The 144,179-nt window shown below is 34.1% G+C and overlaps 1 protein-coding gene, 1 long non-coding RNA gene and 1 other non-coding gene across 4 annotated transcripts; 1 reads left to right on the top strand and 2 right to left on the bottom strand.

The window, feature by feature from the left end:
- Positions 1-43,125: 43,125 nt before the first annotated feature.
- Positions 43,126-43,228, bottom strand: LOC112939956 (U6 spliceosomal RNA). The gene has a single exon (XR_003244886.1). It is a non-coding gene; the product is annotated as a U6 spliceosomal RNA (small nuclear RNA).
- Positions 43,229-51,034: 7,806 nt separating this feature from the next.
- LOC109119121 (uncharacterized) lies at positions 51,035-58,000 on the bottom strand. Its single transcript, XR_011213117.1, has 2 exons — positions 56,619-58,000; positions 51,035-51,180 (listed from the first exon to the last, which is right to left on the bottom strand). It is a non-coding gene; the product is annotated as an uncharacterized lncRNA (long non-coding RNA).
- A 438-nt stretch (positions 58,001-58,438) lies between these two features.
- On the top strand, positions 58,439-83,077 carry LOC101249153 (BRCA1-associated RING domain protein 1-like). 2 transcript variants are annotated; one of them, XM_069292346.1, is made up of 9 exons: positions 58,445-58,672; positions 58,911-59,202; positions 59,400-59,500; positions 60,687-60,873; positions 60,974-61,083; positions 81,203-81,293; positions 81,805-81,970; positions 82,310-82,428; positions 82,585-83,077. In XM_069292346.1, the coding sequence occupies exons 2-9, from the start codon at positions 59,014-59,016 to the stop codon at positions 82,924-82,926; spliced, it is 1,305 nt and encodes a 434-aa protein (XP_069148447.1). In that variant the 5' UTR covers positions 58,445-58,672; positions 58,911-59,013; the 3' UTR covers positions 82,927-83,077. The 2 variants fall into 2 exon arrangements, with proteins under 2 accessions (XP_069148446.1, XP_069148447.1); XM_069292345.1 differs by having other exon boundaries at positions 58,439-59,202.
- Positions 83,078-144,179: the final 61,102 nt, after the last annotated feature.

Raw genomic sequence — 144,179 nt, 5'->3', positions numbered from 1 at the left:
GAACCTATATACTTCCATTAACAAGTTAGTATCATCCCCTATCAATTTACACACCAAAAAACACATAAAACATACAAAGGCACACTAGAACACACTAGTACGTCTAAAGACCAACTTTCGAACGTCTTGGTCGTTCTTGGACGTTTGACCTCCAAACAACTTCAAATCAAGAATACAAGATCTAAAACAATTAATTAACATATTAATAACATTTTTATGCACATTTTAGTCTCTAGACACCTTATCTCATTTTGAGGGTCTTGACACCAATCATGCTTATGTCACACTCATCGCTCACGAGGTTCACAAATTCGTTTCTGAGTGATTTGTTTGTTGATCCATGGCTTTGGAGGAATTTTGATAATATATAATACCATGCCCTTTGATCTTGTTTCAACCCATAAAGAGACTTTTTAAGTTTGTAGACATGGTCAGGATGGTCGATATTTTCAAAGCCAGGGGTTGTTTGACAAACAATTCCACTTTAAGTAGTCAATTGAGGAATGCACTTTTTACATCCATTTGATACAATATGAACTCCATGTGTGGTGCAATTGCTATGAGTAACCTGATTTCTTCCACCTTGACACTTGTGCGAAGGTTTCGTCAAAATTTATACCTTCTTCTTGATCGTAACTTTGAACTACCATCTTGGCTTTGTTTCTAGTTATAGTACCATGTTCATATAACTTGTTCCTAATATGCACTTTGTACCAATTATAGTTCTTTTTTGTGGTTCACGTACAAGATTCCAAACTTTACTTCTTTGAAATTAGTTCAATTCTCTTCTGTGGCTATTATCCAGTCTACATCTTGAAGGGCTTCATTGATCTTTTTTTGTTCCATAATATACAACAATTCATTAAAGGCACAATGATTTTCGTACCAAATCTGATGGTTATTCCAAAAGCAAGATTGGTGAGTATATTGTCCAAAGGATGTGAACCTTGATATTTATAGTCCTTTATGATCAGATTTGGAGTTTCAGTATCTTGATCATTAGTTAGATCAAGTTATTCTTCTTCAGGAACCATTTCTAAATTCCCTTCTAGATCGTTCCCAGCATGCATGCTGATTGCATCATTCCCATAAAAGGACCTGTTTGTTGTTCATGTTCCTTTGCATTATCAGTGGATGCTTATGAGATTTCCTCATCTTTATGCAAGTTCTGGTTAGTCACATTATTGTACTCATCAAATACAACATGCATACTCTCTTCCACACACAATGTTTGTTTGTTCAGTACCCTATAAGATTTACTATGTGTGGCTTCTTTCATCAAATTTCGTAACAGGTTTTTTCCATTGTTATGAATGAAACATTTACAACCAAATATTCCTAGGTGAGAGATTTATGTTTTCTGCCTTTTAATAGCTCATAAGGAGTTTTATGGTGTAGCATGCAACATTGAGAGCTTCAGCCCAGAATTCGTTTCTGATTTTTCTAACAATCATTATTGTTCTAACCATTTCCTGAAGAGTTCTATTTTTTTCTTTAAACTACTCCATTCTGTTGTGGGGTTCTAGGAGCGGAGAAACTATGATCAACTCCATGAGTGTCACAATAATGAGTAAATTTTGAGTTTGCAAAATCTGTACCATTATTAGACTTGATTGATGTAGCAAAAGGTATCTGTTCTTCCAATTATATAATATTTGGTTATGGCCGAAAAGCTTCACTCCCATTTTTGTATAATATTTGTAAAGAAATCAAGTGAATTTCCAATTTAAACTTAATAACATTTACTTGCATTGTTACTTTAAGGTCTAGGCAATTGTTTATCAAATTTATTTCAGAGTTTTCTTATAAGGGAGCAAAAATCTTCAAAAGTTTCATCTTTAGAGGTTAGAAAAAGTGTCGAAGTATACCTGGAATAGTCATCAACCAGACCAAACATATATCTTTTCCCTCCCCTACTTTTGACTCTCGTGGGACCACATAAATTCATGTGTATTAACTCAAAATGTCTAGTTGAACTTATAGACTTTTTGGTGTAACATATGATTTCACTTGCTTTTCTAGAGTACATGTTTCACAAACTTTTGTCTCTTTGAATTTTTTTTAGGCAGACCTATAACTAGTTCATTAGAAATGAGTTTATTTAGTTGTACATGACTAGCATGACCTTGACGTTTGTGCCATAGCAAAGGATCCTTGTCAATCACACTCAAACGTACTAAACTTTTGAGGTATTCACAATGTATACATGTTTATCTCGTTTCCCAGTCAAAACAACTTTCTGTGTTTATGTTTAATAACTTTTACATCAGTTGATAAGAATATTACCTCGTTTCCTTTATCACATAGTTGAGATATACTTAGAAATTCGTGTTTCAAACTTTCTACGTAATATACTTTATCAATTGAGTGTTCATCTGATTTGCGTATCTTTCAAATGCCTTTAATCGGACCTATTTTTCCTCTACCAAAGCTACCATTCCACCTAGACTGATAGAAATTGTGATGTATCCCCAATCATATGTCTCAAGCAAAAGCACTATTCATGTACCAATGTTGCTTGCTTTCTCTCACTTTCACCTTTAAAATTTCAGAGGTTAGTTTTAGGTACGCAGATTAACTTGGGTCCTTTACTATAATCAAAAGGATGGATAAGATCTCTATGAATCAATATAGGCACATTAGTTTTTCTTTGAGTATACATATTTCTTTAAAGTGTTTTATATGTGCCGCTAGTTTTATTGTCTATGGTGACTCTATATTTTGGGAAATTTATCTTAAAGTGACCTGAGTTACTACAAAGGATACAAAATAGAGAAATTTCCCCTTAAGAGTTCTCAAAAACTATTCCAGCCTTTATGTTTCGAGTATTGTTTCCTAGGTGTGTGACTATCATATCAGTTTTATCCTAAACAATTCAAGATTCATCTTCCTAAATTCTTGTTTTTCCACGCTTAAGTCATTTTTGAGTTTATTCACTTCAAGTTCATGCTTGGGTTGATCACATGCCTTATATTTACCAAGAATTGTAAATTTTATATTTTCATATTTTAGTGCTACATTGTTGGTTTCTAGGTGCGGATTTTCTACAACAATTGCTTGGTTTTCTCTTGTAGTTCATATTTTAGTTCACTGTTGAGTTTTTCAAGATCGATATATTCAAAGATTAAACTAGTCATGGAGGCAAGAAGTTGATTTTTTTAAGTAGTTCTTGAATTATATCTATAGATGTGAGCATTGAAAGAGATAGCTTTTTCTTAGAGAAGTTTATTAATTTATCTTTAAGATCAAAGAGATGTCCTCCATTCCTTCAATGTTTGATTCATGTTCAACATTTAATTCTTCTTTATCCATTAAATAAATGTCATCAACATCCTCTTCATACATGTCCGAACATATTCCCCAAGAAGCATACATTTCTTGCTCCTTATCTTCATTTTATCTTTTGCTAATAAGTTCGCTCTTCTCTTTTTCAAACTATTTCTTTTTCCATTCAACTCCCCACATAGTACATTCCTTAATGTGGTGATCAATTGTATTACAGTTGAAGCATCCTCCACTTTGTGGTTTCTTATAGTCTTTTCCTTGGCGGGTGGTGAATTATTACCATAGTTCATTCCTCTTTTGAAGCGTTTCTTGAAGTTTCTGCTTATCAGTGCTAACTCCTCATAATCTATATTTGATTCACTACTTTCAGTTTCTTTGAGTCCAAGATTTTTTTCTTTGTTTCCTTCGCCTCTTTTGTCAACATTAATCTCATATGTTTTGAGATTTCTTACCAGTTCATGCAAAGTCATATTGGTTAAATCCTCTACTTCTCTAATTACAGTAATTTTATTTCCCATGATCTAGGAAAGGTCCTAAGAACTTCGTCTACCTGTTTCTCAATGTATACTTTCCCTAAGGAGATTAACTCGTTTACCACATTAGTGAATCTGGTGATCGCATCATTAAGTGATTCTCCGGATTTCCTTTTGAAGGCTTCATATTCTGAGCATAGTCTAGCAATTCTGAATTTTCAAACTTGAGTTGTACCTTTGTGAGTGTTTGGCAAAGTGTCCCATATTTTTTTTTGCAGAGGTACAACTTGAGATGCAATTAAACTCATCATGTCTTAGTCCACATAAAAGAATGCACTTGGCTTTTGCATTCTTTCCTATCATCTTTTAGTCAGTTTCCCCATATTTTTCTGTAGGTTTTGGTACATTGTTTCCTTTATTAGTAGTCAAAGTAGAAATTAATGGTCCATCAGTGATTCTACCCATAGTTCGTAGTCTTCAGCTTGAATGAAGTCTTCCATCCTTGTCCTCCACCATGAGTAATATTGACTATTGAATAAGGGTGGTCTATTGAAGTGTTGTCTTTGACCATAGTAACACCCCAAAAAAAATTGAACTAAGACTCAAACCGTCCTTCATAGTGAGTGAGGTTTTCACAAGGAATTATAGATTTCTTCAGTATTAAGGTCCAATTAGTAGATATAGCACCTTGAGTTCTAAAATATTCAAATTGGAAATAACAAAAATCCGAAATTTGGAGAATTAAGCTAAGTATGAGTTTTCGGTGAACCTCATATGATCATAACTCCTAACACAGGATGAATTAAGTGTTCTACAAGACACGTTAGGAAATATATTTAAATTATCTTTCCAATGCCACCTAGTTTGCTAAGTTTCAATATCGGATGAGTGAGATGTAGCCTTTTGAAGTTAGATCGTCCAGTTAAGAAAAGTTAGTCGAAAATAGAAGGGGTATTTTGGTATTTTCCTTACCTAATCAAATTTAATTCATTTTTAGTAATATTGTAGGGGTATAATCCTATTAGGTTCAGTTTTGTAATCTTAATATACACCTTGAGTGTAAGTTGAGAGTTCAAGAAAAGAAAAGAAGAGAAAAAAGGAGAGGATCAAGCGTCCGTCGAGATTCTTGTGTGATGTCATTGATTTTTTCCATGGATTTCATATCTAAGAGGTATGTATGCTTCCATAGTGTTGGGTTAGTTTACCCACACGCCAATAATGTCATTTTCAGCTAAATTTCATTCTTAAACTTGAAATATTAGAGTTCTTAATGAGTTCTTGATAATTGTTCTTGAAGTTCATTCTAAATCTTGTTGTGTTGGGGTTTTGATAATTTCTTGAGATTAATTTCAGTAATTTGAGTGTTGTTTTCAGTATATTAGAGTTTAATTAATTTAAGAAATCAAATCCAAGTGATTGGGGAAGAAACCGTTAGATTCTACGCGAATTAGGGTGAGAAAATGAGCAACAAAACTTGTTGGATTTTCTGGGTGGGATCCTGGGGCGATGCGGCAACTAGAGCGACCCAAAACCTCCTTTAAACTTTAGGGGCTGACTCCCTGCGCCACCCATAGCTCCAGGGTTGCCTAACCCATCCAGTTTGTCTTCGATTGCGCTATTTGAGTTCATTTAAAGTACACCTTCACTGTCTTTCTATTCTAACTACTCTAAGATACTTCTAAACACATAAAATTATTCATGACATGATCATAACTTTGAATTCATAATTCAAATTCAAGTTAGATTTAAGAGTTAAGTTTTGATAATTCTTTTGAACATTCTAATAAAGTCATTGTGAGTCCCTTTGAGGAGTCATCTACAATTTCTAGTAACTTGTTTCAAGACTCCAGCAAATGAGTATGAGAGTTAAGAAAATGTATTCATTACTCTACCTTGTCATCATGATATCCTACATTTCATGAACCAAAACTCTTGAATTCATAAATAACTTTCAAGAGAGAGTTAAGAGTAGAGTTCAAGAATCCTTTGAGTTCAATTGTTAATTCTTTAAGATCCATCGTTGATTTGAACTAAGTTTTGAGGAAATAAATAAGATAATGAGAATATACACGAGTTCCATATTATTATGTTGACCTTTGAGTCGAGTCGTTCATGCCTATAACTTCCGCCTAAACTCCATTAATTTAGTACCTTTGAGAGGAGTACTATCTTTAATTTCTAATTCTTGAGTATAGAGTTCCAAATCCCTTTGAGATTATATTTCTAGTCTTGGGACTATAACATGTTACCCATGAAGTCTTTGAGTTGAGTAGCTCGTGCCCATAATTAGGCATGAACCCTACAAGTCAAATAATCTTAAGTTGAGAAGTATCCATGAGTCCTTGAGTCGAGTCGTTTAAGCTCATAATTCCGCATAAACCCTTTGAGTTGAGAAAATCTTAAAATTAGTAGTATCATCGAAGTTCTTGAGTTCTATCTATGGTTATTGAAAACCTTGCATTGAGCCGTTCAAGTCAATAATTTGGCGTGAACCATATTTTAAGAAGTCTTTTATAAATGTTTAAACTTTGTTTTATGGCTCAAGTTTTGATTTTAGTAAAGAGTATGAGTAAGGTTCATTTTCTTTAAAATAATTCATAGGAACTAAGTACTCAAAAAAGTAAATGTTTTCACATTTAAGATGAGATGAAACTGATATTTCCAAAAATGTTTTGAGCAAGAAAGGGAATATCGACTCCAAAAGGAATGCTTTAAAATAAGTTTTGAGTAATTATCTCAAATAAAAGAAAGAAGTTATTTTAAAAAACATATGAGCTAAGTATATTTTGGGAGCAGTATTGAGCACCGATGTGGGAATTTGAGTTCATATTAACTCAAGTCTCCATAAACCATGTAACCATCATGGGTATCAAACAAACATACTTTTTAGATGATCACTTAAGTTATGTTGGTGGATCCTCTAAGTTAAGCGTTTTATATGACGACAAAGTAAAAGACAGTTCTGGCAGTGTGGGCAAGATGTTGTATCACCACTTAGGATCATAGAGGTGGTTGTCGGTTAGAGAATATCCCACTGAAACTATATTACTTTATGATATAAGTAAAGTTGAGTTTGTTACTGTATTTTCATTAACAAACTAAGTTGATTTTACTATTTATAAAACTTTCCATATGTGTATTGTTTCTTCATAATGAGTTGAGTATCCAAAGTTAAGTATCCAGAGTCGACTATATATCTTTGAATGAGTATTTAATCTCTTAGTTGATTATATAATTCTTGAGTACTTCTGATTTGAGTAAGTATTTTTTAGTATCATTGAGTATTCCTTGAGTTGAGTAAGTTTGAAAAGAGGTAAGTATGTCATTTCATCAAGTTTCAAACTTATGTTATGTTTTAGAATTTTCCTTACATGCTCGTACATTCCAAGTAGTGAGTCATTTGGCCTACATCTTCTCATGATGCAGGCACAGGTATTTAGGATCATCAACAGGAGCTTCGTTGATACATCTGACAGTTTGAGTTAGCTATGGTGAGCCTCCTTACTTCCGAATTCAGTTTACTCAGGATGTTGTGGTTCTTGTCACAATTTCCTTCTTTATCAGTTAGAAGTTTCATAGATAGTCAGTATAGTTGATAAGTCTATATAATTTATTTTATTAAATACTTAATGTTGCGTGTTTTATGGCGAGCTTCATATATTATTTTTATTCAGAGTTTTTCATTTGAGTTAAAGTTTTGTTTTTCAGGTTCTTTAAATTTTTTTCTGTTTTAACCTTATTCATGCTTAAGTTAGTCTTCCGCTTGTAGTCGGCCAGGATAAGAGTTCGCTTGGGGATCAGCAATGGCTTTGGAATTCTGGTCATGTCCAGGGTGTAGACTTGGGTCATGACAACATGTCCAAGGGAAGGTAAAGCACTCATATTGATCTTAATCTTGAGTTATTAGACTCTTGATTAAGATAACCCGATCTGATACTACTAGTTGAAATTCAACAGGGAACACATATTCACTGTTTGTTCCTCTGTATTTGAAGTTTAATAACAAATAATTTCGTATAGTTATTTACTCAACACTTTGTATTATTTATAAACATTAAAATAACACCACAATTACAAAGTTATGTAACCTAAGAAATTATAAACTTTAATTTCTATACAGCCCAAGAAAAAAAAAACGGTTTTAAGTATTCTAATGCTCTTCAAGTTCTTCAACTTGTCAAACAATACCTACTCTTAAAACTCTGATTGTAAACAACAACTCTTGCCAGCAATCATATAATATTTCTCTCAACTTGCTGCACTCCCCAAAATAAAAATTAAAACTCTCACAAAATCTTGATCGTGTTTGATATTACTCTCAATGTAAGTGTGCAAGTTTCTCCGACGAACTATTGCCCTATTTATAGATCACGCACGCCTCCTCGAAATCCTTCTTCAACTCAAACTTATCTTTGCCACCTTGATACCTTCTTTAACACGGACTTGACTAGGAATCCCTTTTGACTTGACTTAGAAAGACAAACTTCCACGTAGTTGTGTCTTTAACTAAGTAAAAAATAATTTCCCTTGATTGAATAAGAAAACTTTATTATGTATGAACTCCTTGTCCTACTCATTTTGGATAAGCCACTTTGTATCACGTTTGCACATCCTGTTCTATCACTTTGACATTCTTCAAAACAATTAGATCTTTTGCTTCTTACAAATTCAAAATAAAAGAGGTTTGTGTAATATCGTAAACTACAAAGAAGATGATTGTTATAGAACAAAATCTGAAAATGATAGTCATAGAACAAAATCTGAAGGAAGATTTCTAAAATCACCCCCTAATCTAATATAATGATTGCATTAGTTAACAATAATTACATAGTACTTTGTGATACAAAAGTGGAATTTTTGTTGAGTTTTGTTGAATAACAATGGCTTACATTGATTATTTAAATAAAAAGATTAACATGAACGAAGAGTTTCAAATTCAATTCGACATTGAAAGATAAGTTTAATTCTACACCTTAATTAAAGGAAAATAATGTAGGATTGTATATTAATATCTAATTATAAGGAAGTAGTATAGAATGTACTCTATTATGATATTAAACAGTTTATTTGGAGTATTAGAATTAGTAAATTAATAAAGAGATTTTTGTATTTAAACATCACAAAAATAATAAAGAACATAATTTAATTGTGCACTGATAAAATTAATTTATTTAGTGAATAATGATTCTGGTTGGTCATGTCAGCACCACAAAAGATATATTTTTTAAATAATTGAAACTAACAAGGAATATATTTTTCAAATAATTAAATTAATAAGTATTTGTTATAAAAAATTTGTATTATAGTGAATGTCTAATTATGTGGAGTCCTTGTAGGATATGGTTAGGAATCCTACTTGGGGACCAACTAAGGTTTTCCCCATAAATAAAGGGTTTTCCTTCATTGTAAATAAGATTTGTGAAAGATCTATGAATCCTAAATATTCTTCAAGAGAAATAAGAAGTCTTTTCTCTTCTCCCTACTTTCTTCTTCTTCTAATTTCATATAGCTTCATAACACGTTATCAGCACGATTGTTCTATTCTTAAAGAATGATGAAGAAGACAGGAAAAGTGCAAAAGACATCTTGCATAAGTTATGCAATAAGGTTCTTATATCTTCACGATATGATTTATCTTTATGTTATAATTATTTATGTAAAAGATCTGGAGGTACCATCTAAAGGAAGTATTTAAATAGACTTGTCGACTTTGTATACATTTAATTTTAATCGACTAGGAAGAAAATTTCTTAATTTATTTTAATAATTAAATAAGCACAATTTAGTGAAAAATATGTTTTCAACCTTTATATGAGGTATGGATCTATTAAGATATATTTATTAACTACTAATGTTGATTATAACAAATCAATAATCTCAATTTTGTTTGTAATTATAATGTACAATTATATTAATAATATCAAAAGTGATAAAATTACAATCATTTTGAAGGCTTGAGGTTGAGCCACATTATGGGTAAGACGATGGATTTAAGTTTTATCGCACCGAAAGAATAAGACGATGTATTTATGTTCAATCGCAAAAAGAGGGTAAGACATTAGGTTAAAATCTTGATGCTCCATGATGATAAGACATTGGGTTCAAGATCTATCGATTTATGACCTAAGACACTTTTATATACATAAGACATTGAATGTGTGTCTCAATGCACCATATTGATGATATAGTAACGACTAAAGGGAAACTAATGTGTTTTTTATGAGAAATCATGAAATTTACGGAATTTGCTCCACTACGTAAAGTAAATGTGGTTATAGTGCATAATATGTCTGAAAAAGGACAAGTGATTTAATAATGCACATAGATATGGAATGAGGTACTATCATTATTTGATATGCTCACATATTTGTGTTTCATTCATGAAGAATGAGAACTTTTGATGAATGCTAAAAATATAGATCCATTCTCTAAAAGGAATGAGGTGTAAGCCACCATGGTAGGCATGAGAAAGATTGAGACCTTGGTCAATGATATGGTATCACCAAGAATGTATCTAAGAATACATGTATTATAGAAAAGTTTCATGTTTTATCTTCGGGCTTGTATTGGAGAAGAATTAATGCAATTGAGGCACATCCTATACTTTCTTAGTTTGACAAGATTGTCTGGGACATCGTTAGTCTATAATTTTTAGACAAATTATGAAAAATTAAAATGGACTTTCATGGAAGAAACTAAATTTTTTGTAAAATGGTGAATTTTCTTGTACTACTTGTTAGCAGGGCAAGCTAATTGTGAGACCACCATAAACGAAAGTTGAGATTGAATTTTCTGCGTTCTAGGAACGTATACAGATATTTGTGGACCTAGTTATCCACCAAGTGGATTGTTTAGATATTTAATGATCCTAACAAATGTTTCTTCTATATGATCTCATGTGTGTCTAATACTATCTCGCAACTTGATGTTTGCAAATATGTCGGCACAAATAATATGTTTACATGCACAATTTTCTTCAGATTAGTTTATTCAATAATGGAATCACGACTCACCTAAAGGGTAAATTAATTGAGAAGAAATAAATCTAAAAATTACTCTTGGAGTAATAAAACTAAAATTTACTCATAAAATAGTAAATCAGAAATATAAAAAAGCAAAGGCATATGGCATAGTAAACTTGGAGTTTACGAGTACTACTAATTTTATTAGTTGTCATGAATAACTTGGTCATCCCAAAGATGTGCATGCTGAGTAATGGACATATATTGAAAAGTTAGAAGATTCTTCAAGAATTCTTTTGTTGTTTGTTCTCATGACAAGTTGATTGGATCAATTAATATTGAGATGAAATCTCTAAATTCTGAAAAATAAAAAAGGTGAATATGGGCCCGTTTACCTATCATGTGATATGATAAAATGATGCATCTATAAGATAATCACATGTGCATTTGTTGTCAACCTGTAGTTTGACATTCATAAAATTGTTTGTGCAAAAATAATAGATTTAAGAACACAATTTCAGAATATGTAATCAAGATAATTTATCTTGTAAATATTGATAAATACTCAAGATATTGTGACATCAAATGTATGAGACAGTGAAATCATTGCTTGTGAAAGTAAAGATCCATGTGTTGATCTGAAATATGATACCCCATACAAGAGTAATTGTATGCATCAAACCAATAAATTATAATTAGATTTTCTTTTTGTTGATTTATGGTCAGGGACTAAATATTTTTCATCTGATTATTTTGGAATATAGTATATAATCAACGAATGTACAATGATGCACAAAGATTATTCTCCAAAAGATTGAGATATATGTTAGTTTGTCTAACATAAAGGGGAGACTAGAAGCAATACAAGAGTTGTAAATACATCTATTGAATGTCCCTTAAGGATAAAATCTATGACATGCATGAAGCATGATAGACTAATCAATTCTAAATAAAATAATCCTTGAAAAAAGGGGAGGATCAAAGAATCAAAATGATCATAATAAGGAGACAATGTGCTCTTGAAGAGCCTACGACATAACACTTTATGAAACCTCATGAGAGGGCTAGCTACCTAAAAATAATGAAGTGAATGAGATCTCAATAAGTTATGTGGTATTGTGAATTGATACAAAATGGTATATCATTGACGATATCTTTGATACAATAGCGCGCAATATTGTAAATTGATTATTATGATATAAATTCTGCGATTATTAAAGCATGTTGGTGTATAAATAACTATCAAGTGAAAAGTGTAACGATGCATCTTGGTAAGCGTAAAACTTATTTGACTTGGAATCTAGGTACTAGAACATGTCATACATCTAATATTGAATGTTGTTACTTGACAAAATTGATATTAAAATATCCAATGGGTTCAAAATCTAAAGCATATACAAGTTTTAGGAAAACTTGTTTATCATCCTCATAAGGATTTAATAGATTAAAAATGTATAGAGCATATTATGAAAGTCGATGACTAGAATTGAAACTCTTGGCAATAGATTATTTGCTTAAAGAAGTTGAAGTAAGGAACTTGCAGAAATCTTTTACCCTGAAGGGAAGATTTATAAAAGCAGATAGAAGAAAGCATACTTGCAGAAATCTTTTACTCTGAATTGATGTTCTCATAAGGGGAAGTCCATACGCGATGTACTCTTTTTCCCTCACAAGGTTTTGTCCCATTGGGTTTTCCTTGTAAGGTTTTTAATGAAGCATCCATAATGCGTATTATTAGATATGTGTACTCCTTTTTCCTTCACTAGATTTTTTCCCATTGGGTTTTATCTACTAAGGTTTTAACAAAGCACATAATCTGTTGACATTCAAGGGGAGTGTTATAAACAATTTGCATTATAGTAAATGTCTAATTATGTGGAGTCCTTGTAGGATATGGTTAGGAATCCTACTTGGGGACCAAGTAAGGTTTTCCCTATAAAAAGAAGGTTTTCCTTCATTGTAAATAATATTTGTGAAAGATCTATGAATCCTAAATATACTTCAACAAAAATAAGAAGTCTTTTCTCTTCTCCCTATTTTCTTCTTCTTCTAATTTCATATAGTTTCGTAACAGTATTAAAGTTTTTAGAACGATTAATAAAGAAACAATTTCAAACAGTTCTAAAACTAAGGTGATGTAACTGTAAATCTTTAGCTAAGTGTAACAAAAAAAATATTAGAAATATTAACAGATATTAACGAAAATGTAAAATAAATCATGTAACAAACTACTTTATTCACATAAAAAAGAACTTATAATAGCCAAACCTATATTATTATTATCATTATATAAAATAGAAAAGGTGATAGCGCTCACATGTCAGCGTCATAATTGATCTCTATTTTTTTAATTTTTTAAAATTAATCAATAATTAATTAACAATTAAGAAACCTGTGAAAAAGTTTCAAATTAGTTTTAAATATGTACGTGTCAATTTCATGTTTTTTTTTTTAAATATCTTACATATATACAGGAATCAATAAAAAAAATTTAAGTCAGTTTTACATATGTACGTGTCAAATTTAACAATTAATTTTATATATATAAAGCAATCTGCAACCAATAAAAAAAAATTTAAGTCAATTTTACATATACACGTATCAACTTTAAGAATTAATTTTATATATATAAAAAGCAATCTGTAAATAAGATTCAATTTAACATTGACTATATATATATATATATATATATATATATATATATATATAAAAATCAAAAATAATTTTAATTAATAGCAGTTTTTATTAAAGAGGTTCCATAACTCGCCCATTATCTTATTCACAATTCATAAACTTCCGTAAACTGCTTCTCAACCCATTTACGATGTACGTATTTAAAGATACCATTTGTGTCAAACTAAACATGTTTCTATAGAGTTTCAACATACTCAATATGGCAATTCACACTTTTGAAGAAGTGGCAATTCACCACGACATTGACGAAAATAAAATAATTAGTAAATAATAATCTATATTATATAATTCATTTCATTTTATTATGAATATTATAACTAAAAATTCAATTATTTTTCAAGATGTTGTTGGACATGTTGTCTCATAGCAACCAATTCAATTGTCAAAGTAAGGAGGCAAAAATAGTTATTTCATGAATATTGTTGTACAAGATGAAAAGTAAGTATTATTAAATAATTTTCATTTAATAGGGTATAGATACTTGGTGAAGAGGGCATGGATTGACAACGTGGTGACGAGACTCCCCGTAAGGACCCGCCTCTCCAGTGTAAGGGTTCGGGTCATAACCCCCTCATCATTCGGCAACTTGGTGTCTGTATACACCTGAAATTGCCCTTGAACACACCACTGGTTGGGCTGGTCGTCAACCGGGGCAAGGACTCCAGTTAGTGGTGCTGGAGTGGAATCAACACTATTGTCCTCATCAGACGAGGCGGACTGGGATGCAGTGGCTGGAGAAGAAGCCTCCTCAATCCCAAAGACTTCTTCTGAACTAGATACTTCCTCAGAACCAGAAGCATCTTTGAAGTTTGTACCATACCCAGAAGGTGTGGCGGTCAGTATGCGCTCTCTTCAGACTGAGAGGCAGTGACTAAGCCGGGTTCCACCTTCATGGGGGTGGATTTTGTGGTGCATGCAGCCCGTGAAGGAGTGACGGTGCCTGGGGGACACGTATTCGGGGTCACGCTCATCGTCAGAGTCAATGACCAGTCGGGCAGATGGGGCGACGGACTTGGAACACCCACGTGAGTATACTCGATCTTGTTTTGGTCCCATGAGTGTTAGTACAAGCATATAACAACAATTGGTACCATTAGAACCTAACAAGACATGCATAGTAGAAAACAACAATGGAAAACTAAAATTGAACTAGCAGTGCTGCAGTTGCAGTATTGCACGACAAATCCATTAACGATCCATTGTAAGTGTGACAGACCATCATGGGGGTCCGTCATGAAACACTTAGGAAATTTTTTTTGAGACTTTCAGGAAGAAAGTCTCTGTCAACTGTGATGGTTATGCAGGACGGACCGTCGTAGGCATGACGGTCCGTCGCAGAGGTCCAGCGACAGACACTTGAAAAAAATGTTGAGACTCTCAGAAAGAAAGTCTATTGCGACCATAACGGTTGTACAGGACGGACCGTCATAGGCACGATGGTCCGTCGCAGAGCTCCGTCGAGGGACACTTGAGAAAAATATTGAGACTCTCAGAAAGAAAATCTCTGACAACCACGACGGTTGTGCAGGATGGACCGTCGCAGGTATGATGGCCCGTCGTAAGTTTCTGTAAGGAGACACTTAGAAAGTATTTTGAGACCCTCAAAAACAGGGTCTCTGACAATCGTGATGGTTGTGCAGGAAGGACCGTCGTGGGTATGACGGTCCGTCATAAGTGCCCGAAAAATTGGGAGGGGTGGAAATAACAAATAAAAAAATTAGGGCTTGGTGTGACAAACCCCACGACGATTCATTGTGGGAACGATATTCCGTTGTCAGGGTCTCGTTCTGTCTTATAGATACAGAATTGAGAAGCATAAGTCGTCCCCTAAATTTGCTAATATGAACTAAACTTATCAACCCAGAATTCCTAACCAATTAACCCATCATTCTAGCATTCCTATGGTAATAATTTCTCGAGTTTTATCAAGCAATTTCAAGGAACTATCAATCTAGGTCAGAAACAAATATCACAAACAGACACCCCCTATTTGATTTAGTTAACACAACAACTCCATTCTTTTTACAATAATAATGGTCTAAAGGCACTTAGGATTGTTGGGGTGAGGTCTTAGCATGCATTTGGGGTCAAATATCAAACACCCACACATTCAGAAACATGTATTTTAGCATGGAAAAACAAGAACGAAATGTAGATGAGTGATAGAGCAGAAGCACATACCTGATAATGAAGTCAATGAATAAGAAATGCAACACCAAAAAGCAATGAGTAGCGCACTTAACCAAGACTTTGACCATCAATGAATGCAAAAATACTTTGGGAGTTGGGAGAAGAAGGGTTTTGGGGAATGTAGGTAAAGGAAGGAAATCAGAAGATCAGAGAACAGAAGAGTGATTGAGGACATGAAGAGAGAGAAAATGTAGGAAATGAGAGAAATAAACGGTTTGAATGAACTGGTGGGAAGCTAAAACGTTTTAAAACTTTTAATATTCATCGGTCAGGTCGGGTCGAGTCTACGGGTTTTTTGAAGTGACGAGTCCCCATCAGTGGTCCGTCGCAGGCACGACGGTCCATCGTTAGGTCCGTCATGCATGCCCTAACTTAGAAAATTTGAAAAACATACCTGGGCACGATGGAGGCTTGCGATGGTCCATCGCAAGCGTGACGGGCCGTCGATGGGTCCGTCAAAGGGTGATGCAGATTAATTTTCTACAGATTTTCTGGTGATGTGATACCTGCAAATTTAACACCGTTAAGCTATTCTTTTTGTATTTTCTGGACATATTTTTTTTGTTTTTTTGTTTTTTTTTTTGGACATGGACCCTAAACTATGCTTTAGCCAACACTTCTAGCAAAAATAAAACCAATATTTAGAATGATGTTTGAGGAAATAAAAGCAAAGAAACAAGCAACTATAACTAGAAAATCACGAAAAACCTATAGTTGGCTAAACGATACATATTAGGTTGCCTCCCAATCAGCGCTTGATTTAACGTCGTGGAACAACGTAGGGCACTTGATTACTCACACTTCATCAAAATGGTATGCCTCGATCACTTTATTCGTCGTTTCAGCGTGCCCCAGATAGATTTTGATACGCTGTCTGTTCACCTTAAACCGCACATCCTCCTTGTCCTCCAACTCAACCACTCCGTGAGGGAATAGTTAAGTTATCAAGTAAGGACAGTCCATTTGTACTTGAGTTTGCTCGGAAACAAACACAACATACAATTGAATAAAAGCATTGAATCCCCAACCATAAAATCCCGTTTCTCAATCTTTTGGTCATGGTACTTCTTCATCTTTTCTTTGTATAGGGATGAACTTTCATAAAATTTTAGGTTAAATTCATCATGCTCATTCAACCCATTAAACCTATGTTTAGCAGCTTCAGTCCAATCCATTAACTTTTTCATTGCCCACAAGGCTTTATGCTCTAATTCAACCGGTAAGTGACAAGTATTCCCATATACAAGTTGGTATGGGGCATGCCTATGGGAGTCTTTTATGTTGTCCGGTAGGCCCAAAGAGCATCATCAAGCCTCCTTGACCAATCCGTTCTACTAGTATTCACCGTTTTTGACGAAATCTGCTTAATCTCCCTATTTGACACCTCAACTTGCCCACTAGTTTAAGTATGATAAGGAATGACCACATTATGGCGAACCCCATATTTCTCTAATAATCCCTTAAACAATTTTTTGCAAAAGTGGATCACCCATCACTAATAATAGCCCTTGGTGTGCCAAATCGGGAAAATATATTCTTTTTCAAGAAAGCGGTGACACTCTTCCCTTCATTATTTGAGAATACGATAGCTTTCACCCATTTAGACACACAATCGTCCGCTATTATTATGTATTTCATCCCATGAGAACTCACAAAAAGGCCCATAAAGTCAATACCCCACACATCAAATAGCTCAATAACAAGAATGGGATTTAAAGGGAGCTTTTCCTTTCTCGATAGGCCACCATCTCTTTGGCATCTATCACATGTCTTAGAAAACTCATGAGCATCTTGGTGGATAGTTTGCCAATAGTAGCCACATTGCAAGATCTTGTGAGCGGTCCGGATACCACTATAATGTCCACCTACGGGTGAAGAATGGAATGCCTCCAAAACACTCAACATCTCAACTTCTGCCAGACAACGCCGAATAAGCCCATCGGCACAACTCCTATACAAGTATGGATCATCCTAAAAGAACTTTTTCACATCATTAACTTTTTCCTTTGATGAATGGACAAGTTCGGTGGGATGACATTGCTAGCCAGATAATTCGCAAAATCTGCAAACCATGGAATCAAGTCTTTAAGAGGCGGCCAATACATTCTCATCGGGGAAAGTATCATCAATTTTAGTTTTATCCCCCAACTCTCTCATTTCTTCATCTTCTAAATGGGACAAGTGATCAGAAACTTGATTTTGGTTCCCTTTTCTATCAATCACCTCAAAGTCAAATTCTTGCAATAGTAATATACAACAAATCAACTTCGGTTTTGCATCCTTCTTTGCCATCAAATATCTCAAAGCAGAATGATCAGTATGCACTATAACCCTAGTTCCAAGCAAATAGGAGCGAAATTTCTCAAAAGCAAAGACTACTGCAAGGATCTCTTGCTTAGTCACGGTGTAGTTCTTTCGGGCTTCATTTAGGGCTTTACTAGCATAGTAAATGGGGTGAATGATTTTATCCCTTCTTTGTCCCAATACCATACCAAGAGCAACCCCACTAGCATCACATATTACCTCAAATGGCTTGCTCCAATCCGATGATAATGATAGGTGCAGACACCAACTTTTCTATCAACTCACCAAATGCCTTAAGACAGGACTCATCAAAATAAAATTTACACTCTTTCTCAAGCAACTTGCACAAAGGATACGCAATTTTTGAAAAATCTTTAATGAACCTCCGGTAAAAACCTGCATGCCCAATAAAGCTTCTCACAGCTTTGACAAAGATAGGTGGGGAAATTCTCTCTATTGCCTCGACTTTAGCTTGATCAACCTCTATACCCTTCTCAGAAATGCGATGACCCAATACAATACACTCTTTCACCATAAAGTGACATTTTCCCCAATTAAGTACTAGATTGTAGTCTTCACACCTCTTAAGAACCTCAGAAAAATGACTCAAACACCGCTCAAAGGAGTCACCAGCCACAGAAAAATCATCCATAAACACCTCAATAGTGTCCTCCACTATATCGGAGAATATCAACATCAAACGTCTCTAAAATGTGGCGGGTGCATTTCACAACCCAAACGACATTCTCTTGAATGCAAAAGTCCCATATGGACAAGTAAATGTGGTTTTCTGTTGATCTTCCGGTGCAATAAAAATTTGATTATACCCCGAATAACCATTATGAAAACAGTACCACCCCTTTTCGGCAAGTCTATCCAACATCTGATCCATGAAGGGCCTAGGAAAATGGTCTTTTTCGATCCATGCATTTAATTTCCTGTGATCCATACACACCGTCCAACTAGTCACCAGTCTCATTGGAACAAGCTCATTTTTCTCATTGGGGACCACAGTCATTCCCCCTTCTTAGGACACACTGAATAGGGAAAACCCAACTACTATCAGCGACTGGATAGATCACTCGGCCATCCAACCACTTAATAATTTCCTTCTTCACTACCTCTGCATAGGTGGATTTAGACGTCACTGATGCTCAATACATGGCTTATGATCGGACATGAGTTGGATTTTATGAGAACAAATACTGGAGGGATCCCAATAATATCCGCAATAATACACCCAATAGCTCTTTTGAACCTTTTTAACACTTTCACCAAACTCTCAATTTGATTTACATTCAAATTTGATGCAATAATAACTGGAAAAGTGTCATCTTTTTCCAAGAATACATACCTCAGATGAGGTGGTAGAGGCTTAAGTTCTAATTTTGGAGCCTTCTCAATGGACGATTTCTCGGGTGGAGATTCGTGATGTTGCATATCTGACTCAAATTTCTTTGGTTTAAGACGAACATTACCTCGATCAAGTGTGTGGCCAATGACCCATACTCATCAATGCCATAACTATCAAAATTCATGATCACTGCCGCCAATGCTTCTACACCCAAATGCTCTTCAATTTTTACCTCAGATGACTCTTCAACTCGGTAGGATATAGCAGATACCGATTGGAGCTCACCACTCTGCCTTATGGACCTACAAATGTTGAAGGTCACTTCTTCATTGTTCAACTGGAATTTCATCTTCCCCTTTTCCATATCAACCAAGGCTCTACCCGTAGCAAGGAATGGCCTCCCAAGAATAATAGGCACCTCAAAAATCATCTAGAAATATAAACGACACCACTTTTACTAGCACATCGTGGAGTATACCAATGGACCTTTTTACCGTTATATCGTCCATTAGTAGCCGCATCGCAAAGGGCTTGGGATTACCCAAAACCAACTTCTTGTAAATCCATAGGGGTATGAGATTTATACTTGCCCAAAGACCATATAATACTTTTGTAAAATGTAATAACCCGATTGTACAAGGAATAGTGAAAGCGCCCGGATCTTCTTTCTTTTGCACTAGAGATCTTGAAGGAATGGCACTAAAGTGTTGCATTCCATTATCATCCTCAAAATTGATTGATATTTTTTATGTAACCAAATCTTTCATGAATTTGGCATAACTGGACATTTGCTCAAGATCTTCTACCAAAGGGACATTGATAGAAAGTTGTTTCAACATCGTTATAAAACGCCGGTATTTACAATCCTTTGTATTTTATTCTAACCTTTGTGGGAAAGAGGTGGTGTTTTAGGCATGGGGGTCACCTTTTGGGGCACCTCAACATCTTTTACCGTTTTATCTTCTAACTCACCACTAACCTCCACCACTGTATCATAATCTGTTATCACCTTTTCTACACCAGAAGGTATAGGTAGATCAATTGTTTGCTTACCACCCCGAGTAGTGATTGCCATACAATGCCCATCATTTTTAGAATTTTGGATAGTGTTGCTAGAAAGAGTGCCCGGTTGTCGTGTGTTCAAAGTTGTAGACAATTGGGCCATTTGAAACTCAAGATGCTTAATCGAGATTGCATGTGTATCAATTTTCTTCCCTATACCTGTTAAGTCATTCCTTAACTCTTTAGTGTGCTCATCACTAGCATCGAACCTCCTTATCATTTTATGCATCATATCCTCAACTCACACCATACTAATTACACCATCCCTAGGAGCAATTTCACAATTTTGAGGTGGAACATAGTGCCCACTTCTATCATTTCTGTTACCATAGTTACCCCGGTTGAAGTTGATGTCGCAGTTGTAATTCCCATATCGGACATAATGACTCTTGCGGTTATAATTACCATAGTTCCGACCTTGGTTTCCTTGATCTTGGCTCCAACTCTCCTAATTGGATCCTTGGGCGTTTGGCCGGAAACCCCCCGTCTGATCATTCACCGCATAGGAGTCCTCCTCATAGTAATATTCATCATTTGGCAGTGGTGGTTTAGACAATTAGTTCACTGCATTTACCTTTTCCGCACCCCCAGCAACATGTTTCAACACCAATCCAATCTCAGTTCTCATTTGAGCCATCTCCTCACAAAGATAATCTGCGACTTAGTTGTGTGCGGATTGGAATGCGAAGGTGTTTCTCCCAGTATCTGACTTCCTAGTACTACAAGCTTTATTATTTTGGGAGAATATCTCTAACTATTCATCAATCTTAGTATAAGGACACTCCCCATAAGAACCACCCGCTATTGTATCCAACATCGATTTGTTATTATAATCTTGTCTCGATAGAAATACTCTTTCAGAGACTCATCATCTATGCGGTGATTTGGGATACTTCGCAAGAATGAAGTGAACCTATCCCAAGAACTGCTAGCTAACTCTTCCGGTAGTGCCAGAAAGTTGTTCACTCTGTCTTTATGGTTTAGTTTCTTAGACATCGGGTAGTAGCATGCTAAGAAAGCATCCCTCAATTGATTCCAAGTGAAGATTGAGTTATAGGGGTTCTCAGTAAACCGGATAGAAGCATCTCCCGTCAGTGAGAGAGGAAAAACTCTTAGCCCGATTACATCCATATTCAAATCGGGCCTCCTTACACAACTTTTGCACAGTGCCTTACCTTACCGATGTGAGCATGTGGATCCTCAGAAGGTAGCCTGAAAACATCCCTCTAGCAATGAGAATTTGCATCAGACTACTAAGTAACACAAAAGTGTGGTCGTGTGGTAAAGGGGGCAAGACGAGTGGCCCATCAAATCAACAATATTATCATAGACTCTATAGTACTCTTGAGGGCGTGGAACGAGAGGTTGTCTCCGTATTTCACCTTCCCCATGAATATCAGGTAATACAGGGTCACGAGCGTCGACAAACGGTGGAATTTGTGGGTCGACCTCATCACCTTGGATGCCCAATCTGATTCATTCTTCTTAAAGTACAACCTAGCTCGGGGTTAGGTTCAATTTCGGGTATTCCTCAACTACGTATGTTTTGTATGTAAGGAAGTTAGACCTGCAAGAGACAAAAACAAAAATAAAAAGTAAAATTAAGAAAATATTGACTAAACTTCAGTAATAAGCTTAAAGTTAATCTAAAAGTCACTTTCCCCGGTAATGGCGCCAAAATTTGATACACTCAAATTTACTTCTCAAAAAGAAGTAAAAGCAGTCGCATCAAGTAAAGAATCCAACTAATAAGGTTGGGATCGTTCCCACGAGAAAAATGGTTCAGACTTAACTTTATTCTATTATTACTTCTATTTAGTCAATTAATTCCCGAAAACAAATAACTAAAGGGGTTTTGATTAATAAAAGCAATTTTCTAAATTAAAGTAAAAAGTGATATATTGGAATTTAATCAAGTAATGAGAGTAACTAAGGCGTAAGTGTTCCCCACAGGCTCCTAACTCGGTAATGCTAGCTATAACAATCCTTTCCTAGTATCTTGCATGCAAAGTGATAAGTTAGATATCTCGAAATCATTGGTCCGACATCTAAAGAATTTCACTCAACACCTTTGTCTGGCTACATGTGTTGCTTTATTAACCTTATATTTACCTTATATTAAGCATCATATTCGATATTTGACTAAGTTGTTAATTCGTACCAATCGACACTACCCTATTAAATAGTATGCACTAAATCTATGTTGATAATTCTTTTCCTATTATATACCTCCTTGGTTCGGCAAGTAGCAATAAGGCGAGTTCTAATGTTGGCCATACGTTTAAAAGACTTCTAAGTGAAAGAATTAGCAATACATGCAAGACGCTATTCTAGAATTGTTATTTTAGCTAGTTTTTACCTTATTATTTACCCATAGTTCCCACAACCCTAATTATGGAGTTTAGTTACCCATGCTAATAATCACACAATTCATATTGATGATATAAGAATTCATGCACTTACTTTGATGAAAGTGAACAAAATTCAGAAATTTACTTGAATAAATCACCAAATTACCAATAATTGATTCCGAAAAAGTAACATCAAATCCCCAAAATCAAGAGTTCAATACTTAGACAATAAAACTAAAAAATATCCAAAAGTCTAACCCCATAAACGAGGTTTTTTGAACTATGCATAATAAAACAAAACCTAATAAAAGAGGGAAATCTATTTAAGAAAATGTTTTTGCCAAAAACGCATCCAAGTCGACAACCGTCGTGGCTTCTGTCGTTCCATACTTTAGCCAAATCTCTACTTCTTTCTTCATAAACTCTCTGTTACCCTCGACGGTCAGGTTTGACGGACCATTTCAAGCATGACGGTCCATCGAGGGGCTTCGTTTCACGACACTTAGAATCTTCTGAAGTTAGGTATTGGGACACCTCCTTGTTAGCCTTGACGAATATGTAGGACATACCGTCGTGGCTATAACGGTCCGTCGTGAGCTTTCGTAGTCCCACACTTATATCATGATCTCGCCTTTCAAAATGCTATCACATTTATTTGGTTCAACAAATGAATTATTAATTGTTGTTCTTCAATTAATGAAGATAAACAAATTCAGAGGTATGAATTTTAAAATTATTATTTTGTTACATAGTTGTTTATCCTTATTTCGAATATTTTTATATGACTTTATAAATCAAATAAATTGTTTTACAGAATATCTATTCTATTCGTAGTTGTTGGTACCACACTAAACTATGGGTTAATACAGATCTACTATAATCTTCTGACTTTTAAAATAAGTTGATTGCATCAGGAGAATATGAGAATGCTCCACAAACAAGTTCAAGACAACATATTTCTATTTCTAAGGAGTTATCTAAAGGAATGGTGTCTTTTACATTTATTAAAGATTTCCTTCAATGCACTCATGTGAGTTGTATATTATATTATTGATTATAAAAAAATTATTATATATAATTGTCTAACCATTATTATTAACTTACAGGAATCTAGATATCAGATTGTTGTAAAGATTCACTACAACAAATATGATATATAGCTACGAAATTATTAGTTATGACATCAAATTCGACACTAATTATTCGCTTTTAGTGACAAAATTTACTTTTCGCACTTATATATATGAGACACATATTTTTAGTGACGGAACATAAGAATTCGTAGAAAAGTTTTGTCCACTAAAGTTTCCCACCAAAATATTATTTTGCATCATTTTGTTAAGTAGTGTTAGTCACGAATTCGAAGTTACGGTGACACATTATTTCATCACTAATAATGTATGTAATTTAAAACAAACTACGACATCAAATTTTTCACTAATTATTTGCTTTTAGTGACAAAATTTACTTTTCGTGCTTAAATATATGAGACACATTCTTTTAGTAACGAAACATAAAAATCCATCGCAAAGTTTTGTCCACTAATGTTTCCCACCAAAAATTTATTCGGCGTCATTTTGTGAAGTAGAGTTTGTCACGAATTTAAAGTTATCGGTGACACATTATTTTATCACTAATAGTGTATGTAATTTATGACAAACTACGACATCAAATTCATCACTAATTATTCGCTTTAGTGACAAAAGTTACTTTTCATGCTTAAATATATTAGACACTTTCTTTTAGTGACGAAACATAAAAATCCGTTTGCAAAGTTTTATCCAATAAAGTTTTCAATCAAAAAATTAATTGACGTTATTTGTTAAGTAGTGTTTGTCACGAATTTAAAGTTATCAGTGACAAATTATTTCGTCACTAATAATGTATGTAATTCATGACAAAATATTTTTTGTTTTATAATTTATTAAATTTTAGTCACAAAAAAAAATCATCTAAAAAAATATGTTGTTAGAATATTGAAAAATTAGAGTTCGTAGTTAAATATTATAAATTTTAGCTATCAAAAATTTATATTTAATTATGACATTTATTTAGTCACTAATAATATAAATAATTGGTGACAAATATTTAATTGTCTCTAATCAATCTATGGTTTAGTGACAACAAAAAAATTATCACAAAATATGTAAGGTGTTAAATAGTGACCAGTTAAAATTTGTAATGAATAATTAAACTATTTGCTGCGAAAAACTTCATAGCTAAATACAATATTTTTCTTGAATTGTTCATCATTACAAGTGACGACTTACAAAAAGAATAATACAAGTTCTTCACAACAAGTAGACAGAGTCCATTCATTAATTGGCAAGTGATAATATTAAAACTAATGAATTCGGTTGATTTTATAAAAACAAGAAAGTTCAATACATCAATTTTCTTAAATGCAATTATAAAATGCATTATTTGAAAAATACAATCCTGGTTATAGGTATTGTGAGTGGGCATGGTTCTACCACTAGATCACTAATATTTGTTTGTTTAGCACTTTTATTTTTTATTTGTTACACTTTCATTGATAAGCACAATAAAAAAAATAATTTGTCAAGTCTTTCTACTAAGTTTTGTGTATTTCTATTGATTTGTGATTGGTAAACTACATAGATTAAGTCAATCTATTTACTTTTGTATATATATATATATATATATATATATATATATATTTAATAGTGATTCGATATATGTACGTAGGGTAACTATACAAAGATAATATCGACTTAAAAACGTAGACTTTGCAAAGGGGCAATATTTTTCATTAATTTATATTAACTTTTTCCATCAGTGTCAAAATTGAAACAAACTAAAAAATAACACAAATGAACAAACGAGGATTTCAAATATATTACGATGAAGTACTATAGTTATTGGTATGGATGTTCAACTTGAACCAATTATTCATTTTTTTTAATAAAATCAAAAGTTTAATTTTAAATAAATTTATTATTGTACATAATAATTTTAAAAATTTATAAATAAAATAATAAAATGACAAAATTGTACTGAATATATTTAAACATATCCAAAACAAAAGACACATTTAAATTCAAATATAATCTACATTTGAATGAATTGTGGGTTGTAAATTTCATGCATTTGTGTATGAGTATAAATAATCATATAATATATTGTTTCTACAAAAGTTAAATTTTAAAAAAGTGAATGAAGTATAAAATAAAACAAAAATGAATAATAATAGAGAGTTGGTCTGATGGTAAGCACTCTTCACGTTCAACCTCAAGGTTGTGAGTTCGATTCCCCAAGGCAACAAAGTGACTCATCTTTTCTTATTTAAAAGAGAATCAATTTCTCATTGTGGAGCCAAAAACCATACATCATGAGTGACATCAACCAAGCTCATTACGCTATCTCATGAAATCAAATTGCACATTTATCATATAAGCATGCACAACAACATGCAAATTTATGAAAATTCTTTTTTTTCATGCAATAATGACCTTTCATAATATGCATAAAATAGGGTCATTTAAAACATGCATTACATATGAAGAACATGCAACTTATCACCTTATGCAACACTCTTATCATGAACAAGCTGCTTAGGAACTGTTCGGTTTCAAGCTTGAGCAAAAATAGAAGGAAAAGATAAGGATATCCAAAACCTTAATACTCAAATCATCCTTCCCCACTTAGGATAAACTCATTCAAGAGCAAATTCTCTCAACCCTAGGGGAATCATAGCTTACCAACCTTATTAACTAAGCAAATCATCCCTCTCTTGGAATCTAAGCTTATGAACATCCTTCTCAACAACACTTCAAGGTTATTTTGAATCTATAGAAGAAAAAAGGGAACTCATCATATTAGGGACATCAAGGGCTCTAAAAATCTTACCATCTATGCACATTATCCCCCACTTGGGGTAAAACTAATCACATCATGCCCTTAAAAATTAAGGTCGAGGCAATCAAGACCAACTTACAAGGGTCATCACTTTATGGTGGAACTTTCCAACCAACAATGCCTAAGTATAATCTAAGAACTTCCTCAATTGACCATATTTAAATTCAATCTTAAAAGACAACTAACCACTTCGAAGTAGGTCAACCTCAATTCTCTCCTTCTCTTGAAGAGCTAAGTAGTACATACCATGAATCTCCCTAAGTCACCTTAGGGTAATCATACTTCCAACTTATGAAATAAAACTCATTTTCCCCTTTTACCACTCTTAGAATAGGTTCATAGAGAATCGTTTACTAGTCATAAAGTTTTTACCATTAACTAGAACACTTCACAATCACCTTACAAGGATCAACACACTTTCTTCCCTCCTTAAGACCAATCCTATACAAAATATTCCAATCCACCAAAAGAAAATCTATGAAGCATTTCACATATACTAAGTAAACACTCATCTATCTCACTATTTACCACATTCTCCAAGTCTTTTAAAGCCTATATCATAACATCATGCTACTATCCTACATAGTCATAAGACATGCTATCTTCCATGGGGAACTCCATTCAACCATAACGACTATTAACAAGCTAGAACCATATCTTAATATAACTTTTAACATAACTTGTCATTCCTCATAATCCACCTAGAGTCATAAATGGAATCACATCAACATGTACTAAAATTCACCTTCACATGTACTTATCAAACCATAAAACCAAGCTAAGTATCAAAATTCACCTTTTCTCCCTCAAGCATTGAGAAATCATCCCTTCCAAGCAATCACATCTAAAAGATAACCGGATAACAAAACATAGGAGAGAGATCTTATAACATTAAGTTATATGGCAGGACATGAGAATAGTGAAGAAGGGAAACGCTATCGTCCTATAGCCTCTCGTACCATTTGATGTGTCGCGACTCACCACCAATGTTACGAGACTCTACTACACGTGGCAACATGAGACATTGAAACCTAAAGACAAATTCTAAAACCTTATGCTCTGATACCAAGTTTACTACGACCCAAGGGTATACCCTAGAAGTTATAGTATTCTTGAATCTTAACACGACGTCGTCGACCTCTCAGAGGTCTAAGACAAGCTTCTTAATGTACCTTCATTGCATACCCATAGAAATAGCGAAAAATTTAAAACTCTTCATAGCACATCATATGCTACAACATTAGTTCATATATATATATATATATATATATATATGTCTTTGTCATCTTAAGACATAACTCAATAGAATAGGATAGGGACACAACCCTTAACAACATAAAATGATATCTAAGCTATTACATTAACTTAAAGAAATATCTTGATATAGGAAACCCTTGAATCATAAGGTCCCCTTTACTTGAACTTGGGAGATCTATCCAAGCTCTTCACTTAGGAGACATCCTTTAGCCATCACCACCTACACTTGTGTAAAAAGATGAAGAGGAATGGTATTATTACAAGAATGCACTATGTATGAAAACCATGCAAAACATGCATTTAAAAAGGACATTTTGTTTGAAATCATGCAACATGTCTTTTTAGTAAACTTCATGGACATAGGCACATATAAGCTCAATATAGTTCACATACATCATATAGACATGGATTATAAGCGTAATAGCACATAAAGTCGTTTATCATACTTACAAGCATATTTAATACACATCATACAATACCTCTCTTTTATTTTACTTCTTTTCTTAAGTAACCCTCAAGTGTACCTAGTGCAATGTATCCCCTTGAGGTCACCTTACAATAGTCTTTCGTAAATGCTTCATAAACAAAACCACACATAATTACAAGTCATAATCACATCAAATACATCAACTTTACATAAGAACCATCACCTAAGACAAATCCTAAGTCACACTAGTGCAATGTGTAGGTAGCATCCCATAATACTACTTCCACCAAGTGTACCTAAGAATTCACTCTAGACTAGGTATAACATATTCAACAACTCGTAACATATCCATTTACAACTAGCAATAAGGCCACATACTTCATATCATCACATAAGGATTATTTCCTTTACTACAACCTTAGTCATAAATAATCATACTTCATATAACATCGTAAGAAAACTCATCATATTTCATAGTCTTTTAGTCATAGACTTACTTAGATCATATAATAGGTAACCTACCCTCATAACCCCCTTCATAAGCTTACTTGTGCAATGTACACATGGAGTCCCATACCCCCACATACACTAAGTAAACCCATTTAGAAGTCATAAGTGTAATTCACATGCATAGTCATAATTCATATCTTAACATAACAAAGTCACTTATCATGCATTCATACAAGTCATACATAACATAAGTCTTTACTTCATAAGGGTCTCCAATCCTATCCTTTCTTGAAGTCATCTAGTGCAATGTATAAGTAGGGTCCATAGTCCTCCCATACCTAAGTACACTTCTCAAGGAATTTAGATTAGAGTTCATATTCTTATCTTAGTTAATTATTGACCTTCGGGGTACATATCCATAACCGATATAGACCATGAGAGCTACATGGAATCCGGTGTTCTACTCCCACATCAAAAAGAGAGGTTTAACACTTGCCTAAGGTACAACCATTCGTACATAGCTTATCTAGGTGGATCCACTAATCTAGAGTCCTTTGTGGGCACATAGTTAAGGGACAAGGAGATTTCTTCTAGAAACCTTGACTACTAAGCGTGAAGGTTTCCATCTCATGAGACAACATATACTTGGGAAATCAACACTATTAGTCGTGAAGAAACCCCTCTCATTTACATGCCCTTTTGGTGATAAGCAATAACTCCCTTTTAAAAATCATTAAGCCTTTAGATAACATTAGTTTAAAGAATAGGGCTTAGGGACTTGCTCCCTCATATATCATATATCTCAAATGTATCTAATGTGAGAATTCTACATTCACCATAGAACCTATCTTATGTGAGAATTCCCTTTCACATAATCATATCATATTCATACATGCATGTGTGTGTGTACATATATGTGAGATCTACCTTTACATAAACACATTTAGGCACACACGTTCATAACTTCATAAATCATATACTTTACATGCATAGAAATAGGTAATGATGCATAGGAGAACTATCCTTAGTCATCATGAATCTATCCTACTCATAAATATGCATGAAGTGTGTATGTGTACATTGGTCAACATGATCACCTAATGGCTATCACATTGTATTGAGGAAACCACCCTCTAAAGACCACAACGTATGTACAACATTCTTCAAGTCTCAAGTCATACAAACACATAGAGTATTGAGGACTATAGACTACACACACTAACATTACATCATAGGAGACAAGCACATATTCAACATTATCGCATATTTTGATCACACATTCATATAGGGTTCATATGGGTAAGGGTCATGCTACAACGATATTTATCACCAGTAGCCATATATACCACACCTAACCCTAATATAATCATCACACATATACGTATAACATCATCAACGCACCTAGATTAAAAAAGTAGAGTAGAAGACTATACACATAACATCACATAACCTCAATTCATTTAAACATGATATTACAATCAACGCTAAATCCTTCAACTTCCTAACATAGAAATTATCATAGCAATTCATATTGAATCTAATTCCTTCAAGGCCATGATCATAACACATAAACATGTACAAGAATGTAAACACCGCCACCATAGGTGGAATACCAATCAATACAATTCAATGTACTTTCTAGGCTAATTTAGAAGAAATAAGCCAACATACCGAATCTCCAAGCTAATGATCATTCATCCACAATTCATATTAAGATGATATAGAATGTAATAGTAATAAGCAATTCAATACAATATAATAACAATTCTATAAATATCAAGTCAATATCATAAGACCCACTTATAGGCTAATTTGAGAAATTAGGAGGATCATCCGTCTTCAAAAAAATTGGATAGAAATTCATCATAAAATTAGTAGATAAACATATATTCATCATTATAATTCTTTTGAAATCACGTTAACAATGAAACCATGGCTAGTTTGAAAAGTAGGATTTTTGACTTAGAATTCATGTTTAGAAAACCTTTGAAAGGACTCCATAGATGAATGGTTATCTATGGATGAAGTATAAACATACCTTATACATTAAAAAGCCCATGAGAATCTGAGAATAAATCTCCAAGAATCCAATTCCATAGCTTGTTCTTGAGCTTGGTCTTCAATGGAGGAATTTGGGGTTTTTAGAACAAAAGAGAACTTTGGGAATTTGATTTCTTTATGGGTGTTTGGGTTTTGTCTTGGGAAAGGGTTTAAAAAGGTCTTAAAATCAGTTAATAAAACTTCCCCCAAGATATTAAAACACCCCCACACGAATTGGGGCTCTTAAACATGTAAAATTGATTTAAAAACGATGCAACCGGATCTGGGAGTAGGTTGCGCATCGCGAAGCAGCCTCCCTATTCTGCCCCAAATAAAATTTGAGTCAGTGAGGTGAATGTCAGGTGCGCGTCGCGAGGGTAACGTCCAATTCTTGAACTTTGCTTGCTGCCTTGGGCAGCCTCTTCTCCAATGTTTGGATCCTCTTTTGGGGGCCCTTCAGGTGGTCCCCGGGAAGTCGTACCCAAACGTTTTGACCCTTAACATATATATGAAGGTACTAGGGTCAACTATACTACTTATCAACTCCAAAGAAACACATAAAGACGAGGCAAACATACAAGGTCTCACTAGCACGTCTAAAAGGCTAACTTTTGAACCTCTAAGACGTTCTTGAACGTTTTTCCTCCAAACTTCATAAACTTAATACACTGCTTATAAACATCATTATATCTCATATAAGGACCTCAATAGACCATTACACACACATAAGCACATGAAAACACCTAAGGCCCTTTGGTGAATAGTCGTTGAACATCTTGGTCGTCCCTAACGTTTCACTTCCAAATCACCTCAAATCAAGTATATATACTATAAAACACATTACTGACATGTTATTAACCTTTTTAGTCACATGTTAGGCTCTATATACCTTAGTTCATTTTGAGAGCGTGTCACAATCACAACCTACCAATTGTTAAAATGACATCGTATGGCCAATCATATGCAACCTTGTCCACCCCCTACAACTATAAATAGGGGATGAACATGACATTCTAAGGGGAGTAAGAAAACTCTTCAACAAGCATTCTACGATTAGAGTAAGCTACAACATCAACTGCATAGCTCTTCGAAGGAGTGATCAACGGAGTTCTTCTCAGAGATCGACTTGCAACGACAAAGTGCTTCTCGACGTTCCCGGATATCAAATACATCTCAAGGAGGTATAAATAATCCTACATTCAAGAAATAAGCAATTGAAGGACCTTGAATCATGCAGAAACTTAGGAGAGAGGAATCAAGAGAAGAACATAATTGTACTCATAAAGATTCATTAATAAAATCACATTTTTCTTTTATTTATTTTGCTTGCAATCGATTTTCAACGCCTAAGGAAATTTGTTGTGAACAAATTTGGCACGCCAGTGGGAACAATTCTACTCTTTATCTCTTCCTACTACAAATAAAAAAACAACAAGTTCAACTTTGCAATGGCCTTCAAGAAAATCAATGATGTTTCATGCAAGAACTATATTGTTGCCACAATTGTTGATTTTAGTGATCTTGATCCAATAAATCGATGCGAGTTCAAGACAAGTTAATTGAATGGATCTGAATATTTCACCTCCTTGGAGATGTCAAGAAAGAGCAAGTCTCGAATGACCATCAAAACTTCAATCTCCCGGGTAACATTGCATCAAAGTTGTTTGGTGAATTTTCTCACTCTGGCTTCAACTTTGGTGAATCTAAAAGTTCAACAGATTCTTCAACTTCAACAAAGGCTAAATCATTTATGGTTGATTCAACTAACATAGAAGAGAAGTTTGCAATGATGGAGAAAATCATTGAAGCCTTGAAGAAGTCTATTGATTACAAAATCTTCAAATTGCACAAATTATGAACAAGTTAGATCTCTACAACTCTAGAGAGTCACATTATAATCTAACAACTCAAGAAAAAGTTGATATTTATTCTCTCCCCAAGTCAGTTGACTCTCAATGCGCAAACAATGTGCTTTAGTTGCCACTCTAACAGTTCTACAACTACAAGATATGATCACAGATACAATTTAAGCTCAATATGGTGGTCCATCACAAAGTTCCTTAGGATATTCAAAGTTATATTCTAAGTGAATCGAGGGTCTACTAATGTCAATTGTATATCAACCACAAAAATTGCAGCATTTTGATGGAAAGGGAAATCCAAGGCAACATATTGCCCATTTTTTCAAGATTTATAGCAGTACCGGTACACATGATGATCTTCTTGTCAAGTATTATGTCTGTTCTTTAAACAAAAACGTCTTTGATTGGTATACGGACTTAGAGGCTGAATCAATTGATAGTTGGGAACAATTAGAAAATAAATTTCTCAATCATTTCTATAGTTACCGCCATACATTGAGCATGATGGAATTGAAAAACACAAAACAAGGTAAGGATGAACTCGTAGTGGACTAAATCAATCGTTGGCGAATGCTGACCTTAGATTACAAAGATCAATTTTCTAAAATCTCTACACTAGAAATTTGTATACAATGAATGCATCGGGACCTTACATATCCAGTTGAGAATTGCAAGTCACGGAAAGACATCACATATCTTTAATCCAAGATAATAAATATACACAATTCAAAAAGTCGTTAGACTATGCAACTAATGAGTCCATGGCGGTAACCAGAACTTCTATGAAAGCCTTCGCGAAACAAAAGTTGAAAGAGATTGTAGCACATCAGCAACCGCAAGAAGTGAAAAATCAATCTACCTTGAAACTGTTACGAAAAAGAGTATCCCTTTTTGGACTCTAACTTTCCTGCTATTCTTGATGAGCTGCTAACCAAGAAATTCATTGCAATCCCAGAGTCAAAGCGACCCGAATAATCCAATAAAGTCGATGATCCTATGTATTGTAAATTTCACAGCATCATTGGTCATCACACCACAGTATGCTTCACTCTGAAGGAAAAGATCATGACATTGGTACGATAGGGAAAGATAATCATTGATGATGGTGAGATATCTTAATCAAACCATGCAAGTGTCAAACTTGATCATAAAAATAATTCAATTTCAGATGTTCTACATCTTGTGGCATCACTAAGAATTGGAGAAGATGTCATTATACTATTTTGGGAACTTTGAACCAATTGAAGTTTCCTCCTAGAAGAAAACAACAAACACAACCAAGGTAAATTATTTCTCCAATGAAGAGAGTGGTGACACTTGGACTTTGGTCGCTCGCAAAAGGCAAAAGCATCAAAGGACTTCTAAACTTCCACTTTCAAAAGTCAACACAAAATCAAGTATGAATCAGCTTCGGAAATTTGAAATCCTAAAATACAACACCAAACTGAAGTACATTAATGCTTCATCACAAAAGGTTAGAAGTCCAGTTACATTGATGGAATTCTTCCCTATAATACTCCTCGATGTACGAGCCTAAACTGCAAGTTACAACGCTCCTTAAGGTATGAGCATAAACTCAATGTTACTCCTAGCCGTCAAGAGTATAAGTTGTGTACGGCCCAAAAAACAAAAGAAAAGACTCATAATATTGAACTACGATATGACTTGATCATCTTCACTGAGGTACATAGGCACTTGGATTAATTACTTTAAGTTTAGCGAAATGAGTTAAAAAAATCACTGGCATTGAGTGATCATCACGTTGGCTCTTTAAAATCATGTAGCTAGCACATGAGTTCAATTGCGTCAAAATGAGCAAAGGAAAAGATTTTTGAAGTCCTCTCCGCAATAAAAGAAAAATCTCATAAACAGAAACTCCTACATCGATTCGTGGATCTTCAACTATGATAGTTTAAAGTTGCATATCAAACATTCTATATTTGGAAGTCAACTTCGGGTATTAATCTAATCAATTCAAAAGGAATTTTGATTTGAATTTTTTATATGCGGCAGGCTGATGAATTCATTGGTATTGGATCAAGTGATGTACGATTCTACTTGAGTTTCTTCCTTACGGTGGAGATAATTTTTTATATTTCACTGATGCTTCAGTAAATTACTCAAAATTAGGGGCATCTTTACCTACAACATTAAATCGGAGTACCCTTCGGATCAAAGCTCTATGTTGAAATGCTATAGTTTCAAAAATCATGAGGTGAATACTCCAAGTTCAAGACTGTTTTTTGTAGTTGTCAAGAGCTCACAAAGTTGAGGAAATGGCATTCTGGGCGTATAGTCAACTTGAAAAATTTATTGTCATCAATTTGGAATGAAGTTTGTTGTAAATTCTATATAAAGTGTTTTGCTTGATGCGCTCTTCACAATGAATTAAGAATCACATAGTTTTGGAATTTAAGCTGACTTTGAAAATATATTTAAGCTAATATGGAAATCTTTCGGCTGTGATTTTTACATTTGTTGTGCATATATGATTTATTCTTCCAACATAACAAAAATCACATCATTTCGAGGCTCCTACGCCGAGTTATTGATTTTCTCCCCAAGTTGCTCAAAGGTGAAGAGTTAAGCAAAGCTGAATTTTAAAAGATATATGCGCTAATCTGGAAATCTTTTGGTTTTGATTTTTACATATGTTGTACATCTATGAGTTTTTTTTCAACGGAATGAGAATCGCATTATCTCGAGACACCTACACCGAGCTATTGATTTTCTCCTGAAGTTGCTCAAAGCTGAAGAGTTCAGCGAACTGGAATTTGAGCTGGCTTTGAAAAGCTATCTGTGCTAATCTGTAAATCTTTTGGCAGTGATTTTTACAGGTGTTGTACATCTATCAGTTATTATTCCAAAGGGACAAGAATCGCATCATTTAGACGCACCTACGCCGAGTTATTAATTTTCTCCCGAAATTTCTCAAAGCTGAAAAGTTGAGCGAGACAGAATTGAAAATAACTTTGATAACATATCTGCACTACTCTGGAAGGATTTTGGCTGTGATTTTTACAGGTGTTGTACATCTATGAGTTTTGCTTCCAACAGAACAAGAATCACATAATTCCGATTCTACTGCGCCTAGTTATTAATTTTCTCCCAAAGTCGTGCAAAGCTGAATAGTTGAGAGAGGCAGAACCATGAGCTGACTTTGAAGTGAAATCTTTACCAATCCACGAAGTCTTTGGCCATGAATTTTATACATTATTTAGTTATTTGATTCATCTTTCCAATGGAAAAAGAAAATCAAGATTTCAATACTCCTACTCCAAGTTACGAATTTTCTACCATAATCGTGCAAGCTGCAAAAGAAATATCAAAACTCAAAAGCAACTTCAGAATTTAATTCGGAAAATGTGGAAGAAATGTTTATAAAAAACTTTGGCATATTGTAAAACGTTAAGTTCTTTCTCTCTTGGATCAAGTGATTGCAATTTCATGGATTTCACATATGAAAATAAATATATTTCAAAGATGTGCAAAGTTGAAATCACAAAGTGTAAGAAATTCGAGCTCCATGAGCCTCCAAAGAAGTCAGAAGATTGGACCAAGATCATCTCCAAATTGAGAGGAAGATGGCAATCCACACTATAGATTGAACAATGAGATTATCCGCTATCTAGTTCGTTGATGTTTGGAGGCCTACACCAAGTGTTTCTCTCGCCATTTTCGCATCAGGTTCTTTCTCGTTAGAAATGAATGAAAGTACTTCAAATGTTTCTCTCATGGAACCGCTAATTAAAGGATTGTTTTTTTACAAAGGCTGCAAGGAAGCTGAATGCGTCAAGTGAGTTTTGTATCAACATTTCTAGGAGGAGATGAGTGATTCCATGCCAATCATATGAACAATTCGTGCAACTTCTAAGAGATTTAGTCTCTTTCGAAAACCTGAAATAAAAAAAAATTGGAGTCATCGGTGCCAACTGTACGAAACTTTCAATTTTTCTTGGTTGATCTACTTCTGATAACACATGTAGTAAGTGCATGACCCTTCAATATGATATGACAAACATGAGCAGCAGCAGAACAATCTTTTTCAACATAGCGGTGCCAATAATACAATGTTTTGAATTACAGTCAAATTGGATCTTGAACATGAATCTCTCCTGGTTAAGAAACATGTCAATGCAAAATAAATATGCAACCACAACCATTACCTGCAAGAAAGAGAAACAAGAAAAAACCAAAAAGACAAATCCGTGAGGAAAACGTTAAAGTTTGAAGACCAACTTCAAAAATAATAATAACCATTTTTGTCAATTCAAGAAGAGTTTGAGATGGATTTTTGGATATGTTATAGTAATATGAGTATATTTTCATAAGTTTCAACCCGCTCGTCATTTGAAAGCTTCTTCACAAAGAAAGGGATACTTTGGCAGCACTGTCCATAGTCATGAGAAGAACTGTCAGATTTTTGGATCCAACTTCAAAATTTGATTCTCGTCGATATGGAAGATTTCTAAAGTTGATTTTTGGATATGTCATAGTACTCTAGTTTCTCCAGAATCAAGTTTCTCATCGTTTGAATACTCCTACACCAAGAAAATGATGTTTGGAGAGATTGCGCATAACTGTAGAAGAAAGGCCATATTATGGGTCCAACTTCAAAGTTTGATTTTCGTTGATACGGAAGGTTTCTAATGTTGATTTTTTATATGTCATATTCATCGAAGTCTAGTGTCTCCAAAATCAAGCTTCTTGTCGTTTGAATGCCCCTACACAAAGAAAATGATGTTTTGGTAAGAAGAATGTCCAAATTTGGAGTCCAACTTCAAATATTGATTCCCGTCGATCCAGAAGATCTCTAACATTGAATTTTGGATATGTCGTACTACTTGAAGCCTAGTTTGTGCATAATCAAACTTCTTGTCGTTTGAATGCTTCTACACCAAGAAAATGATGTTTTGGCGAGTTTGTGCATAGCTATGAGAAGAACGTCCAGATTTAGGGTCCAACTTCAAAAATTGATTTTCGGCGATCCGAAAGGTTTCTAACATTAATATTTGGATATGTTGTTGTACTAGAAGTCTGCTTTCTCCATAATAAATCCTCTCATCGTTTGATTTCTCCTACCCCAATAAAATGATGCTTTGTCGAGATTGCGCGTAGCTGTGAGAAAAACTTACAGATTTGAGATCTGACTTCAGAAATTGATTCCCGTCAATCAGGAAGGTGTTTAACACTGATTTTTTTATAGGTCGCAGTACTACAAATTTCGTTTCTTCCAAACCAATTTGCTCGTCATTTGGACATTTCTACACTAAGAAAATGAAATTTTGATGAAACTGCACGAAATTGAGAAAAGAAGACACCAAATTTAGAGTTCTACATTGATTAGGTTAGGAGAATTATTTTTTTTCTATGATTCTCTGATCAACCCTTCATTATTGGGAGATTCTCATATCGAAGTTTCTTTGAACGATTTTTATTTCTTGTACAAGAAAAGCTTTGGCAAAATTGGAAGAAGAAAATCACATAAATATTTTTCCATCTAAATGGAAGTTGCCAGCATTCAAAAGGAAAGCAATAACCCTTGAGATTTCAAGAATGCTTCTTACAAAATCAATGGAAAGAAAATGTGATGTGATTATTAAATTAGCAAGTGTTCCAAGTTAAAGGTTTGCAAAAAAGAAGCAAATCAAGTTATATTTTTTTAATTTAAATTCAACGTTGAGGACTTGTATGACATGGAGTTGCACATGACCCTACCATGCAACTTGATTCATCAGAAGAAATGTAGTCAATCAAATGTCTTAAGAGTGATATTGTTGTCTTCATAAAGACTTCAATTCTCGTCGTCAAATTCGAAAATTCGGCAAGCCTATATGTTGACAAGTTTCACAAAATTAAAATACATTCATGAATACTTCAAGTCTTGTCGCCAATCTTCGGAAAGTCTACACATCGACAAGTCTCAGAGTAAAGCGCATTTGTAAACACATAAATTGTATTGGATAAAATTCATACAAAATTTGAATTAAATCCATGTTCATTTGGACTAAGTAACTAATTTGGGCTTTATAAATAGATAACTTTTCTTAAGAAATGTGTAAGAAAAGTTAATAAACAAAATATTAATCAAATTTCACCTACCTTGAATTTTAAGAAAAAAATATCGTATAAATTGACAGAATAATATATATTTATGTTGGTGTTTATGGATATATTTTGTTTTTGAATTTCATGAAAATAGTATCAAAACTTATAAAATTGTTTATCAAGATCATGATGTTCTTTCCGTTATATTTACTTATTGAAGAGTATTTTTAAATTGAAGTGCTTTTGGATTATGGAATTGCTGAGAGAAAAATAAAAGAACATATTAAATTTTTACCCTCTTTGTTTTCATATTAATAATCTATTTTTTCTTTTACAAATTCCTTAAAAAATCATAAATAAAATAATAATTTTACTAATCTATACCTTAATTTTTTGGGGGTAACTTTATAAATTTTATTTATACTTTTAAAAATAATTAGTTGTTATAATAAAATAGAAAATTATAATTAATTATATCTTTGAAATTAACAAATAACTTTATAAACTTTTTTAAAAATATAAATAACTAATATTGAAATGAAAAAATAATAACAAAATGTTGAAATAAAATGAGGTAGTCAAGATTTTTTAAATTTCATATTTTTTATGAATAAAACTATTTAAGTATGAAATTTGGAACAATTGTTAGAAAAGAAATATAAAAAAAAGTAAGAAAGAGAAAAAAACGTGAAAATAAAGAGAGAGAAAAATTTGGTTAATTTTCTGAAATAAATCCACTTGTCAAAATATAAATATGCCTTATATAATTTTTATCACATTATACTTGTGACTCGCGGTAAAAAAATTTCTTCCAGAAATATCTATTTTGTTTATTTTTACGTTTTTTCCATTTTACTTTCCAATTACTTTTTGCCCATACATTTTTGTTATATGTTGGGTTGTCCAAAAGTCTTCTTAATTTTAATTTTTTTCAATTTACTTATATTCCTTATTTTAATGACACTAAACTAATAAAATTATATATATAATATATATATACAAGTACACACATTAATGACTTGCAATAAATAAATAATGCATGCACACGCATCAATATTCCTAAAAAGCCGTTCCTTTCACCTACTTCAATACATTATTCAAATTTTAAAATATTTATTACTCATTCCATTTCAACTTTAATTAACAGTTGAGAGTATAATAAATGTAATTTATAACACATTTTTAAATTTAATCTCCAATTATATTAAGTTTTAAGTAATTATTATTATTATTTATATTAATTTTTGTTAAATACAGGTTACTCATTCTTCAAAACTTATTATAGATATTTATAGTAAATAAAAAATCTTATAACTTTTTAAATTTATTCAAGTACTGCATCATTTAAATTTACAAAACTTTTACCACAACATGACTTGCTTTTATTCGACTATCCTTAATAATATGACGCATAATAAATTTTAAATATTCAATCAATTTTTTATATATTTTTCATATATTTCAAAAAAAAGAAAATTTTCTCTTTATATTTATTTTAAATAATAAATGTTCCTCATCTCATATATTTAATTACAATTTTAATAATAAACTAAAAAAATAAGTTTAAATTATAACTTTAACATTTTACAATAGAAGCAACAACTAAACTAAAAAGACTAGAAGATATATGTTATTCGAGAGATATAAAGATCTTCAACTTCGATAGTAGCGAACCAATTGAAGAAAGTTAATCAACCTTAGACACATAATTTAAATTTAACTACAACCAACGAGTTAAATAACTTTCCTAAAGCATATATTATTAGTTGATCTTACAAAGAAGCATGCAAGAGGCAAACCTAACCCTCATACGATCAAATATCTTCAACATCTAGCAAGATTTATACTAAAATTATTTAGACTAGTATTGAACTAGCGTTTGGCCATAGATTTCTAAATATTCTTGGCAAATATATTTGAGTGAAGTTTCATCATGTGTTTGGTCATAGGATTTGAAATACATATTTCACCTTTTTAGAAAAATATGATTTATACCCGTAAGTTTTAGAACTATCAAAACTAACTATAGGTTTGTATTACAAGTCACTTAGATGTTCGTTACGATAATAACAAATAGTGTCCATGATACTAGAGCAATGTGATAATTTGGAATGAGTGCAACAAACATCATTACATACATCGTGAAGTATAAAAAGTACATAACTTTGTTACCTTGAGCCAATTTTTCATCATTTTCATCAACAATCAAATCATTACTTAACATTCAGTAAATATTTCATCACTATTTTGGTATTCCACGTAAAAGAATATGTAATACAACGCAAGCAATAGAGGGTATTTTTGTAAAAAAAAAAGTTTGGGGTAAAATTTTAATTTTCAAAGGATCGCAAATAATGATATTTGGCCCAAATACTAGAAATAACTAGTATTTGGATATTTGCCAAAAATATTTGCCAAAATATTTGCCAAATAATGACAAATTGTATGGACAAACATCATTTGCCAAATTTTTTCCAAATATTATTTGGGAAATCCTATGGCCAAACCGGAAAAATTGGGTTAAAGCCATTAGCTACACCAAAGAAATATAATGAGAAAAGTCAAAATTGACGTTTGACCAAAAAATAACTAATGGCCATGGACTAACAAATTAGCGTGCAATCAGTGGCGGATCCAGGATTTAAAGGTTGTGGGTGCTCACTCCCTTTAACATAAACCTTTTAGCAATCACAAAGTATAAATTATACTAACTGAAACTCTTCAATAAAAAAATAAAAATAAAAAAGCCCTTAATTAGGAAAAGGAAAAAGTGTAAGAAAAAAAAGAAAGAAAAAGGTTTTAAAAAGCCCTTAATTAGATAGAAAAAGGAACAAAAATTAAAAAAGAAAAAAAAGGGTGCAAAATTCGCTGCAAAAAGAAAAAGAAGAAAAAATTGTAAGAAAAAAAAAAGTTAAAAAAACAAGCCCTTAATTAGATAGAAAAAGGAAAAAGAATTAAAAAAGAAAAGAAAAGAAGGGTGCAAAATTCGCTGCAAAAAGAAAAGAAAAAAAGAATGGGGCGGGTGGGATTCGAGCCGTACCAGTGTGCTTTGCGGGGCTCTTGTTTCCATGTGTAAACCAGCACGCCCATGACAGCTTTCATACTATGAGTGCTTATTTAATTTTTTATTACGGATTTATTATATTCTATATATATATATATATATATATATATATTCCTCATTTGTCTATACTAAAAAAAATCAGAGTCAATGGGTGCTCGAGCACCCGAAACTCACATACTGGGTCCGCCACTGCGTGCAACTTTAAAATATGCAATAACAATAATAAAATTGCTAGAATATGAAAAATTAATGGATTAGAGGAGATTTTGACTCGAAACCGAACCAAATGTGCATTTGGCTAAATTATAGGATTTCTCTATTCAGTATAATATAAGAGGAACGGAAACACATGTAGACCTTATTTGTTTGCACTTAATGGAGGTCTAAATCTTAATCATTCAAATTCAACCCATTAAGTATGTTTTTTTTGGGTCTTAATTTGAATCATTCAGATTCAGCTCATTAAGTTCATTTATTTTATTTTTCGAAAAACCTCTTAATGAGTTTGAAAAGCTTTGAATGAATCAGATTTGTAGGACACTCTTAACAACATTCAGACTCATTTGATAATTTGTCAAATAATAAATCATAGCTTCTCTGCTTTGGGCGTGCTTTTTTATCTCATAACTAAAAAAATTATTTTTCACTTTTCTCAATCAGACGCCATTTTTTCCCAACAAATTATTTTTCACTTTTCTCAATCAGACGCCATTTTTTCCCAACTTGTAAGTTTTCATAAATCCTTTTACGTATTTTTTTATATTAACAATTTTCTTGTATTCATGTGTGTCAAGAACACTGGTTGCAATTTTTGATGCATTGTTGTTTATCAAGGTTTTTGAATGAAAAAATAACTTCAAATCATAATTATGAAAACCTTTTTAAAAAAATAATCAAAAGTGATATATTTTGTTGAAATGAAAATTTTATAATATTTTTATTAATATAATGTTTAATTTCACTTCCACATACAGCTATTTGAAAATAAACAATATTAATTATTTAGTATTCAGATTTAGAGACCACATCTTAAATATTCAGATGTGTATTCAGATCAAAACACCTAGATCTTAATAAAAATCTTAATATTCACATGTGTATTCAGATTCAGGCTTATTAATCGTAATGGAAACAAATGAGGTCGTACACATTCAAACATAAGAACCATATGATTTTTTTAAAAAAAAAAGACAAATTTGTGTTAAATTATAAAAATATATATTTTGGATGTTCTTAGGATGAACACAAAATTAAATGTCCCCACCTTTCTAAACATAGAACACTTTGTCAAACCCCAAACTCAAGGGATTATAATAATTAGCAAAGCCATAATACATAAACATGTGTTTTCGTTCTACATGACAATTTACGTGTATCATGTCACGTAGAATACATGTATCTATTTGTTCAAATCTTTATAAAATAAAATTTGAATCAATTCTCAATTTGTGTGTGTCATCCTTGCGCAAGATCCATGCTAATTTCTTTACATCATTTTAATTTAATTGACTATCTCAAAAGGACATTTATGTATGTTTACTCGTACACACCTAAAATTAGATGACATAGATCTCAATTAAAACCAAATTTTATTTATCTATTATAATCATTATACCATGAGCAAACTCCAAACACAATTACACCATTTTAAAGTAAAGAACTATTTTCATTAGTTGTATTACACCATTATTCTTCCACCGTCCACTTTTAATTGTTATGTTGTACATTTCAAAAGGTCAATTTGACTAATTTTAAAGTTAAATTATAATATATTAATTTGATATATGAACAAAATTTAGATATCCAAAAATTATATGAAAAGTATTATAAGTTGCAAACTTTTGCATATTAATATAATAAAAAAATATATCCTAAAATATTAGTCAAAAATTTTTATAGTTTGACGGTATAAAAGAATTGGACAGAGAGACTAATGTTTAAGAGGATAAAAAGAAATAGCAAACAAGTATTTTTTTGGGTTTCGCTTAGGCTGTGGAGCTTCGATTAAATTCAAATCGCGCACTAGCCCATTGAGAGGTGGCGCTATGGTTAAAGTTTTAAGGGAAGTTCTAATACTTTACTACTAAAATAAATAGAAATATAATTTTCCCTCTCTTCCTCTCTCCATCTATTCAATTTTTCCACCCAACCAAAATATCTAAAAGGTAATTATCGTCGTTACATACTCTAAGTAATCTTTTCTATTTGATGTTATTTTTTATTTAGTTTTTCCCCGATTCCTGCCTAATTGTTACTCCTTAACTGCAAAAGATACCCCAAATCATTGTTGTTTTGTCTCTACAACGATGTGCTTACAATTTCGTGCATATAAGTGATGCATTGTTACTTAAGTTGATTAAAAACGACTTCTTGTGGGAAGTGCAATTTAGGCGCTTATATGAGAAAATATAAATTTTGTGTGGGAGGGGTTTTGGTTTAATGGACTAACAATATCAGAATTTTCAGTTCAATTTTGTATACTGAATTATGAACATCCTAGGCGCTAATCGTTAGACAAAGCAGCAGTCTGTCCTTGGAGGTTGTAATGGATTTGGTCACCGAAAATAAAAAAAATAAAATCATTTACGGGCCAAGCGGTGTAGAATAACCCATCATAAGGTGGGAGGTACTTGTGACTCTACCCAAATCATAGAGCCTTCATGAAGTAGAAGAGAAATATTCTTATTTTCTTGATTTACAATATACAAGAAATAACTACTTATATAAGAGGTCTAGATTACCTGCAGTTGTAGGTAATAATTCAATATTAATTGCCTTAGTAACTGATCTTATGTTTAAAAGAGATGCCTTATTAACCATATTTATATGAGATGTTGAATGCAAATTCCTTAAATCTTAACCAAGGTACCTTTATAGTAGAACTAGAAACACAGGATCATCATGGGATGACCATATAGATATTAAAAAGTTGTTAAACAAAAAACGGAAGTTGTTAGTGAGGTAAGCATTGATAAAAATAAAATGTGAGGATGCTATGATATTCCTTTTGTTACGAAGTGATTTTTCATTAAGGAAACCATCAAGAGTATGCAGTAGTTATAGATATGTCGTTGAAGCTTACAAAAAATCTAGCAACTAACAAAAAAAGACTTTGACAAAACTAAAGAGCTAATAAAGTGCAGAAGTTGAACTAAAGTTATTGAACTGCTAGTTGGTTATAAACTACACCAACTAAAAATCTAGAGAAGCCTCCCCTTGTAAACATCTCTTGTTCCTTTATGTCCATATATACCAAAAAATGTAAGCTTGTATCATTGTCTAGATGTTCTTGATGGCCTTATCAACTCTCCATATACACCCGCTCACATAAGCGCTTTGAACTTGTACTCAAGTTTTAAAAAGCTAGGCATATGCTGGTTCAGACACATGTTATCTTAACATTCAACATCTTTGTTCTTAATCTAGCTAAATTGAGGTATCTTTTTGGAAAAATCAGAAACATGTATTCATTGTTGGATGGCCATATTATTTTTGAGAAGGTAACAATGTGGGATGACCATATTGGGAAATGAAAAATTGATAAATATCAAGTGGAAACATGTAAGTTCACCAACAAAATGAAAAGCTTAAGAGAAAGGGAAACACGTTTTTCCAAAACCCTCCATAAACTCCATCTCCCTTATTTTACCAAAGTACCAAACACCCCCATTTTTTCCTAGCATAACTTGTCATATCCTTCTTTCCCCATGCGTGTTCCTTTTTTCCCCTCATATTACGTACATAATAATATCTTAACACATCCCATTGAATCATCTATGAAATTTTCCTTAATTTTTGATGACTTTAGCAATGTTTGGATATGCACATTGTTAATTAACAATCAAGTCACTAAGAAGTTCTCTTTTTTTTTCTTGGTGTGAGAGTCTTTATGATCTTGGTATAATCTCTCAACTAGCTTCTGCCTTCACAGTTTGCCTGCCAATTTTGTCTTCTTTTCTTTTAGTTTTCTGGGGATTGGCATCGTCTTTCTCTATGATAATTGACTTCTTTTTATCTTCGACAATTATTCTAGTCCTGCCCCTCTCTACAGTAGTTGAATCCCTCCTCCATATTCGCCCAACACTCTCCTCAAAACATTGAGTTTCTTGTTTTATTGGTCAATTTTAAGCCACTTTTATGACGTTCTGGAGATTCGCAGCACCAGACTTCTATTTGGTGGCTAATAATAGATTCTTTTTTATATGCATGTGTAAAAATATTATCTTTAGCTGTGCAGTTACCAGCTACTTTCTAGAGGGAAAAGTTGCAATATTGCCTTTTTTTTGTAGTTGTGATTGTGACTATTTTAGTGAGATTTTGGCGGCTGCTTTGTATGTTTCCAAAATAAGATCAAGTTGTTTTCTCACTTCAATTTTGAGGGGCATGTTGGATTTTCAGAGAATATATACAAAGATCTCAAAACAAAGAAAACTAAACTCGAGTAAGGAAAATATTCTATAGGATATGTTGTTAGGTATAAATAATGATTATCTTCCATATTATATATTGTCAAAAGCTCTTATATAATACCATTCTTTTTATAAGAGGGCTATAAACAACGTAGAATATGATTGGGAACCTCGTCCGAAGTATTTTACCATTGAAGTCCTTTATTAAAAAAAGGCCGATCTTACGAGGAGTACTTTGCTAGAAGGAATGAGAGATTGAAGAGGAAAAAGGGCGGGGACATTGGGGATGAGAAAAACTAGTGTATCATGTAAGATTTGGGAGTTAGACTTTAATCTTCTAGGAAAAAGAGAACCTATGAAGTTCCAAAGTGTTAGGAAATTAGTTACTTCTACACCAACTGCAATGAGGAGGGAAACTCCAAGGCACTTCTTGAGAAGCACAACTAGTTGGGAGAACAAAAACCTCATGTGCCTATTAAGATGGACAAATTTGTGGGGTTCTCTGAGTGGAGAGGAGAACTGCAGCTAGAAGAGTTAGGGAACTTTGAATTGGAATGAACTTGTTTACCTCCTCCAGAGAAGAGTAAGTTCATCCTTTTTGATGTCTTACTCTTATGAATAGAGTGTGATCAACATTGCTTTGGATATTGCAGTCTATAAAATCTATCTTTAAGTTGCTGAATGAGAGAATGAAGACAGTGATAGGGAAATCGGTTTATGAACACAAAATGACTTTTCTGACAGGTAGGCAAATAATGGATGCAACATTGTTGACTAATGAATTGGTAGAATCAAGGATAAAGTAGAAGAAACTAGGAATTCTATGTAAGCTAGACATTGAGAAAGTCTATGACCATGTCAGCTGGAATTTCCTCCTAAAAATTCTAAAAGACACGGGATTCAGTAGCAAGTGGATTGGCAGGACCAAATACTACATCTTAAGTGTCAAAACTTTCCTTTTCTCACAAATGAAAATATGGAAGGGTTCTTCCAGTTTGAGAAATATCATAGATAGGGACTTCCTAAGTCCCCTTTACTATATTTAATAGCTAAGGAAGGGTTGAATCATATGTGTAGGAAGGCAAATGATAATGAGTGGGTCAGAGGATTTAGGTGCACTTGCTGAGAGAAGGGAGGAGTTGGAGAACACACACTTATTTTATGCTAATGATGCTCTTATATTTTGCGAGGCAGATAAGGCATAAATTAGACACATAAGGACTATACTCACTATATCTGAGGTCATTTCAGGCCCCCATGTCAACTATTTGAAGATTCATCTCTTCCCTATCAACCAAATTGACAATCTGCAAGACATTAGGTTGCCAAGTAGATACACTACCAACAAAATATCTGAGACTACCTTTGGGTGCTAATACCAAAGAGTTGGAAGTGTACAATGTGGTGTTGCAGAGATGTGAGAAGAAACTAACCAGGTGGAAAAAATATTATTCTCTAGGAGGTGGTAGTGTGACCCTCGTCAAGTCAATACTGGATAGATTGCCTCCTTATGTGATGAGCCTATTTCCAGTCTCCAAGAACATTAGAAGAAAATAAAGAGGTTGAGAATATCTTTTCTTTGGTAAGGCAACAGGGAAAAGATAGCTAAAACTTGGTGAATGGAATATTCTCACACTCAGCAGAAGCAAAAGAGGCTTAGGACTAAAAAACCTAAGTCTCCAGAACAATTGTTTACTCCAATATGGAGATTTTGTACTAAAGATAGAGCCTTATGGAGGAGATTTATAGTAGGAAAGTATGATTTAATTAACCAGTGGACAACTCAAGAGGTTATGGGAAGATTTTGATGTAGTGTTTGGAAGACCATTAGAAGACTATGACCACATTTTAGAAACAACATATGCATTAGTGTTGGGGATGGAATAAAGACAGAGTTCGGGAATGAAATATGGATAGGGGAGAGGACAGTTCGAGAAATTTAATACCTCACCTATATTCATTGAGTCTACAAACCAATAATAATTTGGCACAAGTATGAAATCAATAGGGTGGAATCTACTTCTTAACAGAGCATTCAATGATTGGAAAAGTTAGTTCTTAATAATTTCCCAGAGATCTGGTAAGCCAATATGAAAGATACACAACAAAGAGGTCTATACAGTGAAATCATGCAATTGGAAAGTGCACTATAACATCTCACTGATTGATAGATTTCTATGGAACATGCTTTGAAAGGTTAAATATCCATTGGAAGTCTCATGTTTTTCTGGCTACTAATCTAGAAAACATGTCTCACTCATGATGCCCTATAGAAAAGAGGCATGCAAATTTGTTCAAGGTGCTTTATGTGTGAAAAAAAAAGCTTAAGTGAACAACTATCTATTCATACACCAACAAATAGTTTCCAGTATGTGGAATATGTTTTTATGCATTAAGGGGGTTAGTTAGGTGATGCCACAGACTGTTGTGGAGCTTCTGAACAATTGGCCAAGAGTCGGAATGAGAGGTAAAAAGGAAGAAGGGTGGAAGCTCATTAATTCATCATGTATCTGGTGGTCCTTATGGGAGGAAGGAAACATAGGTTCTTTGAAGGGCAAAAAAAATACTTTTTAGAGGATTAAACAAACTATATTAGTCTTCTATTCTTTTGGTGTAAACAAGATTTGGTGGTGGTGGGGGGGGGGGGGGTAGAAGTAGTTGAGTTTTTTTACGGAACTTGTAATCTGATTAACCTTATGGGGTGTAACCATCAGGCCATCACACATGGGATGTAAGTTTCTAATTCATCATTTCATGGATGACGCATTTCGTTTTTGAATACAAATTTACGCTTATCTAAAAAAACATTGCTTTGTTTGTAACCAAAGGAGATAATTGCTTTACGAAATCTACTAGGTTTTTTTCAGTCTGCATACCTTGAATTTGTTCAATATCAAATCCAAGATGGATCTCCTTACACACCTCTTCTTTTAAGTTCTCTTGAAGAAACGCATTCTTGACATCAAATTGTTGCAACTCTCAATCAAGATTAGCTACACAAGATGAAGGAATTCTAATAATATTCATTGAAGCTACAAAAATAAATGTATCTTCATGAGTGAATCACCAACACACTATTTTTTATTTGAATATTTCATTGAAACATCAACTTTATGTTTCATAGTGAAGCCCCATTTGTAGCAAACCAACTTCTTGTCTGGTGGTGACCTGACAAGTTCCCATGTCTTATTTTTGACAAGGCCTTAGGCTTTCCAATCATAGATTGATTTCATAGAGGATTTACAAAAGCTTCCCTCCAATTCTACTAAAACAATAGACAACACAAAGGTTGTAGGGAGACAAGTAAAAAATCGTAGGAAACAGGCAAAGCAAAGGCTTCATCTATGGAGACGGGAAATTATAAAAGACAAAATTAGATAAATGATGTTTGATATAAGTTTACTCCTTTGTATGCAATAGGCAATTCTAACTTATTAGAAAATGTAGATAACTCTTTGCTAGAAGAGAATTCAGCTTCGAGATATTGCATAATGACTTCTTTTGCTCTATTATTTCTCCTTGAGTAAGTTGTTAAATCAAGTCTAATCAAGTGCCCAATAGTATTCATATGAATATTTTCTCCAATTTCACTTACCCTTGTATTAGATATTTCAATCGTGGAACTAGGGAGAACCATCTCTACTTTCTTAATGCTCGCCATTTGAATAGGTGATGCTGTAATGGTGAATTAAGGCTCAACCTGTCTTAAGTTAACATCCATGTTGGCAAAGGATCTCCTGGAGGGGGAATGATAACATTTGTACTTTTAATTTATAGGAGTTTATAAAGACACACTTAAAGGCTCTAGGATCAATTTTCCCAGAATTTCTAGTGTGATCAAAGCAAGAAGACCCAAACTTCTTTGGAGGAACAATATATTTATTATTAGGGGTGATAAATGGTTGGATTAGATCGCTTTGAATGAGTTCAATACAGTTTGAAAAAAATATGGTTTGAATTACAATCCATTCAACTACAATATGAGCAAATACAGATTTGGTTAAATATGGTTTGGGTAAATTGGTTTTAATCCATTTAAATAATTTCTTTTTAAAAAAAAATTATATCCCTCCGCGCACTCCCCATCTCGGGGTGCCCCGACACCTATCACCAACCTACCTAATTTTTTATTTATTTTCCAAAAACAAAAAAAAATCTTGTTTTTCAAAAAGAAAAATCTTGCCCCTCCCACTGGCACCCCTTATGCGCCGACACCCCTTACCCCCTCCCCTACCAACCTGTCCTAAAAAAATTTTGTTTTCCAAAAACAAAAAAAATTGTTTTTCCAAAAGAAAATTTACCTCTCCCCCAGCACCCAGCTTCCACCAACCTACCCTTAATTTTTTTTTGTTTTCCAAAAACAAAATGAATAATTTTTCTTAAAAAAATGCACCCACCCCCACCCACCTTCCACCAACAGATTCCTATTTTTTTTATTTTCCAAAAACAAAAAAAATATATGTTTCATTTCACTTATATGGGATGAATTGTTAACTATTTTGTCCATATTTATATGAGCTTAATTAGGTTGAAGAATATATTAACTGATTTAGAAATATGAAAGGAAATATTTAATTTAATATGAACAAAATGATTTAATTTGAGGCTGAAATTGTCACCCTATTTATTATCACCTTTAAAATCCTATAGGGTACCTTGAAAATTGAGGGTTTTAATGACATTTTATTTTGATAAGATAGGAAACAACTAGAGTGGCATCTCTGCTAGGTTTTGGGTAGTAAACATATGAGAACTTGCCACTTCTAACAAACTAGGTGTTCATTGCCCGTGCGCACAAGCCCAATATTATTATGGGCACAAATGCACAATATTTTCATGCCACTTCAGAATTTTTTTTGATAGGTAGGATAGTACAGCATTGAGTGATTTACAGACATTATTTATAAAAAAAAAAAAACTATCTAGGTAAGCAGATTTTTGAATTGTTGGCATGTACATATACATTTACAATGCAGTAGTATAAAAAATGAGAGAGTTCAAAAAGTTACGCATCAAGCTGCAAAGCCGATGACAGTCGACTTCATGTTATCATTGTAGTTGTGTGAGTTCTGATTGAAAAAACACATGGGGAGGTTATAAATAAGGGGCTCACTTATATCTTTAGAAACTTTCTTCAAACAAACAAATGAGAGGGTAAGATTATATAAGATGGATAAAAGGTATATCAATAATTCTTTATTTACATTACAACTTCAAACATTCTGAATAATTTGAAAAGTAATTCAACAGTGTAATATATTTATACATAAATAAGTCAGATAGATTGAACAAATTTTATTCCAATTCTGTTATCATGCTGAAATGTGCGTCTAACTCATGTAAAACTTAAAAGGTTAGACATAGTACATGTATTTAGTAGAAATCATATAATAAGAGAAGTAAGTTGTTTGGTGTTTAATAGTTTCCTAAAATAATTGAGGATGCAAGTAATTAATATCAAGATGCAAAGGTCGATAGATGAAGAGTTAATAACTTAATTTGCGACTATATATATACCATAAGTAATAATATCAAGTAAGCTTGTTATGCGGAATTCGAGATAATACGAGAAAATATAAACGCGAAAAATAAGACAACAGATTTACGTGGTTCACCAATAATTTGGCTACGTCCACGGGAAGAGGGGGAGCAGTTTTATTATGGAGAGGCAAGAACAGAATACGGAATAGGGTTTGCCATAGCGTCTATATATAGTGCTAAGCTACGCCCTAACTGGCTTGGGCCCAAAATACAGAATTGACAGATAACTAAGGGCCCAATACAACAACATTGTATACCGTCGGGCCGGGGGCGACTCCGCCCCCCTTCCCCCGGACCCCCAGGCCAGGGGGCGCGTCGCCCCCCTGGACCCCCCGACTCGCTGACCGGGCAGCGAGACCCCCGTTTTTATGCTGTAACGGGTCCGATTCAACGCATTCAACAAATCTCCACCTTGACTTGAATTCTCCAAACAGATTCTTCAGACGCACTATGATAGTGTCAGGCCTCCCCCTCTTCCTCAGAATTGCCCCACAGGGCAATTAACAGCTTCTGATGTTGAGAAAGTCCAAACAGTGTTGAAACTTGCTCTGTGGAACCGGCTTTGTGAACATATCAGCAGGATTATCAGCAGTTCCTACTTTCTTCACTTTGATTCTCTTCTCACTTCTCAGAAAATGATACCTCACGTCAATATGCTTAGTTCTCTCATGATGGACATGATCCTTGGCTAGACAAATTGCACTCAAACTGTCACAATACACCGTAGCCTGATCATGATGCAGACCAAGATCACTAACCAGCCCTTTCAGCCAAATCCCTTCTTTTTCAGCCTCTTGACATGTACTCTGCCTCCGTAGTAGACAAAGTCTTTGTAGGTTGCAAGTTGCCTTCCAACTGACGACAGATCCTCCAAGGGTAAACACATAGCCAGTCATCGAGCTTCTTGTGTCAACATCTCCAGCATAGTCAGAATCAGAATAGCCAGTAACCAAGCACTGAGTATCACCTCCATAAATGAGACCAACGTCAAATGTACCTCTAAGGTACCAGAAAATTCTCTTCACAGCCTGCCAATGTTCTCTCCCTGGTTGTCCCATGAATCTGGTCACTACACTGACTGCATGTGCTAAATCTGGCCTTGTACAGACCATAACATACATCAAACTTCCTACGGCACTGGCATAAGGGACTCGTGACATATACTCCTTCTCTTCTTCTGAATGTGGAGCGAACATGACAGTGAGATGGATATTGGCAGCACTGGGGGTATCAATAGGCTTAGATGAAGACATGCAAAACCTCGCCAAGACCTTCTGAATGTAGCTTCTCTGTGACAAGAAAAATTTCCTTCTCTCTCTGTCTCTAATGATCTCCATCCCTAGAATTTTTCGAGCGGCTCCTAGATCCTTCATCTCAAACTCAGCACTAAGTAAACCCTTCAGCTTCTGAATGTCATACTTCTTCTTTGCAACTATCAGCATATCATCTACATAAAGCACCAGATTGATGAATGAATCATCCTTGAGCCTATTGTAGTAGACACAACAATCATATGAGCTACGAGTATAGCCCAACTTCACCATATAGTTGTCAAACCTTTTGTACCACTGCCTTGGAGACTGCTTTAGTCCATATAAGGACTTCTTCAACTTGCAGACGTGATATTCCTTCCCTGGAACTTGGAAACCATCCGGCTGAGTCATGTATATCTCTTCCTCCAACTCTCCATGTAGAAACGCTGTCTTTACATCAAGTTGTTCAAGCTCCAGATTCTGATGTGTAACTATCGTTAGTAACACTCGGATGGAAGTATGTCTGACCACTGGTGAGAAGATCTCATTGTAGTCCACTCCCTCTCTTTGGTTGAAACCTCTGGCAACACAACCCTGGCTTTATACTTGACTCCTTCTGCTGGTGATATCCCTTCTTTCTTCTTGAAAACCTATTTGCAAGTAATAATCTTTCTCCCCGAAGGCTTTATGACCAGATCCCATGTCTGATTCTTGTGTAGGGACTCCATCTCATCTCCCATAGAAGCAAACCATTTTCCAGAATCAGGACTTAAAATAGCTTCTTTGTAAGTAGACGGCTCAGATGTATCTACCTCTTCAACAACCTGCAGTGCAAACCCACCATGTCCTCAAAACCATACCTCGTAGGTGGCCGAACTCCAACCCTCCTTGGCCGATCTTGAGTTATACTCCGATGTATATCTGATGGCATAGATTCTGGAATATCAGTTTCTGTCTATGGCTCTTGATCCTCCTTTTCAGGTTCTTTCAAATCGCTCTCGTTTTGAATGACTTGAAACTCCACCTGTTTATCAAGACTCCCAGTTTCTGACGTAGTTGTAGGCTTCACAATGGTTCTAAGCAGAGAACTTTCCTCAAAGACAACGTTCCTGCTCATAATAACCCTCTTTTCTGCTGGAGACCAGATTCTGAAACCTTTCACTCTATCTCCGTAGCCCACAAATACTCCCATTTTAGCTCTTAGTTCTAACTTACCTTCACTGACGTAATTGTAAGCCGTACAACCAAAAGCTTTCAGATTTGAATAATCAGCAGCTCTTCCTGACCACATCTCCATAGGTGTCTTGCCCTATATGCTTGTGTGTGGTCCGCGGTCAATCAAGTAGCAAGCTGTACTAACCGCTTATGCCCAGAATCTTCTATCTAGCCCAGCATTAGAGAGCATGCACCTTGCTCTCTCCAGAAGTGTTTGATTCATCCGCTCAGCTACACCGTTCTGCTGTGGTGTATTTCTGACTGTACGATGTCGAGCAATCCCTTCATCCTTACAGAATTGATCAAATTCAGACCAGCAGAATTCCAGCCCATTATCAGTTCGCAACCTCTTGATCTTCTTCCCTGTTTGATTTTCCATCAAAAATTTTCACTCCTTGAACTTCTGGAAAGCTTCACTTTTATGCTTCATCATGTACACCCAAGTCATCCTTGAGTAGTCATCAATAATGGACACAAAGAATCTGCAGCCTCCCAAAGACTCAACACGGCATGGACCCCAGCAATCCGAATGGATATAATGAAGTATGCCTTTTGTTCTGTGAATGGACTTTGGAAACTTGTTGCGATGTAGTTTTCCAAAGACACAATGTTCACAAAACTCTAGGCTCTTAACCTTATGACCAGCAAGAAGATCCTCCTTTGACAGAATTTGCATCCCTCTTTCACCCATATGACCAAGTCTCATGTGCCATAACTTAGTCATATCCTTCTGGTGAACTTCTGACGATGCAACATGGGCTGAACCTATAACCGTGGAACCTTATAGAAAATACAAAGTACCATGCATGACACCTTTCAGAATCAGATTTGAACCCTTCCAGACCCGCAAGACTCCATATTTTCCCGACCATCTGAATCCCTTGTTGTCCAAAAGACTGAGAGATATCAGATTTTTCGTCATCAATGGAACGTGCCTGACCTCGTTCAATGTGCAGAAGCTACCGTCATGTGTCCTTATCTTGATTGAGCCTGTCCCAACCACCTTGCAGACAGAACTGTTGGCCATCGAGATGCTGCCTCCGTCTACCTGCTCATAAGTCGTGAACCACTCTCTCCTAGGACAGATGTGATAGGATGGCCCAGAAGGCTGCTGGTGAATAGACCGGAAGGCTGTATGTCTGTACTTGTGCCGTTAGCCTTATGCCTTAATTACCTGCTATGAAGGGCCGATCTGACTTCTTCCAGCGACACAGTATCTTTCCCAACAATGAACGATTGAACAAAATTCTCAAACGACATTGGGAGAGATACTAACAGAATCAGGGCAGCATCTTCATCCTCGATCTTCACATCGATATTACGCAATTCTAGTAACAAAGTATTCAATTGCTCTAAATGTTCCCTGAGTTGTGTACCTTCAGCCATTCGTAAACCGAATAGACGTTATTTCAGAAGCAGCTTGTTGGTTAGAGATTTTGTCATTTACAAACTCTCCATCTTCAACCACAGACCAGCAGCAGTCTCTTCATTTGAGACCTCCATGATGACGTCATCCGCGAGACACGGCATGATCGTCGAGTGCGCTTTTTCCTCCAGAATCGCCATTTCAGGAGTAACGACGACGTTCTTGTCTTCGACAACGGCGCCCAGAAGCCTTGTTGTTTCAACAAAGCCCGCATCTTGATCTGCCATAAACTGAAATTGTTCCTCCCTGTGAATTTGTCGATTTTCACTTTCAAAGCAGACATCTCGAATTATCCAAAAACACCGATTAACCGAGAGGCTCTGATACCAATTTGTTATGCGGAATTCGAGATAATACGAGAAAATATAAACGCGAAAAATAAGACAACAGATTTACATGGTTCACCAATAAATTGGCTACGTCCACGGGAAGAGGGGGAGCAGTTTTATTATGGAGAGGCAAGAACAGAATACAGAATAGGGTTTGCCGTAACGGGTCCGATTCAAGGCATTCAACAAAGCTCATTTTCACCTACTACAATTATGCTATTTCAATCGAAATAGAGACATGTTAAGTTTGAAGAAAAAATACTATATGTCCTGATATGCTAATAAGACAACAGATCACCAAAAATGCCTCCAATTTTATAAATTAATGAAGAAGCTAAGCATTGATCAAACTCTACTTTGATGTCAAAGTAATATATAGCTACAAATAGTCACCGACTTTACACAATAATTAAAGTAAGTGGAAGAGCGTCACATACAAAAGTGAAGAAAGTTAAACACACTCGAGAACAATAATCACATACAAGTAATAAGCAAAGGCACATTGGAAGAAGAAAAGTTATATTCTAATTAAGAGTTGAGATCAGAGATAAAAAAAGCCAAATTTAATTTGCACTCATCCACACCAAAAATCATTGAGAAGCCATAAATCATTACAAATTTTTGAAGAAATTTAAAATAGGCACTTTAATTTTATGAAGTCACGGCTAGAATTTGAAGGCCACAAAAATAAGTACATAAAATTCCCAAATGATGAAGCGGATAAAATTAAAAATTGAACTTACTAGAAGATGAATCCAAAAATTTGAAATCTGCATGCAATTGCACTATAACCTGTTTATATATAAAAAAAATATGAATCTGATAAGAATCAAAAATCCTACATCAAAGGGGAAATGAGTAGTATTTAGGAGAAAAAATTGTTCATCAAACCCATGTCAAAATATTGCCATCATTTATCATAATGAAAATATAAAAGAACAAAATAAAAAGATTTGCCTAAAAAAGTAGCTAACCTCAAATTTGACGAAATCCAAATAGGAAAGAATATGTATAATTAAACAAAGACAAAAAAGAAGATGAAGAAGCTTATGCAATTATTTATGAAATGGCAGAAATAATGCCATGTAACTGATAAATTGTGTTGGCAACAAAAGCAAAAGACACGTCCTTAAATGGTAGGACAAAGTTAAGAAATAAATGACAAACATATCCTTATTTTGAGATATAATACCAAAAAATGAGAACAAGTTGATACCACATTGGAACTCATGCTTCTAATATGGTATAAGGAAATGGATTATAATTTAGGAGCAAAATTTATTCATCAAACCCATGTCAAAAATTGGCATCATTTATCATAATAAAAATATAAAAGAACAATATAAAAAGATTTGCCTAAAATTGAAAGAGTAGCTAACCTCAAATTTGATGAAATCCAAATGGGAAAGAGCATGTATAATTGAACAAAGACAGAAAAGAAGATGAAGAAGCTTATACATTTATTTATGAAATGACAGAAATCATGTCACGTACCTGATAAATTGTGTTGGCAACAAAAGCAAAAGACACGTCCTTAAATGGTAGTATAAAGTTAAGAAATAAAATGACAAACATATCTTTATCTTGAGATATAATATCCAAAAATAAACAGGTTTATACCACATTGGAACTCATGCTTCTAATATGGTATAAGGAAATGACTAATATTTAGGAGAAAATTTGTTCATCAAACACATGTAAAAAAATTGCCATCATTTATCATAATGAAAATATAAAATAAATGTTATAAATCCATTGAATAGTGGATTGTCCATTTGCTTTTTTCATGAACTTATCCTATCATGTTTCTACATTTTCAAGGTGACATGAATCTTTGTAGATAACTATGTACCTATTAATTGGACATTAACATGGTTACCTTTTGGTTGATTTCTCTACCTATAAATAGAGATATCATTCATCATTGTAACATATGCTTGAATAAGAAGAAAAGTTCTCTTCTTCATCTCTATATCTTGTCTTCTTCTCTTTGTACTTATATTGCTATGAGCTTGATTTTATAACAAAAACAAAATAAAAAGATTTGCCTAAAATTGAAAGAGTAGCTAACCTCAAATTTGATGAAATCAAAATGGGAAAGAACATGTATAATTGTACAAAGATAGAAAAGAAGATGAAGAAACTTATACATTTATTTATGAAATGAAAGAAATAATGCCAATAACAGATAAATTGTGTTGGCAACAAAAGCAAAAGACACGTCCTTAAATGATAATACAAAGTTAAGAAACAAAATGACAAACATATCCTTATCTTGAGATATAATACCTAAAAATAATCACGTTGATATCACATTGGAACTCATGCTTCTAATATGGTATAAAATAAATAAAAATATATATACTATTTCTTCCGTTTCAAAAAATGATTCTATTTTCTTTTTAGTCTGTTTCAGAAAAAATAACTATTTTTTCTTTTTTGGTAACACTTTAAATTTAACTTTTCATGTGACATGTTTAAAGACCACATTAAAGAAAAATTTGCTTCATTAACATAAGCTTAATTTAGAACGACAAGATTAAAAAGTATTTTCTTTTAACTCGGTTTCAAATTAAAGTAGACATGGTTTCTAAAACCGAGTAACTAATAGTTATTTTTCTTTGGTAACAATACCATTTCGTACACTAGTAGGCAACGGATTATCCCTTGGAAATCCAAATAAGCACCAAAATTTTTATCCATATATTCTGTGGCGTTATCAATTCAAGATTTTTATAGCTTCAAATCATCTGGAAGCAAGAGAAAACCTCACTTTTTGCCTTGACAATCAGTAAAGGTAAGAAACCATCGACTTTTCAAACAAAGAAGCAGTTTAGTAGGACGAATCAAGGGGAACAGCAGTTTCATGCTTGCTAACTAATGATTTTGTGATTCTTGGGTTATAATGAGTTTTAATTGGTTTGTTAGATTGAAAAAATGGAACATGCAAAAGTTTTTGTTAGTATTCTCTCCTATATGATTTTCTTCTCTTTTTTTTTTTGACGCTTTACACAAATTTGATCCTCTTTTTCCAGAATATAGTCTGTACAGGATACTGACAAATAGTTGGGGGTTTAAGACATATTTCATGAAATAGATATTAAGCAGCAAAAGAAACTAAACTCTGGTTTGTCCGAAATGAGCTTAGAAAGTCATGATCATATTCTCCAAAGATGCCCTAGTTCTGAAATTGTTGCTGATTCCAACTGCAATTGGGAGTATAAAATATGTGAATCTCCTAATGTTGTTCAGCCAAAAGCAGTTATAGATCAACATCCTCCGAAAGCAAGTGTTTGTGCTTTCTGTTATTCTGCTAAGACCACAGAGGTGAGTTATCAGTACAGGGGAAACTTCAAGCTATCAGCTGTCTTGCTTTATACTTTTCTTAATACTCACTCCACTGCTATCATTTAGAAAGTTATCTAATTATTTTGTGGTCCACTCCTTTATTTATCTGCACATATTCTGCTATATGTAGCCCATTCTTGATACTAATTTTTTCATTTTTTGTCAAATATTTGCAGAAAACTGGACCTTTTTTGTACTTTGCAAATGGAAGGGAAGTTGTGGGTAATGTTACTTCTCTTTCCAAAGTCATATGTGTGCACAGTAAGTGCATTGAATGGTAGGTGGTTTAAATCACTTTGCTTGATATTCTTCATAAAAAAAAAATCACTTTGCTAGATATTCCAGACATATTTTTGTTTTATAATTACTTGCCATTTCAAAAAACATAATAATGTTTGATTATTGCACAACTGATAAAGGGAAGCTTTAAGTAGCAGTTAAGTGACAGCTCAATCCTGTGCAATCACTTTATTTCTTTATGTAGGTGTTGGATAACAGGATGAGATGGAACAAGTGGACTTTAAATGCATTATGTCTCTTCATCTTTATGCTTGAATTATTTAGCTGTGGATAGATGTTATGGACAATTGCAGTTGGAGAAAAAAAGGAACCTTCTTTTGTTGGTCTAACAAATTCTTTTTATTTAATAGAAGTGTCAATATTCACATACTAGCTCATTGGACACTAGAGTTAGATCCTCAAAAATAACCAAGAGGAAACTATGGCTAGTTGGTCAGCTAAACAAAACAGAACCAAGTCTAAAAACAAGGAAAACAACTAAGCCTATCTAAACAGCTTGTCCATTTACCCACTATATGTAACTATATAACTATGACTCTAATGATAGCTTTGCTATCATGTGCTTTCTGACTGACTCTCAACTTTTTTGATCTAACCAGAGATGATAGCAGTGGCTACAAATAGAAACCCCATGATAGCATTCATAGATCTTCGATTGTTCACCTTGACTGACAGCCACCCTACCTCAGCCTCCCATGATCCGATCTGCCTATTAAGTCCCATACAATGTAGTAGAATCTTCCAGATATCCTGGGAATAGAGCTATCAAAGAACATATGAGCATGAGTTTCCTCCCTGCAGATGCACCAAGAACACAATCGGACAATCCAAATGTGTTTAGTAACCTTTGGTTGTAACAATCGATCATCGTAATCTGTTGTGCTTATGAAACTGTGTTTTTAGTGAATTTAGTCATATTTGAATAATCCAGATACGGCTTAACTCATATAGAGCTAATCAGGCAACACGTAAAGGCTGTTTCACTACATGACTTGTATCTCCACTGCTAAAGCAAAATCTCATTCTTATATTACTTCATATTTCCGTTGATCCTTTGGTGTGCTGCTTTATTTGTGAACGCCACAATTATTTGCTAGTCAATAAACTTAGGTAAGTTAGGTTTGATTGGATACCTTTTCAGAACATAATTTCATTGGTTACAGGACACCTCAAGTATATTATGAAGGAGAAATTATAAAAAATTTGGACACCGAGTTGGCAAGAGCTACAAAACTCAAGTGTAGTAGTTGTGGCATGAAGGGTGCAGCGCTTGGCTGCTACATGACGTCTTGCAGGAGGAGTTATCATGTGCCCTGTGCATTTGAAATCCAGGATTGCCAATGGGATATGGTAAGTAAATACAACTAGTAGTTAACATATTTATCAAATTGAGCATTGTAAAGTTTTCATCATCTTATTTTCCCTTAAAAGTTCACATATTTAATTACAGGAGAACTTTGTGATGCTGTGCCCAGTTCATAAATCTGTTAAATTTCCAAGTGAGAAGTCAAAGTCTATAGAACATATCAGGAGGGAAATGCATCCAAAGGCTTCTCCCCTGTAAGAAGAGTAATTAAGGCACTTACTATTTTTTTTTCTATCGGCTCTTAAATTATTGGTAGTTGTTGAGTATGATGAAAACATCATCATATGAATTTTAAAACCTGTGTGCTACTACTTCAATCTACCCACCTGCCTTAAACTCCTTGGTTTAAGTTTTGTTAATTTTGAAACTGGTGTAACTTCCTAGTACCATCAAAATTTTATACTAGTTTTCTAGATATAAATAATGTACACTACTACTTTGACTTCAAAATAACATTATTATTTTTAAAAAGAAAAATTAATTCTAGTTAACAAGATGTTCGGCATTTGTTTGCAATACATTACCTTGGAGGTTGTTGTAAAAACTTTATTATTAATAGAGAAAATAGTCAATTGCCTCCCAACCTATTAGCGAATACCAACTACACACCTATGATTCATGGGTACCTCTTGAACCATTTCAAAGTGAAATTGATTCCACCCTAAAATGTCATAATCAGTCATGTGTTTTATGGTGAAATACGCACGCTTGACACGTGTATTTCATCAGCTAATCTTTTTCTTTTTTCTTCTTCATCTTCCTTTCTTCTTCAAAATCATCATTTCAGTCCTAATTACTATAAAACACCATTTGTTTTACCTTAAAAAATTCTTATGTGTCTAACAAATCAGAATCAAATCTAATGCACTACTTTATCCATACAAAATTGTTGTCATCTTCTCTGAGCCATCACCTGTCAAGTTCCAAATAGAGCCAAAATCAACTCGTAACGTCAATTTAAAAACCCATCATTCTTATCTCTCCAAAATATTCATGAACATTTATATACCCTGTTATTTTTAACAGGGTAAATAAATAAAACTGCAAGCAATCATCTAATTATGCAGTAAAAAGTATATGATTTTTTAATATAAGTAAAGTATGCTTATACTCATATTGTTCTTGTATTTTATACATTCTCATCTCGTAAATTGAGATAATTAAATTTCCATATCTATAATTAGTATGTTGATATACTTTTTCCATTTGAGAAATTGCTTTTTTATATGATGCAAAGCTATCTTATGCTTCCATGCTCTTTTTCTTACGCTATGTAAGTGTGATTGTATAATTTTCATTTTTATACGTATTTATGCAAATAGTATGATATATTTATACATAACATGTTGTTGAATCATAATATGATTTAATCCCTACAGATACTAAGTAATTTTTATTAATGTTTAATCAAGATAACAACTTATAACATGTATATAAGATTATAATATACTTAATAAAATATAGTTTTTTATACCTTCTTCCTCTAGTTGATAATTAGTCTTATCAATGCCTCATCATTTCTCCTCTTCGGCCATGAATAGCTTTTTTCGCCTTCTTCACTCTTACGGCTACTTTTCTCGCTATTCCTCCTAAAGGCTGGAAATCGCAACTTCCACTTTGAACTACTTATCAAGTTTGAAGAATATTGATATATAAACAAACTTTTATTTCATATATATAATCTTACTTACATATAATAAGTAGATATCTTAATATGACATTTAATAGAAACACTTTTCCCTAGCGGGAGAAGTTAACTACTCACTCATATTAAAACTTTCTCACTCTTATTTTTTCTTACTCTAAAACTCACACTTCGACTGACTCTACTTATTACAATATCTCTCTCCTTTTATAGATGATCAGGAGGGACTTATTTACAATTATTTATCTTTAAAGGTCTTCCTTTAAAGATTCCATTATTGACTCGTCTCAGTCAAAAGTCTCTATCTTCTTTCACATGGGCTGCTGCTTTTGTTGTGGCCGACAGAGCATCTTCTTTTTCTTTTGTAAAAGAAAAGTATTTTGTCTTCTTCTTCTTTTGTAAATGTAAGTGCTTACGTTTTTGTTTAACTACGTAAGTGCTTACGTCTGTCTTCTTCATCGATCTTCTTCCATCATCGATTGTGTTCATGCTCTAACATTTTACATGCTAGCTTCCAAGTCTCCTCTGTTGCCCCTAATCTATGGAGCTCGATATCAAGGATCCTTTCTTTAAGTAATTCTGACTTTGAATTTTCCTTGGTGATTAATACCCAGTCAGAATCTTGATCAATTATCTTGAAATTATCTCGGTAAAATCTCTTTAAAATGGCATATAAGGCTTTTATTCCTAATGCCCTTCTGGTTTGTATCCACTTTTTGTTAAAAAAAGGAAGTTTTTTATCAACTCCCGTAGCCTTAACGTTGAAATCTTTTATTTTCTCAACTGTTATGTAGTTGAGAGTTGGATAGTATGCCTGAGAGTCTTGACATTCCATTGCAATACTATAGAATCTACAGTATACTCCTCCATTGCCTTGGCTGACATTCTTGATTGCGTTGAACAATCTGGATGGTAGTTGGGATAACTCTTTGAGGTCTGGACCTGTGTAAACTCGATCCAAAAATCCGAACTAAAATAATAGAGCTGTAAAGCTTGGAATTCCATTTGGGAATATGGAAATTCTAGGGAATAAACTAGTAGTTCCCAAAACTCCATATGTTTCTCCACTGTGTTCTGGGAGATTGTAAATGTATTTAGTGAATTTTAAATACTCTTCTTCTTTTGGACGTACCTGCAAAGAAGAAAATTTTTTTGCTTCAGAAGAATTTGGGTTAGTTTTACTTTCTGGGTTTCCAGATATTTTTTCAGTTTTAATTGATGATGAGCTAGAAGATTCATTTGCTCGGCTTTCTCTTACATCCTTTTTGGATGAAGATGGCATATCAGTGCGTACCGTCGAGATGTTTTTTGCACTAGGTGCTGGTGGGACATCTCCTGCCACCTTGTTGAGAATGATATTCTCTTTCAGATTTGAATTCTGAGTTGGACGTGAGTCCAAGTGTTCACAGAGAAGTAAAAATGCTCTCATGTTTTCGGCTTGATCAGTGCCAAGTTGGTTTATTTCGTATTGCAGCATTCGAGATTGTTCTGATAGTTTAGAGAGTTCATCTCTTATTTTGAACAATTTTTGTCCTTTCTCGTCGATGGATTCATCCAACTTTTTCATCCTTTCATATATCCTATTAACTAGGATTTTCGTCTGATTGTCCATATAGGACGTTTCTTGATAGGAAATCTGCAAGAAAATTGTCAATTCCTTTTATGTATTCAATAGAAAAGGAATAAAAAGATAATAAAACTTGCCATCTATGAAGTCTCCTGTATTGAGGTTCTGAAGGCAATTTATTGTTTATTAGTCCTGCAACTTGAGTGTTATCAGTTCTAATAATGAATTGTTTTGGTAAAAGAAATGTAGAAAACTTTCTAATTCCCTTTACGATTGCTAATAATTCCTTTTCGTTAGTGGAATATCTTGTTTCTGCGTCATTAAATGTACCGCTTGTGTATCTGCAGATTTCATTAAGACCTGTTTGCAAAATAGCACCCCAATGATAATCCGATGCATCTGTTTGTAGAACTAGATTATCACTTTCATCTGGTAGTCTTAACTTGGGCAAATTTTTGCATTCTTCTTTTAAGTTTTTTATACATTTTGTGTGTTCTTTTGTCCAACCAAGTCTGTTGGATTTTCTTATTAACTTTTGAAGTAAATTTCTTTTCTTTGCTAAATCAGGTATAAATTCTCCTGCATAGTTCAAACAACCTAGAAATTTCTGGATTTCTTTTTTTGTTGTAAGTTTATCAGGAAATTCTATAATTTTTTAGCAATATGTACTTGAAGTTCTATTCCATTTTTAGAAATAATCATTCCTAAAAATTCTATTTCATTTTTATTTATTTCAGCCTTTTTTCTGACTTAAGATTATTCCATTTTTTAAACGTTTTTCTGAAATTTTTTTCGGATGTTTTAAATGATCTTCATATGTTTTAGAACATATTAATATATCATCAATATAAACTATTAAATAGTTATCTTCTGAGAAGATCTTATCCATTCTTCTTTGGAATATTTGTGGTGCGTTTTTTAATCCAAAAGGCATTATTAACCACTCGTAATGTCCATTAGGAGTACTAAATGCAGTTAATTTAACTGAATTCTCTTTTAATTTTATTTGCCAAAATCCGCTTTTACAGTCAAATTTTGAGAAATGAGTTTTTCCTTTTGCAAGGTTAATTAAATTGTTTTTATTTGGAATAAAATATCCATCAAATAGACAATTTTTATTTAATTCTTTATAGTTTATTACCATTCTTGCTTTTCCTCTCTTTAATTCAGCATGATTTCTTACCAAGAATGTTGGACTACTATGAGGACTTTTACTCATTCTAATGAGATTTAACTTTAGTAACTCATTAATTTGGACTTTAAATTCCAATTTATCCTCTTCATTATATAACATTGGTTTTACCCTAATTATTATGTTTGGATCTTTTAGTATTAAACTTGCTTTTTCATGGCTTTGTTCCTATTTTTCTAATGGATTTTCCCCATATGATTTTTGTAAATTTTCTTTAATTTTTTCTAAATTAAGACATTTACAAGTAATTTTTCTTAAATTATCTAAATATTTTCTTTCATATTTATCTTTATGTTTTTCAAGATTATAAACATTTTGTATTCTTGGGACTTCGATATAATGTCCACAAGGTGTTTTTAAATTTATTATATACAATGTTTGTTGATAATTCTGAAATTGTTGTATAAAATCATTTCCTAATAATAAATCTGTTTCCAGTTTATCATAAGCAAATAATTTGTTTATTGAAACAATTTTCGATCCTAAAATTATTTCTACCTTTTCTTTTGATTTTGTTAATTTTTCTTTATCTCCTGTGATTCCTATCATAGAGATATTATTTTTATTTAAGTCCCAATCTTTTATTAAAAAAGATTTTGCTAGACTTGCTTCTGATCCGTTATCTATTTGACAACAAGTTGTCGATTTTGTATCATATATTGTTATTTCTATAAAAACTGAAACCTTAAAAATTGTTTCCTTTGGCATTTATATTTTTGATAAGAAACAAGTTTCATTTTTATATATCATTTCTATTCCATCTTTTTCGATGTTATAGTCTTCTAAATCATTTAGAAATAAATTTCCTAAAATTAATTCTTGATTACTTTCATGATTTATAATATAACAAGGGACTGTTATTCTTATTGTGTCTAGTTGTATAGGTAAATCTACCATATTTTTACAACTAAAATTATTACCTTCAAATGTTTTGTATACGTATTGTTTTCCTTCGTAAACTGTTAATCCATTTATAAGATATTCTTTAATATGATTAGCAGTTGCTCCTGTTTGTATCAGAATATCCTGATTTTTCCATTCTAATCCATTGAATATTCTTCCTTTTATTTTCAATATATTTGAATATTCATGTTTTAAAGGATATCTATTAGATATACTTTTTCTGATGCAATTTCTTCCATATTCTAATGAAAGCCTAGGGTTAGTAGTACTTCCTATCTCATGTGTTTTTCCAAATCGAATTTCATATTCGTCTGGAATTTGTGCTTGTTGAATTTCTGCTTCAATTATTCTAGCAACTCCTGCACATTCTCTATCTATTTCAATAGATTCTTTATTTTTAAACACATTTCCATAATTTGAATTTGTAACTGTGTATAATGCTTGGTAATATATACTCATTATATGATTACCTGGTTTAAATAGATCATTCCTTTTGATCTGAAAATGTAGACTTAATGCATCATTAAAGTCAGCGTCTTTTAGTGATATACAATATCTTGGATAATAAGTGAATAGAAGCTTAGTGTAAGCTAAATTTCCTTCTACTATTCCAAGATTTCCTTCTCTTGCGTTCATAAATCTTTCATCGGATAAATTTATCACTATTGGACAATTTATTCCTTCTTTAAAGGTTGATTTAACCAATATTTGGATTCCTCCTAAATGAACGTAATTCATTTTCTTTCTTTTCTTTTCAGGAATTTTTCTTAATAATTGATTTATCATTGATTTTGTTAATAAGTTTAACTTATGTTTTCCTGTAGTTTGGGTAATTTCTATTACCTTTTCAACTTCTTGATATTCATGATAAGAGATTTTATCTCTTGTGATAATCCTTTGCATTCTGCTTAATAAGTTGTCTTCTATTTTAAGATTTAATTTTAATCCTTGGATTTTCTTAAATGTTTCTCCATCGAAAGTTGTTTTTAAAGCATATCCATGGTGATCTTCTTCTGTATCTAATATCTGTACAGACTCTTCCTTTTCTTGTATTTCTTTATTCATTTAATCAGACTCTTATGAACTAGTTGAATATTCTTCATAGATTTCTTCAAAGAAATCATCACTTTTTATAGATTTTATAGATTCTAAGTTTGAATCTATTTCTAATCTATCTATTTTTGAGATTTTTACTCTTTTCTTGTTACATTCATAACTTTTGTATCCTTCTTCTCCACAATTGTAACATTTACATTTACTTTTAGTTTTTACAAATTCTGTTTTCTTTTTATAATATCTTTTCTTTGGTATGTATTTTTGTTTAGTAAAATTTTTCTTTTTAATTAACCCTTTCTTGAGTTGTTCATCACATCCCCATTGAGTAGATGCCTGTGTATCTTTACAATAGATTTGTGTATTAATTCTTTTAGCTTTCCTTTGCATATTATGTGACATACATAACTGCCCTAATCTATTATTTAGGAAATTTATTCTTTGACCAAGAGTGTCTCCTTTTATGTTTTCTTTTTCATATTCTTCTCTAAAATATTTGGCCCAAAAGCCTGGTAATTTTTGATAGTATTTTTCTAAATAAGGCAACATTTCCTTACCCTATCAAATATCTTGTTGTAATATTCTTCGAATTCACAAGTGTATTCTTTAATATAACTCATTTTACATATCTGTAATTTTTCTAATTTTTCTTTTGCTAAATTTTTTATTATTTCTTTGTTTTCCTTTTCATTTCCTTGTCCTCCAAAGAATTCTTTTGTAATATATTGCTTAAGGTTATTTATACCTTCTTGTAAAGAGTTTTTTTGATTCTTCTAAGGTATCATTTTCAATTATATTTTCAGCATCTTCAGTTAATCCTGAAAACCAATCATTTACCTTTCCTGTAAAGGTATTTATCATTATGAAATATTTTTCTTCATCCGTATAATTTCCTTTTCCTAATAGCAAATACATTAACATATTTTGAGACCAAAGATCTAGGCTATTTTCTGAATTCCTTTTACATTCTAAATCTAAGAATTGTATGCTAATATCTCCTGTGGGTAGTCTATTAGGCATAAATCTTGATTTATCATTGTTATGATAATTTTTTGTAAAATCATTATTTGTTTTTGATTTATTTGTAAAATTTTTATTTTCATTTTCTGGTTCTTGCCATTCATTTTTTATCGAAGTTGAAACTTCGAATTTTCCTTGAGGTCCTTCTGTTTCCCCTCTATTCATGAGTACATTTATTTCTTCTGAAAGACTTAAGTCTTCTAAAGAATAAACTAACTCATCTAATTCATTCATCATTATTTTGTTCAATTAATTTTGAATCAATCTCTATTACTGAATTATCACTATGATTTATTTCTAAATCATTTTCATTTTCTATATATTTTTCTTTTCCTTTTTGTTTTTCTAGGAATTTCTGTATTAATATTTCATCCATACTTCCTTTTTGGTAAGTATTTTCACTAACTGATTTTTTATTCAATAATTTTTTAATATATTTTTGACTTATTCTTTTGTCAATTTTATCTGTTTTTTTCTATAAAATTTGTTATTTTCCCCGGAATATTTATATCTGGAAACCCAGAAAGTAAAACTAACCCAGATTCTTCTGGAGCAAAATTTTCTTCTTCTTTGCAGGTACATCCAAAAGAAGAAGAGTATTTAAAATTCACTAAATACATTTACAATCTCCCAGAACACAGTGGAGAAACATATGGAGTTTTGGGAACTACTAGTTTATTCCCTAGAATTTCCATATTCCCAAATGGAATTCCGAGCTTTACAGCTCAATTATTTGAGTTCGAATTTTTGGATCGAGTTTACACAAGTCCAGACCTCAAAGAGTTATCCCAACTACCATCCAGATTGTTCAACGCAATCAAGAATTTCAGCGAAGGTGATGGAGGAGTATACTGTAGATTCTATAGTATTGCAATGGAATGTCAAGACTCTCAGGCATACTATCCAACTCTCAACTACATAACAGTTGAGAAAATAAAAGATTTCAACATTAAGGCTACGAGAGTTGATAAAAAACTTCCTTTTCTTAACAAAAAGTGGATACAAACCAGAAGGGAATTAGGAATAAAAGCCTTATATGCCATTTAAAACAGATTTTACCGAGATAATTTCAAGGTAATTGATCAAGATTTTGACTGGGTATTAATCACCATGGGAAATTCAAAGTCAGAATTACTTAAAGAAAGGATCCTTGATATCGAGCTCCATAGATTAGGGGCAACAGAGGAGACTAGGAAGCTAGCATGTAAAATGTTAGAGCATGAACACAATCGATGATGGAAGAAGATCGATGAAGAAGACAGACGTAAGCACTTACGTAGTTAAACAAAAACGTAAGCACTTACGTTTACAAAAGAAGAAGAAGACAAAATACTTTTCTTTTACAAAAGAAAAAGAAGATGCTCTGTCGGCCACAACAAAAGCAGCAGCCCATGTGAAAGAAGATAGAGACTTTTGACTCAGACGAGTCAATAATGGAATCTTTAAAGGAAGACTTTTAAAGATAAATAATTGTAAATAAGTCCCTCCTGATCATCTATAAAAGGAGAGAGATATTATTGTAATAAGTAGAGTCAGTCGAAGTGTGAGTTTTACAGTAAGAAAAAATAAGAGTGAGTAGTTAACTTCTCCCGCTAGGGAAAAGTGTTTCTATTAAATGTCATATTAAGATATCTACTTATTATATGTAAGTAAGATTATATATATGAAATAAAAGTTTGTTTATATATCAATATTTTTCAAACTTGATAAGTAGTTCAAAGTGGAAGTTGCGATTTCCAGCCTTTAGGAGGAATAGCGAGAAAAGTAGCCGTAAGAGTGAAGAAGGCGAAAAAAGCTATTCATGGCCTAAGAGGAGAAATGCTGAGGCATTGATAAGACTAATTATCAACTAGAGGAAGAAGGTATAAAAAACTATCTTTTATTAAGTATATTATAATCTTATATACATGTTATAAATTGTTATCTTGATTAAACATTAATAAAAATTACTTAATACCTATAGGGATTAAATCATATTATGATTCAACAACATGTTTTGTATAAATATATCACACTATTTGCATAAATACGTATAAAAATGAAAATTATACAATCACACTTACATAGCGTAAGAAAAAGAGCATGGAAGCATAAGATAGCTTTGTATCATATAAAAAAAGCAATTTCTTAAATGGAAAAAGTATATCAACACACTAATTATAGATATGGAAATTTAATTATCTCAATTTACGAGATGAGAATGTATAAAATACAAGAACAATATGAGTATAAGCATGCTTTACTTATATTAAAAAATCATATGCTTTTTACTGCATAATTAGATGATTGCTTGCAGTTTTATTTATTTACCCTGTTAAAGCATATGATTTTTTAATATAAGTAAAGCATTCATATACTCATATTGTTCTTGTATTTTATACATTCTCATCTCGTAAATTGAGATAATTAAATTTCCATATCTATAATTAGAATGTTGATATACTTTTTCCATTTGAGAAATTGCTTTTTTTATATGATGCAAAGCTATCTTATGCTTCCATGCTCTTTTTCTTACGCTATGTAAGTGTGATTGTATAATTTTCATTTTTATACGTATTTATGCAAATAGTATGATATATTTATACAAAACATGTTGTTGAATCATAATATGATTTAATCCCTACAGATACTAAGTAATTTTTATTAATGTTTAATCAAGATAACAACTTATAAATGTATATAAGATTATAATATACTTAATAAAAGATAGTTTTTTATACCTTCTTCCTCTAGTTGATAATTAGTCTTATCAATGCCTCAGCATTTCTCCTCTTCGGCCATGAATAGCTTTTTTCGCCTTCTTCACTCTTACGGCTACTTTTCTCGCTATTCCTCCTAAAGGCTGGAAATCGCAACTTCCATTTTGAACTACTTATCAAGTTTGAAGAATATTGATATATAAACAAACTTTTATTTCATATATATAATCTTACTTACATATAATAAGTAGATATCTTAATATGACATTTAATAGAAACACTTTTCCCTAGCGGGAGAAGTTAACTACTCACTCTTATTTTTTCTTACTGTAAAACTCACACTTCGACTGACTCTACTTATTACAATAATATCTCTCTCCTTTTATATATGATCAGGAGGGACTTATTTACAATTATTTATCTTTAAAGGTCTTCCTTTAAAGATTCCATTATTGACTCGTCTGAGTCAAAAGTCTCTATCTTCTTTCACATGGGCTGCTGTTTTTGTTGTGGCCGCAGAGCATCTTCTTTTTCTTTTGTAAAAGAAAAGTATTTTGTCTTCTTCTTCTTTTGTAAACGTAAGTGCTTACGTTTTTGTTTAACTACGTAAGTGCTTACGTCTGTCTTCTTAATCGATCTTCTTCCATCATCGATTGTGTTCATGCTCTAACATTTTACATGCTAGCTTCCAAGTCTCCTCTGTTGCCCCTAATCTATGGAGCTCGATATCAAGGATCCTTTCTTTAAGTAATTCTGACTTTGAATTTCCCTTGGTGATTAATATCCAGTCAACATCTTGATCAATTACCTTGAAGTTATCTCAGTAAAATCTGTTTAAAATGGCATATAAGGCTTTTATTCCTAATGCCCTTCTGGTTTGTATCCACTTTTTGTTAAGAAAAGGAAGTTTTTTATCAACTCCCGTAGCCTTAACGTTGAAATCTTTTATTTTCTCAACTGTTATGTAGTTGAGAGTTGGATAGTATGCCTGAGAGTCTTGACATTCCATTGCAATACTATAGAATCTACAGTATACTCCTCCATCGCCTTGGCTGAAATTCTTGATTGCGTTGAACAATCTGGATGGTAGTTGGGATAACTCTTTATGGTCTGGACCTGTGTAAACTCGATCAAAAAATTCGAACTCAAATAATTGAGCTGTAAATTCTAGGGAATACACTAGTAGTTCCCAAAACTCCATATGTTTTTCCACTGTGTTCTGGAGATTGTAAATGTATTTAGTGAATTTTAAATACTCTTCTTCTTTTGGATGTACCTGCAAAGAAGAAAATTTTTTTGCTTCAGAAGAATCTGGGTTAGTTTTACTTTCTGGGTTTCCAGATATTTTTTCAGTTTTAACTGATGATAAGCTAGAAGCTTCATTTGCTCGGCTTTCTCTTACATCCTTTTTGGATGAAGATGGCATATCCGTGCATACCGTCGAGATGTTTTTTGCACTAGGTGCTGGTGAAACATCTCCTGCCACCTTGTTGAGAATGATATTCTCTTTCAGATTTGAATTCTGAGTTGGACGTGAGTCCAAGTGTTCACAGAGAAGTAAAAATTCTCTCATGTTTTCCGCTTGATCAGTGCCAAGTTGGTTTATTTCGTATTGCAACATTCGAGATCGTTCTGATAGTTTAGAGAGTTCATCTCTTATTTTGAACAATTTTTGTCCTTTCTCGTCGATGGATTCATCCACCTTTTTCATCCTTTCATATATCCTATTAACTAGGATTTTCGTTTAATTGTCCATATAGGACGTTTCTTGATAGGAAATATGCAAGAAAATTGTCAATTCCTTTTATGTATTCAATAGAAAAGGTATAAAAAGATAATAAAACTTGTCATCTATGAAGTCTCCTGTATTGAGGTTCTGAAGGCAATTTATTGTTTATTAGTCCTGCAACTTGAGTGTTATCAGTTCTAATAATGAATTGTTTTGGTTAAAGAAATGTAGAAAACTTTCTAATTCCCTTTACGATTGCTAATAATTCCTTTTCGTTAGTGGAATATCTTGTTTCTGCGTCATTAAATGTACCGCTTGTGTATCTGCAGATTTCATTAAGACCTGTTTGCAAAATAGCACCCCAATGATAATCCGATGCATCTGTTTGTAGAACTAGATTATCACTTTCATCTGGTAGTCTTAACTTGGGCAAATTTTTGCATTCTTCTTTTAAGTTTTTTACACATTTTGTGTGTTCTTCTGTCCAACCAAGTCTGTTGGATTTTCTTATTAACTTTTGAAGTAAATTTCTTTTCTTTGCTAAATCAGGTATAAATTCTCCTGCATAGTTCAAACAACCTAGAAATTTCTGGATATCTTGTTTTGTTGTAAGTTTATCAGGCAATTCTATAATTTTTTTAGCAATATGTGCTTGAAGTTCTATTCCATTTTTAGAAATAATCATTTCTAAAAATTCTATTTCATTTTTATTTATTTCAGCCTTTTTTCTGACTTAAGATTATTCCATTTTTTAAACATTTTTCTGAAATTTTTTTCAGATGTTTTAAATGATCTTCATATGTTTTAGAACATATTAATATATCATCAATATAAACTATTAAATAGTTATCTTTTGAAATGATCTTATCTATTCTTCTTTGGAATATTTGTGGTGCTTTTTTTAATCCAAAAGGCATTATTAACCACTCGTAATGTCTATTAGGAGTACTAAATGCAGTTAATTTAACTGAATTCTCTTCTAATTTTATTTGCCAAAATCCGCTTTTACAGTCAAATTTTGAGAAATGAGTTTTTCCTTTTGCAAGGTTAATTAAATTGTTTTTATTTGGAATAAAATATCCATCAAATAGACAATTTTTGTTTAATTCTTTATAGTTTATTACCATTCTTGCTTTTCCTCTCTTTAATTCAGCATGATTTCTTACCAAGAATGTTGGACTACTATGAGGACTTTTACTCATTCTAATGAGATTTAACTTTAGTAACTCATTAATTTGGACTTTAAATTCCAATTTATCCTCTTCATTATATAACATTGGTTTTACCCTAATTATTATGTTTGGATCTTTTAGTATCAAACTTGCTCTTTCATGGCTTTGTTCCCATTTTTCTAATGGATTTTCCCCATATGATTTTTATAAATTTTCTTTAATTTTTTCTAAATTAAGACATTTACAAGTAATTTTTCTTGAATTATCTAAATATTTTCTTTCATATTTATCTTTATGTTTTTCAAGATTATAAACATTTTGTATTCTTGGGACTTCGATATAATGTCCACAAGGTGTTTTCAGATTTATCATATACAATGTTTGATGATAATTCTGAAATTGTTGTATAAAATCATTTCCTAATAATAAATCTGTTTCCAGTTTATCATAAGCAAACAATTTGTTTATAGAAACAATTTTCGATCCTAAAATTATTTTGTACCTTTTCTTTTGATTTTGTTAATTTTTCTTTATCTCCTGTGATTCCTATCATAGAGATATTATTTTTATTTAAGTCCCAATCTTTTATTAAAAAAGCTTTTGCTAGACTTGCTTCTGATCCGTTATCTATTTGACAACAAGTTGTCAATTTTGTATCATATATTGTTATTTCTATAAAAACTAAAACCTTAAAAATTGTTTCCTTTGGCATTTATATTTTTGATAAGAAACAAGTTTCATTTTTATATATCATTTCTATTCCATCTTTTTCTATGTTATAGTCTTCTAAATCATTTAGAAATAAATTTCCTAAAATTAATTCTTGATTACTTTCATGATTTATAATATAACAAGGGACTGTTATTCTTATTGTGTCTAGTTGTATAGGTAAATCTACCATATTTTTACAACTAAAATTATTACCTTCAAAGGTTTTGTATACGTATTGTTTTCTTTCGTAAACTGTTAATCCATTTATAAGATATTCTTTAATATGATTTGCAGTTGCTCCTGTTTGTATCAGAATATCCTGATTTTTCCATTCTAATCCATTGAATATTCTTCCTTTTATTTTCAATATATTTGAATATTCATGTTTTAAAGGATATCTATTAGATATACTTTTTCTGATGCAATTTCTTCCATATTCTAATGAAAGCCTAGGGTTAGTAGTACTCCCTATCTCATGTGTTTTTCCAAATCGAATTTCATATTCGTCTGGAATTTGTGCTTGTTGAATTTCTGCTTCAATTATTCTAGCAACTCCTGCACATTCTCTATCTATTTCAATAGATTCTTTATTTTTATACACATTTCCATAATTTGAATTTGTAACTGTGTATAATGCTTGGTAATATATACTCATTATATGATTACCTGGTTTAAATAGATCATTCCTTTTGATCTGAAAATGTAGACTTAATGCATCATTAAAGTCGGCGTCTTTTAGTGATATACAATATCTTGGATAATAAGTGAATAGAAGCTTACTGTAAGCTAAATTTCCTTCTACTATTCCAAGATTTCCTTCTCTTGCGTTCATAAATCTTTCATCGGATAAATTTATCACTATTGGACAATTTATTCCTTCTTTAAAGGTTGATTTAACCAATATTTGGATTTCTCCTAAATGAACGTAATTCATTTTCTTTCTTTTCTTTTCAGGAATTTTTCTTAATATTTGATTTATCATTGATTTTGTTAATAAGTTTAACTTATGTTTTCCTGTAGTTTGGGTAATTTCTATTACTTTTTCAACTTCTTGATATTCATGATAAGAGATTTTATCTCTTGTGAAAATCCTTTGCATTCTGCTTAATAAGTTGTCTTCTATTTTAAGATTTAATTTTAATCCTTGGATTTTCTTAAATGTTTCTCCATCGAAAGTTGCTTTTAAAGCATATCCATGGTGATCTTCTTCTGTATCTAATATCTGTACATAATCTTCCTTTTCTTGTATTTCTTTATTCATTTAATCAGACTCCTATGAACTAGTTGAATATTCTTCATAGATTTCTTCAAAGAAATCATCACTTTTTATAGATTTTATAGATTCTAAGTCTGAATCTATTTCTAATCTATCTATTTTTGAGATTTTTACTCTTTTCTTGTTACATTCATAACTTTTGTGTCCTTCTTCTCCACAATTGTAACATTTACATTTACTTTTAGTTTTTACAAATTCTCTTTTCTTTTTATAATATCTTTTCTTTGGTATGTATTTTTGTTTAGTAAATTTTTTCTTTTTAATTAACCCTTTCTTGAGTTGTTTTTTCCTTTTAAAAGGTCTATCATCACATCTCCATTGAGTAGATGCCTGTGTATCTTTACAATAGATTTGTGTATTAATTCTTTTAGCTTTCCTTTGCATATTAGGTGACATACATAACTGCCCTAATCTATTATTTAGGAAACTTATTCTTTGACCAAGAGTGTCTCCTTTTATGTTTTCTTTTTCATATTCTTCTCTAAAATATTTGGCCCAAAAGCCTGGTAATTTTTGATAGTATTTTTCTAAATAAGGCAACATTTCCTTACCGCTATCAAATATCTTGTAGTAATATTCTTCGAATTCACAAGTGTATTCTTTAATATAACTCATTTTACATATCTGTAATTTTTCTAATTTTTCTTTTGCTAAATTTTTTATTATTTCTTTGTTTTCCTTTTCATTTCCTTGTCCTCCAAAGAATTCATTTGTAATATATTGCTTAAGGTTATTTATACCTTCTTGTAAAGAGTTTTTTAATCCTTCTAAGGTATCATTTTTAATTATATTTTCAGCATCTTCAGTTAATCCTGAAAACCAATCATTTACCTTTCCTGTAAAGGTATTTATCATTATGAAATATTTTTCTTCATCCGTATAATTTCCTTTTCCTAATAGGAAATGCATTAACATATTTGAGACCAAAGATCTAGGCTATTTTCTGAATTCCTTTTACATTCTAAATCTAAGAATTGTATGCTAATATCTCCTGTGGGTAGTCTATTAGGCATAAATCTTGATTTATCATTGTTATGATAATTTTTTGTAAAATCATTATTTGTTTTTGATTTATTTGTAAAATTTTTATTTTCATTTTCTGGTTCTTGCCATTCATTTTTTATCGAGGTTGAAGCTTCGAATTTTTCTTGAGGTCCTTCTGTTTCCCCTCTATTCATGAGCACATTTATTTCTTCTGAAAGACTTAAGTCTTCTAAAGAATAAACTAACTCATCTAATTCACTCATCATTATTTTGTTCAATTAATTTTGAATTAATTTCTATTACTGCATTATCGCTATGATTTATTTCTAAATCATTTTCATTTTAAAAATGGATTTGATTTATTAGATGTGTTCTAAACAAGTCTATTGAAGAATTATGTTCATAAATGCATCAATTGCTGGTAACTTTGCATACCAGACATTCATGTATGAACCTTCAACAATGATAATGGTCGAGGAGATATAGTTGTTTAGGTAAATAACGAGAAAGATAAAGAAAAGGAAAAAGAGAAGGAGAAATATTCTAAAAGAAAAAGAAAAAAGGCAACTCATTCTCTTTGAGAGAGTGAAATGCATTCTCTGTGCCAACTTAACACTTAAGGATTTATTTATTACATTTTATGTAGTCCAGGGGGTAATAGGACTCTATGAAGTATATGTGTAGTTGGTCATTAGCTAATAGGTTGTGGGATGGGGTATGCATGACTATTTTCTCTTTATTAATATGAAGATTTTTTAGGAGTTTAATTTCAGCGTTCTAAAATATCTTTGGTAAACATAGATAATTTTTGTTTCTAACTTTTTTATATAATTTTGTACCTTTTTTTTGTCATCTTCAATATTGTTTCAACAACAACATACCCAGTGGAATCTCACAAGTGGGTTTAGGGATGGTAGAGTGTACGCAAATTTTATCAGTACATCGTGGAGGTAGAGATGTTGTTTCTGACTGACCCTTGACTCGAGTCCAACATATCTTGTAAAAAGGAGAAACTCGTTCTAAATGGAAACCCTGATTGAGACCACCCACACGGTGATCAAAACTCTTCCTTATTTGCTTCAGTGTCAATTGATTGACACATGAACGAAGCTGTAACGGAGCATGTAGGTAATGATCAAGCACGACTTTAACAGCTACCTGTGATTGGAAAAAAAGAGAACTTGATCAGATAGTTTGTGCGGTGAATTTCTCACCTCTCTATTGATCTTTCCCTTGCCGTATAGGTAAAGCTAGAAGAGCAACCATCATTGGCCGACAGCTTATTGGCAAACCTTCCATTCTTATGTTTACATCACCTCTCTTTCTCGCATTGACCGGACAATGGTTTCAAGGGAGCATCCCATGGGGCAACCATAGCTTGAACCGTCCTTCTCGCAGTCAACTATATAACTTAGGTAGCAATGGTTTGAGCAAAATAGTGGTTAATCTTCGTTGTGTCCTTAGGGTGGGCGACATGAATAACTTTTCTAGCATCAACATGAGTTGACCAAAGACTGGAGTAGTTGTCATCTTTTTTCATAATAGTCATCCAACAAGAAAGACAAAGACCACTTAGCTTAGTGGAATAGGAAAGAGAGTGTCAAGCACAACTTCCATGTCACCAGAGTTATCTTTTCATTTATTTGGAGAAGGAATGAAAAAGGCTTTTCAAGAAGGCATGATTGTCATGTCGATCGACAGTTGTTAAATATTATCTCTAGGTCCCTCACTTTAGGGCTTTCTTTCACCGTTGACAAACATGGTTCGACGGGCCAGCTATGCTTCCTCTTCTAAAACAGTGACACACTAGTCTGATTCCCTCTTCAGAAATTGCCAGAAATCCTTCTATTACAACCCCAGTAAACAGGGCATTCAAAACATCAATCTCATTCTATGCTCTATGCCATCTTTCTTATACTTTGACTATTGATTCATTTGCACAACCTTCCCACACAAAGGAAAGTGGGTAAAGGCCCGAATAAAAAGACTCTTCTTTCTTTGATTTGAAAAGAAGGTGAGATCCTTAACCCTCTGGTTTGTTGGTAAACCCTTCAAAGATAGAAAGCCAGCGTCCTCTTTGAAGAGTTTGGTGAAAGGATCGGTAGCATTCGAGGATGATCTGAGCTGAGGTCTAGCCCTAAGGGATAATGAGCATGGCAACTACCGTAAAATGAAAGGATAGGGGCCATACTCCATAGCCTCCTTTTTACTGAATCTAGCCCTAAGGGATAATGAGCATGGCAACTACCGTAAAATGAAAGGATAGGGGCCATACTCCATAGCCTCCTTTTTATACGAGATTTCCTAAGCTTTCTCTCTTGTTGCATTCTATTTGCGATGAAAGGACATCATACAGTCTCATTCAAACAATGAAAGATAGGTAATCGACTCTATCCAAAACTGAGACTCAATAGGGGAAAGGGACTTAGGGGACAACTAGAAGATAAATGATCAAGCAAGCGGACACAATCAAAGAGCATCACCACTTTTCAATCGACAAAAGTGAAATCTCTTTTAGTTCGGTCTACTTTTATCTTTTGAGTCAGACTCTTTATACAAGAAATCAGGTTTTTTGAATGTCTCTCTTCTGGCCTGGCCTATTAAGTAAGTTAGTTAGAGACCAGAACTGGACCTACGAGAGACGAGATTTCCAGTAAGAGTAGGTGCATGTGAAGTTGAGAGTTGGTCAAAAGAGGCCGCGCACCTTAAGTTGCACTAGTGGATTGAATTACCTTTTTTTAGTGCCAACAAAGTGCATGTGCACTTGGTTAATTTAAAAAACAAGTATTGGCGGGAGAACTGATACTATAAGTAGGACAAAAGCCTTCAATGATAAACTAATTATTTTTTTAGCATTTTTCCACATATCAAGGGAACTCCTTTCTTTGACATTTGTATTTGAGAGTGAGAGCTATGCTTAGGTCAGTTCCCTCAGACAAGATATTCTGGAGGCCTAATTCCAAACAGAACTCAAGGTAGAGGAAGCCCTTCGTTTGGACAGGGTTACTGAAGACTCTCTTTCTGCTAAAAGGCTTTTGATTAGAGGGGAACGCTCTATCCATTTGGGAAGCCATTATCCTTGAAAATCTACTTGGACCACCTATTTTTTCTTTTCTTTTGAGAAGGTAACATTTCTGTATATTGACAAGTCAGTACATGGGTTGCACTGAAAACATATGTGCATATATATCAAAAGACAGAAAAACCAACTCAAAATCCTGACAAGACCCGTCTATAATTGAGTCGGTATCCTCAAGTATATTTGTTTGCACCAGAAACAAAAAAGTCAAACAGTTTAGTTTGATCATCTGTAGGTCACAGTTTTTGCTTTCAGAACATCTTGAACTCCTTTCCTTCCATATTGTCCACCAGATGCAAGTTGGGACAATTCTCCATCTGTCTCTGTCTGCTGCTCGTACTCCTTCTTCCTCCCAACCATATAACAAGTGAGTTATTTTGTTAGGCATGACCCAGCTAATGCCTCCAAGTCTAACAAAAATCCTCCACAGTTGTGTAGTTTTCTTGCATTTTAGGAATAGATGACTAACTGTCTCAACCTCTTTAGATAGAGAACTATGGAACCCACTGTAGCCCGCCTTATAGAAGGCTTTTTAAAGAGATTGCTCGACAGTACTTAGATCTGGTCTTTGAAGGAATAAAAAAAAGGAGAGACTGGTTAACACTATACTAGCCTCACCCTGGATCCACCCTGATTGAATGACAAGGTGTTGGTATCTCTTGTCATAGAAATGTAGTGAATCCACAATGTTGCAATTTGTTAAGTGAAGCTGTAAGAGGAACTGCTCGAGTTGATGGTATAATTAGGTTTCACTATGCTCTTGATAAGCAAATGTATCTCATTTGATTGTCATGTGGAGAAGAGGCTTGTTAAGGTATTAGTATGTCTAATAGGAGTATCTTCACATACATATGTACACTAGAAGAGATGTGTATCTGTTTAGGTTTTAAAAGTCTAGTTAAATATTTAAATTAAGTAGTCCATTATGATTTATCCATTAGTGTAAAATTGGGAAAATGTTTTTGTTTTCTCTTTCTTCTAGACTTTGAATGAAGTAATATCCTTGTCAAGAAGTTAGCTGGCATATCTATTGGAACATATTGGATATCAAGCTCCGTTACATGAAGGAAGCCACATAATATCGGGGTTTATTAGTTGAAGAGCTTTATGTTAATTCATGAAATACATAACAAAACTTGCTTGTATACTATAACACATCATTTTTTTCCCCATGTAAATCAAAGGGCAATTGTGATATGTATAGTCATTAGAATATGAGGGTAATTGTCCTCATCTATAAGCAAGTCCATAACTCTCTTCCTTTTTGACCATTGTGCATGCAGAACCACCGAGCAATTGACTTTTTGGGCAAGATCATCAGATGGACCAAAAGAATGGGTTCTTTGTGGGTCTGCTCTATCCTCAGAAGATAAGGTTGGTTTATCTTTTCTGCAGTGACTGTATCCTCTGCTAGTTCTATTGTATGTCCCTTGTATCTATTTAAGAGTGTTTGATCAGTCTTACAATCATGTATGCAGTTACAAGTCACATGGAGAACTGCCATTGGCATGTTTCCAGTCAAAAACCCTTTGTTTATTTGATTATTTCAGCTCTCTGGTATACTAGAGGAGTCAACTTTTGATGGTCATGCATAGATGGTTTAACTCTACATTTGTCAACGTTAGTTGATGTATTAATCCTGGTTGATCATTGATGCATGTCCTGGGAATAGCAATGTATGAAAGATCCACTTATTTTAGTATGTTCACATTTATTTGCTTACTTGTATGGTATTTGTACTTTAGCCTACTTTAATGCCCTTTTATTTTGAGAAAGCCTTTGAAGTAAAATAAATTTTTACTTCTTTTTGCTTGGAATTGTTAGCTGAAAATGGTGCGTTTCAGACATTATTAATCCATCGTATTGGTTTTTTGACATTTTGCAGTACATGTTGGTGAAATTTGATGATATGTGTGGTGCAACTGCGTGCAAGTTCTGGAGACCAAATGTCACACATGTTGTTGCAACAACTGATGTAAAGGGTGCATGCACCAGAACAATGAAATTTCTCATGGCGATTTTGAGTGGAAAATGGATCCCAACTATGGACTGTAAGCACTGTTTCCTGTCATATAAAATTGTTTGTGGGATAGGTTTTTCATTTGGTTCTCCATGGAATGAGGGTGAACGTTCAATCGCTATTGAATCAAGAAATGCAATAAAGTAGAATGTGTGGGGGATATAAGAATAAGTTGTTTTGTTGTTGAGGGAAGAGAAGGAAATACCTGGATACATGTGTGACTTCTCCAGAGCCACTTTGAATGCGTGGACATTTTTTTGGAAATAGTTTGCTTGGCCTGGGTCAATAGTTAATTAGTTGTCTATTGAAAAGACGGATGATTAATTTGTTTTAATTCCATTCTCCTACCATGGAACTTGTTTATTTGCAGGGGTAAAAGCTTGTGTTGCAGCAAATGGTCCAGTAAATGAAGAACATTATGAAATAAGTCTAGTCAATTATGGCCGTTCTGGGGGCCCCAAAGCTGGAAGGTTAATGGCCTCAGCTAATGTAAGTATCTGGTTATTGCAGCGCTAGAGAAACTAGTTTATTATATTCCTTGTGAATAAGCTTGATGGCTAAAGATTTTTTTTTCTGGTTCTCAACTGAGGTGGCACATATTAAAAGCTTTAGTATCGAGTAACCAATTATCCCTTTATGTTACAGGGGCCAAAGCTTTTTGATGGTTTCGAGTTTTATTTTATTGGAGATTTTATGCCAGATTACAAAAGTGACCTGTTAGATCTAGTCGAGAAGGCTGGAGGCACAGTCATTCAGAGTGAGGAGCAGTTGGTGAAACAGAATCATGCTGCACAGGGAACTCAGCCATCTTCTCTAGTCGTATATAACTGTGATCTATCGCAAGGTTGCTTTGAAGAAAAAATCAGAATTTTGCTGCAAAGACTAGCAGAAGCTGAGGATCTAGCCGAGCAAATCGGTTCTCAGACTGTTCAGCATACTTGGATTCTGGAATCTATTGCTGCATGTAAATTGGTACCTTTCTGCTAATGAGTGATCGCAACAAGTTTTTTGTGCAACTGAAATACTTCCACTTATGGCAGAAGAACAAAAGTAGTTGTACATTTTCTGCACCTGGAAAATATAGTTGAAAATCTTAAATGCTAAAATTTTGTGTATAAATGTGAAAGAGATATTACAACCTTGGTTTCAAGTTCTAACAATTTATTCAAATTGGACTAAAAAAGAGATATTACAACCTTGGTTTCAAGTTCTAACAATTTATTCAAATTGGACTAAGCCCAGTATATTTTTCCTGAATGAACCCACGGTCCAAGTTATTTACCTGACTGTCTCCTTGTTCTATACGATGAACCATTGCTTCTGCATCCTTAATATCATTATAGTATATATACACTCTAGTAGTATTTATATACTATCAAGGTATCCATATACTCTAATGGTATTCAATAATAGTTCAACAATTTTTTCATTGAAACACTGCATGTTTCTCCTTGACACTTTTAATAAATATTGAAAATGTGATTAGGAGATCCTATTAAATGATAAATATTGATATTTTAAAAAATTTCCATTTTTGTTTCAAGCCTTTTTATGATAATTCATTTTTAGTCCATGGAGCCCAAAAAAAATTGGTGGGTCATGACCCAACATAGTTTTTATTTCAAATCTATTTTCTTGTTTTTAATTTTAATCTAACCCGCTCAATTGACATTCCTAAACTTAGGATAAGACGTTCTCAAGAGAAGTTAAAAAAAGATTATGCCAAAATTTTAATTTATTTTCATTTATAGCCTTATGCTAAATGGTTCTTAATGGTTGGAAAATATTAACAAACATGAAGTTGGGTATTTAATTATTACATACTGAAAGCAGAGAAATGGTTCCCTTGGTTAAAAAATATTAACACGAACTTGGATATTTAATTTGTACACTAATAAATTTGATTGCACTTTGCGTGGTCGTTAGTAACTCTTTTTTAAAAATGATTCACTACAAAATTCTTCTGTGAAAAAATTTAAAATATAATTTTGTATTCATATATATTATGATTTGAGACCAATACATTGTCGTTAGTTAATAACCCATACATATATCAAACATAAATCATTTAAGCATCGATTGTTTTAATAATAATCTCCACCTTTACACTTTGATGTTTTTATCGTTTAATTATTTATTAAATGTTAACTATATGAATGTAACAACGTCAAACATAAAATGAGTATTTTATTTTTTTATGGAACATAAATTAAAAAAGAGAGGCACAATCTTTCTAAGATAATAGGAGGAAAAAATATATAAAAGAAACTTGATTCACAATCAAATTTTAGGAAAATGATATAATAAGATGAATATGTCCACTAAAGAAAAATTAAATGAAAAACATTCATAAATACATAAAGAATTTTATCTTTGTCATGTCTAATTGAGTTTCTTAAAATGTCATCGAAGCCAAAATTAACTTCTGGGAAATACCAAAGACTGAAAATATGGAAATAATATGAATTTAAACACTTCTAACATTTAAAATAAATAGAAAATTTATGATTGCCATAGTTAATGCCCTCTTAATTAGAAGTACCTTTTTTCTTAATTTGTAATAACTTTTATGTTTCTAATTAAGATGTATTTAAAGAAATTCATTAAAGAGTACTATTTGATTTTTTAAAAATTAAAATATGTTGAATGAACAAAATTAAAGGAAGAAAAATATTCTGTCTATTTTATAAGTTATCAACATTATTAAAATGACTGTCCCAAAATATTTATCATTAGTAAAATCAAATTAAAATTAATTAATTTTTTATTTTAACTTTAAATAATTATTAAATAAAATAATTCTTCTTTGTTTATGATTTCTGAAAGAATTTGTAAAAGAGAATTGAGACAACTGATATGAAATGAATAGAATAAACAATATCGACAAAAATATTATTAGACAACTCATCTTAGACATTTTTATTAAAATGAAGGAAATGAACCGAAAAAAAAGCAAACAAAAGGAAGATCATCACATATTAAGACTATAATTGAAATGAGCCCTTGTATAAATTTGATTGCAAAATATTTAAAACAATTTCATATAAATAATAGTCAAAATAATATATTTTATTTATCCAAAATTATCCCTTATTTATTTTTGTGCAAACCTTGTCAAAGTAAATGTTATAGTTAATCACAGTTAATACCATTGCATTTTTTGCAACTAACTAACCACTATATTAATTACAATATAATAATCTTGGTACCATATTTCATAATTAAACATAAACATATATGAAATTGATAAATTAAGAATTGAATGTTATATGAAATTGATAAATTAAGAATTGAATGACATGAAACGAATGATAGAACAATATAAATAACGACAACAAAAAAAAAACACAATACATACTTCTCCCAATTGATTTCGTTTGACAAATAACTTAGCAGTCTTCGTTAGATACTTAAATTTTCATAACAATAAAATTAACGACTTCAAATTCTAATTGCAACAAATATCGTTTTTCAAAAGGACAACATCAAAAATTATTTTTCAACATAAATTTGACAAAAATATTTCAGCCGATTTTACTTTTATGACTATTTTAATTTTTGTTTCATTCTTTTTTTTTTCTAACACAAGTTTTACTCTCAAAACGGCTGAAAAGGAAAATGAAAAGAAGAGGAAAAATTTAACAAGATAATGATTCTTTTAATTTGTTTAACATGATGTTAATAGAAAACAAAGAATAATAAAAAAATCAATCACCTGTATTTCAAAATTATGCAACTATACATATAGTCAAGAAATCACTAAGAAAAGAGGAAAATGTTTATCGAATGCTGATAATTGCTATTTTACTTCGTCAAACACCAGTTGTTAGAAGAAGAGAAAAAGAACAATCAACAAAAAAAAATCACTTATATTCATAATCATGAAAATAACATATAATTAACAAAAAAAATCATATAAATAATAATCCACAAATTATGAAATCATAAGACTAAATATATAGTAAAGAAATCACTAAGAAAAAGAGGAAAAGATTTACTAAATGTCGATAGATGATATTTTATTTTGTCAAACACCTGATGTTAGAAAAAGAAGAAAAACAATTAAGAAAATCAATTACTTCTATTTTATAATCATGAAAATAACATATAATATAAAAAAAAGAGAAAAGACATAAATACACCATCGAAGTTGTCCCATATTTGCATAAAGACACCTAAACTTTTAAAGTGTCCTATCACACCACTAAACAACTATATATCGTTGTAAATTGACCATTTTTACTCATTTCATCGTCTATGTAATGCGCGTGTTGCTCATTCTCTAGGTAACCCGACCCGACCCTTTTTTTTGGAAGAAAATTTGTGAACTCCTTTTCATTTCATTTCTTAACTTTTCCCTAAAAAATCAAACGAAATACACAGTGTTGTTGTTGACGATAGTGTTGTTGTTGACAATCTCGTTGTTGATCATTGTTGATCGTTGTTGATGTGTATTTGTGAAGATTCTTGGATATTGAAGGTCTAACAGGTTAGGGTTCTAAAATGTTCACTTTTTTCCGATTATTCTAATTTTATGGATTATTCAAACGAAATACACAGTGTTGTTGTTGACGATAGTGTTGTTATTGACAATCTCGTTGTTGATCATTGTTGATCGTTGTTGATGTGTATTTGTGAAGATTCTTGGAGATTGAAGGTCTAACAGGTTAGGGTTCTAAAATCTTCACTTTATTTTCGATTATTCTAATTTTATGGATTATTATAGTGTAGAAGTGTTAGAATCGACCTCCTACAGTTGCCATTGTTAGGATATTTTTGAGTATGTTGGGTAATCGACTTAGTTAGTGTAGGGTATTGTGTTATTGACTTAGTGCAACTGTTAGTGATTAGGGTTTTGTGATTGTGTTTTAGGTTAGGGTTAGATGTTATCCACTTAGTTCGAATCTTATTATTTGTCTCTTATACATTTGTAACTTCAATTTGTACACTAACAACTGCTATTGTTAGTGTTTTTGTTCTGTTAGTACTGTTAAAGCTTAATGTTAGTGTTTTTTCTACTTTTGTTAGTTAGTGTTTCTGCTGTTGTTGTTTGTTAGTGATTATGTTTGTTGTGTACAACTTGTTAGAGTTAGTTATTGAAATGTGTGTTTGAATTATGTTTGTTGTTGTTACATGATTTTTCAAGATGGCTTTGGAGGGGGGGGGGGAATAGAATTTGGTCCACCACCTAAATATATTGGGGGGCATGTGACAAAATTCCTAGATGTAGATGTTGATAGGATGTCTTATTTTTAGTTGAGGGACTACATAAAGGAACTAGGATATACAATAGATTGTGATTTTTTCATCAAGTGGGATGGGTTATTGGTCCTTGTTGATAATGATAAGGTTATATTTGACCTTTTCAATATGATGAATGATGGGGATACAGTGGAGGTGTATGTTTTTCATGGGGTTAGTGAAGCTAATCAGGCCCCACTTGAATTGGAGATTGTCCCCCATGTGACTGAAAGTGGGGTAGGTGAGAAATCTTTTAATGAGACTTCTAACCCTAATAATCAGCCTCCTACTTCTACTTTTCCTTCTATCCCTACAACTGGTCCTTCTGAAACTTCCAGCACTACATTTGAAGCTCAGTCTTCTACTGTGCCTCCACCAACTTTTTCTATTGTGCCTCCTCCTTCATCTGATTATCCTATAATAGATGACGATCCAAATGATGATGAAGTGGAAGATGAATTAGGATCTGAAGGGGATACTAGTGAAGATACTGAGGTTGACAGTGATGTTCATCAAGAGTATGTAGATATAAGGGCAACCAATAGGAATTTCAAAAGGTCACAAAGGATAAGTAGGGGAACTACTTCAGATCAAATTAATGTTAATGAAAAGGTCCAGATATAGGGTATGATGAGACAAATAATGGTATTAGGGAAAGCTTAGTTGGTAAGCTAGGAGGTGATGAACCTTATTATCTAAGTGATGAAGTTCATAGCTTTGAAATAGATGGTGAAGAGGTTGATCAAGTAGTGCATAAACCTGTTAGGAGGAAGAAAACCTCAAATAGAGTTGTGTTTGATACAACTGCTGAAAAGATTGTTTGGGAATTAGGACTGGTTTTTGGAACTGTTGAAGAATTTAGAGTGGCAGTGACAAGATATGCAATCCAAGAACATATTCAAATTGAAAAATATGTAAATGAGCCTGACAGAGTTAGAGTGAGATGTTGTAAAGAGAGTTGTCCTTGGTTGTTGTGTGCAAGTAAGGATAAAACTAGTGGAGATTTCATTGTTAAAACATACAACCCTATCCATAAATATTTGACATCAAATCATAACTACCTGTGCAACTCAAAGTTTTGGCCACCAAATACAAAGAAAGAATAACTCAACAGCCAAACATCAGCATTGTCTTGTTGCAGGACATTATTAGAAAGGAGTTGGATATTAATGTTGGTAGGACAAAAGTGAGAAGAGATAGGACTAGAGTGTTACAAGAGATCATGGGTGATCATATTGTGGAGTATGGTAGGATTTTTGACTATAGAGATGAAATATTAGGGAGTAATCCAGGTAGTACTTGTGTAGTGAAGGTTGGAGAAGATTCTGAAATTGGGCAGAAATTTTTTTGAAGGATTTTATGTTTGCTTCAATGCTTTAAAGAAAGCATGTTTCGGAGGTGCTAGAAGGTTGATTGGTTTTGATGGGTGTTTTCTCAAAGGTGTGTGTAAAGGCCAGTTGTTAGCGGCAGTTTCTAGAGATGGAAACAACCAAATGCTCCCTATTGCTTGCGCAGTTGTTGAGGTTGAGAATCAGTATACCTGGACATGGTTTCTTGAACTAGTGAAGAATGATCTTGAACTTGGAGAAGGGCATCAACTATACATCATTAGTGATATGCAAAAAGTTAATTACTAATATCCATCTTACTATTTTATTGTTGTTGAGTTTTGCACTTTAATTTATTCTTTTTCTGTTATGTTGGTTTGTTAGGGACTAGAAATTGCTGTGGATACTTTATTGCCACTTGTTAAACATAGAAAATGTGCAAGACATGTTCTTGCAAATTGGTCAAAAAATTGTAAAGGAGTTAAAAGAAGAAGAGTGTTTTGGAGGATTGCTAAATCCACATTTGAAGCTGAGATGAAGGACAATATAGAGACAATGAGGAAATTAGGACAAGAAGGTTTGGATAATCTTTTATGGTACAATTTAAATACATGGTGCAAGAAGTATTTTGAAGAATATAGCAAATGTGATGTTGTGGACAACAATATAGCAGAAAGCTTCAATGCTTGGATAGTGTCTGCAAGGTATAAAACCATCATTACAATGCTTGAGGAGATAAGGGTGAAGATGATGAAAAAAATTGGTCATTTGAGCGAGTTCTCAAACACTTGGATCACTGATATATCTCCTATGTCTTTGAAGATTTTGCAAGAAAACATTCAAAAGTCTATGCAATGTAACTTGACTTGGAGTGGAGAAAGAGGTTTTGAGATTAAACACCATGGGTTTACACACACTGTGGACGTTGTTAATAGGAGGTGTAGTTGCAGATCCTAGCAGCTTAGGGGAATTCCTTGCCCTCATGTTGTTGCTGCCCTTCATTACAAAAACTTGGAACTAATCCATTATGTGGCTAGCTGTTATAGCAAGGAAACCTACCTCAGCACATATACCCATTTTATTTAGCCAATGAATTACATGAAAATGTGGTCAACCTCAAATAATCAAATTGTAAAGCCACCAAAGATTAGAAAGTTGCCTGGAAGACCAGTTAAGGTTAGAAGAAAGGAAGCAGATGAAAGCAGAAAAACTTGAAAGTTGAGCAAAAGAGGTGCTGTAATGACTTGTAGCAAATGTGGCACACAAGGAAACAATAAAAGATGATGTCCTACAAGAAACTAAGCTGATCCAAGTCAATCAACTGAACCATTTTCTCAGGCAAGAAGTACTGGTCCAAGTTAGTCATCTGAACCATCTTCTCATACACAGGTACTTTTATTTGTTACTCTCAAATGTATGTTATATGTAGATGTATATATATTGATATATTAATATACAGGCTACAGAAAGTGGTAGAGGAAAAGGCACAGGAAGAGCAACAAGAGGAAGAGCAACAAGAGGAAGAGCAAGTGACAGAGGTGTTCCGGCTCAATCACATGAAAATGTTACAAACACAGAGGTAATATATCTAATTATTATATCATTGTTAGATAATATAGATATGCTTTAATATTTGATTTCAAAGTACAGACTGTAAATGGTAGAGGTACAGGTAGAAGAGCAGGATCACGAAGAGAAATGGCTCAAGAAAGAAATGTGAATGAAGGACTAAGTAGAGGAAGAGGAATGACTTAACATAGTCAAACTAGTTCAGAAGCAAACTGCAGTAGAGGAGGCCTAGGAAGAGGGAAGAGACCAGTAGAACATGAGGACACTAGTAGAGGACAAACAAGACCTTTTAAAAGGCCAAGAATGGTAGGTGTTGGCATATACCAAGCTAAAGATGGATTTACAACTCTCAATGTAAGTTTACAACTATCAATGCAAGTTTACAATTGTCATTGCAAACCTAATTGTCTAATATTTGAGTGTGTATTTATTTTACTAAGCAGCCTGGATTGCCAAGTAGAAGAGTCATCAATACTGGTACAAAAGTTACAAAGAGGGCTGATGTTGTCACTGGTGATATTGTCTACACACCAGTACGTGGATTCAAATGGAAGGGGAAGACAACTATTACCAGTAGCAACCTGGAAAGAATGAGGGCTGAAAAGGTTATCCAAACTAGGTCTGTAGCTGCTGCTAATGCTGCTAATAGCCAAGGCCAAACAACTTCAAGTAGAAAATCTTCTGTGCCATGGAAGTAGGACATTTTGATGTTGTCTTGTTCATTTTGACAAACAAAATTTAACTATGATATTTGTGTTATTTTTTATTGGAAACAAACTCAATTTTGGGTGTAACTAAACAAACTTGAATGGTTGGAATCAAACTCGATTATGAAGTCTTCTTTTTTGTCAGTTTTGTTATTGCCTTTTTAATTGTAATTGACATATTTGTGAAGCTTCTCAAATGGTTGCCACGATAATATAGATCAGAGAACCAAATACATTAACTAATTGTTCAAATCATAACAAGTTCGATAACAAAGAACAACAATAACTTGAACATTCAACAAATTCTATCTTTCAAGTTACATACACCTACAACTAGCTAGATCAATACAATTAGCTTCTAGGTATACACACCTACAATTTCAAAAATTTGAAAGTAACTAAACATGTCTATGACAATTTTGGTTGCACACACCTACAAGTTCCATCCTTCACATTCTTGGTTAGACTTAAACATAGAAAACACACAATAATGATCAAGACGATTAGATTCAAGTTACAACATTTGCCCTTCTTTTTCTCCTTCATCATGACTTGGTTACTTTCAACACGACTTTCATAAGATGTCAATATTTCTTCCAACTCCTTAATTATCTTTGCTAATCTCGAAATAACATACTTGGATCGTATATCAACTTCTTCTCGATCCCTCCAGCTAAAGAAGTTGCACGCATCCTCCTAAAATACGCAAAAACACAAATTAAAGAAAAATACATAAACAAAACATCTCCATAAAAGAATTAGTAAACATACACGATAGCGTGGACAAGACCAAAATCTTCGAGCTGGGTTATGCTCTGACCATGAAGTTTGCATTGACAGTAAGTCACCATGTTTGCATCGCAGTTTCACTCGCAACATCAGATCATTCTCATCATTACAAATACGATTCAACATTGCATTTGACATTTTCAATCAAAAACTAACCACAAAATTGAGAAGAAATTCAACCATAAAAAAACTTCAAATTAACGTTTCTACTGGAAATTAAAAGAGAAAAGACGAATTCCTACCTTATTTTCTTGAGGAAGATATGAAGTCGTCAAAAAAAGAGCACCAATATTGTTCTTGCCATGAGAATCAAAATTTTAGGGCTACCAACGACTATTTTTGAGTTTAAATTGGGGAAGATACAAAAATTGATTAAATAATTAATATTAAAGAAAGAAAATGACATGTGGCTGTTTTAAACTGGAAAATAAAAAGGAAAAATGGCCCATGACGCGCCTAACGTGCGTGTAAACAACCCAGATGAGTTAATGGGTAAACATGGCCAATTTACAACGATATATAGTTGTTTAGTGGTGTGATATGACACTTCAAAAGTTTAAGTGTCTTTATACAAATATGGGACAACTTCGATGGTGTCTTTATGTCTTTTCTCTAAAAAAAATCATACCAATAGTACTCCAAAAATTACCAAATTATAAGACTGAAAATTCAAGCAATTAGAAGTAGTAGTAGAAAGTAGTGATACACTCAAATTACACCTCCCTAAAGAAGTATAAGCGGTTGTATCAAGTATAAAATTTAACTATTAGGTTGTGGTCAATCTCACGAGAAAAATAGTTTAGACTTAACTTCAATGTACGATTACTTAGATTTAGTCAAGTTCTTTCCAAAAATAAATAATTAAAGGGGGGGATTTTGTGAAGCTAAAGTCTTTTAATATCTCTAAGTAAAACAAGTAATAAGAGTAAAGCTTTGATTTTTATCAAATTGTGAGAGAAACTAGGGTGTAAGTATTTCTCATAGGTTTATAACGCCGTATTCCTAGCTAATAAAAATTCTTCCCTTTTGCATGCAAAGTGATAAGTTAGGTATCTCTAAATCCTTGGTCTGACATTTAGAGAATTTCACCCCGTACCTTGGTTCGGCTACGTTGTCTAAGCTACTACCTTTACTTTTACTTCATATTAAACATCATATTCGATGTATGACTTAGTTATTACTTCGCACCAATCGAAATGAGCCTATTATATAGTATCTCACTAAATCTATGTTGAATATTCTTTTCCTATTAACTACCTCCTTGGTCCGGCAAGTAGCAATAAGGGGAATTCTAACGCGTGCACTCGTTAAAAGACTTCTAAGCGAAATAATTAACAATGCATGCAATAACCCATTTGAAAATAGGTTTACTTTGTTAATCACCCATGGTTCTCACAACCCTAGTTGTGGATTCAGTTACCCATGCATAGAAGAACACAATTCATAATAGATAAGCAATAAATCATGAATTTACTTTGACAAATTCGAGGAAAATCCAGAAATTCAACTTGAAACAACAAGAAATTACTTCAAAACCAAATTTGGATATTTGAATTGATGCTAAAGTTGAAAATACCCAATCTCCAACAACAATCTGTGAAAAATAATAGAATCCAACCCCAAAAACAAAGTTTTACACCCTATTTATGGAAAATAATATCCTAAATTAAAAAAATTAAAATAAGAAAAGTTTTTTGAAAATACGGCTGTAATCGACGACCGCCACAGACGGTCCGTCGGTGAAACGATGGACCGTCGACTGCCTCCGACAGTCCAGACTTAGCATCTTTTTTTCTCCTTCAGTTAGCATCTTCTCTGAATCAATCGACGGACCAAAAACACGGTCCGTCGATGCGTCTATGGTCCGTCGATACCTTTCGTCGTTCCATACTTAGACTTTCTTCAACTTCGAGTACTGGGACTATCTCTAATACAATAGATGATTCAACAGGACGGTCTGTCATTCACTTGACGGAACGTCAATCCTTCCGTAGCCCCACACTTGGTCAGATTTTTCTGAGTCTCTTAAGATGCTTGAACTTTAAATCGACGGTCACCACCTACTGTCCGTCGATTTAATGACGGGGCATCGATGGCCTTGGTGGGTCACTTCTGCAGTGCACTAAATCTCAACTGCCTCATGCATTTTTGTTTTGGAGACCTTTCCTGAAAAACAAAGATAAAATCATGTTAAAACTACTACCAAAAGGCTTTAGACACACACCAATCTTAAGAAAAAAGCATTGAAATAGCGTGAATCCACGGTACATCAACACCCCAACTTAAATTCGTTGTTTGTCCTCAAACGACACACTATGACTCAACACAACACTATGCACACAAAAATCCTCTTTTAAGTTTCACAATCACATGGCTATCAATCCCAACTTTTTTTTTGCTTTAGTGCATGCTTCTAGTCTTAGGATTGATAAGCTAACTCATATAGATCAGACCATGACATAAACTCACCATGCACCGACACCTCTACTCTTTTGTATCTCGCCAAGGTACCAACTTTCCAATATTGCAACTAGTGCCCTCACTTCAAAAGAAATCCTCCTTTCTCGCATAGTGATTTCAACTTTGGGTACAAGGATTATTATTCAATACTAACGCTCAAAACAAATTCACACCTAGTTAGTACTTGTCGCCATAGGCTTGCCCTTAGTTTCACTGCTTAAGTTCACCACATTAGACTCTTACGATCACGATACAACTTTCTTGGCTTGTAACGTATGCTCAAGGTCAGGTATGATACATATAGGTACATTTTAGTGACTTTTCCCTCCTTGAAATTTTGACTAAGCGTCCTACCTCTTTCATTATCTATTACGCCCTACCTTTTCTTTTTTTTGTCCTCTCTTACTTGATTTCTCCTTTTTTCTTGGTGGAAGTGACTCTTACTTAGTTTTGTTCAACTCCTTTTATTTCGTTTCTCTTTTTTTATTTTTTTCAATTAATAATTTTGACTGAGTCACTTCTCTTTGATCACTTTTACTTTTCTTTTCCATATTACTCTTTTCATACCCACATTTCGGGTCCTAACTCATAATAGCCACCCTCAACTTATGGCTTTGCCATGAGTTGAGGCACACATTAACCAAGGTTGGGTCACGACCAAGACGAGGCCAGTTTCCTGCATTAGCCACCCTCAACTTATGCTTTTGGCCTAAGTTGAGGTGGCCATGTCCAAGGAGGGACCAGGGCCAACACATTATACCTAGGAAAGTGAGTTGATAAAGAAAAAAAATGAAAAAAAATCTATTATTGGCTCAACATATTTGGATAAAAAAGGAATAATAATTTCATTTGGTTCACTTATTTTAGGCTAGATGTTTTCTAATTCTAACAAGCGCCTATGATCCTTTCCTAGTCGTCTAACACAAGTTCTATCTAGGTACCAATAGCGGAACAATCAAACTTCCTCACGCTCTCTTGATAGATCGTTACCCTATCAGATTTTTAGACACCTAGTTTGAGTGTTCGTTTTAGGGTCATGTAGTGGGTGCATCTCTATGTCATGATTAGAGACAACACGTTCTACTTCTTTAGGCATATTCATGCAAGCATTTTATTAGAATGGGATATCATTCATGCTTAGAGATCATGTTTCATATTTTACTTTCATACTTTGTACAAGTTACGACATGACGATTCAACAGTAAGGTAATTAATCTATTGGGGCAAAAAACACAAGTAAAAACCCCCCGAAGAGAGGATCCTGAGTTAAGCTACTGAGACTTCACCCTAACACTCACTATACATTTACCCCACCCCCAACAAAGGAAACATGTAATTTTCCTCAATGCATAAGAAATATAAATATAGGGTGGTAGGTAGAGCAAACTTGAGGAGCATAGCGCCGATGATAATCAATCAGAGAGTAGTAGGTCGCTCTCAGTGGTGCCCAAAACAATCTCCGCACCCTCAGTGGTTCTCCTCTCAATAGTCTCAGGTCTAGAACTAGATGACCAACAGCCAACTCTCGAGCCCTCATTTGACGGGTCTCTTCATCAATCACTAAGGCTCTCCTTGCAGCCTCAAGGTCCGTCCGCTCCTTCTTTCTTGCACGAGCATTCTCTCCCTCAGTGGTACGGCTGGAATAGTGCCGCTTGTCATGTCAGATGGCTCAAGCAAAGGTGTAATGGGGGTAGTGAATAGTGCAAAAAACAATGTGTCCTGTGCTAGCTCTACAGGTGCAGTCTCGTGCTCAGGCCCCCTCATCTCTAGAATGCAGTCAACATCGGCCCGCAAACTCATCACAACCTCCTAAAGAGTGGTCGAATCAATGGTAGGGTATGGGCATGATAGAACCTTCAACTCAAATGCATCAAGGCGCTGGTTAACCATCTAAATCTTCTACTCAGTCTGCTGGGCCACCCTCTTCTAAATCCGATCCTCAGCCTCGACAATGCATTTTAATCTAAGGCTGAATATTATACAACAGGGTAGCCATTTGGGCCTTTTACTTTTGGACCCTTGCTATCGGGACCAGTGCTGTAGACGGTGGAGTAGACCAGGAGGAACTGGGTGCTCTACAAGTTCAAGGGGAGGACTCGGCCGGGGTGGTGTGAGTGTGCTCTGAAGTGCCAGGATCATCCCCTTGGTCTAACTCTACCGTATCCGCCGAATTCTCACTCAGCGGTTTCAGCTCAACTCTAGGCCCTCTCTGTAGTGTCGCCACATTGGCCTCATCCCTGTAATACATATATATACAGTCCTGATCGGAGTACGGAGGGCATCACAGTGCCAAATGGGCACTCCAGCATTCCTGCATAAATGGAAGATCATACAAGCGAATGGGTAAGTAGTAGAGTTCTTAAAAGCCCTCCCATGTAACACTGAAATCAATAACTTCGCGAAGTCGATATCCAACCCAGCCACCAAATCTAGTACCAATACCGCTCTATCCCATGTCAGAATGTTATCTACTGCCGTGGGAGATAGGAGGTGGCAAACTAACAACCAGAAGAACTTGGTTGTTAAAGTGAGGTTGGTCTTTTTGATAAGGCCTCTGAGTCTCCCTCACCGTCAATGGACAACTGCTGTGGAAGCCACCTCTTGGTGGAATATCTTTAATCGCTAGTCCTCTGAAACTGGCCACTCTTGAGCTTCCCCACATGTAATCAAACTTCCTGGTCAAGGGGGTTCGAGCAATATCTATGGAGGTGCCATATAAGAAACGGAGGATGGTGGTAAGAGAAATGTCCACTAGGCAACCTTGAACTAGAACATATGTGAGTGGGTCCTGTTTGGCATGTTTCGCCCGCCTGTCCAAAGGACCTCAGAGATTTGCCACAGATAAGGCATAGAAATCTCGAACAATATACTTGCTATACGACCCCAAACTCATAACCATCCACTCGAGCCTATGGCGGTAAAAAATCTATGCACATCAGGGACAGTGTGAAGTCTCCAACCTGGTCATCACCCCCTTGTCATTCATAACTTCTATGTCCCTTTAGACCTGATACTGACCATCTACGCACCATTGGTTGGTCTCATTAGGAACTGGTGCAAAGACATCATCCTGGAGTGTCGAAGGAGACTTTGAACTATGAGCCTCATCAAATGAGGCTTGGTGTGAAGGCACCTCTGGGTGAGTTGCTCCAAGTGATTTATACCGGAGGCAGTGGCCTCATTTGACCCCGTAGAGTAGGCCTACTCTGAACCTGATGGCTTTGGAGCCAGGCCCTCTCTCATAACCTGAGGAAGATTCCGACGGTGTGCTGGTCAGTGTGCGCTCCTCATTATACTGGGAGACAGTGACTACGCCGGAAGCCACTTTCTTGGGGGTGCCCCGAGTGGCTCTTGCAGCTGGTGTAGGGTTCCGGGTGCCTATGCGCATGTATTCAAGATCCCATTCATTCTCGGAAGTGCCAATCATCAGATGGGATAATGCCACAAACTTGGACCTGAACCTGGAATAAAGAATGTCTTATTTGGGGGCCATATGTGCCTGTAAAACAGTTTATTATTCTCATAGAAATCTTACTACACACACAAAACAATCAAAACAAAAAAAATGAAAAACAAATCACATTCTAGTTCAGACTGTAGTACTGGTTGACCGGCACTATCAACGGTCCGTCAATAGTATCCGTCGTTAGACACTTAGGGATTTTTTAGATGCTTTATTATACATAACTCTCAATTGGAAACGACGGACGTACAGAACTTCCCATCGATCAATCGACGATGTCCACTTCCGTCGTCTAACACTTAGAATATTTTTTAAACTCTCACAAATCGGGGTCTCATCTAGAAATGACGGACGTGCAGAACGACTCATCGATCAGTCAACGGACCGTAGTCAACTTCTGTCGTCTCATTGTTGAGCAATTTAAAAGCTGATCACTCGACGGACCCCATCAACGACCCATCGATCAATTGACGGTCCGTCGATGAGGTCTCGTGCTGTTGATCAGAGACATACTTTAGATCTTGATTTTAATAGCACACTACCTCTTTTAGACTCTCATAAGTTTATCCAACACATAGAAACAATTACAAGACCATTTCTTCATCCTTAGGGTTTCGATTTCGCAATCTTCATTATCGAATTCAAAGATGCTACCAAACCTTAGGTTGGAAAGCCTATAACTCATTACCACTACCCATACACTTTCCATCATTCTAAGGGTCATTTTACCCAGTAGTTAACAAGAATAAACATACAATTTTGTCCTTAAGTCAAGACCCACAATCCAATTTTCATTTCCAATAGCAATTGAACGAGATTTCATCAAGCAAAGGGAATCAAAATACTTGAAAATCGTAGTTGAGTAACTAGGTGAGTGATCTTTTCAACAACCTACGTGCCTGCCTTTGAACACCGACCAGAGAAAGCATGAAGAATTAAGTAAAATTTTAGAATCAGAGGGTTTTGGGAATTTGGGAGTTTGGGGAATATGATTAGTTTGGAAGGAAGAGATATGGTGTTATGATGGAAAAGGAAGGAAATAAGGTGAGGGAAACTGTTAGGACAATAATTTGAAAAGATTTTGGAGATTAATGAACGGTTTTTATTTAATATAACCAGCCGAGTTCGGGTCGGCTCACTGGCTCTTTAGACTGACGACACCCCGTCGATGATCTGTAAGTCAGTTGATGGACCGTCGATTTCACACAAACTTAGATAAAATTTCAAGATATACCTGGGATCTATGGACACCATCGACGGTCCATCATTGAAAAGAAGACCCATTTATAGGGTTCGTAGATATGTTCACCAGATCATTTTCTACAGAATTCTTGGTTTTGGTCTCTACACATCGAACACGCAACAACCTATTTCTTTGTGTTTTTTGGACACTTTTGAGACACGGACCCTAAACTAATCTCTAGCCAACACTGGAAAAATAACGCATGAAGATGAGTTAAGCAAAACGAAACAAGAGAATGCAACTATTCCTACAAAAAGAAAAGAAAAACCTATTGTTGGCTAGAGGATACACCTTGGGTTGCCTCCTATGAAGTCCTTGATTTAACGTCGCGGCACGACACAGGATCCTTGATTACTCAAACTTCATCAAGGTTGTATGACTCAACCACTTCATGAACACACTACGCATGCCCTAGGTAGATCTTAATTCTTTTCCCGTTGACAGTGAAATTTGCACCCTTCTTGTTCTCCAAATCACACTCCATGTGGGAATATTTTAGTAATAAGGAATGGTCCCGTCCATTTGGACTTGAGTTTGCCCGGAAACAAATGCAACCTAGAGTTGAATAGAAGCACCAAGTCCCTAACCACAAATCCTCGCTTTTCAATCATTTGGTCGTGGAACATTAAGTCTCTGTTCCACTGCTTCATTCCAATCCATCTTCTGTTTCTTCATTGTCCACATGGCTTTGTGCTCTAACTCAAATGGGAGGTGACAAGCCTTCCCATACACAAGTTGGTATGGACACATACCTATGGGGTTTTTGTATGGAGTATGGTAGGCCCAAAGAGCATCATCAAGCCTCTTTGAACAATCCTTTCTATAAACATTTACCGTTTTTGATAGTATTTGCTTGATGTCTTGATTGGACACCTTAACTTTCCTACTAGCCTGTGGATGATAATGAGTGACCACATTATGGAAAACCCCATATTTCTCCAATAGCCCTTTGAACAACTTACTACAAATATGAAAGCCACCATCACTAATAATGGCCCTAGGTGTGCCAAATTTGGAAAAGTTTTCAAGAACGAAGTGACACTCTTTACTTCATTGTTAGGAAGCTCTATAGATTCCACCCATTTTAACACATAGTCAACCGCCACAAGTATATACTTCATTCCATGAGAACTCAAAAAAGGTCCCATAAAGTCAATGACCCAAACATCAAATAACTCAATCACCATAAAAGGATTTAAAGGGAGGTCTTGCCTTTTCGAGATTCCTCCATCTTGCTGGCACCGATCACATGATTTGGCAAACTCGTGAGCATCTTTGTGAATGGTTGGCCAATAGAACCGACATTACAAAATCTTATGCGCAGTCCGATACCACTATGGTGCCCACCCTAGGTGAGGAGGGACATGCCTACAAAACACTTAACAGCTCAACTTCCGACACGCAACGACGAATAAGCCCATTAGCACTCTGGTATAAGTAAGGCTCATCCCAAAAGAACTTTTTCACATCATGCATGAACTTCTTCCATTAATGGAAGGATGAGTCCGATTGGACAATATCACTGGCAAGATAATTTGCAAAATCGGCGAACCATGGAATCAAGTCATGAGAAGAAGACAATGATATGCTCATTAGGGAAGGTATCATCAATTTCAAACTTTTCACCCTACTATCGTATAGCTTCATCCTGCACTTGAAAAGTGATCGGCAACTTGATTTTCAGTCCCTTTTCTATCTCTTACCTCAAAATCAAATTCTTGCAATAGTAGAACCCATCTATTAAACCTTGGTTTCACATCATTCTTTTTCATCATATACCTCAAAACTGAGTGGTCAGTATGTACTATGATTCTCGTGCCAAGCAAATAGGAGCAGTATTTTTCAAAAGAAAATACCACTGCAAGAAGCTCTTGTGCAGTCAATGTGTAGTTATTTTGTGCTTCATTTAGGGCCTTACTTGCATAATAGATGGAGTGAACGATTTTATCCCTTCTTTGTCCCAATACTACACCAATAGCAATCCCACTAGAATCACATATCACCTCAAATGACTTACTTCAATCTGGAGAAATAATTATGGGCGCATACACCAATCTCTCCTTCAACTCTCCAAATGCTTTTAGACAGGATTCATCAAAATAAAATTTACATTCCTTCTCAAGTAATTTGCACAGAGGATGTGCAATTTATGAGAAATCCTCAATAAACCTCTGATAGAAACCCACATGTCCAAGAAAACTTCTCACACCTTTTACAGAGATAGGTGGAGAAGTCTCTCTATAACTTCAACTTTTGGTCAATCAACCTCTAGACCCTTCTTAGAGATGCTATGACCTAATAATATACCTTCATTCACCATAAAGTGACATTTTCCTAATTTGGTGCAAGATTGCAATCTTCACACCTTTTGAGAACCTCCACCAAGTTACTCAATCACCGATCAAAGGAGTCACCAATAACTGAAAAGTCATCCATAAACACCTCAATAGTGTCCTCTACCATATCAGAGAATATTGACATCATACATCTCTTGAAAGTGGCCGGTACATTACAAAACCTGAATGGCATCCTCTTGAATGTGAATGTTCCATAAGGGCAAGTAAAGGTGGTCTTTTCTTGATCCTCCAGGGCAATAGAGATCTGATTTTAACCCAATAGACATCAAGAAAACAATACCATCCTTTTTCTGCTAGTTTATCTAGCATCTGGTCCATGAAAGGCATAGGAAATGGTCCTTCTCAGTCCATGCATTCAGTTTCTGATAATCCATACAAACACTCCATCCAGTAACCGGCCTCATTGGAACAAACTCGTTCTTCTCATTGGGCACTACTACCATTCCCCCATTTTTGAGCACACATTGAACAGGGCATACCCAACTACTATCTGCTATAGGATATATAACTCTGGCGTCCAACCATTTAATGATCTCCTTCTTCACTACCTCTTGCATAGGAGGATTCAACCGTATCTTGTGCTCAATACTTGGCTTGTGATCAGGCATAAGTTGGACTTTGTGTTAACAAATACCGGGAAGGATCTCAATAATATCTACAATAGTCCAACGAAAGGCTCATTTGAACCTCTTCAAAACTTTCACCAAACACTCTACTTATTGTACATTCAAATCTGATGCAATGATTACCAGTAAAGTGTCATCTCTACCCCAGAATAAGCTCTAATTTTGGAGCCTCTTCAATAGATTGTTTCGTGGATGGAGACTTGCGATGCTTCATATCTAACTCAATTTCTTTTGTTTTTGACCGATATTCGCCTCGTTCAAGTGCTGCAACCAATGACCCATACTCTTCAATACCATCACTCTCAAAATTCATGATAACTGCCGCTAGTGCCTCAACACCTAGGCACTCTTCAATTTGTACCTCAGACGTACTTTCAACCCTATAGGATATAACATATACCGTTTGGATCTCACCACTCTGCTTCATGGACCTACAATTGTTGAATGTTGCCTCTTCATTGTTCTACCTAAACTTTATCTTTCCTTCACCGTATCAACCAAGGCATGGTAGCGAGGAACGACCTCCCAAGTATAATAGGACCTCAAAGTACACCTCAATAGTCAAGAATCACAAAATCGACCGAAATAATAAAAGACTACACTTTCACGAGCACATCATAGAGTATTTTGATTGGCCTCTTCAATGTTTGATCGACCATCAGTAACCACATTGCAGTGGTTTTGGGTCACCCAAACCTAATTTCCTATAAATGGAAAGAGGCATGAGATTTATGCTTGCACCTATATCACATAGTGCTTTGGCTAAGTGTACTAATCCGATGACACATAGAATAGTGAAAGCGCCCGGATGTTCCTTCTTATGCACAAGAGACCTTGTAGCAAGCACTACAATGCTGCATTCGGTCATCATCCTCAAAACTTATCAATCTCTTATTTGCAACCCCAATACCCTTCATGAACTTGGCATAATCGAGCAATTGATCCAAAGCTTCTATCAAAGGGACATTGATGAAAAGTGTTTCAACATAGTGATGATACGCCGGTATTTACCATCCTCAGTCTTCTTGACCAATCTCTGAGGGAATGGTGGTGGTGGTCTAGGAATGTGGACCAATTTCTGGATTACCTCTGCTTCTTTCCCCTCTTTGTTCATCATTCACCACTAGTTTCCACCACCGCTTCATCTTTTCTCATATCATCTTCTACCACATACGACATAAGTGGATCAATCGTTTGCTTCCCTCCTTGAGTAGTGACTGCCATGGAATGTACATTATTTTTAGGAAGAGTGCCCAATTGTAATGGGGTCACAATAGTAGACAATTGGTCCATTTGTAACTCGAGATGCTTAATCGAGACCGCATGTACATCCACTTTTGCCCGATATTAGCCAAATCACCTCTCTGTTCCTTGGCGTGCTTATCACTAGTATCAAAACATCTCATCATCTTCTGCACATATCTTCTACTTGAGCTATACTGCCTCCATCATCCCTAAGAGCAACTTTCCAATTTTGAAGTGGAACATATGGCCCACATTGATCATTTATGTTATCATAGTTACCCCAGTTGAAGCTTTTGTCGCGGTTGTAGTTTCCATCTGGAACATAATGTCCCTCTCTATTGTAATTCCCATAGTTCTGACCTTGATTTCCTTGACCTCGATGCCAATTCTCCTGATTGGACCCTTGGGCATTTGGTTGAAAACCCCCGATCTGATCATTCACTACATAATTATCCTCTTCATAATAGTACTCATCCACTGGCGGTGGTGGTTCAGTCAAATAGTTAACCACATTTACCTTTTCTACACCTCCAGTGATATGTTTTAAGACGAACTAGAGCTCCGTTCTCATTTGAGCCATCTCTTTATGAATTTCATCGGTCACCAAATTGTGTGTAGCTTGCACTACAAAGGTGCTTCTCTCAGTGTTGACTTTCTGTTACTCCAAGCCTTATTGTTGCAAGAAATTTTCTCCAACTTTTCTATGATTTCGGCATAAGTGCACTCACCATAAGAAGCCTCTGCGATAGTATCGAGTACTGCTTTATTGTAACCATTTTGACCCCGATAGAAGTACTCTTTCCACGACTCATCATCAATGTGGTGGTTTGGGACACTCCTAAAAGTGCAGTAAACCTGTCCCAAGAGCTAGTTACCAACTCTCCCGGAAGTGCCACAAAGTTGTTCACCTTATTCTTATGATTAATCTTCTTTGACACTCGATAGTAGTTTTCTAGGAATACATCTCTCAACCGATCCCAAGTGTAGATTTAATTATAGGGTAGCTCACTAAACCATACCGCTGCATCTTCCATCAATGATAAAGGAAACACCCGCAACCCAATGACTTTCATGTCTAAGTCTGGACTCCCCACACAACTTTTACATACAGACCCCAATTTGTCTATATGAGCAAATGGATCCTCTAATGGTATCCCTGAAAAAAAACCCCTCGCGGTGAGCATCTGCATCAAAATACTAGTCACCACGAATGTGTGCCCATGGGGTAGAGGGGGGTAGAACTAGAGGTCCATCAGAATCATTAATGTTGACATTTACCCTATACAACTCTTGAGGGCGTGGAATGGAGAGGCTGCATCCTCATACATTCTCAGCTTGATTTTCTGCAACTGCCTGATTGTGTGCATCAATAGGTGGTGGAAGATTTCTTATTAACCCATCATAACGATTTACTGGGTTCTGTTGGTTGTCCATTCTTCGAAGTGTACTGTTAATTTTGGGGTCAAATGGAACTAGCGGTTTCCTCGGCTCCGTGTACTTGGCATACACTAGAGCTAGACCTAAAAAAAGTAAAATCAAGAAATCATTTACTAAACTTAAGTAATGTTATTAAGGTTAATCTAAAAGACAATTTCCCTGACAGCAGTGCCAAAATTTGATACGCTCAAATTACACCTCCCTAAAGAAGTATAAGCGGTCATATCAAGTACATAACCGAAATATTAGGTTGGGGTCGATCCCATGAGAAAAATGATTTAGACTTAACTTGAACGTACGATTAGTTAGATTTAGTCTAGTTATTTCCATAAGGGGGGATTTTTTGAAGCTAAAGTCTTTTACTATCTATAAGTAAAACAAGTAATAGGAGTAAAACATTGATTTTTGTCAAGTTCTAAGAGAAACTAGGGTGTAAGTGTTCCCCATAGGTTCATAAAATCGTGTTCCTAGCTAATAAGAATGCTTACCTATTATTTTGCATGAAAAGTGATAATTTATGTATCTCTAAATCCTTGGTGCTACATTTAGACAATTTAACCCCGTACTTTAGTCCGACTATGAGTGTGTAAGATCTCGAAAAATGACTTAGGTGAACTAGATCCTAACATGGTTTTAATGATGGTATAAGGTTCTAAATTTGTTTATAATGTGGTATTAAGGTAGTTTCTAAGAGTTTAGGTGATTTGGAAGTGAAATGTCAAGAGACGACTAAGACGCCCGACAACTAAGTCACCTATGTGCCTCATATGTGGTTCTATGTGTTAAAGTTTGATTAATGAGTATATAAGGTAATTCTATGATTTATTATAGTATATATAGGAAGTTTTTAAAGTTTCATGAAGTTTGGAGGTTAAACGTCCAAGAACGTCCATGACGTTCGAAAGGTTTGCCTTGAAATGACCTTGTGTGTCTAGGTATGTTTCATCGAGTTTTAAGTGTTTTTTTTGGATGATATTCATGTGAGAGGTAATAAACTTGTACAGTATAATTTTTGGGTTAGAAATATCCAGGCAAACATCCCCAAGGACCATCCAATGGTCCTTGAGGAAGGACACTTCAAGAGTGCCCAAGGCTGCCCAAGACAGCCTATTAACGGAAGGCAATCGACGCCCAATGGGTAAACCGATTTCCCGTTAGTGGTGTCTCATTGATTGGGAATTAGTAAACGTAGATTAAATACCAAAGGTGAGTCTCTGAACCAAACGACGGAAGGACAGGATGGTGCGTTTGTGGACAAATGATCCGTTAACTGCCAACTGTCGATGGGTCTGTCCCTGCATGCAGTTCACTGTTAAGTTGAGGGGTGAACATGTACTAATATGGGTATTTGAAGTTCCTTAAGGGTATTTTGGGTATTTTAAATATATTTGTAATCCCAAAACACTAAGAAGATTTCATTCTTCAAAAATCAAAACCTAAATCCCTTAGAAATTTCTCTAGAACTCCATTGGAGCCAAAACTCAAGGAAGGGTTTGGATTGGAAAATTCAGTGGAGATTATTCATAAAATTGAGAATGATCTTCATTGAGGTATGGTTTTTGATCATTGAAACTCTCTTCATCAAGGAGCCCAACTTTCAAAGAAGTGGTGGTACGCTACCCTATTTCCCTTTATTTTATGATTATTAGACTTCAATATTGTTTTGATTGATATGGTCCACTTATGGTGGCTTTATTATGTGCTTTACTTGCAATTGATGTGGCCTTTTCGGCGTTACTTTATGTATTATGATGAACATGGTCTTGTTAGCAACTATTTGAAGTAATGTGATAATTTATGTAGTTGCTTATGTGAAATATGACAATATCTATCTACATGTGAAGTAATGCGAAAGTATATGTGTTCTTATATTGATGTTAAGTAGATGATCATGTTAGACTATGAATATGACTTTGTGTGTATAGTCTTAGTTTTGATGATTAGTTATTCCTAATTGACTATATGAGTATATGTTGCTCATATTGATGATGGTATGATAGTGTATGAGATGACTTAAAGGTGATAAGGGTTAGTTGTATGTGCTTGTAGAATGACATGTAATATGTTTTAAAGTGAAGTATGTGGTGTTTTGTCTTAGTTAACTTGTGTCTCTTACTTGATTCATGTATGAATGTAAATATGAGATGTCTTTACTTGGGATGCTAAAGCTCTTAGTCTTGTATGCATTGAATAACATGAGACCTTAAATGAAGTTAAGAGGGTCATATATGTGAAACCTTGAACCTAGTGGGAAGGTTATTAATGTCCTTCAAGTAAAGGAATGATAGAGTTAAGGTTAATTTTTCGGAACAATCTCATATTAATCCTTAAGAAAGTCATGATGAGCTTTTTGTCGCCATTGTGAGGTAGACCTAGTGGACCTTTCTTTGGTAGGGTAAATGTGATTGGGTTATGAAATTAATATGGAACCCCTTTATATGAACCTTAAGTGTAAATTACACAATGAGAAAAAAGGATAGCATTAAGCGAGTACGGTAAGGGAAGTATTTCTAGTTAAAGAATGAGACTAGATTACAAAGCATGCCATTCATATTACTTAAACATGTGCCTGCATAGGATGTGTCAAAGTTCTACCATTGGAAAGTATAACACCCTTATTGGAGTAGGTTAATCTTAGGATTCCATGTTTTGCTATCATGGTCTATGTCAGTTATTGCGTATTCTTATCATATAGAATACCTATTAGCATTAGACAAGTTCTATGAATTTTAGGTAGTGGTATGAGACTCTATCTAAACATTGCACAATCGGCTTTGAAGGTGTTAGTTGGAGTCCATAGGTCTTGTCCAAGACCATTACTTGAATGTCCTCTATGTATTGAATGTTATCTTATGTTTTTGGTTTAAAAATGCACTAAATTGATTAAATGTTATCTTATGTGTTTCTAAGGTGTTAAATGTTGTTCTTATGATTATAAATATGACTTTTAAATATAAATATGCATATTTCTATTAAACGCCCATCTTTATGATTTTCATGCATTATCCAATACTTAGTACATATGGTTGTACTAATCCATGCTTTTATATATCTCTATAGTTGTTGGTAGGTGAGGAGCATTTGAGACTTGGATCGTAGCCTCATTCATGTGAAGTTGAAGTATTCCTCAATTTACTCTAGGGCATATATATATATATATATATATATATATATATATATATATATATATATATATGTCTTTTAAGTTTACTTTTCAAAGTATTGTAATAGTCTAAGTAATTCTATATATTGAAGTATGGGCCGTGTCCCAAAAATATTGACCTGTCTTAAGTTTTATGAGATTGAGACTTAGTATTTCCTATGATTTCTAATGAAAGATGTTATTAAAAATATTTCTAATGTTTTGAGAAAAGTTTTAATTCAGTACTACTTTTTATTATATATATGTGATGAATGATACGGAAACGGATTGTACCACACCTCCTAGAGGTAAAGTATGCCGGTTGCAAATCTGAGATCGACCCTAAATTCTAGGGTGTGCTTTCGAAATGTGACAAGCTTGGTATCAGAGCATAGGTTATTAAAGTAGTCTTAGGAATCGAAAAGTCTCATCAAATCATGTCTAGTAGAGTCTTGACCATCAGTGTAAGTCGCGACACATATATGGGAGAGACGCTACAGGATGATAGAGTTTCCCTTCATTTATACTCCTATATTGTGCCGTAGAGTAGAAGTTATGAGTACTCTTTTCTTATGGTTTTCCTTGTGTTTCTAGGAAGATGAATACGAGGAGGACATTGTCTAGGAGAGTTGACGAGAATGATGTGCATGAGGAGGTTCCTCCTCAAGTTGAGCAAGTTCCTCAAGGTGATCAAGTCCCTATTGTGGGTGGAGGTAATGATGTTTCGGTGGTTCCCCCAGAGTTCTGTAATAGTAATATTAGAGAGGCTTTGCTTGGTTTAGACCGAGCCGTGACTACGCAAGAAAATTTGAGTAAGGTGCCTAGGGTGAATGTTGTGGAAAGCATTATGACGACTAGGTTAAGAGATTTTGTGAGGATGAATCCTCCTGTCTTTCTTGGCTCTAAGGTGGGAGAGGATCCCTAAGAGTTCCTATATGGTGTGTACAAGGTGTTGAGTGCTATTGGAGTTACATCTAGAGAGGAGGCGGGGCTAGCTTCGTATCAATTAAGAGAGGTTTATCAAGTATGGTACACTCAATGAAAGGACAATAGGCCGGTGGAGTCGGGTCCTATTGAGTGGGGATATTTTAAGGAAGCTTTTCTTGGGAAGTAATTTCCCCGTGAGAGGAGGGAAGTTAAGATAAAGGAGTTTATTAATCTCAATCAAGGCAATATGAGCATTGAGGAATGCTCTTTGAAGTTCTCAATGTTATCTAGATATGCCCCATCCCTTCTGTCTAATACAAGGGATGAGATGAGTCATTTTGTGATGGGTGTCACCGATCTATTGAGGGAGACCCTAGATAGACTCATGGTGTATGCCCAATCAATTGAATAGTTTAAACTTAAGAGGATGTCTAGAAACTTGAAAAAGGGTGATTCTAGTGAGTAACATCAACCTAGGTTTAAGAATAGGGCTCAAACTCAAGAAGAGACTAAGAGTGCTAAGGTGAAATTGGAGAAAGGAAGTGGTTCTCGAAATGGAAAACCTACATGTGTCACTTGCGGAAAGAGTCATTATGGTGAGTGTCTAAAGGGTACCGGGAGTTGCTTTGGTTGTGGTAAGAAAGGACACAAGGTGAGAGATTGTCCTACCATTGCTTCTATAGGAAAAGAGGGTAATAAAGTTGCTCAAATGTTCCAAAGGATGATGTCAAAGCAACGAGGCATTTCTATTCAATCCAGACTAGAGGATAGAATCTGGATGTTGATGTGATAAGGGTAAGTCCTTGCATTTATATTTTTAGTTCTAAGTGGGGGAGTGTGATTAGTAGATGGGATAAAAAGTCATAGAAACATGTTGCTTGTGCATGTTGTTTAGAAGTTTTGGTTGAAATTGAACTTCATTAACTTCTTGCATTGTGTATTTTATGAATCCATGATTATGTTGTAAGATATTTTTATATGATGTTACCTTGCATATTAGCATGTTCCTATCAAGAATTTCCTAAAAGTTGCATTTTGTAAAATGGTCTAATTCACTGTAAAATGGACTGCTCACTATTAAAATTTTCAAAATTTGACTAATTCATTGGTTGGTCTAAAATTTCTACAATGTGGTTAGAACATATGTATACGAGTATAATATTGAATATAAAAAGAGTTTTTGCTATTTGAAATGAAGCATGTGAGTTTTATAGCATAATGAGTTACAAAATGTATTCTAGTTTCTTGTTGTGTTGTTAATCTTTTGAATCTGTGAAATTGATGTTCTCTTAGATCCCAAAAATTAATTAATTTAACTAGATCCTAAAAGGGTTGTCATGATGGTCTAAGGTCCTAAAATGGTCTATAATGTGATATTGAGGTACTGTATAAGAGTTCAGGTTATTTGGAATTGAAACGTCAAGGGACGACTAAAACGTTCGACGACTAAGTCATATATGTGATTCATATGTGGTTCTATGTATTTATGTATGATTTATGAGGTCATAATGTCATTATATTATTAATTATAATATATATAGGCAGTGTATCAATTTTCATGAAGTTTGGAGGTCAAACGTCCAAGAACGTCCATGAAGTTCTAAAGGTTTGCCTTGAAACGACCATGTCTGTCTAGACATGTTTCATCAAGTTTTACGTGTTCGTTTTTGATGAAATTCATGTGAAATGTCCTAAAATTGTATACGATCATGTTTGGGTTGGAAAAGTTTCGTAAAACATCCCGAAGGACTATCCAAGGTTCCTTGAGGAAGGACCCTTCAAGAGTGCCCAAGACTGCCCAAGACAGCCTACCAACGGAAGGCAATCGACGCCCAGTGGGTCAATAAACGCCCCGTTGTTGGGGTCTTATCAATTGGGACTTATGAAGAGAAGATGAGAGACCAAAGTTCAGTCATTTATCCAAATGATTTAAGGTTTGGATGGTCTGTTTGTGGACGAACGGTTCGTCGACTGCCAACCGTCGATGGGTCTGTTCTTGCGTGCAGTTCACTGTTAATTTATAGTAGTGAAATTGTAAATTCAACCCACGTCCAAATAAGGGTATTTGAGGTTCCTTAAGGGTCTTTTGGGTATTTTATATGTGTTTATAAGCCTAAAATAATAAGAAGATTTCATTCTTCAAAAATCAAAACTCAAATCCCTTAGAAATTTCTCTAGAACTCCACTGGAGCCAAAACTCAAGGAAGGGCTTGGATTGGAGAATTGTGTCGAGATTCTTCATCAAATTGGAGATTTATATTCATTGAGGTATGATTTTTTATACTTGAAACTCTCTTCATCAAGGATCTCAACTTTCAAAGAAGTTTTTCAAAGTTTTCAAAGATGAATTGTCCAATTTCATGATCTATGCACGGGTTCTAGCATTCAAAGTTTTTAAGCATTAGAAGTTGATTAAATTGTTATTAATTGGATGATTTTAACTCAATTAACATATTACCCCATGAATTTGATGAACCATATTCTTTGACTAAGTTATGGGTAAAGTGATGTTGATCTAATGTTTATGAATTTTAATGTAGTGTTCTATGGGCCGTTGATTGATGTAATAATTTGATTAAATTGATATCTAGGTTGGCTTATATTGATGAATATGTAGTGAATTGACCTATTTTCATTGAATATTTTTATAATTGTATTGAATTGTTGGTTATGGTCATGGGTAAGAGCCTTGTGGTATTGAATTGGATTATTTAGCATTTAATTGAGGTGTTAAGGATGGAGTGGTGGAACGATGCCCTATTTCCATTTATTTTATGATTATTAGACTTTAATTATGTTGTGGTTGATATAGTCCACTTATGATGGCGGTGTTATGTGCTTAATTCCAATTGATATGGCCTTGTCGACATTACTTTATGTATTATGATGATCATGGACTTATCGGCAAATACTTGAAGTAATGTGATTATTTATGTAGTTTATTATGTGAAGTATTACAATATCTATCTACATGGGAAGTAATGTAAAAGTACATGCGTTATTTTGTTGATGTTAAGTAGATGATTATGTTAGACTGTGACTATGGCTTTGTGTGTAAACTCTTAGGGTTGATGATTGGTTATTTCTAATTGACTATATGAGTCTATGTTGGTCATATTGATGATTGTATGATAGTTTATGGGATGACTTAAAGATTATAAATGTTATTTCTTTGTGCTTTTATAATGACATGCAATTTGTGTTAAGGTGAAGTATGTGGTTTCTTGTCTTAGTTGACTTGTGTCCCTTACTTGATGCATGTATCAATGTGAATATGAGATGTCTTGACTTATGATGCTAAATATCTTAGTGTTGTATGTATTAATAACATGAGACCTTAAATGAAGTTAAGAGGGTCCTTTACGTGAAACGTTGAACCTAGTGTTAAGGTTATGAGTGTTGAAGTCAAAAGTCATAATGGTGTCCTTAAAGTAAAGGAATGATAGACTTAAGGTTTATTAGCTGGAACAACATAATATTAATCCTTAGAAAAGTTATGATGTGCTTCTTGTCTCCATAGTGAGGTATCCCTAGTGGACCTTTCTTTGGAAGGGTAAATCTCATTGGGTTATGAACTTGATATAGAACCCCTTGATATGAACCTTAAGTCTAAATTACTCTATGAGAACAAAGGGTAGCACCGAGTGAGTATGGTAAGGGAAGTAGTTCTTGTTAAAGAATGAGATTATATTACAAATCATGCTCTATATATTCCTTCACCATGTTCTCACATAGCATGTGTCTAAGTACTACCTTTGGAAAGTAGAACACCCTCATCGGTGTAGGTTAGAACTTCGGATTTCATGCCTTTCTCATGGTCTATTTCGATTATTGCCTATTCTCATCATATGTAATACCTATTAGTATAAAAGTTCAATGAAGTTTAAGTGGTATGGGACGCAATATAGACATTGCACAATAGGTTTTTAAGGTATTAGTTGGAGTCCCTAGGTCTTGTCCAAGACCATTACTTGAATTTTCTATATGTGTTGAATGTCTCCTAAATGAACTAATGAATGTAATGACTTAAGTTAACAAAGTATGTTAAATGAATACGTAGTTACCTAGAGTAGTTAAGGGTTGCCTAGTTAAGGTATGAAGGGGGCATATGAATGGTCACTTTGTATATTACCAAGATGAGTCTTAACAATATCTCTAGTTAGGGAAACTGATTGAATATGTAGACGTGATCTAAACTTTGGTAGTCTTAAGGATTATTTAGAGGTCAATCATGGACGTTTTCTTCTTGATTTAAGTATGTCTTTTGATATCCCTTGGTAAGGGAATGTCATATTATCTATATGTTGTTGTGTTAAGTGAGAATGATTCTATCATCTGTAGTTTATCGGATCTCTTAAATGTGTGTGTAAGGGATTGTATGGGTTGTCTCTTCACAACTCACTCAAGTGAGACTTAGAATCACATTTGGTAGAGGAAATATCATTTTCATATGTTGATGTCTTGTAAGTGTGTATGTGTCTTATTAGAAGTATATCTTGAGGATCATTTAAGCATGCTTAGGGAGGTTGTATGGGCCATCTCTTTTTGTATTTTTTTAAAATGTGTCTTATGATAGCTTTTACTGGAGGAAATCTATGCTAAAAGGTGTTTAATATTAAGTAAAGATTTCTCATTGTAACAATGAATAACATCACTGTACAGTGAATTTAGCTCACTATAAAGTTGGCTAAAAATTGCACTAAATTACTTAAATGTTATCTTATGTGTTTATAAGGTATTAAATGTTGTTCTTATGATTATAATATGATTTTTAAAGTTAAAAGATGCATATTTCTAATAAACGTCTGTTTTCATGATTTTCATTCATTATGCCATATTTAGTACATGTGGTTGTACTAATCCATGCTTTTATATATCTCTATAGTTGTTGGTAGGCGAGGAACATTAGGGAAGCAAGACTTGGATCGTAGCATCATTCAAGTGAAGTTAAAGTATGTCCTCAATTGACTCTAGGGCATATATAAATGTCTTTTATGTTTACTTTTCAAAGTATTGTAATAAACTAAGTAATTCTATATACTGAAAGTATGGGTCATGAATCAAAGGTATTCTCGTGTCTTAAGTTTGATGAGAATAAGACTTAGTATTTACTATGACTGCCGATGAAAGATGTTATTAAATATATTTCTAATGTTTTGTGAAAAGTTTTAATGCCGCACTACTTTACCTTATGTATATGTGATGAACGATACGGAAAGGGCTTGTACAAGACCTCCGAAAGGTTAAGTACGCCGGTTGCAAATCCGAGATTGATCCTAACTTCTAGGTTGTGGTTTCAGGATATGAAAAGTTTGGTATCATTGCATAGATTATGAAAGTAGTCTTAGTAATCAAAAAGTTCATAAAGTCAAGTCTAGTAAAGTCTTGACCATCGGTGTGAGTCACGACACATCTATGGGTGAGAGGCTATAGGACAATAGAGTTTTTCTACTTTTCTACTCCTATGCCATGCCGTAGATTAAAGTTACGATTACTCATTTTTATTGTTTTCCTTATGTTACTAGGAAGATGAATACAAGGAGGACATCTACAGGGAGAGTTGATGTGCATGAGAAGATTCCTCCTCAAGTTGAGCAAGTTTAGCAAGTTATTCAAGGTGCTCAAGGTGTTCAAGGTGATCAAGTCCCTATTGTGGGTGGAGGTAATGATGTTCCGGTGGTTCCCCCGGAGTTGAGTAATAGTGATTTAGAGAGGTTTTGCTTCCGTTAGCCCGAGCCGTGACTACTAAAGAGAATTTGAGTATGGTGCCTAGGGTGAATGTTGCGGAGAGCACCATGACGACTAGGTTAAGAGATTTTTGTGAGGATGAATCCTCCTATATTTCTTGTCTCTAAGGTGGGAGAGGATCCCTAAGAGTTCCTAGATGGTGTGTACAAGTGTTCAGTGCTATGGGAGTTACATTTAGGGAGAAAGCGTAGCTAGCTTCGTATCAATTGAGAGAGGTTTTTGAAGTAATGTACACTCAATGAAAGGACAATAGGCCGGTGGAGTCAGGTCCTATTGAGTGGGAATAATTTAAGGAAACTTTTCATGGGAAGTACTTTCCCCGTGAGAGGAGGGAAGTTAAGGTAGAGGAGTTTATCAACTCAAGCAAGGTAATATGAGCGTTGAGGAATACTTTTTGAATTACTCAATGTTATCTAGATATGTCCCATCACTTGTGTATAATCCAAGGGATGAGATGAGTCATTTTGTGATGGATGTCGCCGATATAGAGAGGGAGAAATTCCATACAATGATGCTACATGATTGTATGAACCTAAATAGACTCATGGTGTATGCCTAATCAATTAAAGAGTCTAAACTTAAGAGGATGTCTAGAAACTTTAAAAAGGGTGTTTAAAGTGACCAAGATCAACCATGTATTAAGAAGAAGGCTAAAACTCAAGAAGAACCTAGGAGTGTTAAGGTGAAATTGGAGAAAGGAGGTGGTTCTCTAAATGGAAAACCTACATGTGTCACTTGTGGACAGAGGCATTATGGTGAGGGTCTAAGGGGTACCATGAGTTTCTTTGGTTGTGGTAAAGAAGGACACAAGGTGACATATTGACCTACAATTGCTTCTAGAGGAAAAGAGGTTAAGAAAGTTGCTCCAAATGTTCCAAAGGATGATGTTCAAGTAATGAGGCATTTTTATGCACTCCGGACTAGAAGAGAGAATCTGGATGTTGATGTGATGAGGGTAAGTCCTTGCATTTATCTTTTTAATGATATAAGTTCCTTCTAAGTGGGGGAGTATGATTAGTAGATGGGACAGGAAGTCATTGAAGCATGTTACTTGTGCATGGTGTTTAGGACTTTTGGTTGAAATTAAATTTCATTAACTTCTTGCGTTGTGTATTTTATAAAACCATGATTCAGTTTTAAGATATGTTTATATGATGTTACCTTGCATATTAGCATGTTCCTATCAAGAATTGCCTAAAAGTTGCATTTTTGAAAAATGGCATAATTCACAGTAAATTGGACTAATTCACTGTTAAATTTTTCAATATTTGACTAATTCATTCTTTGGTCTAAAATTGTTTTAATGTGGTTAGAACTTATGTATATGAGTATGATATTGAATATAAAATGAGTTTTTGTTATTTGGAATGAAGCGTATGAGTTTTATAACATAATGAGTTACAAAATGTCTTCTAGTTTCTTGTTGTGTTGTGAATCTTTTTACTATGTTAAATTGATATTCTCTTAGATGTTTGTATTTTATGAGATGTTATATGGTATGTTCATGAGATTATAGTTGAATCTCTATTCTTGGAAGTGTTTGGAGAGTGGCAAGTGTCATTCGAGGACGAATATTGTCCAAGTGGGGGATAATGTAAGATCCCCAAAATGACTTAGGTGAACTAGAGACTAACATTGTTTTAATAATGGTCCAAGTTCCTAAAATGTTATATAATGTGTTATTGAGGTAATGTCTAAGAGTTTAGGTGAGTTGGAAGTGAAACGTCAAGGGACGACTAAGACGTTCAATGACTAAGTCACCTACATGCCTCATATGTGGTTCTATGTGTTTATGTGTGATTCATGAGGTTATTAGGTCATTATATGATTTATTATAGTATATATAGGCATTTTGTCAAGTTTCATGAATTTTGGAGGTCAAACGTCCAAGATTGTCCATGATGTTTGAAAGGCTTGCCTTGATACGATCTTGTGTGTCTAGGCATGTTTCGTCGAGTTTTACGTGTTCGGTTTTGATGAAATTCATGTGAGATTTCCTAAACTCGTATACCATCATGTTTGCGTTGGAAAAGTTCGGGAAAACATCTCGAAGGACCATCCAAGGTTCCTTGAGGAAGGACCTTTCAAGAGTTCCCAAGACTGCCCAAGACAGCCTACCATCGGAAGGCAATCAACGCCCAGTGTGTCCATCGACGCCCCATAGGTGGTGTCTTATCAATTGGGAATTAGGTAGCGAAGAGAAGATACCAAAGATGAGTCTCTGAACCAAACAGCGGAGGGATAGGACTGTTTGTTTGTGGACAAATGGTCCTGTCGACTGCCAACTGTCGATGAGTGTTTCTCTGCGTGCAATTCACTATTAAGTTTGAGGAGTAAACTTGTTAATTCACCCCACGTCCAAATAATGGTATTGGAGGTTCCTTAGGGTTCTTTTGGATATTTTAAATGTGTTTATAAGTCTAAAACACTAAGAAGATTTCATTATTCAAAAAATCAAAAACCAATTTCCTTAGAAATTTCCCTAAGAATTCCATTGGAGCCAAAACTCAAGGAAGGGTTTGGATTTGAGAATAGAGTGGAGATGATTCATCAAATTCTAGATTTAGCTTCATTGAGGTATGACTTTTTTATCCTTGAAACTCTCTTCATCAAGGATCTCAACTTTCAAAGAAGTTTTTCAAAGTTTTCAAAGATGAATTGTCCAATTTCATGATCTATGCATAGGTTCTTGCATCAATGGTTTTTAAGCATTGGATTTTGATTAAAATTTTATTCATTAGATGATTTTAACTCAATAACCTAGGACACCATGAATTTGATGAACCCTCGTTTTTGAATAAGTTATAGGTTAAGTAATGTTGATCTAATGTTTATGAATTCTAGTGTAGTATCCTTTGGACTGTTGATTGATGTAATAATTGGATTAAATTGATATCTATGTTGCTTAGATTTATGAATATGTAGTGAATTTACCTAGTTTCATTGAATATTGTTATAATTGTATTGAATTGTTGGTTATGGTCACGGGTAAGAGCCTTGTGGTATTGAATTGGATTATTAGCATTGAATTGAGGTGTTAAGGATGGAGTGGTGGAACGATGCCCTATTTCCATTTATTTTATTATTATTATACTTCAAATATGTTGTGATTGATGGAGTACAGTTATGATGGCGGTGTTATGTGGTTTACTTGCAATTGATCTGGCCTTGTCGGTGTTACTTTATGTGTTATTATTGTCATGGCCTTGTCGGCAGCTACTTGAAGTAATGTGATTGTTTATGTGAAGTAAGACAATATCTATTTATATGGGAAGTAATGTGAAATTATATGTCTTCTTCTATTGATATTAAGTAGATGATCATGTTAGACTATGACTATGGCTTTGTGTGTATAGTCTTAGGGTTAATGATTGGTTATTACTATTTGAATATATGAGTCTATGTTGGTCATATTAATTATGGTATGATAGTTTTGGGTATGACTTAAAGATTATTAGGGTTATTTCTATGTGCTTTTAGATGACGTGTAATATGTGTTAAGGTGAGTATGTGGTGTCTTGTCTTAGTTAACTTGTGTCCCTTAGTTGATGCATGTGTGAATGTGAATATGAGACGTCTTGACTAAGGATTCTAAAGCTATTAGTCTTGTATGTATGAATGACATGAGACCTTAAATGAAGTTAAGAGGGTTCTTTATGTGAAACCTTGAACCTAGTGGTAAGGTTATGAATGTTGAAGTCGAAAGCCGTAACGGTTTCCTTCAAGTAAGGAATGATAGACTTAAGGTTAATTGTCTAGAAATACATCATACTAATTCTTAGGAAATTCATGATGAGTTTCTTGTCGGCATTGTGAGGTAGGCCTAGTGGACCTTTCTTTGATAGGGTAAATCTAATTGGGTTATGAACTTGATATGGAACCCCTTTATATGAACCTTAAGTGTAAGTTACTCTATCTGAACAAAGGCTATAATTAAGTTATTATGGTAAGGGAAGTAGTTCTAGTAAATAATGAGACTAGATTACAAAGCATGCCCTTCATATTCCTTAACAATGTGCCTACATGGGATGTGTCTAAGTTCTAACATTGGAAAGTACAACACCCTCATCAGAGTAGGTTAGAACTTCAGATTCCATGCTTTGCTATCATGGTCTTTGTCGGTTACTGCCTATTATCATCATATGGAATACCTATTAGCATTAGAGAAGTTGTATAAATTTTGGGTGGTGGTATGAGACGCTATCTGGACATTGCACAATAGGCTTTGAAGGTGGTAGTTGGTGTGGTTAGGTCTTCTCCAAGACCACACTTGAATGTCCTCTATGTGTTGAATGTCTCCTAAATGATGTAATGACTTACGTTAAGAAAGTATGTTAAATTAATAAGTACTTATCTAGAGTAGTTAAGGGTTGTCTAGTTAAGGTGTGAAGGAGGCATAAGAATGGCCACTTTGTATCTTATCGGATGAGTCTTAAGAATGTCTCTAGTTAAGGAAACTGATTGAATATGTAGACATGATCTAAACTTAGGTAGTCTTAAGGATTATTTAGGTAGTCTTGAAGAGGTCAATCATGGACGTTATCTTCTTGATTTACTTAAGTAAGTCTTTTGATAGCCCTTGGTAAGGGAATGTCATATTATATATATGTTGTTGTTTTAATTGAGAATGATTCTATCATAGGTAATCTATGGGATCTCTTAAGTGTGTGTGTAAGGGATTGTTTGGGAGGTCGCTTTTCAACTCACTCAAGTGAGACGTAGAATCACCTTTGGTAGAGGAAATCTTGTATTCATATGTTGATGTCTTCGAAGTGTGTATGTGTCTTATTAGAAGTAGATCTTGAGGATCATTCAAGCATGGTTAGGGAGGTTATATGGGCGGTCTCTCTTTGTATTGTTTAAGTGAGTCTTAGGATTGATTTTAGTGGAGGAAATCTATGCTAATAGGTGTTAAATATGAAGTAAAGAGGTTTCACTGTAACAGTGAATAACACCATTATACAATGAATTTAGCTCACTGTAAAGTTGGATTAAAAATGCACTAAATTGCTTAAATGTTATCTTATGTGTTTCTAAGGTGTTAAATGTTGTTCTTATGAATATAATATGATTTTTAAATGAAAAGATGCATATTTCTAATAAATGTCCATTTTCATGATTTTCATGCATTATGTCATACTTAGTACATGTGGTTTTATTAATTCATGCTTTTATCTATCTCTATAGTTGTTGGTAGATCAGGAGCATTTGGGAAGCAGGACTTGGATCGTAGCATCATTCAAGTGAAGTTGAAGTATGTCCTCAATTGACTCGAGGGCATATATAGATGTCTTTTATGTTTACTTTTGAAAGTATTGTAATAGACTAAGTAATTCAATATTTTGAAGTATGGGCCTTGTTCCAAAAGTATTCTCGTGTCTTATCTTTGATGAGATTGAGACTTAGTATTTCCTATGATTTATAATAAAATATGTTATTAAAGATAGTTCTAATGTTTTGTGAAAAGATTTAATTTCGTATTACTTTTTATTATGTATATACGATGGAAGATACAGAAAGGGCTTGTACATGACCTCCGAAAGGTCAACTACGCCCGATTGCAAATCCGAGATTGACCTAACTTCTAGGGTGTGGTTTCGGATATGATAGTGTGTATAAGATACTAACCCTTACCTTTACTTCATATTTAGCATCATATTCGATGAATGACTTAGTTATTACTTCTCACCAATCGAAACTAGCCTATTAGATAGTATCTCACTAAATCTATGTTGATGAGTCTTTTCCTATTAATTTCCTCCTTAGTAAGGCAAGTATCAATAAGGCGAGTTCTAATGTGTTCACTCATTTAAAAGACTTCTAAGCGAAAGAATTATCAATGCATGCAATAACCTATTTGAAAATTGTTATTAATCTAGGTTTACTTTGTTAATCACCCATGTTCCCACAACCCTAGTTGTGGATTTAGTTACCCATGCATAGAAGAACACAATTCATAGCAGATAAACAATAAATCATGAACTTACTTTGACCAATTCAAAGAAATCCAAAAATCAACTGGAAACAACAAGAAATTACTTCAAAACCAAATCCAGAAATTTAAATTAATGCTAAAGTTGCAAAAACCCAATCTCGAACAACAAACTATGAAAAGTAATAGAATGCAAACCCATAAACGAGGTTCTACACCCTATTTATAGAAAATATTGTCCAAAATTCAAAAGGGATTCAAATGAGGAAAGTTGTGCAAAAACGCAGCTGTAATCCACGACCCCCACAAATGATGGACCGTTGACTGCCTCCGTCAGTCCAGGCCTAGCATTTTTATTCTCGTTCAACTAGAATCTTCTTTGAATCAATTGACGGACAAAAAACACAGTCCATCGATTCGTCTACGGTCTGTCGATGCCTTCCATCATTCTATACTTAGTCTTTTTTCAACTTCGGCTATTGGGACTATGTCTAATATGATTGACGATTCAACAGCACGGTCTGTCAATCAATCGACGGACTGTTGATCCTTCTGTAGCGCCACACTTGGTCAGATTTCCCTGAGTTTCTCCAGATGCCTGAACTTTCAGTCGACGGTCACCATCTACTTTCCGTTGATTGAATGATGGGCCATCAATGACCTTCGCGGGTCACCTCTGCACTAAATCTCAGTTGCCTCCTGCGTTTCGGTTTTGGACACATTTCCTACAAAACAAAGATAAAATCATGTTAAAAATACTAAAAAAGGCTCTAGACACACCAATCTTAATAAAAAAGCATTGAAAGTACCGTGAATCCATGGTACATCAAGTAGGATACTTGAAACATATTTACAGGTTAATCCAACGCCCACCACATAACATAATAAACCAACTAGTAGAAATATACAATAGACCATTCGCTTTCCTACCATTATGCTCTCTTGAGATACTCCCCACATACACTAGTATTCTGACCACTAATATCCTTCTAAATCAAGTTAGCTACCAGGTACTTGATCATCGCCTAACTATTTTAACACATAGAGAAATCCCCAAATACAAGCACTGACATTCACATTTACTGTTCATATCATACCCTTAATTCCTTGTCACACTAACCAACCATGATCATATAATACACTGGATCAAGATTTATTCCCACTAAGACCAATCTCTTTCCCACATCTAAGCATATTTCATATTATACGCTACCTCTACTTCTCTCCATTACAACACACGAACAACATTTACTATCTATAACTCGGCCATTGAACACTTTCCCTTCCATTATATCTAACAAGTTCTCTTAACACAAGGAACTATCAAATATAAACCATCATAACCTATATCCACTAGTATGCAACATATATAAGTAAAACTAATCATATAGTCACAGGCATACATCAAACATGTACCACATTATCCATATTTACGAACAACGGAAGCGGGATCTGGAAGAGAATATTTTAGAGGAGAGAGCTGCTTGTAAAGGATGATTTTACTATGAGGGGAAGCCCTCTTTTTATAAAAGGAAAACTTACTACTTCGGCCAAGTAGCCGACCCATTCTACTATTCTACTTTACACATGGCCCTTTTTATTTTGGCCGATACAAGAAAACAAAAGACTTTACACATGGCCCTTTTTATTTTGGCCGACACAAGAAAAAAAAGACTTTTTTATATATATACTTTTCATAAAGCTACGTTTGTAAAAGTAACTTTTGACTAAGTCTATACTTGACTTAGACGCTTATTTTACAAAAAACTTTACATATCTTTTCTGATGTCTATCTCATCTTCTCCTATCTTTCTTGCAAGTAGTCGGGCTTTCTTTATTCGATAGGACTTCGGGGATAGTATCATCTCCTTTGTTACATTTCGAGCATATGTGTTCTAGATATTTGTGTCCAATTAACATGCAGTATTTTGTTAATAATTCTTCAGAAATAAATCCTTTCTTTAGTGCTCTAGTTGTTAGTGTAGATTCTGGTTTCAATAGAGATAAAGTCCATTTCTGGACTTCTTCCATATCTTCTTGTCTTACTTCTCGCGAATTGGTGTAGATCATTAAGTGGTCTCTGGAAAAATAACTCCATATAGCATTTCCTTGTAAATAATTATTAGGTAATTCTTGTATGATAGTTGATAACTCAATTATTCTTTTATTTGCATAAAAACTGGGTATCTCCACTTTTGATATCTCCGGCTTTTGTCTTATCTCTTCCGGTATTATTATCTCCCGAGTTAATCCAATTCTTACTACGTGGATCATCAGTTTTATCTCATTGTAGAGTATCTCAGCTGGTGCTGTATAGAATTTAATAAAAAATAAATTTCCTTTTGTTATCTTTTTATATGTTAAAAAATGGTTTGAGGATCTCTGGGATTCCACTTATCTCTTCTTCTATATATGTATAAACTGTTCTCAATAATCTATAATTATAACTAGTTTTGACTAGATTGGGGTTTGTCTTTGGTTGTGCAATCAGTTTGTTGTAACCTTGAAGTTTTTTGGGTTAAATAACCTTGGGTCTTTTCTGTAGTCGTGGTAGATCTAGGTTTAAGGTTTAAAGAGGTTTGTATTTTGTATATATTTTCAATGTAAGTTTGGGAAATATGGTTATATATTTTCTTTTCTTTATGTAGGCTGGCTGCATATGTGGATGTTTGTATTGCTTGAGTATCTATTATTTGGATTTTTGGAATAAATGGTTTTGCAAATAGGCTATTTAGATTTTTATTTGTTGGAGTAGTTTTTTCCGTAGCTACTGTGCTTTTACCTGCAATATTAACAACGTTGTGGGTTTTAAGGAGTCTCCCGACGTCTCCTTCTAGCTCTAGCTGTTTTTCGTCTGCCGAACGATGTAGCTCCGCATGTTTATAGTCATGCTGCTGACTTATAGCTTTAGACTTCAGTATCTCCTCATTAGTCTCTAGCTTTTGTACTGTCCACTTTTGTACAAAGTGTAGTTAAGGTTTTGAGTATATTTTCCATTGGATTTTCTTGTTCGGTTTGAGTAGCTTTGTCTTGATAGGTAGTCTGCAATCATATTTTTTTCAGTTTTGACTACTTCAATTGCAAATGTAAAATTCAGTATATTTAATACCAATCTTCGTATTTCTTTAGCTGTGACTGAATCCTGTAATTTTTTAGTGATCCACCATTTAACTTGTGTATTATCTGTTCTAACAATAAATTCATTGTAAATTATATATGGTTCAAATGCTAATAAACATTTATATAGTGCAAATAACTCTTATCTATTTATTTCCCATTTTAGTTGTGCTTCTGTATATGATCCTGAGTAATATCTGCAATGATGTTCAATCTGTTCGTTATCGTATCTGTATTTCAAAACTCCTCCATAACTATGGTTACTTGAGTCTGTTTCTACAGTATATATAAATCGTTTATCTTTATCTGGAAAATATAGTTTTGGTAATTTTTTGCATAAATTATTGATACGTCTTATATGTTCTTTGTCTTTATAATCAAAATGATATTCAACATCTGTCCTAAGTTTTTTATGTAATGGTTTTAGATATTCTGCTAATTTGGTATATATTCTCTTACTTGGTTTACTATTCCTAAAAATGATTGTAATTTATTTTTTGTATCTATATTTTCATCAAGATTAACAATCTTCTGTACTATATGTGTTTGCATTTTTATTCCATTTTTATCTAATTGTATTCCCAAGAATTCTATCTGGGGTTTCATTATTTCTGCTTTCCTTTTACTTATGCTTATGCTTGAGTGTTTAATTATATGTATGAATTTTTCTAATAACTTTATATGTTCATCTTGTGTTTTCGAGTATATAATATGTCGTCTATATAAACAATACAGTTTTCTAATTGGTTAAAATAGTTATCCATAGAATGTTTGTATTTTCTGGTGCATTTTTGTATCCAAAGGGTAAAACATTCCATTCATAGAAACCTTGCGGTACTGTGAATGCTGTTAGTTGTTTAGATTCTTCTTCTAATTTCAAGTGATAAAATCCTGATTTACTATCGAATTTACTAAAATAGTTATATACTTGTATCTGTCTTATTTTTAGTATCTTATTTGGTATTGGGTAATTATATGTTTTAGTTTTAGCATTTAAGTTGCGATAATCTATAACCATTCTACTTTTACCTCGTTTTTGTTCACTATGTTTATTAACTATAAATGCTGGACTTGTATGTTTACTATTGCTCTCTTGTATATAGTTATTTATTAACAGTTCATCTATATGCATTTTGAATTCTTTTAAATCATCAAAATTATATTTTAGGGGTTTTTGTGTTATTATACTATTTTAATCTATTAATTCAATTTTTACTTTCTTCTTATGTTTTTCCCATCCTTGTAATGGATTTTCACTATATAATAATTCTAGTTGTTCGTTAATTATCTTGACTTTATCTATCGTAAATATGATAATTTCTAATTGTGTTATTTGATTTTTACTTATATTTTCCATTTCATGGTTTATATTTTCACTTCCTTTTATCCATTCAGTGGGTTTACGTTGCTTGTTATATACTCTTTTTGTTCCTATTTTATTTCCGCATGGTGTGGTAAACCATCAATGTGTTTTTGTTATAATATGTGGGTAAAATCTTTCTAAAAATGGCATTCCTAATAACATATCTTTTATTGTAAATTCAAAATTATACATTTCTATTGGTGTTAGTATTGTATCCCATATTTGTATTTTTATATTTTTTGCTTTATATGTGATCATACTACCTTCATTGTTAAATCATGTCACTACCATAGGTGTTTTTAATTTTTCCCATTTATCTTCTGGTAAACAATTATATTTACATATATTTGCTTCTGCTCCTGTATCTATCGTGCGGGTATAATATCTGCTGTGGTATCCTTCTACAATAACTTTTGCAAGTATATATATTTTCATTATTCATTTTGTTCTTTTGATAATTATTTTCTTATTTTGGTACGTTATTGTTAATTGTTCATTTTCTATATTATATGGTTTAACTTTTTCTAATCATTTTATTCCTAGGTTAAAGTTTTGGCTTCCTTGGTAGATTTTAAATGGTATTACTAATGATATTCCTCATATAGTTATTTCTTTTTCTGTTATTTCTTCGTTTGTGGTTACTATCTCACTAGGTAATCCAGGGCATAAGTGTCCTGTTTTTATAATTTCTGTTTCTAATACTAATTATCTCGTTATATAATTCTCTTCTTGTCCTGCATTTATCAAAATTTTATATCTTCTTTGGTCCATTATTCCTGCTATAAAATAGTGGTATGGTGTTATCTCTTCTGTATTCAATAATTTTGTGAGATTTCATAGTTCCTTTTAGATGTGCTCATTCTTGATGAGGTAGCTCTAGTTAATGTATATTCTTTCAAAAGGATTTTCTATTTTTATTCTATCGATTTTATTTCTTGCTGTGACTTTATGTTTTGTTGTCAGTATATATAAGTTCATACATCTTGCTGTAAATATTTTACTGTCTGGTGCTAGTTCTATTCCAGACATTTTCCAATATAAAACTAATGATTTATCTATATTTGTATATGTTAATGCTACTGAGAAGTTGGCACTTACTATAAATTTAAATTTTTGGTATATGAAATTTCCTTTTATCGCACTAATTAGGCTTTTTTCTATAGGGTATATAATTCTATCATCTGCTAAATATATTTCAATGGGTGTATCTATTCCTTCCCTGAAACAAGCTTTTATCAATATTTCTGTTCCTCCTAATTGTACGTATTTTATGGGTGTTTTAGCTTTTATATCTTGTATTTCTTTATTTATTATCTTCTTATTTTGTATAGGTATTTGTGCTTTTCCTTTTGTATATTTACAATCTATGAAGTGTTCTTTCTGGCTAATTACGTAGTATTCATCTTTTAGTCTTTTGAACCAATTTCTTAAGGTAGGTATTTCAAGTACTTTTTCAACACTTAAATCTAATTCTTTTCCTTTTATTTGTTCAAAGATTGTATTATCAAATATAATTTTTTGTTCTGATGATTCTTCGTTTTGATAGTCTTGCATAGATATTATCTTTATGTCATCTTAAGACATTAGATTTCGTCGTTCATTGCATCATTATCTAGATCAATATTCGTTTCTTCATTACGTAATTCATTTTCTATATCCGATAATTCATATATACTATTATTTTCACTTAATCCATAGTCTATGTAATCTATCTGCATGTATTCATCATTATCTCTAATTACTTCTGCAATTTATTTTCTTTTTGGATTCTTAGGTAACTTACAGTCTCTGGCTAAGGGCCCGTTTGGATGGGCTTAGTAAAAGCAGCTTTAAAAAAGTACTTCTAAAAGTGCTGAAACTTATTTTTAAAATAAGCAATTATGCGTTTGGATAAAAGTGCTGAAGTTGTTATGTCAAACGTGAAAAAGGGAGAAATGGAACAAAGAAATGTTAGGGTTGTATGGGTGATTTGGAGATTGTATAAAAATATTAAGAGCAAAAAGATAAAAATGTGGTCAACTTAAAACAGCTTATAAGCTAAAAAAAAAGCACCTCTACCCCAGCTTTTAACTTTTGGCTTAAAATAAGTTTTTTTTAAAACTTAAAATAAGTTTTTTTGAGTATTGCCAAACAGCTAAATAAGTCAAAAATCAGCTTTTAAGTCAGTTTGACTAGCTTTTAAGCTGAGCCAAACAGGCTCTAAATGTCCTATCTTTCCACAGTTGTAACAAGTACATTCTGTTAGTTTTCTTTTCGGTCTTTTTATTTTATAATTTTTTACATAATATCTTTGTCTTGGTTTCTTGTATTTATATCTAGTTTTGGTTTTTCTATAATTTTTGTGTCATCTAGGTCTTTGCTTTTTTATAATATTTATCTGTACAACCACACTGTGGTGCAGTTTTATCTTTACAACATGCTAGATTTTTAATTAGTACTCCCCCCATTTTTATTTTTTCCTTATAGTTTTCACATAATTGTACAACCATTGTTGTAGAAATTTTATTCTAACTCCTAAAGTATCTGTTAATCCTTCATTGTTCCAATCTTTAATTATTTTGGTACTAAATGGTCCTGGTAGTTTTGTAAAATATTGTTTTCTTATTTCTTTTGCTTCGTTTATATCATATCTTGCGTTATAATAATATTCTTTAAATTCACATGTATATTCTTCTATATAGCACATATTACATATAGCTAATTTTGTCATAAGTTGTCTATTTATTATTTTTTCTCTATTTTGTTCTTTTATTTCTATAGTAATGCCACCAAATTCATTTCTTATTGCTTATTCATATTTATCTAGTATATCTATATTTTGTTGTTGATGGAGATCCATCTATTTTCTTATCACTCTTAAGTGTTTCTAGAGTTTCTGGGGGTAAATTTCCTATCCATAATTTCGTTGTTCCAACAAATGTTCTTTCTATATATCCTGGTATTTCTTTTGTTGTTATTTTGTTATCAATTAGTTGTTCAGATATATTTCCTACCCATAGTAAGATTGCTTTATTTATATCTATGACACAATCTAGATCTAAAAAGTTATATTGTTCAGTTACTTGTTTAGGCGTCCATTTTTTATTTAATATGCTATTCCATATTGCATTTGTTCTATCTGATCATTCATAATTATCTGTATAATAAGTTGGTGTTGTCCTTCTGGGACTACTCCTAGGACTATTTGCTGGGGTTTCAACTCTTGATGTGCTAGGTTGATTTACATCTCCTGTATTTATTTCTAATTCTTTCGGGTTATTTACTTGTTCTAAAAGTTCTGTGTATGTTTCACTTATTTCTGATTTTTGATTCTTCATTGTATCTGATTCATTTATTTCGTCTATTTCAAGATTTTCATGTAATTTTTGTTTCATCTTATTTATTTCATTAGTCAATTCAAGGTCTTTATCTTTTTCTAGTTCTTTATTTTTTTCTATTTGTTTTTCTTTTGGTTTGGTTTCATATAATAATTTTAGCTCGGCTAATTCTTTTTCTAATTCACTTATTTTTATATTTTTTAGTTCTTCCAGATGTTGTACTTCCTGTTTTGCTTGTGTTTTTATTTTCTCAATTTCTTTTTGATTTATCTATTTCTTCGTTTTCCTTTGTTATTCTTACCATCGCTGTTAAACTATCATCTAATTTTGCTGTTTCCTTTTCTAGAATTAAATACAAGTTATTTCCTTTTTTTTATATCGTCTTCCTAAATTTCAAAATATTATTTTTATTACTAGTCCGTCTTGATTTTCATATGTTTTTTCGTCTACTGCAAATTCTTCTTTATTTTTTATAATTAACGTTGTAATTTATATTCAAGACAATTTATTTTTATTTCTAGCATAAATATAACTTTTCTTTGTGCTAATATCGATTTATTACATACTCCTGCTAACATATTTTCTTCTAGTCATTCTTTTCTATATTTTAACTCTTGTCGTTTTTCAATTATATTTTCTATCAGTTGTTGCTTATATTTTTTTGTTCATATTGTTTTGTCAGATAACAAACATATTTATATTCTGTTTTAGAAATTATATCTATAAAATGATTTGTATTGCTAGTATTTGTTTTAGTAAATTGTAATAATTCATATTCTATATATAAAGTTTTTAACTTTTTCTGTCTCTTTCGTATTTTTCATTCTATCTTAGTTTTTGTTATGGTAGTTACTTTATTTGTTGTCGGATTGTTCTTCATGATTTTAAGAATAAAATATTTTTCCGTAATATTCTTTTTTAAGACGATCTAATCGGAGAATTTCATTAGCGTTATTTGCAATATATTCTAAATATTTATTTTCTTGGGTTCTGAAATACTTGTACAAATTTTCAATTAGTAGCTTTTCAAGTAGTTCTATTTCTTCCTTAGTTTCTCTCCAGAATTGTAAATAGTCAATCATTGATCTATGAATAATTCTAGATTATTATATAAATCTATGTCAAAATCATGTGGTATGATTAATTCTGCCCAACCTTGGGTTATTTCTTCGATTATCTCGTATGTCAATATTTTTTCATAATTTTTTTTATATCAGTATTAAGATCTTTCAATATATAGAGTGTCAATATCTTGTAATTAACATCATCATCTAGTAAATAAATATTAATTTAAACATGTTTTTGCTAAAAATCTTATTCCTTCTAACCTCTTAATAGATTATATTTATTTATCATGCAATAATAATAATTTAATAATCATCTCGTGTGGTCACTACTACGGTTTTCTTCTTTAATCAGTTACCCTAACAGCGCCTCAGCTCTGTTTACTCCCCTAATCGGCCTTCTTGCCTAAAGGTTTTAACTTTAGGATTACATAGTATGGGCATGCTTACTCGCAGAATATTTCCGTAGCAAACTTTCTAAAAATGGTTATTATAACATTATTAAAACATGAAAACAATTATAATCAACAAGAGATTATTAGGAATAAAACAGTATAGCTACTCATGGAAGAAAATGAATATACCTGTTTTTGTAGATTCGTCATATCTTATTTGGTTTCCATAGCTTTAGTTTGGTTATCCTTTTTGTTTAGATTATTTTTACCTGGCTGCTCTGATACCAATGGGGGGTGCGGGATTTGGAAGAGAATATTTTAGAGGAGAGAGCTGCTTGTTAAGGATGATTTTATTATGAGGGGAAACCCTCTTTTTATACAAGGAAAACTTACTACTTTGGCCAAGTAGCCGACACATTCTACTATTCTACATTACACATGGACCTTTTTATTTTTGTCGACACAAGAAAACAAAAGATTCATTGTTAGAATAGATAATACACAAGTTAAATAGTGGATCACTAGAAAATTACAGGATTCAGTCACAACTAAAGAAATACGAAGATTGGTATTAAATATACTGAATTTTACATTTGCAATTGAAGTAGTCAAAACTGACAAAAATGTGATTGCAGACTACCTATCAAGACAAAGCTACTCAAACCGAACAAGATAATCCAATGAAAAATATACTCAAAACCTTAACTACACTTTGCACAAAAGTTGACATTATAGGTTTGAGAGTACAAAAGCTAGAGACTAATGAAGAGATACTGAAGTCTAAAGCTATAAGTTAGCATCATGACTATAAACATGCGGAGCTACGTCGTTCGGCAGACGGTAAACAGCCAGAGCTAGAAGGAGACGTTGGGAAACTCCTTAAAACCCACAATGTTGTTAATATTGCAGGTACAAGCACAAGAGCTATGGAAAAAACTACTCCAAGAAATACAAATCTAAATAGCCTATTTGCAAAACAATTTATTCCAAAAATCCAAATAATAGATACTCCAACACCACAAACATCTACATATGCAGCCAGCCTACATATAGAAAAGAAAATATATAACCATATTTCCCAAAATTACATTGAAAATATATACAAAATACAAATCTTTTTAACCCTTAAACCTAGATCTACCACGACTACCGAAAAACCCAACATTATTTAACCCAAAAACTACAAGGTTACAACAGACTGATTGCACAACCAAAGACAAACCCCATTCTAGTCATTGATCCTCTCATGGAACCCAAAACAAAAAAATTAGCATACCAAAATGTGGTACATGATCCAATAATTATGCCAAAATGTGACAATAGATCCAAGATAGTTATGATGAAAAGTGGCAACCGATCCAAATTAGTTATGCTGGACCGTGACAACCGATTCAAGTTAATCATACTGGGACGTGGAAATCGATCCATTCAACACACCATAATAAATATCACAGGTATATCCTCAAGATCATATATGTAGGTCATGATTTAATGGCAATCATAATTAATATCTCATATACAACACGTGTGACCAATAATGCATCATTCATACACATACATGTATCATAAAGAATCAAGAAAAATCGTACATCATACAATTATATAATCACAACCATAACCTACGGATTATTCATCAAAACACCTCATGCAACCCTAATTTGACCATAATCAACCCTAGTTCATCATATGAGGCTTCTTTCTAAAGTTTAAATCATAAATCATTCGATGCACGAAGGACTACACTTAAATTCTACCATCGATTTATATATATGACACAGTGATCACACATTTAAACTACTTAATTCATAAACCTAGCCTACTTGGGAGCCAAGCAGTTGCACGAAGCTTTGACTTTGTTTCTTGATTTCTGAGCTTCACAACTGTGAATTTAGCCAAGAATCTCTTAGATATCATCATCCTCATGTTAGAACTCTTCTTCTCCTACATTTTCAAGCTTAGATCAACTTTTATGAGGTTTCTAGGATGTTTTCCGACTTCTTTAGATGTTTTAGAAAGATTGATAAAATAAAATTTCTCATAATTTACGTTTTTCCTTACCTGTCCCGCCCTGGCGCCAGCTTACTCTGCTGTGGCGCTGCCGCCCTAAAGGCAACTGACCCCCTCTGTCAGGACAATGACCCACGATTTCATGGACTTTTGATTCTCCTAGATAATGACGATTCGGGTAGTTATATTTTGTTGGATTAAATTTGCAGAGAAATAAATACACAATAATTAGCTATCATTATTGATTGTTATGCCTCTTCATATTTTTCTTAAATTCTCCATGTAACTACAATATGTCACATTATATATAAATTAGATTGTCTATTCTCTTCAGTTACTTTCATCTCGACCCTTAGTCTTCATCCGTTTATTATTACTTCCTATGTTCACTTTTAATTGGCATGATTTATATTTTTAGAGTCAAATTATAAGAACTTTGACTAACATTCTAGGTTGTATATTTTTATCATACTGATGTGGAAGAAATTCCAAGTTATATAGTACTTTTCATATTGTTTTCGAATATCTAAATTTGTGTATAAAATATCGAATTAATGTAATCTAATTTAACTTTGAAAATTAGTCAAATTGACTTTCAAAAAGCACAACATGAAAAAATAAAAATGGACTAAGGGAATATAATATTTATAGGGAATTTTTGTATTAATTACTAAGGCTAATAACAATGAATCAAATTAATGGAATGAATTTAGATTAAAAGGAGAAGGGTGAAGTTTATTTAAAAGGAGAAAAAATACATTATATATATATATATGTGCATATATATATATATATATATATATATATATATATATATATATATATATAACTTTCTTTATATAAATAGATATAGATTAAAAGTAAAAACTTGAAAAGTGTATTTCATGGATAATTATTCATTGTAAAAAGTTAAATAATAAAGAAAAAAATATTTAAAATATACTGTCATTTTATAATTAAAATAAGATTAAAAAAGAGAGAGAACAAATAAATAAATAAATTTATCAAGAGTAGAAATTAAATATGTGGAAGTTGTGAATGATTAGCTGGCATGTGAGGAGTGTTTGTTGTAAATGTTTATCAATTAATTAAATATTTATTTTTAATAAATTAGTGATTTATTTTTACTATAAATTGATTAATCTAAATAAAAAAACAAAAAAGAATGTAAATAGAGTTCACAGAGAGGTGCCACGTCACCTAGTCTATGTTTCTCCTTTATATCGTATATAGATAGATAGATAGATATGGAAAGCAGAGGAAGGGGAAAAATAAAAAGTTACATTATATAAAATAAATTTGAATAAACATAAATAGCAAATCAAATTTCCTTTCTTATGCATCCAAAATATAACAAACATGAACTTGGATATTCAATTATCACATAACTTGAAAAGAGAAAAAACATTAACACAATTCCCATCAATACAATTAAAAAACTCAAACAATCAAACTTAGTACTTGTTCAAACATTGTGCCATAACTATTATCTCTCTCTTCTATTTGCTATATCACCTGATTCTCACATGAGATAAAAGTCCTTTAAGTAGATTGATTTCATAATGTTCTAACCGATATAATATTCAAAGTTCATACAGTGTAATAGAAAATTAATAAGTTTTGAAAACTTTACATATTTTAAGAAAGTTGTTAAAAATGATTTTGTTGCTCAAAGTCATGAGATTAATTGAACCTAATAAAAAAAGTCATTGATCAAGAATCTATACTTAGCAATATAGTTATTCTCACGCCCCGAGTCTGCACCTTGGACGTGGCCGACACCCAATGACCATTTCTGGACTTGAGCGTACTATTGCCTGACTTACTTAGATATGTTAAAAACTTAACACAACATATAATCTCAACAAATAACTTTAAGTAATGTAATTAGCCAAAATGGCAATCCAAGTCTGAATCAATTACAAGTGAAAGCAAATACAGATAAAACTAATATCAGATGTCTATGAAGCCTCTAATATAAATATGGATGTTGGGACATGACCCCCAATCATCCTAAAAACTGAATACTAAATAAATAACTAAAACTAAAGATATCTTTCGGAATAAAGGGAGGCTCACCAATTGACTCTGACCTGTTCGCTGGATCAACAGTGCGCCAAATGCTGATACTAGTTATATGCGTTTGCATTATAATACGATGCAGGATGTCTAACATCAATACATTGAATGTACGAGTATGCGAGTTGGAAAGCTAAAACAAACTTAAACTTGAAAGGTGTAAGAAGAGACACTTACCTGGCTCTGTTTTATTATGAATAACTAACTACTCATTTCAATATAAAACAATTTAAAAACAAAGTTCAATATAAAGAAAAACTAATTGAAAACTCTGAATGTACACAAGGATACAAATAATCTCTGAGATGTATGTAAAAATGCAAGTATATGATGTATATGAAAATACGATAACTCCTGTGGGGATTCCTTGATCAACAACCATCATTAAAGAGCTATAATGATGATACAACATTATCTGTCAACGATACTCGACCATCCTACCTTGCAAGGGTACAAGACATTAACTACCTAATGGATCCACTAGTATATTGTGAAAAGCATTCATCTAAAAAGTATGAACCTCTTCTAGCCATGATGGATACATGGTTTTTTTGGTGACATGAGGTAATATGAACTCTCATCCCCACATTGGTACTCAATACTAATCGAAAAAATTTACTAGCTTTTATATTTTTAAAACATACTGATTTTGTCGTTTGAGATTAGTTTTCAAAACTTAGCTTTTATAGCTCTACTTGCTTCATTTCATAAAGATATTACTTCTGTCCAAAAACTAGCCCGAAGTCTCTTTACTTGTTTAAATGTGAAAACATTTGTAACTCTTAAGGATTACTTAGTCCCCTTATTACTTTTGAGAACGAACTCAGCTCTATACTCTTGGTTAACGTGTAACTTGAGCCTTAAAACAAAGTTAAAATGTTTGTGAAAGACTCTTTGAAACTTTAGGAACTTACTTTGAATTTGCTTCTTAATTTTTTTGACTTTGATATTAACTTTAATTATATTGGATTATGGATTCAAGGATCATGATCTCATGTTTATTGATGATTTCATGATGTTTAGATGTACTTTAGAGTGTTGTAATAAACCAAGAAATGTGGGTAGATCACTTAGGAACTAGTACGAAAAGATAGAGAATGGATGGGGTCTCTGGGTGACATTAGCACTTTAAGAGGCGCAGAGCGCAAGAGCCTGATGGACATACTCTGGTCTGAGGCGCTCTAGATGGAAGAGTTCAACAATTGTTCATGAAGAACTTCAATATTCATAGTTCAATCTATTCAAAACTCCCTGAGTTAAACATATTGGTGTGTCGGTGAATGAACCCAACACGGAAAGATCTCACGTACCTATATAGGGATTAACCCAATGAATTCCATAGAATATCTTGGCATTTTTGGTGAAATCTTGCTCTTTCTCCCTTCTCGTTCTTCTCTTTTCTTTTCTTCCAAACCCTAGGCGTAAAAAGTATTTTTATAATCTAAACTAAAACTTGATTTTACACCAATGAAACCCTTGAAACGAATTAGGAAATAGTAGGGTAAAAATACCAATTTACCATTACTAAAATCCAATTTGGACTTTCCTCAGTCCAACATCCCAATTTCCAGAAGGCATATCACCCTCATAGGACATCAAATTTGAGCAAACTTGACGGGGTTGGAAAGATCTTTTCAAGGGATTTAAACCATATAAAAAACTGACTCTAACTTATCCTGGGCTAGAAGTTATGGCTGTTTGCAAATGTAACGACCTGTTTAGTCGTTTTGAGCAGCAAATTTTATTTCTGGAAAAACAGGCTGAGACGACGGAACCCACGACGGACCGTCATGGGCACAACAGACCGTCGAGGGGTCTCGTTTCAAAACACTTAGAAATTCTGAAAAATGGGTACGGAAATCGACTCTCTGAACTTCGTAACGGAATGGCAGGACGGACCATCACAGGCGTGACGGACCATCAAAGACTCTTCAGAGAAATTGAGTCTCTGAACTCTGTGACGGAGCAGCAGGACGGACCGTCGTAGGCGCGACGGGCCGTCACAGGCTGCGTAATCCCAGGCTGGGTCAGATTTCTGTAATTATTTCAAGGGGCATTTTGGACTATTCCTGCTTTAATTATAAAGTTAGTGGGTTAATTTTAATAAGTCTAATTACTTGGGGGTTAAAAGAGGTAACCTTAAGTTAATTAGTGGATTATTATTGCCATCTTTTGTTCTTAATTATATGCTAATTAGGGTAAAAGAAAGAGGGTTGGAATATGAAAAAGAAAAGAACAGAAAGAGAGGGAGAAATGAACGAGAAAGAGGAGAAAAGAGAAGAAGAGCAAATCTTTGGGAACTTGCTTGCTTGATTTCTAATCTTCGGTGGAGGTAGGTTATGGTTTTTATACTATTCGTAGTTAACTCTTAATAGCGAATGATATGTGTTGGGTTGTATTATAAAGTCTTCTATATGCTTAATTGTATGCTTGCATGAATGTGATTATATAATTGTGATGAAATAAGCATGATGAAGCCATTGAATCCCAAATCTTGAAAACCCCTTGTTAATGATGATGCCTTGGTATAAAAGAAGGCTTGATGAACTAATGTAATGAGATTGATGATGCCTTGGTATAAAAGAAGGTTTGATGAACTAAAGTAATGAGATTGATGATGCCTTGGTATAAAAGAAGGTTTGATGAATTAATAGAATGAGATTAGTGGACCGGGTGTAATGAACCGACACGTAGAATTAGGGTATCGGGTTTCACGAACCGACACGTAGAATTAGGGGATCGGGTGTCACGAACCGACACTTAGAATTAGGGGATCGGGTGTCACGAACCGACACGTAGAATTAGGGGAGCGGGTGTCACGAACCGACACGTAGAATTAGGGGATCGGGTGTCACGAACCGACACGTAGAATTAGGGGCTCGGGTGTCACGAACCGATACGTAGAATTAAGGGATTGGGTGTCACGAACCAACACGTAGAATTAGGGGATCGGAGTGTCACATTCCGACACATAGTAGTAGGGGAGCGGAGTGTCACGTACCGACACAAGAATAAAGGTGATGAATCTTGAAAGATGTTAATATACTCAATCTAATGAACCTAATTCCCAAATGAGTATGATATGGAGGCTTGAGTCCTCATGAATGTTCTTGACGTTATTTATCAAAGATCCTTGTACATGGTGTTGCAACAGATTGAGTATTGTAGTTGATTTATGATATTATCTGATATATACTGTTTTCTATTTTTAGTTGGCCGATGATATCTACTCAGTACCCGTGTTTTTTACTGACCCCTACTTGTATGTTTCTTTTTGATTATTTGTGGAGTGCAGCAAACGTGCCGTCGTCTTCAACTCAACCGTGATTCTAGCCAATCTTCAATCACACCGGATTTCAGGGTGAGCTAATGCTTCTAGCTTGGAATGGGTCTTCCTCTTCATGTCTTGATGCCTTGAAGTTTCCGGCATGGACTATCTTTTACTTGTTTTAGCTTTTTAGAATACTCTTAGTTTAGTAACTTGATCATAGATGTATTTGTGGTGATGACTTCCAGATTTTGGGGATAATAATAGTTGTTGAGTTTTCAGAAGTTATTGAATTTGTTTTTATTAATGAGTTTAAGTCTTCCGCATTACTTTCTGTTGATATTATATTGAAATGTTAAGGTTTAGATTGGTTGGTTCGCTCACATAGGAGGGTAAGTGTGGGTGCCAGTCGCGGCCCGATTTGGGTCGTGACAAACTTGGTATCAGATCATTAGGTTCGTTGGTCTCATCACAGAAGAACGAGTCTAGTAGAGTATTAAGGAACGGTAGGGGGACGCCTTTACTTTTCTTTAAGAGGCTATAAGACTTTAGGAAAATTCCATCCTTTCTTTCATTCTTTCGTGCTATTACTTGGGTCCAATTGGTATCTAGGTGATACAAATTGGTATCTGACCATCTTCACTCTATTTCGCAGATGGTTAGAACTAGAACAACAACCACACAAACACCAGCACAGGCGGGACAGGGTGCGTCTGAGCCAACCACTGGGGTTGTAGATCGAGGAAGAGCAGCGGCAAGAGGCCGTGGTAGAGGTCGTGGGAGGACGTCTTTTAGGGGAAGAGGACGAGCACCTAGCCCATCTGATACTAGGGCAGTGACTCCTCCACCGACTGAGGAAGTAATAAGAGAATGGGAGGATGGGGAAAATGAACAAGTGCAGAATGAGGGATTGCCACCCCAGCCTACCCCAGAGATGATAAATCAGGTGCTTGCTTATCTTAGTGGGTTATCTGATCAAGGTCAAACACCTCCAATGTTTTCTGCACCAGCACCTCAGGCTCCGGAGGTACAACATACGGCTACTGTAGCTCCCCGCATGGATGCCTCATTGGAAATAGGCACGTTTCCTCGTCTGACTACAGGGCCTATAATGACAAATGATCAGCATGAACTTTTCAGTAAGTTCTTGAAATTGAAACCTCCAGTCTTCAAGGGTGCTGAATCTGAGGATGCCTACGATTTTCTGGTTGACTGTCATGAGATACTACACTAGATGGGTATAGTAGAACGATTTGGTGTTGAGTTTGTGACTTATCAGCTTCAAGGGAACGCCAAAATGTGGTGGCGATCACATGTTGAGTGTCAACCGACAGAGTCAACACCTATGACTTGGGCATCATTCTCTAGTTTGTTTATGGAGAAGTATATCCCGCGGACTTTGAGGGATAGGAAAAGAAATGAATTCTTAAGTCTAGAGCAAGGTAGGATGCTTAAGTCTAGAGCAAGGTAGGATGCCGGTTACTGCATATGAGGCTAAGTTTCGTGCACTATCCAGATATGCCACCCAACTTTGTTTCAGTCCACAACAGTGGATTCGTCGTTTTGTGAAGGGGTTGAGGTCAGAGTTGCGGATTTCAGCCTTACAGGTAGCGGCTACGGCAAAATCGTTCCAAAAAGTGGTAGATTTCGTGGTGGAGGTGGAAGGAGTGAAGCCAGATGAATTCACCATGGCATCGACATCAAAAAGGTTTCGAAAGGGAGGTGAGTTTAATGGTTCTTACTCTAGAGGATAGGGCTCCGGAGGTTACTCAGTTCGACCAATTCAATCTTCACTACAAACTGTAGTTGGGGGTCCACCTCAGACCGGTCAACACTTCTCTGAGAGACCTATGCTTGAGTCTAGAGAGTGCTATGGATGTGGAGAGACTGGACATATTAGGAGGAATTGTCCAAAACAGAGTTATAGACCCCCAATGGCTAGAGATAGAAGTGGTCATGGTAGAGGCCGTTATTCTGGAGGACGTGGTGGTCGAGGTAATGGTGGTCACCAAAACAGCCGGGGTGATGGGCAAACTGGATCCACTACATCACAACATGGTAGGGGCAATAGACAGAAAAACGATAGGGCCCATTGTTACGCTTTCCCTGGGCGGTCTGAAGCGGAGACATCTGATGCTGTATCACAGGTAATCTTTTGGTTTGTGATTGCATGGCTTCTATATTGTTCGATCCCGGATCCACATTTTCTTATGTATCTTCCTCATTTGCTAATAGTCTTAATTTACATTGTGAATTACTTGACATGCCTATTCGTGTTTCTACTCCGGTGGGTGAGTCTGTGATAGTTGAAAAAGTGTATAGGTCTTGTTTGGTGACTTTTGTACGGAGTAACACTCATGTAGATTTGGTTATCTTAGAAATGGTTGACTTTGATGTAATTCTTGGTATGACTTGGCTTTCTCCGAATTTTGCCATTTTGGATTGTAATGCTAAAACAGTGGCGTTAGCCAAGCCTGGGACAGATCCGTTAGTATGGGAGGGCAACTACACTTCCAATCCGGTTCGTATCGTCTCCTTTCTTCGTGCTAAGAAGATGGTTAGTAAGGGTTGTCTAGCTTTCTTGGCGCACCTCCGGGATGATACTACCCAAGTACCTTCGATTGAGTCGGTTTCGGTAGTCCGTGAGTTTTTGGATGTGTTCCCTGCAGATCTTCCTGGTATGCCACCGGATAGGGATATTGACTTCTGTATTGATCTTGAACCGGGTACTCGCCCCATTTCTATACCCCCTTATAGAATGGCTCCCGCGGAGTTAAGAGAGTTAAAGGCCCAACTTCAAGAGTTGTTGAGCAAAGTCTTCATTAGACCAAGTGCATCTCCTTGGGGTGCTCCAATTTTTTTTGTGAAGAAGAAGGATGGGAGTTTTCGGATGTGCATAGACTACCGGCAGTTGAACAAGGTAACTATTAAGAACAAGTATCCTCTTCCTCGCATTGATGACTTGTTCGATCAGTTACAAGGTGCTTGTGTCTTCTCTAAGATTGACTTGAGATCCGGTTATCATCAATTGAAAATACGGGTAACGGATGTGCTAAAGACTGCTTTTCGAACAAGGTATGGGCATTACGAATTTATAGTGATGTCTTTAGGTCTTACGAATGCCCCTGCTGCGTTCATGAGCTTGATTAACGGGATTTTTAAGCCATATTTGGACCTCTTCGTGATCGTATTTATTGATGATATACTGATATACTCTAAAAGTAAGAAGGAACATGAGGAGCATTTGAAGATTGTATTAGAAATGTTGAGGGAGAAAAAGCTTTATGCCAAGTTCTCTAAATGTGAGTTTTGGCTAGATGCAGTGTCCTTCTTGGGGCATGTAGTTTCTAAGGAAGGGGTGATGGTGGATCCTTCTAAGATTGAGATAGTGAAGAATTGGGCAAGACCTACTAATGTGTTAGAAATAAGGAGCTTTGTTGGTTTAGCTAGCTATTACCGTCAATTTGTCAAGGGATTCTCTTCCATTGCTTCCCAATTGACAAACTTGACTAAGCAGAATGTTCCATTTGTATGATCGGATGAATGTGAAGAAAGCTTCCAGAAGTTCAAGACTTTGTTGACTAACACACCAATCCTTACCTCGCCAGTGGAAGGTAAGAATTTCATTGTCTATTGTGATGCATCCTATTCTGGCTTGGGTGCGGTGCTAATGCAAGAGAATAATGTAATTGCTTATACTTCAAGGCAATTAAAGGTGCACGAACGTAATTATCCGACCCATGATTTAGAGTTTGCTGCGGTAGTGTTTGCATTAAAGCAATGGAGGCACTATCTATATGGAGTTAAGTGTGAAGTATACACGGATCATCGTAGCCTACAGTATGTCTTCACTCAAAAAGATTTGAATTTGAGACAGAAGAGGTGGATGGAACTACTGAAGGACTACGATATCACTATCTTGTATCATCCGGGAAAGGCTAATGTTGTGGCAGACCCCTTAAGAAGAAAGGCAGGGAGCGTGGGAAGTCTAGCTCACCTGCAAGTTTCTAGACGTCCATTGGCTATAGAGGTTCAGACTCTGGCTAACGACTTGATGAGGTTAGATGTAAATGAGAAGGGAGGATTGTTGGCTTGTGTGGAGGCAAGATCTTCTTTTCTTGACAAGATTAAGGGAAAACAGTTTGAGGATGAGAAACTAAGCAGAATCCAAGATAAAGTATTGCGAGGAGAGGCTAAGGAAGCACAAATCGATGAGAAAGGTGTTTTGAGAATCAACGGAAGGGTATGTGTACCCCGCGTCGATGATTTGATCAATAGTATTCTGACAGAGGCTCATAGTTCAAGATATTCTATATATCCTGGTGCAACCAAGATGTATCGTGACCTAAAGCAACACTTTTGGTGGAGTAGAATGAAGCGTGATATTGTTGACTTTATTGCCAAATGTCCAAACTGTCAACAAGTAAAGTATGAACACCAGAGGCCCAGAGGAACACTTCAGAGAATGCCCATTCCTGAATGGAAGTGGGAGAGAATTGCAATGGATTTTCTGGTTGGTCTTCCAAAAACAATGAGTAAGTATGACTCTATTTTGGTGATTGTTGATAGGTTAACTAAATCTGCTCATTTCATTCCGGTCAAGGTGACTTACAATGCCGAGAAGTTAGCCAAAATCTATATCTCAGAAATCGTTCGATTGCATGGTGTTCCACTCTCCATCATATCAGATAGAGGTACACAATTTACTTCTATGTTTTGGAAAACACTGCATGCGGAATTGGGTACTATGTTGGACCTTAGTACTGCATTTCACCCTCAGACCGATGGTTAGTCTGAGCGAACGATTCAAGTGTTGGAGGATATGCTTCGTGCTTGTGTGATTGAATTTGGTGGTCATTGGGATAACTTCTTACCCTTAGCGGAGTTTTCATACAATAATAGCTATCACTCAAGTATTAACATGGCCCATTTGAAGCATTGTATGGTAGGAGATGTAGGTCTCCCATTGGGTGGTTTGATGCATTTGAGGTTAGACCTTGGGGTACTGAACTTTTGAGGAATTCATTAGAGAAAGTGAAATATATTCAAGAAAAGCTTCTAGCGGCGCAAAGTAGGCAAAAAGAATATGCAGATCGAAAGATTAGTGACTTAGAGTTCATGGAGGGTGAACAAGTCTTGTTGAAGGTTTCGCCAATGAAAGGGGTGATGCGGTTTGGTAAGCGAGGTAAACTAAACCCAAGGTATATTGGTCCCTTTGAAGTACTTAAGCGAGTAGGGGAGGTGGCTTATGAGTTAGCCTTGCCTCCAATGCTGTCCGGAGTGCATCCGGTATTTCATGTGTCTATGTTTAAGAGATACCATGGGGATGGAAACTACATTATCTGTTGGGATTCAGTTTTGCTTGATGAGAATTTGTCTTATGAGGAGGATCTTGTTGCTATTTTAGGTATAGAAGTTCGCAAGTTGAGGTCAAGGGAGATTGCATCCATCAAAGTTCAACGGAGGAATCGACCCGTTGAAGAAGCCACTTGGGAGAAAGAGGCTGATATGCAAGAAAGATACCCACACCTGTTTACAGATTCAGGTACTCCTTTTCGCCCTTCTTTTCCTTATTGTGATCGTTCGGGGACGAACGATAAGTAAATTGGTATCTATTGTAACGACTTGTTTAGTCGTTTTGAGCAGCAGATCTTATTTCTGGAAAAATAGGCTGAGACGACGGAACCCACGACGGACCGTCATGGGCACGACGGACCGTCGAGGGGTCTAATTTCAAAATACTTAGAAATTCTGAAAAATGGGTATGGAAATCGACTCTCTGAATTTCGTAACGGAATGGCAGGATAGACCGTCACTGGCGTGACGGACCATCACAGGCGTGACGGACCGTCACAGACTCTTCAGAGAAATCGAGTCTCTGAACTCTGTGACAGAGCAGCAGGACGGACCGTCGCAGGCGCGACAGGCCGTCACAAGCTGCATAATCCCAGGCTGGGTCGGATTTCTGTAATTATTTTAAGGGGCGTTTTGGACTATTCCTGCTTTAATTATAAAGTTAGTGGGTTAATTTTAATAAGTCTAATTACTTGGGGTTAAAAGAGGTAACCTTAAGTTAATTAGTGGGTTATTATTGCCATCTTTTGTTCTTAATTATATGCTAATTAGGGTAAAAGAAAGAGGGTTGGAATAAGAAATAGAAAAGAACATAAAGAGAGGGAGAAATGAACGAGAAAGAGGAGAAAAGAGAAGAAGAACAAAGCTTTGGGAACTTGCTTGCTTGATTTCTAATCTTCGGTGGAGGTAGGTTATGGTTTATATACTATTCGTAGTTAACTCTTAATAGCGAATGATATGTGTTGGTTTGTATTGTAAAGTCTTCTATATGCTTAATTGTATGCTTGCATGAATGTGATTATGTAATTGTGATGAAATAAGCATGATGAAGCCATTGAATCCCAAATCTTGAAAATCCCTTGTTAATGATGATGCCTTGGTATAAAAGAAGGCTTGATGAACTAAAGTAATGAGATTGATGATGCCTTGGTATAAAAGAAGGCTTGATGAACTAAAGTAATGAGATTGATGATGCCTTGGTATAAAAGAAGGCTTGATGAATTAATAGAATGAGATTAGATGATCGGGTGTCACGGACCGACACGTAGAATTAGGGGATCGGGTGTCACGAACCGACAAGTAGAATTAGGGGATCAGGCACGAACCGACACGTAGAATTAGGGGATCGGGTGTCACGAACTGACACGTAGAATTAGGGGATCGGGTGTCATGAACCGACACGTAGAATTAGGGGATCGGGTGTCACGAACCGACACGTAGAATTAGGGGATCAGGTGTCATGAACCGACACGTAGAATTAGGGGATCGGAGTGTCACGTTCCGACACATAGTAGTAGGGGAGTGGAGTGTCACGTACCGACACAAGAATAAAGGTGATGAATCTTGAAAGATGTTAATATACTCAATCTAATGAACCTAATTCCCAAATGAGTATGATATGGAGGCTTTAGTCCTCATGAATGTACTTGACGTTATTTATCAAAGATCCTTGTACATGGTGTTGCTACAGATTGAGTATTGTAGTTGATTTATGATATTATCTGATATATACTGTTTTCTATTTTGAGTTGGCCGATGATATCTACTCAGTACCCGTGTTTTGTACTGACCCCTACTTGTATGTTTCTTTTTGATTATTTGTGGAGTGCAGCAAACGTGCCGTCGTCTTCAACTCAACCGTAATTCTAGCCAGTCTTCAATCACATCGGATTTCAGGGTGAGCTAATGCTTCTAGCTTGGACTGGGTCTTCCTCTTCATGTCTTAATGCCTTGAAGTTTCCGGCATGGACTAGATTTTACTTGTTTTAGCTTTTTAGAATACTCTTAGTTAGTAACTTGATCATAGATGTTCTTGTGATGATGACTTCCGGATTTTGGGGA

The sequence above is a fragment of the Solanum lycopersicum genome, chromosome 12 (genome assembly GCF_036512215.1).
Source record: "Solanum lycopersicum chromosome 12, SLM_r2.1".
NCBI lineage: Eukaryota > Viridiplantae > Streptophyta > Magnoliopsida > Solanales > Solanaceae > Solanum > Solanum lycopersicum.
This window is presented reverse-complemented; position numbering and strand designations above follow the sequence as displayed.

Coding starts and splice junctions, on each gene's coding strand:
- LOC101249153 (XM_069292345.1), top strand. CDS start 59,014: ATGAGCTTAGAAAGTCATGATCATATTCTCCAAAGATGCCCTAGTTCT. Junction 59,501..60,686: donor CACAGTAAGTGCATTGAATG/GTAGGTGGTTTA, acceptor CATTGGTTACAG/GACACCTCAAGTATATTATG. Junction 82,429..82,584: donor GGTTAATGGCCTCAGCTAAT/GTAAGTATCTGG, acceptor TTTATGTTACAG/GGGCCAAAGCTTTTTGATGG.